The sequence below is a fragment of the Tenrec ecaudatus genome, chromosome X (genome assembly GCF_050624435.1).
Source record: "Tenrec ecaudatus isolate mTenEca1 chromosome X, mTenEca1.hap1, whole genome shotgun sequence".
NCBI classification, from domain to species: Eukaryota; Metazoa; Chordata; class Mammalia; order Afrosoricida; family Tenrecidae; genus Tenrec; species Tenrec ecaudatus.
In genome coordinates this window covers 49044351-49178243 of record NC_134548.1, presented here as the reverse complement: position 1 = coordinate 49178243, position 133893 = coordinate 49044351, and the positions used below count along the sequence as shown (strand labels likewise).

The 133893-nt window shown below is 39.1% G+C and overlaps 1 protein-coding gene and 1 pseudogene across 1 annotated transcript; one reads left to right on the top strand and one right to left on the bottom strand.

The window, feature by feature from the left end:
* Positions 1-12244: 12244 nt before the first annotated feature.
* On the bottom strand, positions 12245-82401 carry MAOA (monoamine oxidase A). The gene is made up of 15 exons (XM_075539522.1): positions 81984-82401; positions 62519-62613; positions 53518-53655; positions 35419-35523; positions 34616-34707; positions 33144-33285; positions 30248-30397; positions 29806-29965; positions 28881-28977; positions 21994-22047; positions 15658-15715; positions 14547-14644; positions 13568-13679; positions 13320-13382; positions 12245-12640 (listed from the first exon to the last, which is right to left on the bottom strand). The coding sequence occupies exons 1-15, from the start codon at positions 82375-82377 to the stop codon at positions 12494-12496; spliced, it is 1905 nt and encodes a 634-aa protein (XP_075395637.1). The 5' UTR covers positions 82378-82401; the 3' UTR covers positions 12245-12493.
* LOC142435243 (U6 spliceosomal RNA) lies at positions 20200-20300 on the top strand (annotated as a pseudogene).
* Positions 82402-133893: the final 51492 nt, after the last annotated feature.

The window sequence follows — 133893 nt, the reverse complement described above, 5'->3', positions numbered from 1 at the left end:
TTATGCAATTTGCCTGTTGTATGATGGTAGAATCATTACCCATGATGTTTCCCTGGGGTATGACCTACATCCCAGATGTCATAAGGAGATAAGGACCTTCCTCTAGGGCCAACAGGAAAAAAAAAGACTTTCCCTATAACTGTAAACCTGAATTTGGGCTTCTAAGGTCCTAAATTGTGAGCTTATTAATAAATTTCTGATTGTTAATACCATCCACACACAGTTCTGTTGTAGCAGAACTACATGCCTAAGACAGTGAGTGGGTGACCAGTAAGTGAATGGAGGAGAATGGGGGGTGGGGGCACGACTAGGCATGGGAAGGCTGGCAACCTAGTGTTGAGGGACTCCAACAAGGCAAAACACTTGTGTATTTCATTTTGTCACAGTGTCTGTAACACGAAGGAAGTCTAGTAGCACAACAGTTAAGACCCTGACTGCTGACAAAAAGCGAGTGATTTAAACCTCCCTCCGGGAGGAAAAGGTCTGCCCCCATAACTAGTAGAGACTAGAAACCCCTTTGTTGCCGTTTTTGTCTGTCACACGGTGTAGCTACGAATTTACATGGACTCAGTGACACTGAGCAACAACTGGGACTGAACTTGACAGCTGCCAGCCTCCTCTTTCTCCCGTGAAGCAGTGAGTGGGTTCCAACGGTTGACCAGAGCATTAGCAGTCTAATACTTTACCCACTGAATCACCAGGCTTGCTCACTGGCTAACCAAGGACTATGGCTAAATAAGTAGATTGCCCTGGGTTTTTTAGGCACACCCAATGTAATCAGAAGGGTCCTTATAAGACAGAGAGAAGGGTCTGAGTCAGATGAAAATATTATGGAAGCAAAAAGGCCAATGTGATGTGACCACCAGCTAAAAGCCGCAAGAGTCAGGGAGCATGTTGTCTCCTGGACTCCTAGAAGAAACTAAACTGTGATTTTAACCTTTTAACACTCATTTCAGACTGTTGATTTCCAGAATTTTAAAATAGTAAATTTCTGTAGTTTTAAGGTACTACGTTTCTGGTACGGCCTTGTAGTGGCACTAGGGAATTCATACGGCCTAACCCTGATAGCGTAGTGGTTATATGTTGGACTACTAACCATAGAGTAAGCAGTTCAAAACCATCAGCCACTCTGAGGGACAAAGAAGTGGCTTTCTACTCCCACAGAGTTACAGTCTCAGAAACCCAGAAGGGGCAGTTCTACCCTCTCTGATAGGGCCACTCTGAGTCAGCATCGACTCAATAGCAGTGAGTGCGTTTTATAACATTAAAATGGTTGGCATAGCCAAGGTGGCCAGGCTCCTTGTGAGAGAAGTGGGTCTGCCTTCCTTCCTTTTTGCTCTTGTTGTTCGGTGCTTTCCAGTCAGTGATGACTCATAAAGCCCACTGTTGCAGCCACTCTATCAATTCACCTTGTTGATGGTCTTCCTCTTTTTCTAGGATCCTTTAGCAAGCATGAGGCCCTACTCTGGGGGTGGGTCCCTCCTGATAACACAGCCAATGTCCAGCAGTTGAGTCTCACCATCCTCATGTCTGAGGTGCATTTGGATGTCCTTTTTCCAACACAGAATTGTTCATTCTGTGTCCCCCACCCTATCCTTACTGAGTTGATTCTGACTCAGAGAGACCCTATAAGACGCAGTAAAATCTTGTAAATCCAGATGGGAACAGATAGTCTCTTTTATCTCCCTCCGAGCAGCTGGTGAGTTCGAACTGCTGACCTTGTGGTTAGCAGCCCAACTCTTTCTTTTGGCAATCCATGGAATATTTTATATTCTTCACTAATACAATAATTCAAAGGCATCAGTTCTTCTGTTGTCTACCTTGTTCCTTTTGTCCAACCTTTGCAAGCATATGAGTAATTAAAACCATCATGGCTTGGATCAGGCACACTTTAGTCCTAAAAGTGACACTTACTTTTGAGTATGTTAAAGAGGTATTTTGCAGCAGATTGACCAATACTACATGCTTGATTTCTTGACTGCTGCTTCCATGGACATACACTGTGGGTCAAAGTAGAATAAAATCCTTGAAAACTTCAATCTTTTCTCCATTTATTATGGCGTGGCTTACTGGTCCACCTGTGAGGAGTATTGTATTCTTTATTTTGAGTTGGAGTCTATGCTGACGGCTGTAGGCTTTGATCATCAGTAAGTGCTTCATGCCTTCTTTGCTTTCAGCAAGCAAAGTTGTGTTAGCTGAATATCCCGGGCTGTTCATGAGTCTCCCTTCAATCCTGATGCTGCATTCTTCCCCGTATCATCTGTTTCTTGGATTACCTGCTCAGCATACAGACTGAATAAATATGATTAAATGATACAACCTTGACATACACCTTTCCTTCGTTCAAGTCATGCAGGACCATGGTCTAAATCTATGGGAACAACTTTCAGTCCATTTACAGGCTTCACATGAGCACAGTTCAGTGGTTTGGATTTCTCATTCTTCTCAATGCTCTCCATAATGTGCTATGATCTACACAGTCGAATGCCTTTTTGTAGACAATTAAACCCAGATAAACATATTTCTTGTACTCTCTGCTTTCAACCAAAGATCCACTGGACACCAGCAATGATATTTTTCCTTCCACATCTTTTTCTGAATTTTGCTTTCGTACCTGGCAGTTCCCTGTCAATGTATTGCTGTAAGTATTAAAAAAATTATCTTCAGCAAACATGTAATGATATTGTTTGACTATGTTTGCATTCTGTTGGGTCACCTTTCTTTTCAAAGGGCATAAATACGGACCTCTTCCAATCCGTTAGCCAACTGTCTTGGTATAGAGGAGTGAGCACTTCCAACCTTCCATTCCTTTGTTGAAACATCTCAATGGGGTTTTGTCAATTCCTGGAGCTCAGATTTTTGTTTTGTTTTGTTTTAATGTTTGCTAATACTTTTAGTGCAGCTTGAACTTGTCTCTTTCGCTTCTGTGAATTCCTCTCACTTCCCAGTGAACTGGCCTTTGGGATGCACAGCCTGGCTTGCTTCTGCACAGTCCAAATGCCAGACCCATCTAGCGCTGGCAGCCCAGTGGGGCCAGGTAGGGGCTCCCCTTCTGTATCTTTCATGTGTTCTGATTGATGCGGATACATGACCTGCTGCATACACACTCTGGGGAAGCACCCATCCTTTGCACACTTTGATAAATTAAACTGCATTCCCTTCCACATATCTTTAGTGTCTATCCAGCCCGAGGGCACAGTTCGCCTGTTGACATTTTCAGGGAAGAGTTGCTAAAGCGTTTTCTGTGTAGACTCATGCAAATCCCATAAACAGAAGCTACAGGAGTATTGGGTACAATTCAAGATGTCTGGCACTATGGGCTATATTTTTTCCTCCCACATTTGTACATTCCGGACTAATCTAGGCTACATTGGAGTACTCCAAGGTGACCTGATGAGGCTTTTATATGAGAAGCCCATGTTTGAACCCTGGTCATTGTCCCTCATACACAGCTATCAGTGGATGCTTACGTGTCCCTGTGATGTGAGCATATCGGTGAAGTATCTAAACTAAGACACACTTGGAAGAAAGGTCTGGTGATCAGCCAATGAACACCCTATGTTTCACTATGGTCTGATCGTGGGGCAGCATAGGATTAAGCAGCATTTTGTACCATTATACTTGTCGTTACCATGAATTGGGTTGGGGGTGGTGTGTCTTATTCACTGGCAGCTCACAAGAGCAACAAGGTTTCCCAAGTACAGTGTCTAAAAGAAACACAGTTTTATGGCCCAAACTTGAAAAATCATATTATAGATTGATATATGTCTCCCCAGAAGATTGTGCCAATCCTTGAACTTGTGAAATGTGACCTGGTTTGGAAATAGCGTCTTTGAAGATGATACCAGTTAACATGAGATCATAGTGGAGTACGGTGTGCCTAACCCAATCAGAGTGGTACCCTATAAAGAGAAGGGCTACACAGACAGAGGATGCTGTTTGTGATGTTGCAGCTGTAAGCAAGGGATGTGTGGAGCTACCGGAAGCTAGGAGATTGTCTCTCAGAGCCTAACAAAGAACCTAGTCGACACCCTGATTTTGGACTCTCAGCATTTGCAACTGCGAGACAATCCGTGTGTTCTTATAAGCCACGCGGTTTGTGCTATTTTGTTACATTAGCCTTAGGAAACAGATGGGGATCTTTATAATGCCACACAATCCTTAAACCGACTTCCTAAAAACCCTCCCTACTTTCTGTCTCCCTGGGTTGTGAAGGAAGCATTTGAAAATTCCTTTTATTGCATGCCACAGCTCCAAACCAAATTGTGAAACTTTCTCTTCCTCTCCCAAGGCCCCCTTTCCTGACATTTCCCCTCTATGTAAAGTAAATCCAATTCCACCTCTCCCATCTTCCATCACAGGGCTTCCAAAGTGGGCTTACCACCCCGGAGGGTGGGGGTGGGAGGGCAGGAATGATTAGTGAAGAACGGGACAAAAACAGATACTTAGATTTTACCTTCAATTGCCAGGGAGGCGATGAGTAGTTTGTTGTTGTTTGTTTCTGAAGATGAAGTGGTAGGCTAAGTAGGTTTATGAAGTTATGTTCTATCAGTTTTCCTTGTTACTTATTATAAGATAGACACAACAGAGACCAAAGAAGCACACTATTCTAACAAAGAATCTTCCTGGGTAACAAGGAGTGAATAAAGGCTATGGTTTTAGATTATAATATTTTTGAGGCTCAGTCACAATTGGAAAGAAAGTAAAGGAGCACAGAATTTACTGGATGAAGTTAGTCCTGTTGCTTTCCCTAAGCAGGACCCAAACTCCGAACTCACTGCCATCGAGTGGATTCCAACTCATCGTGACCTGTAGGGCAGGGCAGGGTTTCTGAGATACGGAGTGGAAAGTCTCATCTTTCTCCTACAGAGTGGCTGCTGACTTTGCACTGCCGACCTTGTGGTTGGCAGCCTACTGTGGAACCACTACACCAGGAGGGTTCCATCTCCCAAAGTTACTTTAGGATTTACATTGGAAGGAAACAAGAGTATTTGGCCAGAAGATGGCACTCTTTTAAAATAAATGTAGGCAGCCTCCCAGCAAAGCAGACTGGGAGGGAGGAGTCCCTTTTGATAAAGATCTCCAGGGAAGAGAAGGCCTAGCTAGCCAAGGGACCAGAGAAGACTGGTGGGGTTACCAATGATCAGCCAACAAAAGGAACCCAGCACTCAGCAGTAATTGATGAGATCTGTGTTTTTGTTTTGAACCATTTAGCCATCACTTTTACTTCCTTTCTCTGCCCTCTGTGGGGGTCTTGACACACATTCCTGTTTAAGGAAGCTTGAGGCCAAATTCTAGGAAGCTTGTTTTACCCTGTGCTCACGGAGAGCATTCACCATAGCCACAATCAATGCATCGCTTGGCAATCTGCCATAGACTGAGTAAGGTACAAGAGTGTGCAGTCTGCTGTTCACTGTCCGATCACAGCATGCAGGCGATGGAGCACACAGGAGGTGCTCGCTACAGGAGCTGAATAGTTGTAAGGAATCGAAAGTGCACACATGCTCACAAAATTTTAAAAATGCTGTCTACTGGCTTCTATTCTAAAAGATTGATGGATAGAAGCGAACAGTGGGTGTTGCAAACTGTTAAAATTCTCTGTTGCTAAACAAACGATTGGAAATTCAAATCCACCCAGAGGCACTTTGGAAGAAAGGCCTGGTAATGCACTTCTGAAAAATCAGCCACTGAAAAGCCTATGAAGCATCGTGCTAGTCTGACACGGCTGGGGTTGCCATGACTAACTCCATAGACACTGGAAAAGAAAAAGGGAGAGCTTATGACGCTAAAATCTTGATATGTTCTATTTTATTCGTTCCCAACCTTATCAGGAAGTCACAGAGTGGTTGCTTAAATCCACTGCCATTGAATACATTCTGACTCATAGCAGCCCTACAGGTGAGAGCAGAGCTGCCCCAGAGGGTTTCCAAGATGGTGAATTTTTTAAAACAGTGTCACTGGTATATAATTTACCTATCATGCACTTTAATAGTTCACTCACATTAAGAGGAGTTGTGCAACCTTCGCCACGATCAATTTCAGAACATTTTCTCTGGCACGCATTGTTGCTAGCTCCCCATTCTGGCCCCGTGTCCAACCTCCCCTCGAGGTAATTATTCCTCTAGTTTCTCTTCACCTACCCTGGATTTCATATGCAGAAAACAATACATAACACAAGCAAAACAAGCAACATCAAAACAAAGGAAAAAACCCCATTTGAAAATAAAGCAGAACATATTAAAAATGGAGGGAAATGCAAAATAGTTCAAAGGGAGGTTAACCGATAAGGGTTACATTTTAACCCAATGACAATTGCCATGGTACATTTTACAGCGCTCTCGGTCTGATCGCAAGGCTGCTCACATCCCTGGACTATGGCCCCGAAGGCTTAAATGGACGTTTATACAGGTGGGAGCCCTGCAAATGGGGTGGGGCTTCCATTGGCATCCATGGCCTTCTGGGAACTGGGTGTTCGGAGACTGTTCCCTTCTTTGGGTTTTCTGATTTACCTCCCTTGCATTACACAAGGCGGTGTGCTTCTTCTTGGTGGCTTTCGTTGCCACATCACTCCTATGGCTATTTTTAAAAAGACCGCCCTGTAAGTCTCCAGACTCTTTCTGGAAACTGGCCATCAGCTAGGTTCCGTACCACACTTTGTTAGAGCAGTGATCTCTTCGTGCGGGTGAATATCAAGCAGGACCATGTCATAAGAACTCCTTGTTCTTCGGTTGGGAACAGAATTAAGTGTGAGCCCCCAATCCATTCATATAGCTCTGATTTATGTATGTCTCTGGTTCACTTTAGCGACATTACCATTTTATGACCGGGCACTTTATAAATCATCCCTATGGTGCATTATATTGACAGTGTCATTAGTTTAGCCAATGCTGTAGAGTTTAAAACACTCTTGGGAAAAGTCAATTATACATGCATAGGTCTGGGTCACTCTTCACAGAAGCAAACTGTCACATCTTTTGTCCCCATGAAAGAGATGGTGGAGTTCAACTGCCAATGTTTGGCTAGCAGCTGAAGTTTGAACCACTGTGTAACTGCGGCCCCTCTAGGGGTTTCGTACCTGCTGCCTTCCAGTCGGGGTTGAATTGCTTTCTTGGGTTTCTGACGCTGATTGTTTAGGGAGCCCAGCCTGATACATTCCCATGGCTCCTCCAGGGTTCATTTAGGGCTGTGTAAACAGTACATGACACCGTGCTCACTTTGGTGGTGTCAACCCCAGATTTCCATTACTGTACTGTGCTGATGACCTTTAAGCATCCCTCCATGCCCACCTCTTTTCCTTGCTTCCACCCTGTCTCTCACCACACTCCCACACCCCTGCCCGCCGGCTGCCATTTTACCCTTGGGACTGTATCCATTTTATCTTGGGAGTTCTTGTTAAAAATACCCAAGGCTCATTAGTAGGAAAACAGACTGCCCATTTAGGTGTGATTAAGGAATGTAAATCAATAATAAACGTATGAGTCTTAAGTATTTTCAAGAGATCTTGCTTGAAGGAACGGCAAGTTCCCAAACTACCTGCGGAAGCCTTGTTCACACCAACTGTCACTGGGACCTGACTTTAAACTCTGTGAAGGAAATCGCCTTTGTCTAGGTAGGGAACAAAGCTCTGAGCTCTGAACTGATAGTGAAAACCACAAATCCAAACCCACCATCATAGGTTTGTTTCTGACAGCTTTTCTCCCATGGAGTAAGTGATGAATCTCATTTCCCAAACTTGCAGTTAGCAGCTCAGTGCTCTTGTTAAGACCTTGATTTCTCCCCTGGCCCTCCAGTGTCTTAGCAAGCTCATGTAGGCTAACGGGTCTACTCAGCACTCTTACCACCACCCACTGTCAAGTGAATTAGGTATATAGTTAAAATACTTAATCAACTCAATGCTTATGATCTGTTGACTGGAACTATATCATAGTCAGCAAAGATTAAATGCTATCAGAACAGCAATTTTATCTTACTATGTGCATGATTTTTTCCAATAGCTGGGTGTTGCTCTCAATCATATCTATATAGCAGGAGGTAATGCAGGCTCTGAGATAGACCCGGGGGAGGGGGGGTGCTGTTCTCAAGGAGCACTCTAGTCTGAGAGCTTTATAACCTGTCTTTCTGCCCTCTCCAAACCAGGCCTCTTACCAGCTCCAGATAGTTTTACAAAATGATTGCTAATCTTGGTGCTCATTTCTCAGGAAACAAATCAAAGGTGTTCAAAAGAAATTGACATTTAAGTGATGTAAAACCAAATCTTGCATTTATTTCTCAGGGCTTGAAAACAACCTGTGCATGTGAACAAAGCCTTCAAATGTGTTTTGATTGGTCAATAATTTAAAAAATGCTTTAAACTGTAAATGCATTTAAGATAGGCAGATACTAGGCAGGTCAGCCAAAGTCCCCACTACTCCCACCTGTCTTGTTAATATTCATATTTAGGTACCTGGACAAGGCATGTTTTCATTAAGAGGGAAGTTGAATTATTTCCAGGAGGTCTTCCAATTAGGATTTTTCTCCTAATGCAGAAATGCAAACCTTTACAGCTTCCTTACCCCATAGGGACAGGTTCAGAGATGGTTCCACCCCATCTATAAAACCAAAGTTCACAAGGTCTTTATTTGATAATGCGACTTTACATTTCCCTAAGTGGAGTGGCTACTGTGTTGCCTGCCCTAGATCCCCCAGTTCATATTTCTGGCCTTAGTTTACATTTGCCATTCCTCACTAAGAACTGCCTTTGGTCATAGGGACCTGCTCGGTCATGGGATGGGTTTCTCAGGGGATGACTAATGAAAGGACCCATATAGCATATCTCTTGGTCTCAATGGAGGACAACTCCAAAGGTTGCTTCCAGCTCCTCATTAGGATCGACTGAAGCTTTAGCTGTAACTGTATCAGAAGTTGGCTTATCTACCTTCCTTCCTCACCTATTGTCTTAGGTCTATTTCCTGAGAGTTTCTCCAGTAAGCATTCTGTCCAGGGTCTGCATCTCAGAGTCTGCTTCCAAAGAATTCCACCCAAGTCAAGGAGTTACCCGGAATACATTACGGTTGAGTTTCCTATCATGCCATAGCAATAGGGGAAAATTGTACTGGCACCAAAATTCACAAATCACATTGATGCTGCCATGAAAAGAATCCTTAGATGTTACTTATTGCAACCCATTCTTCTTCCCGTTGGAGAAGATGAGGCAGAGCACCAAAATTATTTGCTCAAGGTATTGTTAGGCAGATAAGTGCAGGGATGGGATGTCCGTTGGGCCTTGCCCAGAGAGTCAAGCACGAGAACAAAGGGCGATGCACTGCATATGCTCAGAGGCCAAGGTTTTCCCGAGGTGGGCATGGGTGGCCATTAAACCGAGATCGGCCCACCGGGGCCAGGTGAATTTAATTCAGCCAATGGGGTCGATCTGGGGTCATCCACCATGCCTCACCCTGGAATGCTTGAAAAGGCAGGAGCCTAGAGTCAGGGAGAGGGAACTTGGAAGAGAACTTGAGAGGACTTTGGAGAACTTGGGAGAGATCTAACAGAGTGTCACAGGGAAAGAGATCTTTGCGTGATGCCAAGCAGTCTCTGCCAGGCTGCATGGTTGGGAGGAGTCCTATGGGCGCCGCGTAAAACCTGGAACTACTATCATTAAACTCACTTGGATCACGAGCCAGGTTTCGGTGTGAATTCTTTCTCGTGCGGAGCCAAGGACCGAGGTGTAACTATCTCTAGAGAGATCTAACAGTATCATTGCTACTTAGGTGGAAAAACCTGATAAAATCTAGATCTTCTGCCTATCCAGGCAGATTACAGTATTTTACCATTGAACCACTTCCCTGGAAACTATAGCAACATGTGAGAATCAAACCAGACTTGGAAGCCTATCCTCCCTCCATGGACGATGCCAGTTCACTTTCTGACCATTCACTAAACAGAGTCGTCAAGGAGGAAGCTGGGTGGTAGTATACTTTATTAAAGCCGAAACAGTCCCATGAAAGCAGAATCTGAACTTAATGGCCAACCACATACACATGTACACTCCTACATGTAACACTGGGGCACATTTCAGACTTAGAACATTGGGCACCAAGTTCACAATAAAAACAAACAAACCATGGATCACAATCCTTCAGTATTTTTCTTTGATGTAGTAGCATAACTGTTAGGACCCCAAAGAGTAATTCTAAGATTTATTTCTCGGTTTTACTGTGGAATACGGCACATTCAACTTCCAGAACTGTGAAGTGGATGTCTTAACAGACCGCACCCTATTAGTTTGTTAAACAGACTTCGGTTTCTCTGGTATTTTCATGTCAGAAAACCTCACGTATGACGGGAGTTCTCCACTCCAATTTCATATCTAGACACATCTGGACTGGCCTTACTTTTGATACCGAATCTGTAGCTTAGCAGGGCTGATCTAATTAGGATCGACTGGTTTCCTAAAGTTTGCGAGGACAGTAATCACTGTTCAGTTCCTTTGACATTTAAGACTTAGATATGTTAACAACCAGATTACTGATAAACCTGTTAGAAATTCAGAAGTTTAAATCAGCATTTTTCTGAAGGTGTGTCAGGACTGAGTTAATCAGTAAGTGAATAGGAATAACTGAAACAGATTAGGACTGCTACTCAAAGCGCTTTGATAATATACAGCAGCTCATGTACTGAGTGTGCCTGAGCTATGACTCAGATCCCTGTTAGCGAAAAACCCCACTCTTTGCTCTTAAGGAGAGACAGTGCCTTGGAAGACTTTAAGTCCTTTTACCAAAGTCTAGTGGCTCAATTTCAGGCTTATGATAAAGTTAATAATGCAATAAATTTGGTTGAATGGTTTCATCTGGCAATCATTAATTTCCATTAAACAAAAATAGGAAACTAGGTGGAGGTATTAGAGGATAATGGATATGAAATAAAATACTAGAAAAGGGAAATGTAGAAGCAGCAGTAGGCTCATCACTCATAATAATTTGGGGACATTTAGTCCAGGTGCAAATACAATGGTCTCTCTATGATAAAAGTATAAAATAATTGAGGCACATAATGATTAACCTTAATAATAAAGATGAATATATTTAATAATGTGTGGAAATATTACCATGAAAAATTTTATTTAAAATTCTTGGCACATCAAAGAGTAAACTTCAGTTATATAGAAATTGCATGTAAAATGAAATGCCTCATTCATCAACAATGAAGGATAAGGTATTATTGCATATATACCATGTGTACCCAAATCTACTGAATCTTTTCAACTGCCTTGTTTAGTCACATCTGCGTTAATACTTTCCAGAGTGGGTGAAACATTTGAAAGGGATGGATTATAGAACAGAGAACAAGCCAATGAGACAAATTAAATCACAGCACCCTAATTTCCTTTCTGAAATTGATCATCTTAACAAATAACCATCAGAAATGTCTCATGTGTGCTTTAGCACTCGAGAGAAGAAACTGGTATGTTAATATTTTCTCAATGGTCACCATGTCGAAAACATGTGAAATATCTGCCCACTTCTACAATCACTGGAAAAATGAGGGGGGAATAAAACCCACCAGGAGCAAAAGAAATGAAAATGTCACAAGGGGCCTTTAGGTTACTAAGGTCTACCAGGAATAATATAAGAACAATATTACAATGGGTGCAGAATGTTACAATGTTACTACTGACAATGAGGGAATTGATGTCTAGCTATAAAGAGAATATGCCCCTGCATTGTCCCATGCAGAGCCTAGTCAGGGAGGTCTCCTGGGGGGACAGTCCTACCATTATTTTAGTCGGCTCACCTGGGGAGCTACTTAAAAGACACAGCAAGGCAATTTAAGCATTCTACCTTGGTAAACATTCTTTCTGTTAGAATACAAGAGAGAAAAGCGTACACATAAGCCGATTCTAAGACTGGATGTTTAGAAAGTTTACAGGAATTATAAGTGGTTAGGAGATCCCTAGGCAGCAGCCCCCAAGATGTCCTCCTACTGTGGCTTGAGGGCAACATATCCCCAAATCCACAAGTTCTCATGTACCATTCCCAGGTTCAAAGTGGGGTGTACTCAACCCAGCAAACTCTCAGCCTCCCAGTTCTGTACTTTTGCACTTCACACCATTTCCTAAGGACTAGAAAAACATGCACAGTCTGGGCCTTTAAACCTACTCAATTGCTACAGACAGAAAGCTCAATGCTTTATTTCTGAAATTATTAGGTATTCTATATTGCAGAGAAAAAAACCGAACACAAATTAAGCACTTTAACTTCAGGAATTGGAGCGATGCTTAAAAGATTTTATTCTACCAATCAACACAGGTCGTTCCACACAGGCATGTAAGATGTAACTTGGTCTTACTGAAAAGAATTAGGTGATTATTTTGGCTGATTTTACTTTAACATGGATGGAAATGAAACTGATGGATTAAATCTGGGGCATTTAAAGATGGACCAATGGGTAGCTCTTGATGTTCCGCTTGATGAGAGGCTAGCGAAAAGGCAGCAGGAAGCATGAAGTTAATTCTTTAGGATCGGTGTAGCATCTTGTATTTGTATATCACAATCCACATGGCAGTTACTGATGTTGAAACCCCAATGAACTTTAGCAGGCCTGCAACAGATGGTAGGTTCCTTTCCCAAAAGGAATGAGTGATTTCCACCGATGGTACATCCTAGGCGAAAAAACACTGAATTAGTAGAAATCTCCTGCATCGGCAAAGAGGACTGAAACATCTGTAGAAATATGCACAGGGATATCCCCTGCATAGCTGGGCTTCTAGTTAAATCACAAGCAGGCAGAAGAGATATGCAAAAGGAGTTTTATATGTGGCTACTGGTCTAAGGAAGGATGTCAATTTGAGGACTAAGGTGCTCCTGACCCAAGCAGTGGCATTTTCAATCGCTTCATATACAAGTGAAAGCTGGAAACTGAACAAGGAAGACCGAAGAAGAATCAATGCATTTGAATTGTGGTGCAGAAGAATATAGAGAGTACCTTGGACTGCTAAAAGGACACACTGATCTGTCTTGGAAGATGTATGGCCAGAGTGCTCCTTAAATGCAAGCATGGTGAAAGTTTGTCTTGCATACTATGGACATGTCATCAGCAGAGACCAACCCATGGAGGAGGACATTATGTTTCGTAGAGAGGCAGTGAAAAAGAGGGAGGCCTTTAATGACATGGATTGACACCATGGCTGCAACAATAGGCTCAAACATGGAAACAATTTGTGAGGCTGGTGCTGGACTGAGCAGTGTTTTGTTCTGTTGTACATAAGGTCGCTATGAGTTGGATCCGACTGGGTGGCACATAACAACACTGGTCTATGGAGAAGGGGCCATCAATCATACCTGCGAGTCAGGTTCCTGGATCCAGATGTCTTTCTTCGCCACCTTCCCCAAAGAATTCAAGACCTGAAAGAAAGTGATCATATAGTCATAAAATAAGATTCTATACCTTTGACTGATAGAAGGCTCTGCTAGACATGAATGAGGTATGCAGGAATAGACCGACTCTATCAGGGTCAAGAACCAGAAAGACCAGATTCTAGTAGCGGTGCTATGACTCAGGAGAAAGAGGGATTTGGCTTCCTCCTTACCTCTCTGGCTGCCCTTTCCCCGGCCTCTACTGCTCCTTCCATATATCCACTCCATTGTGTAGCTGTCTCGGTACCAGCGAAGTAAATCTTTCCCACGGGCTGGCGAATTATCCTTGATGGGGACAGACAAATGTATCAATCACTGCTCTCTTTGATCCCCCAGAAGACAGGGAAATTATTTTTGAAACATTTCAAAAGTTTTATCAAAGGTGAAAATCTGCTTCCTGTATCCTGGGCCTGTACCCAAGGGTCTGAACTGTCAAGCCAAAGGGAATGAGGCTGTCAGAAAATCAATCACTATAGTTGATGGTAACCTTTTCCAAGCCAGTCAGAATTGTAAATATAAGCATATGCATGAAGTCTATAATCATATTTATTTGCTGGGGATTTCCTATTAGATGGCCATTTTGTTCCCTACACTGTGCCAGGCCTTGTCCTGATGAGAGCTGCATTTTCCCTGAAATCACAGCTACCGGCCCCGGCATTGGAAACCTTCCCAGTGTATGAGAACCTGGAGTGGGAGTGAAGGCAGAGGAAAGAATAACTTTCATTTGTGGCAAAAGAGCTATCTGAGGGTTTCTAAGTGTGTCTCCTTTAAAACCACCTTTATATCATATTGTTAGCTTCTATACAGTTACCTGGGGGCTGGATGAGAACAGAGGAATTATGGACCTTCTCGGCAAAGATAACCAAGGGCTAGGATGAACAGGCTACTTACCATCTCCCTTTCTTGGCTGTGTCTTCTAACCTATCTGAAAACTAGCTTTATGAAATCTTCCAAGGTAAACCTCCTCACCCCATCCATCTTCATCTCAACCTAATGACACCCTTTTCTCCAATTCAGGAATGCTTACCCTTGTCTATTGCTGATCAGAAAACAGAAATGAGATTATTTATAAAATGTTCATTGAGTGTTGAAAATCTTTTAAGTTTGGTTCATGGCTTTTACTTATGAGTTAGGCAAGCAGTTTGGCAGTACCTTCCATATTGTGTCATTATCCCAGGGGGAAAATAAGCCGTGTAGCAACCCCCGGAATATTGTTCCTCACACCAATTCTTCTCTTCATAGTGTACAGGCTGCAGGTGAGCAGGAAGACAAGTCCAAGAGAAAAAACATAAAGTCATTCAACTCACTGAACAGAAACACCATACTACCAAGCAAGGGTCTTTATGAAATACCAAGTGATAAGCGGGACACAATTTTGTTTTCCTCAACCTCTTGTGTAGAAGAGAAACAAAGTATCCAATTATCAGGAAGAGAGGACACTTCTATACAGACTATAAAGCCTTTAGATAGAAACAAGAAGTGCCATGAACAAAACATACTTCCCCATCTATCCAGAAATCACTGCTGAGGAAAGGGGTAGGGGGTGGGGAGTGGAGAAAAGGAAATAGAAATTAACCACTTCTCGAAGCTGGGAAAATGAATGACGGTAATCCGGCTTAACAATGAACAAGATGAAAAATGCTTCCTAAAGGATATTGAGAGACTTCTATTATTTCCCTAACATACTTTGAAGGTTTATTATTTGAATGGTTCACAGATAATTCCCTGGAATGGCCCCCACAGCCATCTAGTAGGCTCTTTAGAATCAACTTCACTCTCATAATTCCTTTCAGTAGTGAAATGAAAGCACTTAAATTCCTTAAATGGGCTGTGAACTGAGTCTACAGAGGGAAAAATAAATTAAATTCAGTCCATCTTGTCCTGGTCTATGTGCCTTCAAGAGCAAATGATATTGTATCTGGGATTTTATTTTGCAGCTGGAAGTTGGCACTGACAGGAGGGCAAATTCTCTGTTTTGGGGACTCATCTTACCACCCTTGAGATAATAAATACAGCTCCAAGCACTAAGTACAATTGGCTGCAGGCTTTCCGGTTATCATGCTATCCCAATGGAACCTCATCATCAGAAATTAGCTGCATGTCATCAGCCTTTTACAATAGCTGCAGTTAAACCTTCCATTTAAACATATTCATTTAGACCCTCTTTGTCAGGCAGATTGGTCAGGAGACCAGGCACTTTGTGTTACTTTACCACTTCAAGCAGACGAGAATCTACTAGTGAGTGAAACTGGCAGTTTCTTACGTGCAGAGCTTCATGAGATCCTAGAACTTTGGCATACAGTTCACAGATCTTCTTCTTTCTGTGAGAAAGAATAGCAAGACCTAAATGTTAAAGAAATTATAGCTTACATACTCTGCCACAGCTCCAGGGTTCTCACCACAGGACAAATTGATTCAGGAAAACTTCAAATTAATGTCCTTCTAATTACACAAAACCTCCTGTTGCACATATCGCTGCACTGAAATTAACCCTCTATGTCTTAATAGTCATTTGATTTTTCAGCCAATGATTTGATTGTTTTTTACATTATGCTTCTTCCACTACCCATTGTGATATCAGAGATTGATATGGATAAAAGGAGATGAAATAAGTTCAGTTTTAGGAATTAATTCCTAAGTCACTATCTGAAATCTGTAGATTCTGAGGAATTTTATAAATGTATAGTATATATGAAGGTGAGAGTCTTTTAACTACTCTACAATTAATTCTCACTACGAAGGGGCTTCAAAAAGTTCTTGGATTGTGTTCCTAATAGGACATTTTTGATCGAGTATTGATCCAGCCACATGTTATAGGCAACTGAGACTGTTAGACTCTTTTTTCAAGGTGCACAACATCCTACATAGGCCACACAGAAAGGTCTGATTTGGAAATGCCACTAAGCAAACTGGACTTTACCTTAAACACACTTGTAGCATATTAAAGGAACTGAAATACTCCCTTGGACTTAAGGCTGAAAAGCCCTAGTGTGAGAAAAAGCAGATGATTACTATCCCAAAGGTATGGATTTGGAAGTCAGTGAACTTTGGTTCAGATCTCTTGCATTGAGGGTGCTTACTAAATGACACATATATCTGTTATTTTCATGCTCTCTTTGTTTTTTTAATGACATATCATAGTCCAGCAGCCATGGTTCTACATTTATGAATGAGCATTATTAAATGCTTTATCCTATCTCCAACCTCCAAATGTTTGTGTAAACATTAAATTTTTAATCTATACAAGCCAATAATCCATGCATTGTAGACTAAAGAGCTGTTCTATACATACTTGCTTCATCTTTTCTCAACAGTATTTTAAATCCTGTATCATTGGTTAAATATGTGTTGGGCTGCTAACTGCCAGGTTAGCAGTTTAAAACTGCCAGCTGCTCTGAGGGAGAAATATGGTTCTTTATACTCCCATAGAGCATTACAGGCTTGGAAACTAACAGAGCATGCCCACCCTGTCCTATAGGGTCACTATGAGTTGGCACTGACTCAGTGGCAGTGCGCCTTTGACAATAATGTCTCTACCGTAGGCCAGGAACATATGTAAGCCGTAGATAATAAGACTGGATCCAGGGCTTCTATTTAACCATAGCCCTTTTCTAAAAACAATGTGTTCTTATGATATGGCCCTGCTCAATACTTGCCCACATGAAGAGAATACTAAAGACATGGGTGCTACTGCAAAGTATGGTGAAGAATTTGGATGGTGCCAGGCTATCAAAAAATGCACCTTGGGTCTTAAAGATTTGTCTTAAAACAAGTAGTTATCTAAATGAAGTGTGAGCGAGGTCCACATGGAAGCAACATAACAGCCCTTGTGATCCAAGGAATGTAAATAATAAAATCCAAGAGCAGAGGAGGAAACCATATTAGAACTGAAATTCTGAAAACTGGATTTGTAGAATGCTATGGATGGCAGTGAAAGCCCAAAATCTACTTGAGGGTTAAGATTCTGGGGAATCTCCCATGACCATTGGCAAGGGATGTGAATAGTACTGCTATTAGGCAGAGTGGATTGAAATAGCCTTGTTATCAGAGTGAATTGGAAAGTGAATAAATGCGGATGTAGTTAGGCTAAGATGTAATACCTTATCAGTTGTTCTCTCTTTGGAACCATTTTAAATTTGCTCTATTTTTTTTTTTTGCTTTCCTTTTGACTGAGCTTCTTCTCCATTTTACTTGGAGCTTTTTTTTGGTATGTTTTTCCTTATATGAAATCCAGAATAGGTAAATCTATATATAGTAACTGGATTAATAGTTTCTTAAGGTTATGGCAGGGGTGTTGGTGGGAAATGAGGAGCTAATAATAATGAATTCACGAATGAAGTAAATATTCTAAAATTGTCATGATGATTGCACAATTCTTTTTAATATATTTAACCATTTAATTGTGTGATGTGTGAATTATACGTCAGTAAAACTGCTAAAATCTTTTTAAAGGTCTATGGTCTGGGAAACCCTATATATAGGGTCATTATAAATCAGAATTGACTCAGTAACTGATTTTGTTTCACTTGACCTACTAGTTCACCACAAAATAGATGTAATTGATATGTTTTGCTTTTGTAAAATGAGTTGCATAGCAAGATTTTTAAAATTAAATCATGCAAACACATTATAAAATGAAGACAAATTACCAACGGAATCACTTCCTTAACTAACATGAATTCTAAGATTTATAATCATCATTGGCTTCAGATTCTCTAAGAGATTTAAGTTGGTCTGTATGAGCTCATCTGTCCTGCTTTGAAAATGTTAGAAATAAAACATTTCCTTAAATGAAAAAAAAAATAGTTCATGGAAAAATAGAGTTAAAAGATAATGGAATTTGTCAATGAATTTTTTGAGGCTCCCTCATATCTACAAACATCTAAAGCTCATTCAATCTTTTAAACACAGGGTACAATATAGCATGCTGGGAGAGGCCTTATGGTCAACACAGTTTAGTAATTTTTAAAACAGTTTTATGGGCACATATATCACATATCGTAGAATTCAATAGTTCAACCATATCAAGAAGTTCAATAATCTTGCACTTGACAGAATGGTCTCTGGAGCACAATACCCCAGAGGGGGATATGTTAGGTGACGCTCCTTGAACATCGTCTTTGCTTCTTCTCCTCATTCATTTTTTAAATAGTAGCACAGAACACACACGTATTAGGTCTTAAAAATCATATCTTAATTTATCTAAGCCCTTCTTGAAACAAGATATACCTTAAACTCACAACCCCTCCCTCTATCCCACTCTCTCTCTCCTGTGTGTCTGTGTGTTATGAAGTTTTATTTTAGCCTCGTTGAATTAGGAGTAGGGAAGTTGGGACAATCACCCTAAGTTAAAAATGTTCTAATTCACTGAAATCATCTGTTTCAGAAATTAATGGTTCTATTATTTCCAGATTAGTTTGAACAGGTTCACACCGATCTAGTTATAATACAGACTTTTCATATTTACTCTCTTCAGTCTTAATATAGTTTAAATATCAAAAGTGCTCCAAAATATTTGTTAAAGGCTAATATTTGCTTAAAAATGTGGCAAAGGTTTAATTTAAATCTGTAAAAAAGAATAAAGCTGGAAAAGAAGGCCAACAAATGTGCAAGGGAGGGGGTAGACTCAAGCTTATTAGAAATAAAATAAATATGTTTTATAATGTAAAGTTTTATGGTGACAATTATATTAACAAACATTTTTAAAGCATTGCTTCAATTTCTCTAATATAGAACAGAGTATAATCCTATAACTTTATCCAAATCTTCACTTAATTTACATAACTTCCAGAAATTCTTAAGGATATAGAAATAATATGGTAGGAGAAGGAAATGGAATTATAACGTGTTGATTACTGCTACAATTTTATTGTGAAAGGTTTTAATGGAGAGACAGCTGCTACTCTTGACACACTGTCACACAACTTTATTAGATAGGTATTTAAATTCCAGGACAGTCAGCAAAGTTTGGTTTCTTACATGGAGTTGCTTGTGCTACAGATACAAACTATAAAGAAAGAACTAGGCAAAATCTTAAGGTGTTTGCCTGCTTATTTCTATCTAATCTACGCCCCTCACTTCATAGATGATTGCTCAACGAATTAAAAGATGGTCAAGGTTTTCTTATTCTGACTACCCTGCCCATAGTAGCTGTGTAGCAAATATCTGTGAAATCAAAATCCTTCTCTAGCCCTAGTATGCTATTCTTTTTCCTACACTACAGTGAGATGACTGACTCTTACCTACTATATATGGGTATTAGAGGAATAATTCAAAGACTTTGAATAAACTAGATATAAAATTATTAATAATCATTCTAAAAAGCTTAATGATGCTTAACTTATTTTCATATGGTCATATAGTGTTTACTAAAAATAAGCTAAGCCTAAAATTCAATCAATACTTACCTATGCTATATTTAATTTTTCATTCACAAATAATAAAACCAGTTATATAATAGAAATATAAGTCAATATTTAATAATATTAGGTAAGTCAAGGGCAATTTTACACAAATATGTCAAGAAATTATTTTCCCTTTCTCCCTTTAAAATCCAAGTTTTGAAAAAGATCCATAAAAGAAGGATATTGGAGCAATGCATTAGTAGATTAGATTGACTGAAAATACAACAACATATTTTGTACAATGACCAAAAAAGGACTGAGGTTGCAAATAGTCTGAGGTTGAATTTACCATCATCTCTAAATCTCATCACAATTTCCTTAAAAGCTTATTAACAAATAAAAATATTCAGACTCAATCCCATAATCTACAAAAAAATGTATTTTCAAAATATCCCTTGGGTCCTTGCTTGGCCAGTGTCAAATAAAACTGAAATCACATGGAAAAGATTAGCATGACTCCTGAACAAGGATGACATACACATTCATGGTGCTCCATAGTTTTAAAAGGAAAAGAAAAATGGGCAAAGGGTATGTAAAAGGACAGTTTGAAGTTATTGAAGTGAAAAGGGACCTTAATTACTCTAGCAATCTAGGGAATACAAATTTAAAAGAAATATAAAGTACAGGTTTTTCTCATTGGAAAACAAAACAAAAGAGTCCTTGAGAGATTTTGATGAAGTCAGTTCTGGGAACTGCTGCTATGTTATACTGAGAGTTCTAAGAGGTGTTGAGAAGTTCGGGATACTGTGTAGAATCATAACCCGTGTCTATATCCAGGCTGGTGTTTATTTTACTACTAAATGCAGAAAATACAAAAGAAAATGTCAAGTTTGAAGTGATGCAAAGAAAGAGCGTGCATGAGACGGCACGCTTGACTTTGCAACAAGTCAGCAGTGGATCCTCAGACAAAACACTTTCTGTCCACAAATTCCTCCTCTCTTGCATGAGTAGGCGAGCTTTAGAACAGTTCCCTTCCTGACATCGACTCCCACAGCATGGAAAAAACAAATCTATGTGCAAATGTGGGAACTTGTTCTGTAGTCTTTTCCTGACTTGCAAAATCATCAAAGTAACTATCAAAGCAAGGGCCTGCTAATACATTTGCTAGTTAACTTACTTCAAATGTTTCTATTCTATTTATTTCTTGCTCTGATCTTTATTATTTCCTTTCTTTTGGCAACTAGAGACTTCCTTTCCTGCTCTTTTTTCTTTTTGGTAGGACCAGGGCTGTGGCGTTTTCTTCTTTTCTGATGTGTACCTTTATTTCTGTAAATACTCCTCTAAACAATGCTTATACTGAGCCACAAAGGTGTTGGTGTGTTGTGCTTTCATTCTCCTTTGATTCTAAAAATTTCACTTTCAATTTTTTTAGATTACTCAATAGCTTTATGGTAAAATGTTTCTCCTTCCATAGCATTTCCTTTGCTTAATTACTGATTTCTAGTTTTACATTATTATGAGCAGAGGAGATGTGTTGTACCCTTTCTATTAGGAGCCAAGTGCATTCGAACTTTACATCACCAGGGACTCGGGTATATTAATATTCTTCAAGTTAACTCACAAAGCATTTAGTGTTTACTCTAAACTAGCAAAGGCCTGGAAATTACCATAGACATTGCTCCCACAACTTAATAACACTGATACTCAAAGACACCCTACCAAGTACGAGCTTATTCTAATGAAGTTTTAGAAGACACAATAGAACAAAAACAGGACAGAAAGAAAGGGAAAATGAAAGAAAAAGTTCTATTCCTAAACTAACTGTCTTAGACTAGGAAGGTCTCAGGAAAGGGAATACTAATGATCAGACCTAGATAGTAAGTAAAAGTTACTTTAGTGTGCACCAAGCTGATACAAGTGAAAACACCCCTAGACAGGTATGCTTAGAAACAATACATATCAAAGAACTTTCCAAAAGTCATAATGGACTTGAAAGGGAAGCTCTTCCACCACCTGGGTTTTCTCCATCTTGCAGAGAAACTCAACTTCCCAACCATTGTAAAATGAACACAAATATGTAAAATCAAATTAATATGTATTTATGGAGCAAAAGAGTAATAGAAAAACACAAAGAGATTTTTGTTGTGATTTTGAGGGTATTAATTAATTATTGGGTTTCTTATAATGCTATTAATACAATAAATAGAATATAAAACTAACATTTTATTTATTTGTCAGATGTAAGGTCTTCTTACCTTATTTCCTTAGAGTATTTGGCAAATCGATGAGCTTTTCTGGCAAGAATAAAACTGGAAAGAAATTACATTTGAAAAGTCAGTTTACAGACACAAATCTCAGAGTTTGCCCTTGTCTCTGAAGTATGTTTGCCTCAATCTACTCAGTATTAATGAACTGTCCCCTAGCCCAGACAGTATTGCCTTCTCCAAGAGCAAGTCCATGTTGTCTTCAGTCTGCTTCTATGTCTGAAATCTCTGTTGGCTATGAGACACCCCCTAGCCGATACTGGTTTTCTAACTCCAGGTCTTTGGACATTTCATTACAGTACTATACTTTAGCAACATGAGCTACCCATTGACGTTTTCTGAATGGTTCTCTTACTCCATCATTTCTTCATTTTCTTTTGCGCTACTCTACACTCAAAAGGAAGTTTCAGAAACTCTTCTAAAACTAATGTCACTAACTTCATGGATATTTCAAATAACTTCAGTTTAACATGCAGTCTTTATGCTGATATTAGAAAGCTTTCAGAAACTCCAAATGAGCTAACAGCGAATGAAATGCTTTCTCCATTTTTAAAAGTTTTAAAATTGTATTCATTTTTCCTAGATTAAAAACAAGAGAATTCCAGGATTGAAAATATGAGGGAGTTTGATGATTGTGTAAAAATGGAATTATAACAAAATCTCTCCATAAATATTTTGAAGGCCCCACATACATGACTGAAAATAAACACCTCCTGCCCCCCACACCCCTGCCTTACCTGCCTCTATGAACTGCTTCTTAATTTAATTGTTAATTCATTTAGGGCAATTATTTGAAACTATCATTTGACTATTATTATTTGATCATTCTAGGATGCAAAAATATATAAGGTATCTGTCTCAATCCAGGGAAAAGTATTTTAGAAGCTGTAGATTATTGATTTAAGAATTTTTTTAAAAATTGTACGTTATGGGATATACATAGCATTGGGAAAATCTGTTTAACAAGACTTCTTTAAAGTGTTAAAACATAAGGATGTTACTTTGAGAACTAAAGTGCACGTGACCCAAGCCATGGTATTGTCAATCTCATGTGCAACTGAACATTGAATGACGAATAAGGAAAACTGAAGAAAAATGGATACATTTGAATTATGCTGCTGCCGAAGAATACTGGAAGAGTCACAAACTTCCAAAAGAACAAATAAATCAGTCGTGGAAAATGTACAGCCAGAATGCTCCTTAGATGGCGAGACTTGGTCTAACATACTTGGACATATTATCAGTCCCTGGAGAAAGACATCATGCTTGGTAAAGTAGAGGAGCCTCAAGAGGAAGACTCTTGACAAGATAGATCAACACAGTGGCTACAATGATGGATTGAAATATAAGAATCCTTGTGAGGATGGCACAGGATTGAAAGGTGTTTTGTTCTGTTGTACATGTGGTCACTGTGAGTTGGAACCAACTCGATGGCACCTACCAACAACAAGAAATGGGATATACTCATAACTTCACTTTATCCAACATGCACGTTATAGTTTGTTATAGTTAGTTTAGTTAAAGTTAGGTCTATACAAGGAACCCTGGTGGTGTAGTGGATTAAGCATTGGGCTACTAATAGTAAGGTTAGCAGTTTGAAACCAAAAGCTGCTCTTTAGAAGAAAGAAGAAGTTTTCTACTCCTCTAAAGAGTTACAGCTCAGAAATCCACAAAGGCAATTCTACCTTGTCCTATATGGTCACTACAGGTCAGACTGTATTCGATGGTAGTGAGTTTCGCTTTTGCAAGAACCATTAGATTTAGATTGATGCAGTGTTTAAATAAAACTTAATATACGAAAAAAGATCAAAATAATTTATATGGAAACTTTTCAGTCAACTCATTTTGTATGTTTCTTCAGTCTGCCAGATCTCAAACTAAAAACAGCATAACATCTTTAAATATATATATATAGCTTTGGATAAATGTTAACTTCCTTTGAGTTTTTATTGAGGAAATTCACACACTGACTTTGTGCTGGGTACATGTCAAAGTTTTTTTAATTGTTTTATTAGGGCTCATACAACTCTTATCAAAATCCATACATACAGCAATTGTATAAAGCATACTTGTACATTCATTGCCCTCATCATTCTCAAAACATTTGCTCTCTACCTAAGCTCCTGGCATCAGCTCCTCATTTTCCCCTCCCTCCTCGCTTCCCCCTCCCTCAGGAACCCATGATAATACATAAATTATTATTTTGTCATATCTTGCCCGATTCAACGTCTCCCGTCACCCACTCTTCTGTTGTCAGTCCCCCAGGGAGGTTATATGTATGTCCTTGTAATTGGTTCCCCCGTTCCAACCCACCCTCCCTCCACCCTCCCAGTATTGCCACTCTCACCACTGGTCCTGAAGGGATCATCCGTCCTGGATTCCCTGTGTTTCCAGTTCCTATCTGTATAAGTGTACATCCTCTGGTCTAGCCAGATTTGTAAGGTAGAATTGGGATCATGATAGTGTGGGGGTGAGCATTTAGGAACTAGAGGAAAGTTGTATGTTTCATGGTTGCTACATTGCACACTGACTGGCTATCTCCTCCCCGAGACCCTTCCATAAGGGGATCTCCAGTGGCCTACAAATGGGCTTTGGTTCTCCACTCCACACTCCATACCCCATTCACAATGATATGATTTTTGTTCTGATGATGATGCCTGATCGCAGATCCCTTCGACACCTTGTTGGTGTACTTTTCCCACGTAGGCTTTGTTGCTTCTGAGCTAGATGGCAGCTTGTTCACCTTCAACCCTTTAAGACCCCAAATGCTATATCTTTTGATAGCCGGGCACAATCAGCATTCTTTGCCACATTTTCTTATGTATCCATTTGTCTTCAGCGATTGTATCAGGGAGGTGAGCACGCAATGATATGATTTTTTGTTCTTTGATGCCTGATAACCGATACCTTCAGCACCTCGTGGTCACACTGGCTGGTGTGTTCCTTTGATGTGGGCTTTGTTGCTTCTGAGATAGATGGCAGCTTGTTTACCTTCAAGCCTTTAAAACCCAAGACGCTGTATCTTTTGATAGCCGGCACCATCAGCTTTCTTCATGACATTTGCTTATTCACCTGCTTTGTCTTAAGCGATTATGTCAGGAAGGTGAGCATCATAGAATGCCAGTTTAATAACAAAGTATTCTTACACTGAGGGAGTACTTGAGTGGAGGCCCAATGTCCATCTGCTACCTTAATACTAAAACCTATAAATATATGCACATAGATATATTTCCCCATCCTCATATATAAATATATTTAAATATGTACATGCTTTATTTAGACATCTATAAATGTCCTTTGCCTCCTAGCTCTTTCCTCTATTTCCTTTGACAAATGGGATATACTGAAGATAAAACACCTGTGTACATCGAAGGAATTCACCAAGGGAGTAATAAGAGAATCCACGGACTAGGAACACATCTGTAGCAATGACACATCAGACAAAGTTCTTATTACTAAAATCTACAATACTCTGCTAGCTTCCAAAAAGAAAAAAAAATAATTGCCCACTGAGGAGGTGGGCAAAGGACCTGAACAGAAGTTTCACAGGGGCAGAAATCTGAATGGCCAACAAGCATATGAGAAGTTGTTCCTGATCGCTAGCCATAAGAGAAATGCAAATTAAAACAACAATGAGGTACCACCTAACACCCTCAAAACTAGCCCAATGCAAAAAAAAATCAGAAATCAACAAGTGTTGGAGGGACTGTGGGGAGACAGGAACTCTCATCCACTGCTGGTGGACCTGTATGTACAGCCACTATGGAAATCAATATGGTGATATCTAAAACAGATGGAAATCGAGACACCATATGACCCAGCAATCTCCCTACTGGGCATATACCCAGAAGAGACAAGAAATAAAACAAGGTCAGACATCTGTGCTCCAATGTTCATTGTGGCACAGTTCACAATTACAAGGAGTTTGAAACAACCCAAATTTTGATCAACTGACGAGTGTATTAAAAAACTGTGATATGTTCATATTATGGAAGTAGTGCACATCGCTAAAAAGCAGTGATGAACGTATGAAGCACATCGCTGCATGGGGAGAACTGGAAGAAATCACGCTAAGTGAAGTAAACAAAGCACAAAAGGACAAGTACAACATGAGTCCATTGAGGTAAGTTTTTTTTAAAAAAAATGCAAAAGGGGCATAGGGAAAAAGCGACTGTATACAAACATTCCTGGGGTGAGGACCTGGTAGTATGTCAGGGACCAGACCAAATCCAGGAATGCATATGGTAGCCAACTAAAAAGGAGGGGTGGGGGAGGAAAATAAAAAGAAATGGGTAGCGGGGGCATGGGGAACTAACCCACTCAAAGGGAGGATATTGTTTATATCCCCACAGGGAAAGAAGGACCAGACTTCAATCCAGGGCTCCAAGATGTGAATGCAACATGCTGGCAAGGAGTAGGGGACCAGTGGAGAGGTCTGGGAGGCTGGCCCCAATCCCAACTACGTGGACACCTGCCCCTCCCCCCAGAAGAATTTATTTCAGAGGATGGCACTGAATCTGCAGCTCCGGGAGTGGGTCATATCTGATTGGAGCACATAGGAGCAGAAGAAGGAGAGAGTGGAGCACATCCTGGCCCACCAGGCCTTGAGAACAGTGGTTCTCCTCAGAGCAGCCAGTCTACAGAGAGGACCACAGAGAAGATCAAATGGCCGGCCCCACTATGAGACAAGACATCCCTCACTGACCCATAGCCCTACAGGGGACAACACTGGAGACACAGTGTGGGAATTGCATCTGATCTGATCCTGCCACACCAAGGCAAAACACTAAGGGGATGCAACAGAACAGCAAGGGAACGGAGCGGCGAGGTCCCCAGGGAATGCTGAAGGTGGACTTTGGGGCCAGGGCTTGGTGCCTGAACAGACTGGGCTGGACAATACTCCTAAAGGCCAACAAATGGTCCTTGAACTAACTACAAGCTTTTCTTTCTTGTTATGTTTTGTTTTTTTTGTCATTGGTTTGTTGCTGTTGTATATTGTTGCTTCATTTTGCTCTGTCTTGTTTTTGTGCATGTTATTATCTCCGCAGGTCTGTCTAGTGGTGTTAACAAACCGAGGGACAAAGGTACAACAAGTCATCCAAGTTGGTGGTGAGGAGGGTGTAGGAGGCCTGGTAAGGAGTGATCAAGGGTAATGTAACCAAGAGGAATTACTGAAACCCAAATGAAGACTGAGCATGATAGTGGGACAAGAGGAAAGTCATGTCACAGTTTTAAAGCACAAAGTCCTTTCCAGTTTTCAAAAGGCATTGGTTATCAAAAGGAGGATTCTGGGAAATTACTATCCCTATCTTAAAGGCTTTCATCAGCAGGAGCAAAGAGCAGGGTAAAGGCAACACAATTTCAAGGTTTCGGTGTCAGAAGCAAAGTGCAAGATGAAGGCATTTGCTTATATAAGACGATTAGATTATCACAATCAAAGAACTACGAGAATACTGCCATTACTATCCACCTGGAAGGGTCCAGTCATTAAATGCCCTTGTGAAAAAGCCAAAGGAAGATCAGAAGGTTAGATGCCACTATATCTAACATGCAGGGCAAGAAAAACATCAGTGTTCTCTCATTCACCTTTGGGCTGATCTTCAGAAATGTTTTCTGAAAACCTAGAGCTCAACCTTCAGCTTCCATTTGGTATGGAGAGTGGTATTTAAATGACAAAGCAACCGCTACCATTTTTGCCTGGTGAGGGTAGGAATGAAGAGAATGCACTGCTACTATGGGCATTATATTGTCTGCCCGTGGCTTTTGTAAGCAGTGTAGTGTCATTTCCTTCCTATATGTGGGGGCTTCAACAAGTTTGTAGAAAAATTTCTTTACCTTTTAATTCCATTTTTCCATAAACTTTTTGTGGTCCCTTTATATTTTATAACCAAAGACATGGTCATGGAATATCTGATTAGCAGCCCAATGGCATGACCCTTTTCCAATCCTCAGGGACATGGGTCTGCTACTCAGTGTTTCTAATTTGCCTTCCAGGGTGTAAAGCTCATGAACTCAATTCACACCTCTGCCCTTGAGAAGATATGAGGTATGTATTTCTCAGCGACAAAGAGAAAATCAGCTGACCACTCACAGTCACTTGCCTGCTACAGACACCGTTCTTTCCTGAAATTGTGATAGAGCAAATAGTACTTTAATTTGTATGGGTTGTTAGGAAAGCTAAAAGGCAGGACAACTGGGAAGTTGTGCCATTGCTTACAACTCTTTGCAGAGGTCTCACTGTTTTCTTTGGATCGCTAACTTCAAAAGGGCAGAAGAGCTGGCAGGGAGGGAGCAAAGGGAAAGAGCAATCCTCTTGCACACATGCCCAGCGCTAGCTTGTACTTTGGAGAATAAGGGATGCCGTACTGGTCCAAAGAGAGTTGCACAGTGACCCACTGGAAGAAATTCTAGCCACGCAGGCAGGTCTGACTCATCTCAGAATCCTGACTCCCAACTGATTATCCATCTGATCTCTCTGCGTAACCACCACTGGTATTTAGCAGATGCTTATCACAGTGAAAAGAACAAACCCTGGAGACTAAATTCTGAAGACCTTGCCAGATAAACCAGACAGATCTCATTTCAGAGTGGGTGTGCCCATTCTGTCTCTAGGCAAGGCTGTCTACCACACTGCATGTGTAGATGCTTTTTCAAACTGTCCTAAACAAGTACGTTTTGTGGGGGAATGGTATCCATCTTCACTGTTTCATAGGGTTCTTGTGTCATGCACAAAACTTCAGTGCATTACTGAAATACATAAAAATATGTATCTTAACATTTCGTCACTGCTTCAGCTTCATTTCAAAACAACATTCTCAGCTCCCATACCAGCGCTCCAACATAATTTGGAAAATGCAAAGCATCTGACTTTAATTTACCCCATAATGGCTGGCATTGATCCATCTGGCTTGGTGTCATCCAGGGTTATTGAAATTGGAGCATCTTCATCTTCAATGATCATGCAGCCACAGTAATCTTAACCAAGAAAAAGTCACAGGCACATGAGATGAAGCTTTTCAGTGATTTAAGGGAAATGTGTGTGTAGATATATATAGTTACACACACACCTATACATATATACAGATCTCTACTCACATATATATACCCCCAAAACTATTTTGCATGAAGAAAGAAAATCTTAACCTTTTCCCCCTAACCCAATTAAACACATCATGATTACAGAAGGATATCTGTCAACACAGAAACCTGAAAAATGATTCATCGCTACGATCTTTATATAAAGGATAGCTGACTAACACATACAAAGTGTTAAGATGGCTTAAGAGCTCTGCTCCACAAGGGGAATCACAAAGGCTATGCTTAAAAGAATTACTCTGTCAAACTGTGGAAGGTACAGTGGGAAAGAATCCATGAGCATGAACAAGGGTTACTAACAGTACTCCTTGTCTCCAGAGAGGCCATGTCCTAGTCTCTGCCTCATTTACGCCGTGTGGTACACCACACAGCAGGTCTCACTGTTACTATTTTACATGAAGGGACCAACACTCAGACAGAACAAGGCCCTCTGTTTATGAAGAGCATATGGCAGTACATATAGGAGGAGCCTGGGCAATGGAGGTCCCACATTGCCAACATGTGCTCTTGGGATCTTTCATTATTATTATCATGAATCATTTTATTGAAGGGATCATTCAATTGTATTATGCCATCAATATATGGAATCATTTTGTATTATAAGGAGATATGAAGAAGTCTGTAAACAAAGATTTCTGATTCTTTCTCTTTTCCAATTTGTTTTGGTTCCTTGAGGTAACAGTTTAAATCTGAACAAGAGGAGCCTACCTTTCTTCTTCCAGAAGGGCTCCCTGTAATACATCATGCACTTGATGATCGATCCCATTGGAAGACGCTGAATCAGTTGATTTCGCTCTGGCGGGAGCTCTGGTTTGAAGTGGATCTTAGTAGTCAGAGCTGGTGGGATGGCACTAATGACGTGCTTGCACTGAAACACACAGACACAAAGGTACATCCGAGGCTGCGAGTCTGTAGAGGAACATCAGCCTTATCATTTGGAACAACATAAAACAGCAACAGTGCCAAAACTGAGACAGTCGTAGATCAATAAAATTGAACAAAGCATGAAAATCAAGGCTAGTTACTAGTAGACTGAGTCAGAAACATGCCGGCAATAATGCCGCCACTGATTGGAGTCTATCTGGTTAATGCTGTAGAAGACAAAAAAATGTCTATTTCATATGTATTCATTTGAACTGCACTGGATTACCTCATAGATTTCATTATTTAATGTCTCGATGATGATGTTATCCCCTGTTTGGTCAATGCAGGTGACAGGACGCCTCAATTTTACTCGGTCCCCAAGACGGTCCATTATGCGTTCACTCACTTGACCAGACCCGCCCACAAACTTGCGCTCCTATAGGAGGTAACAGGCAAAAAAGGAAATTTGTTAAAACTCAAGAAAGGGTAATCATATTTGCCACTGCTTAGAACAATCTTTACAAAGCTAACTCTACTCTCTGTACATTTAACTTTTGGATTTTTCATAAGGACAAAGGTAGAATTAGTTGGTCAAGACACTTCAATAATCATTCCTGCTTCCAGCAACATCTACTACTAGTTGTTAAACTCTCAGAACCAGACAAACTGTTCACCTATACCATTGCCATTGACCAAATGAAAATATTAGTAAGTCTTTGGGTTTTGAAGGCCCGGGAATAAGAGACATGGAAGGAGGTTAAAGGCAAAGTACTCAGAAGATGCAGTTCCTGGCTGCCTTTAACTTCTCGCAGCCATTGTCTACAGTTGTCTAGGCAGGTAAGGATGCTGACAGTAGCACATTATAGACTCTTAGATAAGAGCTCTCAACCTAATAATAAAGTCAACCCTACCAATCATCATCAAACAATAGTCTAGAAAAGGAATATCAGATCTGAAAGACCTTGACATTTCACTGTAGAGGCGCACAGGTGAAAGCTAGTGCCTGCTTGCTCCTTCAGATACTGTGAACCGGTCCCCTTGAGTAGCCCAAGACAGAGTAGTGCTTTACCCAGCTGTGGTGGAAACAGCTACAACTGAATCTAAAAGAGCTTCATTTAATGAGCCTTTTGTAAGAATGGAGGGTATTTTTAGGTAATTATAGAAGATTTTTTGAAAGAGACAGGTGGAGGCATATTCCAACATAGCATGCCCAACAATTTTGGATGAGCAAGTACCCTTAAAACTGGGTGTTGTTCTAAGGGTACCACCAAGGTTCTTAATCAAATAATTCCTACAGTAGTCCAGGCGTAAATTTATATTGTTTCTTTCTCAAAGGGACTCTGTTAGTGCAATAGGTGAAGTGGTAGATTATTAAGCCCAAATTTGGTGGCACAAATGTGCCAGTTGCTCAGAGGGAGAAAGATAAGGTTATTTGCTCCCACAAAGGTTTACAGCCTTGGAAATTCTGTGTGGGGTCACTATGAAAAAGAATCAACTCAAATGCAGTGGGTTTAGTTTAGTTGGTTTGGTTGTTTGTCAAAAACTAGAATTCACTTAATTTATAATCTGATGTATATCTTTGAAGAGTTGCTTTAGATTTTGATATAGTTGCAAGATGATAAATAGTTTTTATCTTGTTCATTAACTACCTCCTTACATGTAGAATTTGATATAAGAAGGTTAAAATGAAAATATAAATTCTTTGGAAAGTTATTATGATAATACTTTGATATCAGTAATCTGAACTGTGCATTCTAAAAGGTCATATAGAATTTAGCTAGCGATATTAGGACAACTATGAATAAAAGATAAAAACCGAAAAATCAGTTGCCTTGAGTCTATTCCAACCCATAGAGATCACCTGTGTGTAAAGTAGACCTGTGCTGCATTCATTGCTGTGATGGTTTGAATCACCAGGCTTTTCTTCTTAAGCACCTCTGAATGGGTTTGGGCCACTACGCTTTCAGTTAGTAGTTGAGTAGTTAACTATTTTTGCCACTGAGCAATTCCAAAGAAAGGATGCAGATACCAAATAAGAGTCAAGACACTCCAGAGCGTAAAACACAAGTTAAAAGGTAAAATGTAGGAATTCTGCCTAAAATAAAGATGCTTAATAGAAAAACGAAGCTGTCTTGCATTTGGCTAAAGGTCAAGGGACCAATAGTACTTAGGTTCACTAGAATACCTGGAGAACATCTAGCGGTCTAAGGAAAAGATGAGGTCACTTAGTCTAGACTCTAGACCTTGTACTTAGAATTCTTGGCCTCAGATCATAGGTAAATTGCTCTAATTTAATCAAAGACAAAATATTCCTCTCATTCACTGCCATCAAATGGATTCTGATTCATAAAGACCCTATAGGGCAGGGCACAAGTTTCTTGAGTTTCCAAGATTGTAATACTCTGTGGGAGCTTTAGGGGAGTAGAAAGCCCCGTCTTTTTCTCTAGGAGGGATTGGTGGTTTCAGACTGCTGATTTTGCTGTTAGCATTTTGTTAGCAATTTGAAGTTAGTAACCACTGAACCACCAGGGCTCCTCATAGAAAATATAAATCAATCTCTCTCTCTCTCTCTCTCTCTCTTTCTGGAACAGGCTCGAGACAAAGAATTTCAGATTCTGCTTCAGATTTTCAAGATTCTGACTTCACTACTACGTTGCAAACAAACTCACTGTCATCGATTTGATTCTAACTCAAAGCAACTCTATATTGGGGTTTCTAAGGCTTTGTAAATCTTTACAAAAACAGATAGCCTCATCTTTCCCCTGAAAAGCAGTTCGCACTTGCCTGAGAGCATGACCAAGATTCCCTCCGTTCTATAACTGATAAAAGAGTAGCTGACAAAGAGATGAAACAAAAAAGCCTTAAGCCTGGAATAGAAATACCTCTAAGTATAATCTTATAAGTACTAGAATTTGGGAGTAGTTTATTTTAGGAATTGAGCTTTCTCCTACATAAATAGCCTAATTTGTTAACTACATCACAAAAGAATTAACTTTTAATTTTCAAACCTAATTAATTCTAAATCAACTACTCTTTAGCTAGGAAGTTACTTTCAGGAACAAGAAAATAAAATGATACAAAAAATTAGAGTATTTCAAGTTATAAACTGAAACAATTATTAAGATACTGCTTGGGGAAGAGGGCAAGATCACAAAGCGTTAGGAGTTTCAACGTGCACATACCTGGCCCCCATTGGTAACTGAGAAGATTCGAGTGGTACCCCCGCACTGCTTTACGTACCACAAAAACCAAAGAGCCGAAACTTCGTGGGGCTCAGAAGTCACATTAATATTCACAAAGAGATAAGCAAATTCCCTAGCGGTCCTGTGTACAGAATAAGAAGGGAGGTCAGACACAAATACGTACATGCTTAACTTGTTGTTATCATGCTTTGGAAACACAAGTTCATGTGATTGGAGACGATTTCTATGGTTGTTGAAAAATGTTTCCAGGTTCAATTTTTGAAAGAATATAATTTTTTTTTAACTCGGGGAGAAAATAAAGCTTCCCACCAGTTGTAAGAAGGTAAGGGTTACTTTCAAATCTGCTGTTTGCTGTGTAGTCTAAGAGAGCACTATACTTGCCTGTGGTCACTTGGGTTATTGATTCCCATCTATTATAATTCCCTCCTGCTCGTCTCCATCTCCATTGTCCTGGTCCAAGCTACTATTGTGCCTATTTGTTAGGCAACAATGGTAGCTCCCATCCTACATCTACATCTACACCTCCACCTATGCCTACATCCTAAATCTCCTCACTTATTATCAGATGCATTAACTCGTTTCAATGTAAAGATTGCATTTTCAAGGAAATCCTCTATTACCCTCATGCCAGATCAGGTTCCTGCTGGTGCAGGTGCCCCCTTAGCATTATTGAATTGTATTATTGACATTGGTTTTGCCTGCTAGAAGAATATAAACTACGTGAAGGGGGGGCTAGCCTAACAAGCTCACAGATGCCCCTTAGTGCCTGCATATGAAACTCATAAAACTCACTGTCAGAGTCAATTCTGACTCATAGTGACCCTGAGCAGGGTCGAACGGCTCATGTGCTCAGTGAGACTGTAACTCATTATGTGAGCAGAAAGCCTCATCTTCCAAGGAGCAGTTGGTGGCTTCTAATTGCTGACCTTGAAGTTAGCAGCCCCAAATATAACACATGATATCACCAAGGCTCCAGTGCCTGCATATAGCAGGTACAAAAAGAAGCACATGTTGACGCAATAACTGAACTTATACTTGACTACGAACATGGATTCTAATGGAAAATACCATGTCCTTTTCTGTTTTAATAGTAAAGGCTAGCTTTCCTCATTTCTCTATATCTACATAGAATTACTTTTAAAGATTTCTTTCCAAAATGCTTCTGTAGCTGGTGACTCTGAAAAATTAACATACAATTACTTGTTTTATTGCCAATTGTGCAACCCTTTCTATTGAAGGATGTTCTAATTCATTTGTTTATTTTTATTCATAAGTTGTAGATTCATTTTACACTCAAACCTGCTCTAATGTGTCTAAAGTACCTTAAAGATGTTACTGACTATAAGATCACTAGGTTCCCCCTTAACTTTTTTCTTGTAAATTATTAAAATGAACATTACAGCTCAAAACAGAATTAAGAAGGGAAGATAGGAAGTATATTTGAAATATACTTTGTCCAGCAGATTTTATCGATAAGTTCTTTCATTGTCATCTTGTCCCACTCAGCAGCGTGTGGAGCATCCCAGGGAGCATCAACGTGAATCTGCAAAGAAAGAAGGTCTCACATTCATGCGTGACAGTAACTACCCACTGCCCTTTAGAGAGGCCCTCCTGAGAACCTCTGAAAACAAGTCTCCAGTTTACATGTGGGAACATGCAATTGTCATGGAATTCTATTTATAGACAGCTTGGGGGAGGGAGGCCCCTTGGGTTCTATACTTTAAAACTTGCCAAAATAATAATACAGATTACATAATTATATAATATATCCATATATGTGTATTTAATTGTATTTTTAAAATATTAATTACTTAGATTAACGTTACTGAAAGCTAACCCTCATTTTATACTTTTGATGTAAGTCAGAAAAGTGATGTTACAAAGGCTGAAACTAAGTTAAAAAGTTTGGAGAAGCAAGTCCTTCTCTCCTTCATTAAGTGGCATCATGTATGAATAAGAACACTATAGGTACAAATATCTGGCAAAAAATATTTCACATAAATGCAAAATGGTATGCAGTTGAAAGCACATGGGCTTTCTTATCAAATATATACAGGTTTGAATCATAAAGGGTTCTAAGCTGTATAATTTTAAGTAAATTACATAACCTCTTCCTTCACATGTAATTTTCCTCACTGGTAAAGTGGTAATACTATCAACTTTGCAAAGTTGTTGGGAGCATAAAGAACCACATTAAGCAGCTGCTATTTTTATTTCACTAATGGGCCACGTGCATGCTGAATACCCATTTTACCTCCTTCCCCATGTTATCCATTGTCCGCCATAGATTGTTGTAATCCAGATATGCAATGGGGTTCCAAACTGGAGGAAAGGCACCCCGAAATGGATAAATTTTTCCCTGGAACATAAAATCAAAGGAAATAAGACTGCAATGAGCAATGTTTTAAATTTGGATGACATCCTAAAGCCAAAAACCAACCAACCAAAGATTTCCAAAGTTACAGGATCCTCTACTGTGTCAGAAGCATCACCTTTGGTGGAAAGTAAATATATTTTATCTATACAGGACTCACGTTTCGATAATAAGAGGATCATTCTCCTAGCATCATATTAATCCATCTTAATTTAGAGAATCTGATAAGTGTGAACTTATTTCTACTTATTTAGAAAAATTAAAGTTAGGTTATCCTACTATCTAACCCCGATGCAAAAATATTTTCAAGTCCTGAGGTCATATCCAGTTTCTTTGGAATGATGGTCCCAGAGGAGATCAAGGTGACAGTGTGGACTATCTTTAGACTACAAACAGGATACAGATGGAAAAGGGGAATCATTCAGATTTTTTTTAAAGTTCATACTGGCTAAACTACAGATTATTCTAATAATAGAAATATTAGAGTCCCATGTTTGGTTCCCCAGGATCTGTACTCCTTTCTCAGTAGTACCCTGGTTTTTTCTGGGGAACTTCCTTTCCCTTCTTTTTTTGTACAGCCATGTAGATTGCTGGGTATCATTTGCCATTACTAATGGTGGTGGGCCAACTAGATCCTTCTTCCACTCCCCTCTGCTCCCTTTGGCTACTAGTACAGCCAGGCTGTGAGTTTATGATATATCCGATATAAGCTTGGTCCATCACACATTCTCAGAGAATTCTAAGCCATCATAGCATAGTAGAAGGTTAGCTGTGGCTTCTTTCTGCTGGCAACAATCTGAGTAGCCTTTCCCTGCTGCAAAGGCCAAGGCTTTGGTTGCTACCACTAACCGCTCAGAGTTGTCCTGGTCTCTTCCCATACTTAAATATAGTCAGCTCTAGTCTCCTGTCGATTCTTTGGGTTTTCTGCAATTTTTTCAAAATTTCCCTTGTTATCCTAAGCTGGTCCATATTGCTTGAAAGAACTCTATAAAATGTAGATAACTAATTATTCAGAACACCCTTTTTGAGTTGTGTGACAGACAACATGCTATGCAAAAGTAGAGATGAGGAATGCAGAGTGCATTCTTAGGAAAAGTGACCAGAGTTAAGTAATTTCTAAGACCTTATTTACTTATTTAATTCATTTATTTTAATCTATTTACTGGGGGCTCGTACAATGCTGATCAAAATCCATCCATCCATTATCTCAAGCACATCTGTACATCTTTGCCATCATCATTCTCAAAACATTTGCTTTCTACTTGAGCCCTTGATATCTGCTCGCCCCTCCCTAATGAACCTTTGATAATTTATACATTTTTATTATTTTGTCATATCTTACACTGTCTGACGTCTCCCGTCACCCACTTCTCTGTTGTTGATCCCCCGGAGAGGAAACCTTATGTAGATCCTTGTAATCGCTTCCCCCCTTCATGTCTTATAAAGCTTTAAGTGGCCTGATAAATATCTGAGAATATTTCAAATATAATTTTGTATGATAATTTTATTTTTAATTGAATAAATATATATAGAAAGTCTATTTTGAGCACTGCAGAATATTAAGAGTTTGCTAGATTGAGGAAAAAGAGGGGTTAGAGCAAACCTGATCATGAAACTAAGAATACAAACTGTAAGAGCATGTGTACATGTGTGAGAACACACACACACACATGCAGAATCCATAGAAGCCATTGACAAGTAACTTTCTCTTCCACAGTAACAAATTCAAGTAACTTTGGCAGATTATGGGATCTGATTTCTCATCTGAAAAATACTGTGCTGTAATCTTTGATACAACTGCACAAGACTCCAATACTTTATCATCATCACCACCACCATCAATCACCAACATTATCACTACCATTGCCTGAGATCTTCACAAGCATTATCACATGTAATGGTCACACCAACCCTTTGGAGACAAGTACTATTATTATTTCTTTTATAAATGAGTAAACAAAATCCCAGGGATATCAGGTAGTAAATATACAGAGAACCAAAAATGTCCTATTGTAAAAGGACATTTGTCTTAAAACACCAGACTTTTCTATCTCCTGTGGGAATGGGGGTGGTGGTGGGGATTTTGAAATGGATTGTTCTCAAGATATCTTAAATTTCCAAAATAAATTAAAATTTGAAATGTGAAATTGCATGTATTTTTCACATCCATCTTTTATGTATCTAAGGAGTGAAAACAGACACTAAGAAGTACTGAACTATCAGATGACTGCTGCAGAAACAAGACCCTCTTTGGAAAATGGTAAACTCTTCTGTGAAATATGGGCAGAGAATTTACGCACAACACCAAAATAGCTATGGGCAGGGGAGAGGCTGGGATTCAGTATGAGCACAGTGGAAAATTTTTCAGTGAAATCTGCCAAAAAAAATTCACACTTTCCTCTGTAAAATGTGTTTTCACTCAAGTAATGGTGTCATATAAATGATTCTTTTCATTAAAAATTTATTTTACAATATTTTCAATGTGTTCAGTCCTCTGGAGACATTAAAGAAAGAGTTATAAATATAATCCAACAATGTGTTCCTCATTGCCCAATACAGGAAGATGCTAAACTGAGTATGATTTCATACTCTTCTGCTATGGGGCCTTGATAAACACGTAGAGAGGCAGGAGAAGTGAAGACTTCAGGAAGGGAGGAGAGGTATCAAGCTTTTAAGGAATGTAAATTATGAAATATTTATAAAGATTGCAAAGACTTCCCTTCACATTAGTTCCCATACCTGCCCCTGTGGACAGAGACACCAAACAGCTAAAGGGATCTCATTAATTCCTGTTTCACCCTTATCAGTTTCTAACTTCTCTTCTTTCATTCCATAGAATGCCTAAACCAGCTGGGGGAAAAGTATGTGGTTTTAGGGAACTGGGACTATTATGTCCCCCAAAATATACAAGTATACTTCAGGGATATTTTGGGTTTGGTTGTAAGACGACCTTATTAAAGCAGATATCGCAATTTAAGTCACACAACTTTTTTCCTTGCACATAAGTTATATTTACACTATAGTGTATTAAACATACAATAGAACTATGAAAAATGTTGTAATACTTTGAGAATCATCAAATGTGATACAGAGATATGAAGTGAGCACATGCTATTCAAAAACTTGTGCCAATAGACATGCTTCATAGAGGGTCACCACAAACTAAGCTTGAATTCGTGAAAAACGCAACAAAGCAAACGAAACGCAATGTCTACGAAACACAATAAGGCAAAGTGCAGCAACATGAGGTTCCCTGTATGTTGAAGGCCTAACACCAGGTATCTGTGAAAGTGACCTTTTGGGGATAAAGGGTCTTTGATGATATCACCAGGTAATATGAGTTCCTACTGGAAGAGGGTCCTAATCCAATCTAAGTGGTATCCTTATCAAAGAGAAGAGGTACAGACATGGGACCATAAAAGCAGAAAATAGACTGAGCTACAAGGCAAAGAATTCTGGGCATCAACAAGTTCTGCAATCTAATCAAAGGGGCCTATTCTTTAATCTTTAAATGATAGAACTTTTGACACAGCATCAATTAATGTGGAGTAGTACACATTGTCCTTAGAATTGTGGCCCAAATACTTGAGTTCTTTTGAGAAACCACATGTTCAATCTCCTAATGTTTCTAGTATCACACTCCTATCAGAGATGATAGTATATTGTTCTCACAGCGTTTATTATTGTTGGATCTGTAAGATAAAATAAGCTGGGTTTATAATAAGCTCATAGCATTTATTGATTGGAACGTTGGAGAGTTTAGTCTCTGTCCTTTCACATTTTGGTTAAATGAAAGGAAATGGGTGTTATTCAGAAGTATCATAGGCTACTGAGGAAAGCAGCCAGGAATCTATTTTTAATCATCTTCAAAATAAACAGCTATCTTCTGGATTGTTTTAGGAACATATCTGCCCAGCCCATGTGAATTCCTTGCCTTCCAGTCACTGTTTTGACAAGCCTATAAGAGAAATCATTTGGTGGTTGCTTTTCTATAGTTCTATAACTCATGATAATGTTTTAAGTAAAGAACAGATTAAATATGATATTCATTATGGTATTGTATTAGTGTCTCCAAAATCATTTTCCCTGTTTCCAAGTGAAGGTAGTCCAGCTTGCTTCAAACAAGAATAACTTTTATTTTGCCTACAAAAAAGGCAAAATATTTCATACATTTATGTGGAAAAATCTATTCTTTCTCATCAGCACACACTTTGCATTCTTCTTTCAATAAACACACACACACACACACACACACACACACACACACTTACAAACCTATTGCCTTGGAGTTAATTGACTCATAGCAACACTATCCCTATAGGACAGTATACAGCTGCCCACTAGATGGTAAATCTTTATGGAGTCAGCCAGCCAGTTCCTTCTCCCATGATCAAATAAGTGGCCCATTTGACGTCTCCATTTTCTTTCTAAAGCTGGACTTCAGCTGTCAAAAGTCCACTGATGCTCTTTACTCTAAGGTCACCATGAAAGTCTTTGTAGCCAGATCTGAGGGGCTCTATCCATCTCCAATTAGCACTCTGATGCACCTGATCTCATTTTGCTGTTTTGCAAGTTTCCACTGGTTTCTATTCCTTGAAAGATCCTCCCATCTCTTATTCACTAATCCTCCAAGGTAGAATTCTCAGTCTCTTCCTTTGATCTTTGCTCATCCATTTCCCCGGGGGAACATATCCACCATCTGGGTTTGTTATTATATTTGTACAGTGTTTACATATCCCAGGTCTTTTTCTTGACCTTGCTCACTTTATGTGTATGACTCTCAAATTGTTATCTACAATTTCTCACAAAACTCAAGTCCTATGTTAAAATGACTGCTATTGGTGTTTGTTCATGATCAGATATTTTATCATAGCCTCATTCCTCTTATCCCAGGATTTACACAGTTACCTTCGCACAGAGTTAGCACTTGAGGTAGGCACTCCCATCTTTATGACAGAGAAACATTAAACTCAGGTGTAAATGATGCCATATCATCACAAATAAAGAGTTCCAAATGAATAATTATGTCTTCTTTCCAAAGGAATTCCAGTTATATACTGAAATTATACACAAACCAATGAAGACTGAAATAATATGAATCTTTTAGAGATGTTTGGATAATTAAAGAAAATTGACAAAATGTTCTGGATTGAACTTGGTCCCTCAAAAAATGTGTTTTGTAAATTCTAATCTCTGTGCATGTTGTTATAATCCCATTTTGGATTTTTGTTATGTTAATGATGCAGGATTGGTACATGGGGTGTTTTAAATCAATCTTTTTTGAAATATAAAAAAAATTACACAAGCAAGCTAAAGCAGCGTGGGTGAAGAAGGTTGATGCCAACATGCATGGAGATGTACAAAGAACTAGGAAGCAGAAGCTGAAAAATAAGGATTTTCCTCCAGAGTCTACAGATAAGAGAAAAATCTCCCCTAGAGCTGGTGCTCTGAATTTTCACTTGTAGTCTCTGACACTATGAAAAAATAAACACCATCTGCAGTATTTCTGTTATAGCAGCACTGGACCACTACGATGTAGAGTATTTGAAAAATAGTTCTCCTCTTTCACAGATGCCATTAGCTCAAAAGGAATACCAAAGGCAAACAAATAAAAATAAACCCATTGCCATTGAGTTTATTCAAACTCATAGCAAACTTAGGTTGCGCTATGAGAAGGATTATCTCATATTAAAAATAGTTCTATTGATATAATTCACATATGCTGTAATTCATGCATTTTATAATGTAATGGTTTTTAGCATATCCATGTGCTATTCAACTATCACTATTATCTTATTTTAGAATATTTTCATCACCCCCAAAAGAAAACCATATTCATTATCAGTCAACTTCCACCCCCCAACTCATTTTGTGTAATGGCTAACTTGGTTTCCAAATAGTCTATACCAATTTTACATTCTTAGGGGAAGTTCTATCCTGTCCTATTTGTCACTATGAGTAGGAACTGAGACTTGTAATGAAGAGGCGATCTGGTGGCATAGTGAGCACTGAGCTGCTAACTACAAGGTCAACAATTTAAAGCCACTTAGCTTTGGGAGAAGGATGAGGCTTTCTACTACCCTAAAGATTTACCATCTGTGAAACCCACAGGGGTTGCTCTGCCCTATGTGGTCACTATGAGTCAGAAATGACTGGACAGCACTGAGGTTGCTTTGGAATTATGCGTCATCAACAAAGTTTCCACTTTTTTCACATCCACACAAGTATAAAGTCGTATCTCACTGTAGTTTGGGTTTGCATCTTCCTAATGACTAATGATGTTGAGACTGTTTACTGCCCATCTGTATTATCTTCTTTTGTGAAAAAAAAAAACAACTACTCAGATTGTCCAGTTGTTTTTAATTAGATTCTTTATCTTTCTTTTATTGCCTTATATGTATTGTTCATATATTCTAGAAATAGGTCCTTATCAGATTTGCAAGTATTTCCCTTAGTCTGTGGGTATGTTTTTACTTTCTTGATTGTATAATTTAAGGCACAAAGAATTTTAATTTTGATAAAGTCTAATTCGTATATTTTTTCTTCTGTCAGATGTGCTTTTGAACCATTCATTTTCTAAGCACATCACAAATGTTTACTCATATTTTCTTCTAGTTTAGCTCTTACATTTAGGTCTATAAATTCTTCTAATTTTTGTGCACTGTGAAGAAGGTGTCCAACATCATTCTTTTGCACATGAAGATCTAATTGCCCTAGCACCATTTGTGTAAATGACTTATTTCCCCCATTCAAAAACCAACTGATTAAAATTTTAGATTTATTTCTAGGCTCAGTTCTATTCCACTAACATATATTTAACCTTAATGTCATTAATACACTGATTTTTTCACTTTTGTATTAAGTTTTAAAATTAGATTTTTGAGTACTCCAACTTTATACTTCTCATTCAAGTCAGTTTAGATTATTCTGGGTCCCCTGAATTTTCATGTGAATTTTAGGACAAACCTCCTAGGTTTGTCAAAAACAGGAGAAAAAAAAACTTAAGATTTGATTGAAAATGCAAACTGTTTGGGGAGTATTGTCATCATAACAAAAGCAGTCTTTCAATCTATGTAAATAGCATATTTTCATTTACTTAGGTCTTCTTTAATTTCTTTTAACAATTTTTTTGTTTTTAATATATAAATCTTATATATCTTTGGTTAAATTTATTCCAAAGTGTTTTATTTTTATGAGGATATTGTACATGGCGATGTTTTCTTAATTTCACTTTAGATTTTTCATTGCAAGTGTACAGAAATGCAACTGATTTTTAAAAAATAATTTTATTGGGGGTTCACATAACTCTTATCACAATCCATATATCCATCCATCGTGTCAAGCACATTTGTACATTTGTTGGTATCATTATTCTCAAAATATTTTCTTTTTACTTGAGCCCTTGGTATCAGCTCATTTTTCTCCTCCCCCATCCTCCCTCCCTCACAAACCCTTGATAATTTATAAACTATTATTATTTTTTCATGTTTCACACTCTCTGATGTCTCCCTTCACCCACTTTTCTGTTGTCTGTCCCTTAGGGCAATATCTGAAACAGAAGGAAATTGAGCTACCATATGACCCAACAATCCCCGTACTGGGCATGTACCCAGAAGAGGCAAGAAAAAAACTACGGCCAGACATCTGTGCTCCAATGTTCATCGTGGCACAGTTCACAATTGCAAAGAGTTGGAAACATCCCAAATTTTATCAACTGATGAGTAAATTTAAAAACTGTGGTACATACATCCAATGGAGTACTCCACATCCCTAAAGGGCAGTGATGAACACATGAAACTCATGGCTGCATGGGAAGAACTGGAGGAAATTATGCTAAGCAAAGTAAATCAAGCACAAAAGGACAAGAACAACATGAGTCCTCTGAGTTAAGCTTTAAAAAAATGCAAAAGGAGTATAGGGAAAAAGCTAACTGTATATAAACATTCCTGGGGTGAGAACCAGGTAATATGCCAGGGGGCAGACCAAATCCAGGGATACACGTGGTAGTCAACTAAAAGGCGGGGGGGAAGACATGGGTAACGGGGGAACAGGGCACTAACCAACCCAAGGGGAGGGTATTGTTTATCTCTTTTTAATATTCTAGGTTTACGGAGTCAGAATTCACTTGATGGTGGTGAATATTGATTTTTCTTTGCTCATATAGAAGACAACTTTGCTGAACTCATTTCTTGGTTCTAATAGAATTTTTTTGTAAAGTATTATAATGACATGAACAAAGCCTCCACTTGCAAAGTTAAAGGATTCTGTGGGGAAAATATTGAATGACACAGAAATTGTCAAAAGAAGAAAGGAATGCCCACATTCAACCATATCAGGAAGGGGCATATGATGAAGAACCAGTAACACTGCAGGAAGAAATCCAAGCTGCACTGAAGACACTGGAAAACAACCAAGGCTCCAAGGAAATGCTCACTGGGATGTTTCAATACACAAATAGATGAAAGCTGGGCTGGAAGCACTCATTCATTTATGCCAAAAATTTTAGAAGAAAACTACTTGGACAATCAACTGTAAGATATCCACATTTCTGCCCATTTAAAAGAAAGGTGATCTAAGAAAATTGGGAAATTATTTAAAATAGCTTTACTATTCCATGCAAATTTTGCTGAAGATAATTAAAAACGATCACAGCAGAACATAAACAGGGAACTGCTAGAAATTCAAATCACTTTAGAAGAGAATGTCGAATAAGGGATATCATTTCTGATGTCAGATGGATCTTGGCTGAAAGCAGAGACTACAGATAGATGTTTACTGTGCTTTCATCTATAACAAACTAGGGATAACATTGCAAATAACTGGATTTGTAGAACATTTAATTGTGCTCACACAGAACCTATAGATCTAGAGGCAATAATTCTTAAAGAGTAAGTGGACACTACCTGTTTTCAAATGAGGAAAGCTACACATCAGGGTCAATCCTTTTACCTTATTTACTCAATCTGTATGATGAGTAAATTTAACTTGAGAAATTTTTTTTTAACAATTTATTGGGGCTGATACAATTCTTTACACAGTTCATACATATACATACATCAATTGTATAAAGCACATCTGTACAGTCTTTGCCCTAATCATTTTTTTCTCTTTTCTTCTTTTACATTTTATTAGGGACTCCAACAACTCTTACCACAATCCATACATATACGTACATCAATTGTATAAAGCACATCCATACATTCCCTGCCCCAATCATTCTCAAGGCATTTGCTCTCCACTTAAGCCCCTTGCATCAGGTCCTCTTTTCCCCCCCGACCCTCCCTCCCCTTTCCTCCCTCCCTCATATGCCCTTGGTAATTCATACCTCGTTATTTTGTCATATATTGCCCTATTCGGGGTAATTGAAGAAGCATACAGCATTAGAATTGGAGGAAGAATCATTAACAACCTGCAGTGCGTACATGGCACAACCTTGCTTGCTGAGAGGAAAGAGAACTTTGAAGCACTTAGTGGTGAAGATCAAAGGCTGCAGCCTTCAGTATAGATTTTGCCACAAAAAGAAAACCAAAATCTTTACAAGTAGGCCAATAAACAATATCATGATAAAAGGAGAAAAAGGTTGAAGCTGTCAACGTTTTAAGTTTACTGGTAAGGTCAGTTGGTGTCTGTTCCCCCATCTGTAGGATTCTGAACTGAATATTTATATTATTACATTGTCCTTTATCTAAAATAGGAAGAACTATTACGAAACTCTGAAGTTCATTATGTGTTCCAAAAGAATTTGCTCACTGAGTTTGACACAGAAATGACAACATTTGGAGAACATACCTGAGACGAGGGCTATAAAAGAGCAGCAATTCAGTTAAGTGGCAGATCAGGGCAATAACTGTAAAACTCATGGCTGGGTCAATGTGTACTCATGAGACAATTAAACTTCCTTCAGAAGCGTCCAGAAATACCGGGAATGGGAGTAATAGCGCTTTAGATGATTTGTGTGGTTGTAGAAAGCTACTTCCCCAATGATTAAACAATTCAGATAAATGATTTAGCTTTTCGGTGGATAGGTGCTGTGAACAAGTAGAAAATAAGTAGGGAGGAGTAAAGAGGTATTAATCTCAAACTAATAACTACATTCTAACTTGAAAGGTCAGAATCTCTAAGGAGTTTACTTATTATGAAGAGTAGAGCAACATTTTCTTAAAACAAACACACTGATTTTTAAATTCTATCCTAATAGTTCAATCTTTGCCATTAACCAAAATGCTGTTAGCTAAACAGACCCAGGCAAAGAGGGCGGGGGAGGGTGACAGTGGAAGGGTTCCTACTACAAAAGGGAAGTAGAGGCACTCTTCCCCCATGCATCCCCAGCACGAAGGATGGTGAAGGGCCGATGAGCCACATTTCCTTATTCATCAAAGAAAGCAGAGCTAGTGAAAGGGTGTGGGAGGAGGGCAGAGAGGGAAAGTCAGAGTGTTCACACCACTCACAGTGGCTGAATTGACCCTTAGTTTCTGGAGCATGTGGGGTTCACGGATGCATTTACCTTGAAAGGGGAGGTCAGTTACAGAAAGCTACTCAATAGCAGAAAATCTACCATCAAGTCTGTCAATTCTTTCTTGTGAGCAAGACAAGATCCTACAAAAAGGGGCTCAAAATCTTAAGCTGCCTCCTGATACCAACACCAAAACCTCATCTTAAGGAAGTAACTCCAAAGTTTCACAGTCTTAAAAAACAAACACCAGCAACAACCAAAAGAAACTGGTACTATAGAGTTTATTCTAATTCATGACAACCCTCTAGAGAACTGTGCTCCACAGGGTTGCAAAAAGCTGATGAAAAAAATGGAATTATTATCAGTAGGCCTTTCTTCCTAGGCACATTTGGAAACTCAAGCCTCCAATCTATGGTTATCAGCCTCCAATCTATGATTATCAGTACATTAACAATTTACAAGATAAACTCCTTTAGAAAGCATTGGATGATTCAAACCCACCAGCCATTCCATGAGGAAAAGAGCCTGTATGTTCCCATAAATATTGACAGTCTTGGATACTCTATACAGGTTGCTCTGGGTTGGAATAGAATTAATGGCACTGGATTTAGTTTGGTATCATAGTTGTTGCCTATAAAATCTGACTCTGAGAGTTATTTTCAACAATTTGGGAATTGCTTAGGAGTCAGATGCTTGGAGAAGACTAGAAGAGCTACAGAGTTACAGCTCAGGGTCAAGAGAAGTATAGAGCCTGACACTCTGGTCAACTGCATCATATACCACTCCCAGGAATCGATAGGGAGCCAATGTCTAAAGTGGCAACTTAGGACTCCAGAGCCTGTTGAGGTAAGGTAAGTTTACATTTATAGTATCTTGAAGGAGATATTTATTGGTGGGGATGAAGAAGTTGAGTATCTCCCCACTTATGAAACCTACAGAACACTGGATTCTAAGCTGGCAAGTTTCACCTTGGCTCCTAAATTCTCCAAGTCTCAGTTTTCTCATCTATAAAATGGGGAAATATGCTCACTATTTCATACGATCATTGGAAAGCTCAAATGAGGTAAACCATGTTTAGGCAGGCATTCTATAGATGGCAGGCAATACTAATAGAATGGGATAAGGAAGGGAGTCATTTAAGTGTTTAAACATCCCCAAAGCTTTATCATTTCTGGATCCTTGACTTTCCTACTGAGAGGAGTTGTATGTGCAAATATAACTTTAATTGAAGAGAAAATAAGTGCTTTCCCTGAGTTGGTATGGAAAAAGTGTTAAAAGACACCTAAAAATAAAGAATCTACCCTACCCAAAAGAAACAATTGATCCTAAGGATGGTTGGCAAGCAACAACAAACACATACCCTGCTTTCAGGGTGGCCTATTGACTACCACAAAGGTCACCTCTCAGTAACAACAAAGAACCTTACTTAGTATTCCAGAAAGCATACATTCTGAAAAGCCTGCGGTTTCAGTCATCGTTGGCATAGAAACCTGGAGTGTAGGGCTCTGGGAAAATAGAACCAACTGGAAACTTGGTTGCTGAGCTAGTCCCATCAGGAAAGCCTAGGTTCTTTTCAATAAATCTTTATCACACAATTCTCTGACAACTAACATGTAGTATATATTTTGATTTTTGTTTACAGAGATCAAGGAAAGCAGGGTGAAAGTAAGAATGTGTGGGTGTGTAAATTGATCCCTCCAAAGCAGTTTGACCCTTTCTAGCAGTGTTCTTTCTCTCCACACCTCTCAGGCTACCTACATTACTAAAAACTAGAGAAAACATTGGAAAACAAAAAATGGAACAAGACTTGACCCTGTAATATTACAGGGAAATCTCTACAAGGTAGTAAAATTCACTAATGAAACAAATTAATTTACTGGTGTAACTAATAAATCAGTCAATCCACTGTTTAAGTCTCTTTGTGTCTACTACACCACTCAAAGGAAAAGAACTGATAAAGAGAGTGCTTTAAATGTATCTGCATGATACAACCTAAAACCCACCCTTTAGGTAGAAGATAAGATTAAATGAAAATAATATCATAAGTCTGATATAATCTCAAATAAAGCTATGTCAAATTTATAACATTTGCAAAACTTGTGTGCTGTAAAACCTGTCAAGTATCTACTCTTCAAAAACATACAAGCCAGAAATTAATAAACTAGAATTTGAATAGGAATTCTATTCACAAGATCCATGGAGCCTAATAGATGGGTAGTGGCTGTGAATGTGGTTCACTGACAGAATCAAACTCAGATCTCCTATATGAATAGGGAGAATTCTGCTACTGAACTACTAATATCATGATAGTTTCCTAATCATCATAGAACATTCACTACACTATTTTTCATTACAGAAATGCCATGGTTTATCAGGCACACCAGTAAAAATGAGGCACTCATCAGGTAAACACTACTTGCTGTCAGATGCATGTTGTTGTGATGCTCAAATCTATGTCACTGGTATTTAAAATGTCCAAAAAGTCACTCATGGTACATAAGTTCCATGGGAGCTTTTAGAACAATAACAGACTATGGAGAAGGAATAGATTGTCTATTTCAGAGAGATTAACCTCTAACTGATCCACCAATGTATTGCCTTACATTGTTGTCTGCTTTGGAGGGAAATATGTGCTCTTTGGAATAATAAAGAAGATAGAAGATAATTTAATAATAGTAAGGATAGTTTCCACCTTTCCTTAGGAGAGATTTAAGTGAAATAATGAAAAGGACAGGGTTTAGCACTTAGAGTGTTTATCTGTAAGTACTAAAATAAAGCTTAACTATCCAACATCAGGTACTTAAATGGTAGCTGTACAGTTGCTACATTCATAACACAATAGCCAATCCATAGTGATTGCAATATAACCAGTAATTACACTGTTTTTTCAGATGTGTAAGCCAAAGGACAAAGCAAAATAGTCCTCAGCGCTGCATATGGGAACACAGGATGATCTGAGAGTCCCAAAAGGGACCAGGACTAGAGTCCACACCCACACCAAAGTCCATGATACAGCAAGAAACAACACAGAAAAATGGGAAGACTTTGACCCGAATTCCAGCTCTGTGGCCTTTAGAAGTCTGGGCAGGTTACTTGACCTCTGACCCTCACTGTAAAACACGGCTAAGGCCCTGTCTAGTAGAATCCCTTGTGACAATGAAATGAGCTAATGGAGGCTAGAATATACTCGGAGCTCAGTGAAGGATATTTATCATTATCATTACTACTATGGGAGTGAACTGTCCTTGAGGAATAAAAAATTGTGGCCATGATATAAATGTACTATTTATTGTCCAAATGTACAGTCATAGCATGAGAAAAAGCCTGCTTCTTACTGTGTTCAATAATTATAATACATTATTACCATTACCATTATGATATGCATAATCAAGCAATGGCAAAGATCCAGGCTACTAAGTTAAGTGATGCAAGATTCCTTTCTTCAGTAGAATATGAGACAATTCACAAAATATTTGTATTTTGTCAAATAAAAATAGGGTAGAAGTTACTACTAATGCTTGAAGCAGAACCTTATCAAAGCACTGATAAGCACCCAAATTTCTACAAAGTAGGATTCCCTGAGAAGCACAGAAAATTCCGGTAGTGTTAGAAAACCACATGTAAAGCTATTTAACTCTAAGATCCTGTCAGGAGGGCTGAGTTATCAGTTGATAACTTTCAGGCAGTGTCAACTGCACATTCTCATCTTGGCCCATCTTGCTTCCATTATGAACAAAGAACAGCTGAATTCATCACAAAAGCTGGTTATTTTAAAAGTCATTTTCAAAAGCTTGCCTTAGCATCTAAATTTAGAGTTGGCATGGCTGGGAGAGAGAACAAAGATAACTAGTTTGAGGACATACCTACAGGCTCACAGTTTTTTCTTTAAAAAAATGAATTGCCCTTAAGAAAAGCATGACAGCTGTAAACCTTATGTGTCACAGTAAAATTGTGACATAGGTTTGTCAATGGTTGCTGATCTCCAAACATTTTCTCCAGGCCACCTCTAGATTGGTTGAAGACACCAATCCTTTGAGCTTGCACTTAACTGTAAGGCCTAACACAAGAATTGTTTGTTCTTAGGTTCAATCAGGTCTCATGAAGCGGTCCTTCTTGATACTCTCATAAAAGAATCATTGAAGATAGACATGCTACAACAATATATGATGAAGAATTAGATGTTGGTACCAGGCTATCATAAGGAATAAGGCCTTTAAAAAACAAAATAAAATCATTGGTTTTAAAAGCTGGTCTTAAAACAAATTGCCATGTAAGTGAGGTGTCAGCAAAGCTCACATGGAAGAAGCACATCACACTGTGTGATCCAAGGATTGTAAATAATAAAACCAAGGAGAGAATTGTATTAAATTCTGAATACCCAGTTTTTAGAAGGGTATGGATGATAGTGAAAACCCAAAATCCATTTGCAGAATCTCCACAGGGATTAAGCCTCCATTGAATTTTCTCAGACGAGTCTATCAGAAAGATATAGTTAGGAAGATATAGTTAGGTTGAATTTTGACAACTTATTACTGGCAATTCCATTCTTGGAAACAGTTTTCAAATTTTCCTTTTTACCCATTTTAATCATTCTTCTTTCTTATGGATTTAAGTTTTATGTGTTTTATTTTGTTGTTGGGGGGTATATGATTTTCTTTGTATGCAAATCACTCAGAGCGAGTTGCTTGATGCTTGCCTAGAAGGAAAAATGTGTGCTACAAAAGCTCTGCCCTGAGGAGCTTTTTTTCTGTTTTTCTTGGGGGGTACCCTCTCATATATGTCAATAAACTTTAAATAGTAGCCAAATACTTAACAATTTTTACCATCTAAGGACTCCCTTTAACCAGTTGTCACTGAGGAGATTGGAACCCCAAGTAACCCACATATGTCAGAGTAGAACTATATAGCTGATTTTTCAGAAAGGCCTTTCTTTCAAGACAGCCCTGGTAGACTGAAACAATCAACCTTTTGGCTTGTGGCCTAGCACTTAACTGTTTGCACCATCCAGAGGAACACTAAATTGGAAGAGATGAAACTAAAAGACAAGCATTCTTTCAATTAACTGTATATGCTCTTCTTTTGAGTCAACCTTCAATGCATACGAAGGTGTTAAGCAAAAAAAATTCAAATGTTGGAGGTCTAGCAGATTTCTGTTCAGGACCCTCAGTTTCCTTTTCTAGACTGTGTATTTGGATAATTAAAGCATATGTACTCAGGAGTTAGAGTTCTTAGATGATATAAATGGTTAAGTACTTAGCTACTACTAACTCAAAAGTTAACTACTTGAACTCACCCAGAAGCTTCTCCAAAGAAAATCTGGGTTATCTACTTCCAAAAGATCAGTCATTGAAATCCCTACTTTGAAACCCCCAGAATTGACTTAAGGGCAACTGATTTGGCATTCTGGGCTTCATTCAGATTTTTACTACTTTTATAGCCTTGTCAAGTCACTTGATCTCCCAAACTCAATTTTCTCATCTGTAAAATGGAGCAAATAATGCCTGCCTAAACTTCTGGGTATAAGGATTAAACAGTCTACAAGGTTACCATGAGTCATAATTGACTTGATAGCAATGGGTTTTGGGGTTTTTTTGGTATTTATATACAAAGCACTTGGTTTTTTTTACTGGTAGCCTCAAGATAAAATAAAAATCTCTTAGCACCTGAGTGTTAGGAGGAAAGAGATTGTGGGCTTTTTGTTGTTCTTACTGTTCCTATAACCCATCCCACTGCCATACAATAAATTCAGGCTCAGAACAACAATAGCACACACTAGGTACAACAAAACAAAATACTGCTCAGTTCTGCACCATTTTCATGATCATTGCCATGTTTAGGCCATTGTTGCAGTCACTGTGTCAGTCTACTTTGTAAAGAGTCCTCTCTTTTTTTTTTCACTGATCCTCTATTTACCAAGTATCATGTCCTCCAGGGATTGTTCCTTCCTGAAAACATTTGCAAAGTACATGAGATGAAGTCTCAGCATTCAGCCTTTTAAGGAGCATGCTGCCTGGACTTCTTCTAAGTCAGATTCGTTCATTCCTCTGGCAAATTCCAGGAAAATCATCATAGTAATTTCTTTCCCAGTTGTACTGGCAAGTAAATATACATGGCTGCTTTTGCTTCACTTTTCTTTTGGAGTGTTGATCGTGTCAGACTGGTAGTTAACACATCTCTTCAACAGCAATGCCTTTGGCAGTGGGTAAATATCCTCCAGAACCAGCTGTGCTCTAAACCACTGCACTACAGTGTACAATCACAGGAACTCAGAAAACACTCAAATATGACCACTGAGCTCCAGTGTCACTGGCCACCATCACTGCTCCTCTGGCAGCAGCGCCTCACAGGGACAGTAACTTAAGGCAAAGACTTTGATCTCTTTCTGTGCATTACTGGTGATTATAGATGTAAAAGTACTAACTATTTTTGTTGCTGCTATTATTATTACTGTTCATACTTAACACTTCAGAGAAGCAACATTATGCTGTGTAGAAAAGAAAAAATAGGGAAGCAAATTTGCTTTCCTTTTCTAGTGTGGCCTATTGAGGTTACCATTCTTAAACCCTTCCATAGTTCTTTACATTAGCTTCAAGCTTCCCTTGACCTCTGAAGCCAGTTTCCACCTCTATCTCTATTCCAAACCCATACAAGCATCCCAAACCACACAACTATTAGAATTTTCCAAGAGTCCTCATCTCCTCTGAAAGCCCTTGCAGACTCCTTATGTTTAATGACTGCCTGGAGTGAGGTGAGAGTTAGAAGCAGCTATTAAGAAACAATGTCTGGGAATCCTGATATTAGAATGAGTAAAGGCCTCGCCCTAGAGATACCAGTTGCAGGAAGTGAACTGCAGTGTCAGATCGGAAACTTGATTCCTTCAGGCCCATTTCCAGACTCCAGTCTGTTTGGTCTCAGTATGAAAGAATAACACTGACAACAGCTACAGTGGACATAAGCAGCTACATTTAAACAATCTCTTGTTCAAATGGTAGGAAATTACACAACTGATTTAGACTTCCCCCAAATCAAGGCCAACTGCAGAGGAAATTATCAGTGTTCAAAGTAATACGTAGCAAGAATGAGAATTAACTTTTTAAAATTCTGAAGATATAAGCTCAATACTGTTTTCATTGGGGCCTTACAGTTTGCCTCATAGGTGTCTTAGGGGTTGCCTGAGACTAGGGGGAAGTGTGTGCATGTGTGCTCCAATTATGAGGAAGGTGAGGAAAGGCAGCTAAAAAACTCCCATCCCTACTCCGGTGGGACTTGCGTACATGACCCATGTGTAGTCTCTGAAGGTGAATGATACACAGAAGGACCAAACTGAAACATACTAATGTGATTCTAGGCATTCACAGGGATATTTTGCTTCATTAATTTTTAAAGAAAAAGAAAATATTCCCCTTAAAGTCAACAGCTTTTTTGAGTGTCTTAAAGGAAAAAAAATATTAGAACTGAAAAAAAGAAAGTAATATTTCTCAAACAAAATCCTCCCACTGGACACTAGAATAAAACCCCAGGCTTACCTTGACATACTGAACAAGGCGCTCACTGATGTTCACTTTGTATGTCTCCAAACCCAACTCCTTTGAAAGTCTTAAAATCCTGTTCTGGGTTGGTCCTACGTAAGCTCCTCCAACATCTACATAATTAACATGTTCATTCTAGGAAAAGGGAAAAAGAAGTCAGAATACTTTAATTAGAACTTGAAGCAACACTCCAGTTATTTTAACTTCAAAACTTTTTTCTTTAAACGCAAAGTACAATTGAAAATAGTAATTCTTTTTTCCTTTTTTCCTCCACTCAAGATCTGGAGAATGACATTCATCTCTAAGTGGTCCCATTTGGATTGGTAAGGCAAATTCAGCAATAAAATGTATAAAAAGCAAAGGAAACTGAAGTATATCTTTTGGTCTCAATCACTTTTAAAGCCTTTTAAGTTATTATTTTTCTATAAATCATTTTATTGGGGACTCTTACAGCTTTTATAACAATCCATACATCAATCATCAGTTGCATCAAGCACATTTGTGGTTAGGTTGCCATTATCAATTTCAAAACATTTTCTTTCTACTTAAGCCCTTGGTATCAGCTCCTTGTTTTTCCCTCCCTCCACGATGCTCCCACCCTTGAGAACTCTTGATAAACTATAAAATATTGTTATTTGCATATCTCACACTGTCCACTGTTTCCCTTCTCCCATGTATCTGTCATTCGCCCCCCTCGGATTGTGTGTGTGTGGGGGGGTATACATTGATCATTGTGCTTGGTTTTCCTTTCTGCTACTTTTACCTTTATCTTCCCCGTCCTCTCATAGTATCACTACTCCCATTATTGTTCCTGAGGGGTTAATCTCTCCTGGATTCCCTGTGTCAACAGCTCTCATCTGCACCAGCGTACATGTTTTGGTCTAGTTGGATTTGTAAGGTAGAACTGGGATCATGATAGTGGAGGGGAGGAAGCACTAAAGAACTAGAGGAATGTTGTGTGTTTTGTGGGCACTAAACTGTACCCTGGATAGTTCATACCTTCCTTGTGACCCTGCTGTGTGGGGATGTCCAATTGTCTGCAGATGTGTTTTGGGTCTACACTCCAACTCCCTTCATTTGCATGGATGTAATTGTTCTGGGTCTTCTGATGCCTGATACCTGATCCAATGACACCTTTTGATCACATAGGCTGGTGTGCTTCTCCCATGTGGGATTTGCTGCTTCCTTTGCTAGGTGGCCGCTTCTTTACCTTCAAGCCTTTAAGAACCCAGACACCATATCTTCTAATAGCCGGGCACCATCAGCTTTCTTCACCACATTTGCTTATGAACCCATTTTGACTTCAGTGATCATAAAAGGTTATTAGAACAAAGTATTCTTGCTTTGAGGAAATGCATAAGTAGAGGCCCAGTGTCCATCTGCTACATTGATACTTACTATATAAATATATGTATATAAGCCTATCTCCCTATCGTTCTATATTCATATATTTACATTTATACATGCCTATATTTATACCTGTATAAATGTCCTTTGTCTCCCAGTTCTTTCCTCTATTTACTTTTACTTTCCTCCTGTTTCACTATCATATTCAACCTTCATTTGGCTCTCAGTAATTCCTTTCGGCTACAATGCACTTGTTCAAACCCACCAGGGGTTCTACACCCTCCTTGCCATCAATTTCAGATGCCTTGTTCCCTTGTCCCTGGGTTTGTTGGCCCCTCCCTTCCCTTTTTCCTACCTCTTCCTCTCCCCTATCTCCCAGGAACCATTGGTCCCATTGTTTTCTCCTCAGAATTGTTTATTTTGTCTATCTTATACAGACATAAAAAAAAACCCCTATAAATAGTTTCAGGTCATCCTGCTGACCCTTATGAATGTTTTCTGATTGAGTTTGTTGAGATGCCAAACCCTGCCCGCTGAGTCTAAAATAATTATTATATTATTATTATTAAGTTATTATATGTGTTTTTCATCTGTGTTACTGTTAGTTATAATTAGATCTTAAGCTAGTGATAACTAAAGATAACTAAGCTGAATTCCTTCATGTACAACAGTGAACCATCAAATCAATCCATTCTGATGAGCTCTTTATTCCATTCTAAAATACTTAATAGGAAAAGTACAAAAAGGTAGAACAAGTTCATGGACCTAATAAATTATTTACAAATATGCCAAACACCTTTCCTAGCTAATTAACTGTTTGCTTTCCCCTATTAGAAGTAGTTGTATACACTTTCCAGCTTTTTTCCTCCTCTCCATGATTTAGTCAATGGATTGAATATTGTAAAGCTCCAGCTCCGCCACTATTTTTAATAGTGCTCTACATTTATTATCAGTTCTTATTCATCTTACATTTTCTCCTCGGTTGTCTGATTTTTGTGTGTGTACCACTCACTACATTTTTTTAAATGTAGAAATAGTTTAATTCTGAAGGGATTTATTCCTATATTTCTCAGAAAGGATTTATCCTTGCTCCGGGTCCTGGCACCTGTTCACAATAACAGCGCTACCTAATCTTAGTCCATTTTTATATCTGAAGTTATTTGCAGGTAGGCAGAACTGCATATGTAGCTTGATCTCTTTCAGTTCACCCTTACTCATATTAGACAGTCCCACCCAAATTACAAGGAAGTTACAATATTTGGAGAGCTCCACACTTGACTTTTTGTCACCTTAACTTTATAAGACTACCAAAAGCACTGTTTAGACTCTTAGCAGCTTCTTCAATGGTCTTCTTCACTCGTTCCCACTTCCAGAAGCAAAGTCGGTTACACCCTCTCTGCATTTCAATGTTTCTAAACATTGATATAGTGATTCTTCACTGCCTGATTGGATCTCTACTATGTTGAGGATTTAGGTGTGAATGCATGTGTTAAGTGTATAAAGTATAATTTGCTTGTTCCCAGAAAATTGAGTTTGGTATCACTGAACTTGATCTCAGCATAATCCAGCCTGATATTATCTTATCTGTTGTAGGATATTCTTTGTTAATAGTTTGTTTATTGAGCTTGAGATTAGCCTGTTAGTTTTGTTTTTACAACTAACTTTGTTTGTTTTTGAGTTACTCATGCCACTGAGACAATCCATAATTTGGACCATGAAGGGAGGAATCAATCAGAGGTAACAAAGAAACAAAAAGCTCCCGGAAAGGTTTATAAGGGGGGAAAATTACACAGGGAATATCTCAAGGAGTACTAAGATTAAAAAGTGAAAAAAAAACGGACAACGGAAACTAAAGGAATCTGAAGGAATGTGAGACATAACCCTGTAAGACACCTATAAGCCCCAGTGTAGCATCACTTGTGTTGGAACATGAAGGTCACTGTTTTTTAGGGGGAATAGTAAAGGCAGAAAGTGTATAACAGCTTTCTTTCCCCTAAATAGGAAAAGTATACCTATGTAGTAGTGTACTGCTAATCTGATTAATTAGTAATCATACTCTTCTATGTACTCTGGGAGAGTTGTATAGAAAGAGAATCATCTATTCTTTGAGAATTTGGTCGAAAATTTTGCAGAGCACTTAGTGTTTTCTATGTGGAAAAATTTTACAGATTCAATTTATTTTGAGGTTAAAGCACTACTCATATTTTCTTAAATCAGTGTTAATTTAATAACTTGTATTTTTATAACATATACATTTCATATATATTGATTTAAGTTCTAACCACTAGGCATTGCAGAGATTTCTTTCTCATATACTTCAGGAACACTATAATATCATACTCAATATACAATAATTCCTGACATATATTAATGAAACAGATTTTCTAGGGCAATAACATAGATGGAACAAGCATGTTAGAATTTTCATTTCCTTTTACTAACTAAAAAAAACACCTGTCCTAAATCGGGTATTTTCAACATGACAGGTAGACCTATTTAATAACCAGGTTTTAAAGATAAGAAAAGCAGGGCTAAGGGAAAATGTAATAACTATCTCCAAAATGAAGGAGGTTTTTCAGAAAATGACAGAAGAATCATATCTAATATGGTTTTATATATAGAGAGGGGGAGAGAACAAGAGAGAGAGAGAGAGAGAGAGAGAGAGAGAGAGAGAGAGAGAGATTTTACTCTTCTAGAAAAATTCAGATTAAAATAAACACACTTTTAAATTATAATTTGAAGTTTTAAGGGAATCTAATACACATTTAGATTATATCTCATGGCTCTGATGAGTAAATGGAAATTTAAGGTGCTAAGTGCACTTCACAAAGATGAGACAGTATATTGGGCCAGTACAAGAGTTAGAGCCCCAGTAGAATCTTAGTAGAATCCCTAAATCAACAGACTGCCAGTCGACCACATTGGAGGGAAGTAGCTGGAAATTCTCCAATAAAATAAATCAGGATTGACATTAATTTAAAGTAAACAGGAAAGTACATAGAGTAGAGCACTATTTCTCAAACTAATGTGCAAATGAATCTCCAGAGGATCTCGTTAAAATACAGATTTTAGAATTTGAAGGTCTGGAGTGGGTGGAATAGTAAGTTATGTGTTGAGCTGCTAACCAAATGGTCAGTAATTGAAACCACAGGAAAAAGTTAAGATGTTCCGATCCCATAAAAACGTACAGTGTTAGAAACCCAAAGGGCAGTTGCATTGTGCCTATAGGGAACAAAGGAGTCAGGATTGACTTGATGGCAGCGAGTTACAGTAAAGTAGGGGTGAGAACTCAGATTCTTTATTTATAAAAAGTTCCCAAGTGATTCTGATGTAGTCAAAAATAGCAGACTACAGTTTGTAGAGCAAGGTTACAGGACACTCTTAAAGCTATGCAACATGCAAAAGGACAAGTACAACAAGAGTCCCCTGAGGTGATCTTTAAAAAATGCAAAAGGGGCATAGGGAAAAGGTTACTGTATATTAACATTCCTGGGGTGAGGTCCAGACAGTATGACAGGGGCCAGACCAAATCCAGGGATACATATGGCAGCCAACTCAAAAGGAGGGGGAAAAAAGAAATGGGTAGCAGGGGAACAGGGTACTAACCCACCAAAGGGGAGGGTACTGTTTATATCTCCATAGGGAAAGAGGGACCAGGCTTCAACCCAGTGCTGGACAGCTGACCCTCCCCGCACAAAAATTTACTTCAGAGGGCAGCATTGAAGCTACTGCACAGGGAGAGGGACAGTCTGATCAGGGCACATGGGAGCAAATGAAAGAGGAGGAAGAGAGAGTGGAGCATATCCAGGTCCACCAAGCCTTGAGGATAATATCCATGCTCAGAGTAGTCAATGAACAGAGAGGACCATATGGCCGGCCCCACTAGGAGACACGACATCCTTCACTGACCCATAATGGAGAAACAGTGTGGGAATTGCGTCTGATCTGACCCCAGCACACCGAGGCAAAACACTAAGGAGGTGCAACGTAACAGCAAGGGGAGCAGAACAAGGAAGTCTCAAGGGAATACCAAAAATAGACTTTGGGGCCAGGGCGTGGCACCTCATCAGACTCTACCGGAAATCACTCCTAAATGTCAACAAACAGACCTGGAACTATTTACAGGCTTTTCTTTTCTTTTTGGTCACTGGTTTGTTGTTGTTTTCTTTTCTTTTCTTTTGTGCCTTTGTTTTGCTCTGTCTTGTTTTTATGCATATTATTTTCTCTGCAGGTCTATCTAGATAAAATAGGCGGGATAAACAATCTGGAGGAGAAAACAACAGAACCGGCAGTTCCGGGAGGACATGGGAGAGCAGAAGGTGAGGGGAAGGGAATGATGTTCAAACCCAGGACAAAGGAACAATAAGTGATCCAAAATCAGTGGTGAGGAGGATGTAAGAGGCCTGGTAGGGCTTGATCAAGGGCAATGTAAGCAAGAGGAATTAATGAAACCCAAATGAAGACTGGGCATAACAGTGGGACAAGAGGAAAGTAAAAGGAATTAGAGGAAAGATCTAGGAGGCAAAGGGCATTTATAGAGGTCTAAATACAGGCAGGTACATATGTAAATATATTTATATATGATGAGGGGGAAATAGATCTATTTTCATATATTTCTAGGTTTAGTATTAAGGAAGCTTATGGACATTGGGCCTCTAACTCAAGTACTCTCTCAATGCAAGAACACTTTGTTCTATTAAACTGGCATTCTATGATGCTCACCTTCCACACACAATCACTGAAGACAAAGCAGGTGCATAAGCAAATGTGGTGAAGAAAGCTGATGATGCCCAGCTACCAAAAAAGGAAGTGTCTATGGTCTTAAGGGCTTGAAGATAAACAAGCGGCCATCTAGTTCAGAAGCAACAAAGCCCACATGAAAGAAGCACAACAGCCTGTGTGATCAGAAGATGTCGATGGGATCAGGTATCAGGCATCAAAGAACAAAACATAACATCATAGCAAATAAGGGGGAGTATGGAGAGGGGACCCAAAACCCACCGGTAAGCAACTGGACATCCCCTTACAGAAGGGCCACATGGAAGAGAGCCAGTCAGGGTGCAGTGTAACAACAATGAAGCATACAACTTTCCTCTAGTTCTTAAATGCTTCCCCCGCCTCCCCCACTATCATGATCCCAATTCTACCTTACAAATCTGGCTAGACCAGAGGATGTATACTGGTACAGATAGGAACTGGAAACACAGGGAATCCAAGACAGATGAACCCCTCAGAACCAGTGGTGATACTGGGAAGGTGGTGTAGCAAGGGGGAACAGATTACAAGGATCTACATATAACCCCCTCCCTGGAGGACAGACAACAGAAAAGTGGGTGAAGGGAGACGTTGTACAGTGTAAGACATGACAAAATAATAATTTACTAATTATTAAGGGTTCATGAGAGAGTGGGGCTGGAGAAGGAGGGGAGAATGAGGAACTGATACCAAGGACTCAAGTAGAAAGCAAATGTCTTGAGAATGGTGATGGCAACAAATGTACAAATGTGCTTGACAAATGTATGGATGGATGTATTGTGATAACAGTTGTATGAGCCCCCAATAAAATGATTTTTTAAATCATCAGCAAAAAAAAAGCTTTGCAAAATGAAAATAGGCCTATACAGCTAAAGATTAGCAAGAAAATAGCAAAAGATTAGTGTGGCATGGTATGGATGAAAGAACTAGTACAATATTCTACTTTCTATAACACTTTAGTTTACTACTCCAGTGTGTGTGTGTGTACACATATATGTATATGTGTGTATGTAGGTAGGTAGGTAGGTAGATATATATATATATATATATACACACACACACACATATATACCCTTTCCTATCATTATGAGTTAGAAATGACTCTATGGCAATCAGTAGCATATCTATTTACATAAAGTAGCTGGGAATGCTAAATACTTGCTTTTCCAGACTCCCTAGGTGGTAAGCGACCTTATTCTGGCCAATGAGACTAACACAAATGTCTGCTAGAGTCTCCTGGTAAAAGAATATTTGTTGCAGGTAAGACTAGTTCTACCTCATTCCGTCTCCTTCCTGTTCTCAATAAGATTTTGATATTTAGAGCTGTATCATCCACCTTGTTACCACAAGGCAAAAAGCCAACATGCAAAGAATGAAAGCAGAAAACATACTGAACCAGAAACTGTGATGACAAAGCTGATATCTGAACCAGCCTGGATTACCTACTACCAGATTTTCTTATGTGAAATAATCAAATGTTTTTATTGCTTAACCCACTGTTGTCATTGCTTACATCACTCTGCTATGAATCTGATACATCTTCTACCATATTTTTCACAACAATGGAAATAGCATACATGAGGATTTCTAGTCCCATAAGGAGTTAGTCTCCAAAACACATATGGGCATTTCTACCCCGTCATATAGGGTTGCTATGAGTTGGAATAACTTGAAGGTAGCAAAATGCACATAATACAAATGAGTATAGGAAACTATCATGCATGGGGTTGTACAGCTTGAAAAAAGAAAATTTAACCCATACATTATTTGAGTTATGGATGGTAATTAGATAAATGTTTCCTTATCCTCTAGTCACTTCAATAGTCCAATACTATTCTTATTGCTTATCTCCTAGCTTTCAACATTCTATTTGGGGGCTCTAGTAAAGATTGTACTCATCGCCTTCTAATCACCAAACACAAGGAGCCTCTTTACTTCTTCATCCCATGTCAAATGCTTGCTGTTTCACTTGTTGATCATCCCCTTCTCATCCTTCCATTGACTTGCACTGCAATGTTCCCTAGTCTTACCCTCCTCCTCTGCCTCTACTGCTTCTCTGGCTTCTCTGCCTATATCTAACCTTAAATCAGCATGCTTGGCCAACTTCCATCTTGCACCTTGTTTCCCTCTCATTAAACATCCTCTCTCCTTGAACTTTCATCAGTCCCCACAGATAAAATTGTATGTAATCAACCCTTTCTAGAATAATTAATCCACTGCCAATGAGTCAATTCTGATTCATATACATAATACTATGCAGAGTTTACAAGGTGATAAATTTTAACAGGAGAAGGCAGCCTTCCAGAATGGTAATATATCTCCAAATCCAAAAGGCAATGCTCTAGTAAAAACTAAGTTCCCTTCTCGTATCTCGCTAGATGCTACCTGAGCAAAGCGTGTCTTATGTAGTAGAACACCTTTCAAGGAACAAGAGATGAAAGAAAAGTTATACAAAAATATACTACACTTAATCCTGCTTAAAGCAGCCTACTAACTGAAGTGTGAGTCTTTGCATAAGTAAGCATAAAATTTATAGCATGTTTACATGCATGTATGTGTACAGATGAGGTGGAACAACCCCCCCCCCCCCAAAAAAAACCACACCCAAACAAACAGAAAAAGCTCCACTGGACAGAGCTTTCATAGTATGCATTTTTTCCCACTAGAAAAACATTTAGCTACTCACTCTGAGTTAGTGCATCTAGTGGTATTGCCTGGGAAGGTTCTCTCTGGTCATAGAGAATTTTTTTTGTCAAAGCAGTTTCGCTTGAAACTTGTTTTTGTGATGGATTTCTGAGACTCTAACTCTTTATGGAAGTAGAAATCTCTGTCATTCTCCAACATCAAACTTCTAGTTTGCAAGTTATTTTATAAACAAAGTGTGAAAATCACTTACCCTCACGGTGTATGTTCTTCCTCCTACTCTGTCACGGGCTTCTAAGACCAACACTTTCATATCATGTTCAGTCAAGAGTTTGGCAGCAGATAATCCTAAAGGGAAAGCAAAATAGAGGATCATATTAACAAATAAATACTAAAGAGCCAAGATTGAAATATGCAAACCGGTATATGAATAATCACACAGAGAAGAACAACTCTAAATAATTTTATAGCTCATTTCTTAATAAAGCTTAAAGACAAAAGGAATTTCAGACAAAACTATAATTTAAATGGTGATAAGATTAGTATTACTATTCTAAGCTGTAGTGTGGGATAAAACAAAGTCAGCCTGGCACCCTTGATAATCAGGATTTTTGACAAGGGAATAAGGAAACTTAGATGAGGCCAGAAAAATGAGGTTAAGTAAAAGCCCTGTTGTTCTAAATATGAATTGGAATTATTAGTACAATCAAGGATATATTCTATCTAAAAAAATACAGTTTTAGTCTTGCTCAGTGAAGAGGCCTCCAAAAAATGCTATAACCTATATAGTAGCAAAAAGCACTCCCAGCTCCCATTCTATGGTTTCAAAAAAATCCATTCAAAAATAATATATATTTAAAATGAACAAGGGACATATATAAACCATAGATATACAAATGGATTTTGAGCTTGAACTTAATTGTAGCCCTAATCTAAGAACAATTATTTCTTATGACATTGTACTGCTCAATTCCTATGCCCACGAAGTCATCACTAAAGATATGGATGCTATAGCAAAGTGTGGTAAAAATAAAAAATAAAATAAAGCAGATGGTGCCCGGATATTAGAAAGAATAGCATCTGTAGTGTTAAAGGCTTATTTTGAAACAAGCAGCAGTCTAAGTAAGGTATCAGCTAAGTCCACACAGAAGAAGCACACCAGCCTATGCGATCCAAGAACTGTAAATAAATAAATTTCAAACTCAGAGGAGGGAGTGATATTAGAGCTTAAATTCTAAACACCTGGTTAATAGAACAGGAACTCTGACAGTATAATGGTTACTTTTGGGGCTACGGTGCTCAAAGTCAATAGTTCATACTCACCAGTCGCGGCACAGGTGAACTATGAACCATAAAGAGTTAGAGTCTCAGAAACTCACAGGGGCAGTTTATAGAATTGCTATGAGTCAGCATCAACTCGATGGCAGTGGGTTGTGTATAGATGACAGTCAAAGCCCCAAAGTGGATTAAGCCTCTGGTAAATTCCCTCTAAGGACAGGGATGGGAAAGCCTTGTTACCAGACAGTGGACATTGTAGGATAGATTATTGCAGTTGTATTTAGGTCAAAATGTGACACCTTTCATTTGATCTCCCTCTTCATCCAATGTATAAGTGTTCCAGTTTTAATATTTCTGGCTTTGTTTTCAATTGAAGTTTTGGGGCATGTGTGTGTGGTTTTTGTTTTTGGTATGCTTTTCTGTAGGTGAAACCCAATATAAGTAAGCCTGTATACACATACACTGCTGGTATGTGATCCAATCATGCTAATATCAGTTATTAAAACTATAGACACATATCCCTTTGATAAGCAAATCCATACCTAATAATCTCTCTCATATAAATTCGACACCTGTATACAAAGTACTCCATACAAGCTAAAGGCATTCTGCAAAATACTACACAACTACTAAAAAGAATAAAGGCATTTTAAAAATATACCAGGTGAAATAACTTCAGATCTCTGTGTTTATTATGTACCGCTAACTAACAACAACAATGACAAAACCACTTCCTTAGAGTCAATTCCTATGCAGGGTTTCTGTGGCGGTAAATCTTCTTGATGGCAGATAACCTCGTGTTTCTCCCTCAGAGCAGCTGGTGAGTTTGAGCCACTGACTCCATAGTTACTAGTCCAATGCTTATCCCACAAAAGATACCAGGGCATATGTCCATAAATAATACAGGAAATAACTGAAAAGGTATACAAAAAGCTGAATTACCAGAGTTTTCTTTCAACATGTACTGTTAGGGGTCTAGTATAGAAAAGATATTAATTTTACTTTATATATTTGTTTGGGCTGTTTTAATCTACCATATACATAAATTTAAGGAACTCTGGAGGAACTGCTGGGTAAACACTGGGGCGCTAATCTCAGGTCAGTGGTTTAAACCCAGATGCTCTACAGAAAAAGATGAAAAGCATTGGAAATCGTATATAGAGATGCTATGCACTGAAAATCAGCTCTCTAACAGTGGGTTTGTTCTTTGGTTATACACATGTTTATATAAATGCCACTATATTTCCAAAGAATAAACTTTTATACAAACATTCATATTAGAACATATTTTTATTCAAACTTATTTTACCCTTTAAAATACTTTAAAACATCGGTTTCAACTGTAGATCATCTTTATTAGAACTATTTACATAATGAATAAATACACAACTACTTATTTTTACACCTTCACAAGTATCACAGGGAATTACTTATTTCATCTACTCATTCAACAAACATTATGATGTTCCTCCTAGGTCATAGGCACCAAGTGAGGGACTGTGAATGGAGTGGTGAATATAACCAAGCCCCTGTTATCATAAAGCTTACATTCCAGTAGGCGCGATAGGCAAAAACATAGAAAAAGAAATATTTTTGAGTAATATTTTTTAAGTTTGAGTAATATTAAAAACATGAAGTGCTGTAGTAAGTAAATACAGCAGAATAAAAAGGGAGAGATAGATATGATATTAAATAACAGACCTGAATGAATTAAGATAGAATAGATTAACAAATGTGGTATTATACACAAAGAATATTTTCCAGTCATAAAATGAAGTTCTAATATATGTTACGACATTGATGAACCTTGAAAACGCTGAGCTGAATAAAATAGGGCAGACAAAAGGACAAATTTTGTGTCATCATTACTATATTAAATATATAGAATATATAAATCCAAAAAAAACACCAGAAAGTGGATTAGAGGTTACCATGGACTAGAGGAGGGATGGGGCCACCTGGTTTGCTAAATTATCAATCCCAGCTAATATCACATACCTCACTAGAGAATAGCAGTTGTAGCCATCATATTAGGGATGAATTAATTAAATGTTTGACCAAATACAGTAGGCTAATTTTTAAGCTGATCATTTTGTGGGGCCAATGGCCCATGAAGGATGTTATAATATCCAAAAGGCCTTTGGCAGAAAAAAAAGTTCTCAAACCCCGGGAAGGGGATTATAAGTGTTACTGCGTATGCTTTTGGAGTTTCTGTTTGTGGTGATGAAAAGGTTTGAAAATAGATGGTGGTGATAACTGCACGGCATGGTGTAAATAATTTATTTCAATACATTGCACAATTAAAATGATCAAAATGCCAAAATTTTTACATGTATTTACCACGCCAACACATAATCACCCTGGCAGCTGTGGAAAAAAAGTGTTTATAAAAGAACAAAAGGGGAAGGAAGCAGAAAAACCAAATTAAATTATATGGTGGCTTAGATAAGGACAAAAGGCCAAGATGGCATGGATAAGGTGGCAGTGGTTGCAGTGGTAGGAAGCAGTCAAATTTTGAGCTTATTTTGAGGCTACACCCAACAGGATTCACCACTTGCATAAACATACTGTATTATGAAAGAGAAGAAGCAGTCCTAGATTGGTAACTAGAACAACTAGTAAATAATGATGTCATTTGTTAAGATTTTTAAATAGCCAGCATAAGAGCGAATGCTACCTATTTCAAGGATCTACATGTGACCTCCTCCCTGGGGGGCATACAACAGAAAAGTGGGGTGAGGGAGACGTGGGACAGAGCAAGATATGACAAAATAATAATTTATAAATTATCAAGGGTTCATGAAGGAGGGGCTTGGGTGGAGAGCAAAAGTTTTGAGAATGATGAGGGCAATGAATGTACAAATGTGCTTTACACAATTGATGTATGTATGGATTTTGATAGGAGTTGTATGAGCCCCTAATAAAATGATTTTTTTAATGAGGAGCTGATACCAAGGGCTCAATTAGAAAGCAAAAGTTTTGAGAATGAAGATGGCAACAAATGTACAATTGTGCTTGATACATGGATGTATATATAGATTGTGATGAGTTGTACGAGCCCCAAATAAAATGATTGGAAAAAATATGGCCTTGCTGATACAAGGATGCCAGAGACAGTGTGATAGAATTCTAAAGATCAATGGCTTATCCATTGCAAATACCCTTTTATCACAATATAAATGGTGACAATACACATGGACATCACCAGATTGAATACACAGAAATCAAATAGAGAATATCTCTGGAAAGAAAAAGGAGAAGCTCAATGCAATCAGTCAGAACAAAACCAGGAGCCAATCCCAGAATAGACCATCAGTTGCTCATTTGCAGGTCCAAGTTGAAGCAGAAGGAAGTTAAAACAATGGCACAAAGTAGAGTACAACCCTGAGTATGTCCCACATGAATTTAAAGACCATCTGGAGAAGAGATTTGACATATTATAATATCAAGGATATTATATAAAAAGGAAACAAAAGGTCATTTTAAAAGATAGAGTAAAAAGAAAAGACCAAAATAGAAGACTCTGAAACTTGTTCTTGAATATAAAGTAGCTAAAGAAAATGCAAGATACTACACTTGATCACAGCCAAAAGGCAGAGAAACAGTGATTCAACCAAGGTGCTATTCTTAGCACCTATGAAACACACATCATTCCTCTAGTTCCTGAACGTTTTCTCCCCTCATGCTCCACCCCAATCCACTATCATGATTCAGTTCTACCTTACAAATCTGGCTAGACCAGAGAACACACATTGGTACAGATAAGAGCTCTAGCCACATGGAATTCAGGACAGATAAATCCCTCAGGCAGTAGTGGTATCATAAGGGTAGGGGAATGGTTGAGAAGGGGAAGCGGGGAGAAATGGGTAACCTATCAATCACAAGGTTGGATACGTAGCCTCACCCAAACCCCGGATGGTTGAGACAAATAACAATAATGTGGGTGAAGGGAGAAAACAAACAGTGTAAGATATGAAATAACAATAACAATATATAACTGATCAAGGATTCATGAGGGTGGGAAGGTGGGGAAAAAAGAGGAGCTTATATCAAGGGCTCAAGCAGAACATGTTTTGGAAATGATTATGGAAATACATGCACAAATCTACTTGATAAAATTGATATATGGAATGTTATAAGAGCTATAAGAGTTCCCGATAAAATGATTTTTTTTATTTTTATTAGTTATTAGCTTAACTAATAAAACATGTCTGACTTGGGAAAAAAAGGGAGAGCGAATGGAAGAAATGATGGAGTAAAAGAGCTGTACAAAAGAACTCAAAGTATAATTTAAAAAGACAATGTAAAGTATTACAATGAAATATAACACAATGTGGAGTTAGAATACCAAAAATAAAAAACACTCAGCATTTCTCATGGTGAAAGAGTTGAAGGAAAAAACCAAGGCCCGAGTTGAAATCAATATTGATTCTAATATGCAAAATATTGAGTGATGGTCTCTGCATGGAAGTATTGCAAAGAATTACTGATTGTAAATAATAAAAGTCTAAAGGAGGGAATGGTATCAGAGCTTAAATTGTGAGTGGCTGGTTTGCAGATGGCTGTGGGTGACAGTGGAAACCCAAAATTCATTTTTGGGGTCTACATATGGATTAAGACTTCAGTGAATTCCCTCTGATCATAGTTGAGGGCTATGAATAGCCCTGTTATCAGACAGAGAGCATTGTAAAGTGGATTATGGCACATGCTGTTAGGTCAAAATGCAGTAGCTTATCAGTTGATCTCCCTTTTGTTCCATTTTAGAGTTGTTTCTGTTTTTTAAAAGAAGTGAAGGGGAAATACAGTTGGATTAATTTCATGGTGAATTCCCTCTGACCATGGACCAGGGTTGTGAATACCCTTGTTATCATGCAGAAGGCATTGGGAAGTGGGTTGTTGCAGATGCAGTTAGGTTAACATTTAGTACCCTATCATTCAATCTCCTTTTTGATCCATTTAAATTTGTTCTAGTTTTTAATGTTTTCTGCTTTCTTTTTGATTGAAGTTTTTATCTCTTTTACTTTGGTATTGTGGGTTTTTTACAAATGTTTTCCTGTATATGAAACCCAAAATAGGTAAATTTATAGAGGTAGAATCTGGATTAATGGTTCCTTGGGGCTTTGGCAAGGAAAGTAGGGGAAATGGGGAGCTAATAACAATGTCAGTATAATAATGAAGAAAATGTTCTAAAACTGATTTTGGTGATGTTTGTGCAACTCCTCTTGTGGTGACTGAACTACTGAATTGTATGATATGTGAATTATATGCCAATAAAACTGTTGAAAAACATAGAACTGGTTGTTGTTCAACCATTTCAGGAGGTAGCAAGTAATTAAGAATCTTTAGTATTGAAGGAAAAAGTCAAAGATGCATGGAAGATTTGACCAAAAAAAAAAGCCCTAGGAATTGTAATGTTCCAACAGATGCAAACCTAGAGGTGCTCATTCGTCTCTGTCAAGTAATTTGTAAGACAGCTACATGATTGACTAACTGGAAGAGATTCATATTTGTGCCTATTCCAAAGAAGTGATTCAACAGAAGATAGAAAAAGTTGAATAATATCATTACTATCACACGCAAATAGAGTCTTGCTGAATAAAATGTTTAAAATGCTGCACCACTACATTTACAGGCCAGAAAATTAAACCGATTCAGAATAGGATATGGAAGAAGGTATATCTTTAAGGATATCAGATGAAGCTTACCAGGAAGCAGAAAATAAGAGAAAGGTGTCTACAAGTATTTTATTGACAATATAAAGGCATTCAACTATATGGATTATGACAAATTATGGATATTAAAAAATCATGCATCTTCTAGACAGAAGTGTACTTACACAAAACTTGTACATAGATCAAGAGGGAGTTAGTTGAAATGAACAAGGAAATACTGCATGTTTTAAAATCAGAAGGTGTGCAGCATGGTTTGTAAAATCATTTTACCATACTTCTTCAATCTGTATGCTGAGCTAATAATCCAAGAAAGTGGCCCATGTGAAGAAGCACATGGCATTGGGATTAAAGGAAGACTCACTACCAACATCACTTGCTGAAAGCCAAGAGGCCTTGAAATGCTTACTGATGAAGATGAAAAACATCAGCCTTCAGTATGGACTACATCTCAACACAAAGAAAACAAAATCCGCACAATAAGCAGCAGCATGATAAACAGAGAAAAGACTGAGGTTGTCAAGTATTTCATTGCTGTTGTATTCATGTTCATGACAGTGGCAGTGAAGAAATCAAACGATGTGTTGTCCTAGGTAAATCGGTTGCACAAGACCTTTTGAAACGGTTAAATAGCAAAGATGTCATTTTGAGGACAAGCTTGGTCTGACCCAAGCCATAGTATTTTTTACTCAGATGAATTCTAAATCCGGACAATGAATGAAAAAGACCCCAGGACATCATGGTTGGTAAAGTAGAAGTAAACAAACAAGAGGAAGACCCTGGATGGTATGACTTGACACAACGAATATAACCATGGGTTCAAACATAACTTGTGAAGATAGTGAGGGACCAGCCATTATTTTGTTCTGTTGTACATAGGGTTACTATGAGTCAGAACATACTTGGAGGCATCAGACAATTTAAGAAAAATTGATGCCTTCGAAATATGGTATTGGTGAAGAATACTGAATATATGATGATCAGCTAGGATTAATATATCTGTCTTAGAAGAAGTATAGCCAAAATGTTCTTTATAAGCCAAGATGATGAACCTTCAGCTCTGATCTTTTGAAATGTGTTCCGGAGGAACTATTCCCTGGGAAAGAACATAAATCTTGGTAAAGTGTTAGACCAGTAAAAAAGAGAGAGCCTCTCAATGATATGGATTGACACAGTGGGCACAACAATGGAATGGTGTAGGGCTGGGCCGCATTTCACACTGCTACTCACAGAGTCACTATGAATTGGAACACACTGGATATCACCTAGCCACCACAACTAAGAGTGAGTTATAGGGAACGAGCCAATAGTCTGATGCTTTGAATGTATTGTTTGAGATGTCTAAGTGAACTAAATGGGTGTTGTGATTCCTTGAAGACAGAAACAACTCCTATTCTCTTTGCTTCTCTAGAGGAGAGCCTGTCACTGTGCAGGAGCTCTGTGCAGATCTGTTGTAATGAGAGAAGTACCACAAGAAAATAAAACTATGCTATTGTGGATGAGGGTAATAGGGACATTTCTAATGTCACTTGGATTAATTTTATCTCAAGCAAATTAGAAAAAACTGACAAGGATAGGGTACCAGGTAATTTTCATCTTCATACCTAATAAGTCAGCAGATTCTAAATACTACTAATACATTTTCTGGCCTTTGAGCAAGTATTGTGCTTTATAGTAGAAAATTACAGAAGTTACCAATCAATGTACAAACAAACCTGTCCCTTAGATGAACTCTCTCTCTCTCTCTCTCTCTCTCTCTCTCTCTCTCTCTCTCTCTCTCTCTCTCTCTTTCTCTCTCTCTCTCTCTCTACTTTGTGCTTCCTTTCAGAAATAATTCTGTTTTTGAAAATGCTATATCTTCTAATTCTTTTTGATAAGCTAAAAAGAGAATGTTGTCTCAAATGATAACTACTTCAATTAACTTCAATTTGCCCTGAATTCAACAGACTGGTTGTCTAGACAGTCCTAATTTATTTGATTATTGTTCAACATTCATCTTCACTTTAGATAAGCAGATCTCACCCAAGTTAGGGAATGCAATTACCTCTTAATTCGTTATTTTCTCCATTATTTCACTGACACTTAAATCAGGCAGGGTGCGCTACACTGCTAAACTCAGATTTTGCACTCTTGGGAAGGACTGTCATCTAAAAACGATAGCTTCTAGAATGTTTTATGAAACACAAGTCCTCAAGGTGTTCTGGGAAAATATCAGTGTTGATGAAGTTGGGAATTTTTATTATTTTTTCCTGGGAAATGAATGATACACACAAGTAAATTTATGGCCCTAAGAAGTCCTGAAGTAAAGAGATCCATTTAACTTCACATTTCCTCACCTCTGCCTTTTAAAATACCTCAAAACACATTGTGAAGGTTCTTGGCGAGCAAGACCTACAGCATAAGCTTGGCGTGTTGAAGCAAAGCTTTAAAGCAGCTACTTATGCTCTGTTTGCTCTTATCATTCAGTCTCTTTTTTCCTAAAAGTGATATTTTTCATTTTGACATTCATAACCACCGAGGGATAGGTATCATTTGTGCTACATAATAAAGTTTTTTAAAAATTAACTCTCCAATGAACTGGTCTGTGGTCCACATTAATTCTTACATAACTCCATAGTGGACCTCTTGGACTGAACACTGATAAAAAATATGTGGCAGTTTTAGAAGTAATGTCCATAGAACAGAAAAACAGTGATTAAAAACCCTGAACTTGCCTAGTGGGAAAAAAATGTCTATAAGGAAACACAGAGTAACTGCTCAATCAATAATTAGATATTGAATTAATGAGTCAGTTAATACATGTAAGTATGCAAGGGGAAAAGCCTTTAACTGAAGCCATTGCTCACATTTAATCTGGAAATGGTCTCTTTAAAAATGGTCTTCATTATGTTTCAGAATGTATTCAAGATCAACACTTCTATCAAGCATTGCTTCCTCTATGAAATTGTTTCCTTGCCACACATTGCCTCCATATAAAATGAAATGCTCCTCCTTTCTCTGTCCTGAAACCAAACTCAGCTCCTAACCAAAAGTCTGGAGGTTTGACTCCACACAGAGATATCCGGGAAAAAAGGCTTGGTGATCTATGTCTGAAAAATCAGCCAGTGAAAACCCTATGGAGCAGTTCTAGTCTGGCCCAAAGAGGATCAGTGTTGACTCAACACTAAGTGGATTTCTTATGGATCCTTGAATCACCTCCAATACCAACAGCATATCAAGCTCATAGTCATAAGCCCTCATACACAGAGGAGCCCCATCCCTTACTTAGGTCACTGGATAGATAAATGAACTGATAAACTAGGGAATACCCTCAACCCAAAACTTCTCTCTTCCATTTTGGCCGAAATTTTGTCAAGTGATATTTGTCATTGATGATTTTGATGAGTTACAACACATGCACATTAAGTCAAGAACGTATGCTTGCTATCCTTCACCAATGTTTTTGCCCTCAATTTCGCCAAACATGGTTGTGCTTTTTCACCATTTTTTATTATTAGAAAATGTAAGAAGGGTTACAGAAAAAATCAGTTTTGCATTCAATAATTCATACAGATTTTGTTTCAAGTCACTGATTGCAATCTCCACAACACCTTATCCCACTTATTCCCTGTGTTTTCTGGATGTATTCTCCCTTCTTTTCTAACCGTTTGAACTTTGTTCTTGGGGAAAATGTTGCATTTTTGAACACTAATAGTTGATTGTCCTATCATGCATCTATTTCCTAGTGTTGTTGTTCCTTTATAGAGCATGGAGGTGAGTTCATTGGCAGACCTGAAAGGTGACTAAGGGGCATTGTCTTGGGCTTCCACTAGTCTTTATCCAACCAGTAAGTTTTCTGTTTTTTGATTCTGAGTTTTGTTCCACATTTTTCCCTACTCTACAACCTTCGAATGTGAGATCTTTCTAAGAAGCTGTAAGCAGTCACAGTCTGGCTCTCCTGGTCTCAGTTCATGGAGACAGATGTTTGCATGGTCAGTGGGACTGTTGCATGCATCTTCAGATGTAGCCACTCTTCTTTCCTCCCAACATGGAGACAACAGTACTTGCAACTTGGATGGCCACTTATGAGCCTTTAAGACCTCAGTTGCTACTCACCAATGTAGGATGTAGAATATTGTCTTTGTGCAACTATGTTATTGCCAACTATGATGTTCCCTGGGACCATGTCACTGTGGTTTTAATGAAAGAAGTACTGGTGCCTTATATTATAGCATGGGCATTTTGATTATTTCTATTACAATGTAATTATAATTCCTAGTATCTGTTTAATAACCTAAAGAATCCTTTTCATTCTTATTTTTCATCACTTCTGTGAAATCTTAATATCAAATTACTTACACTTCTCGGGCCATGATGCTGAAGAGGTTTCCATAAGATCAAATGTTTGTAAGCCACAAAGGAACTATCACTAATGAAAAGCATACATCTATTTAGAGAAGAGGTCCATAAAATTTATAAGATTTTCAAAAGGTCCTTTGATCCAAAAGGTTAAGAATCACTGATGTAAACAATTAAGACAATCCCACATATTTTCCTAAATATACTAGGAATGAATTTTTCAAGAAGAAAATAAGTTATTCATATGAAAATTTTATTTAACAGCATGCACCATATTATTAAATGTAAACATTAACAAAATAGAAAGATTCCACTTAGTGTATATATATATATAGTCACTGTTATATATCTTTATAAAGTATTATATATAAATATAAAGTTGATAAAGTGTCCTATATATTCACTAAGTATTATATATATTCATAAAGTGTTATACATATATAACTATAAAGTTGACAAAGTATTTTACATATATATAAAGTTCCAAGGTGGTGTCAATAGATGATTCAAGTCTACCCATAAATAACTTAGAAGAAAGGCCTGGGAAGCCCTTCTTTAAAATCAGCCACTGAAAACCCAAAAGAGCAGAGTTCTACTTTGACACACATGGGGTTATCTTGAATCACAGTCAACTCAATGGCAACCAGTTTTTAAAATATATAAATTATTTTGACCCAAGTCAACAGATTCTAAGCCATCAAACCTCAAAATAAAGCTGTTGTAATAATCATCAATGAAGTTCTATGAGTAATACAAGAGATCGATTTCACTGAGGTGGGAAATGAAACGAACACTGTCCTACCAGTCAGTATTTTAGGAGCTTAGGGTCAAGTTGTATCACTAAAAATTTTATAGCATTTGGTAATTCACTTGACCCCTCGGAGTCTTCATTTTGGTCGCTTTACATCCCTTATAGGTTACAATTCAGTAATATAGTTAATGTGTAATTAAGTCAACTTCCAAAGCTTACCATCTGGTTTTTTTTTTCTTATTGACACTCTTAACTAACCAATCAATTAAATACAGTTATCAAGTGGAGTCTTGCTTACTTTGGCATAGCTACTACACAAAAGGGGCTTTCAAAGACGGCTCAGAGAAATCATGGGGAAGGTGTGAGCAAACACCTGTGGAGAGACCTAGACCCTGATTTCAGTGAGTATGTGGTATCAAGATGGAGATGATCCATGCCATTTCCTGAATGGATAATGAAAGATTAAAAGTATTGAAGATGGGCCTGAATGAGAAAGATGAAGAAATAGACTTTCATAAATATTTTAAAAATCACAAAACTTAACCCAATATCCTAAATGAACAAATAACAAAACTACCCTTCAAAGCTTTATCAGTAAAAACACCTATTGCTGTTCATTTGATTTCAGTTTATGGTAACCTTGTGTGTGAGAGGAGAGAGATTGGGGCTTACTATTCCTGTAGAGAGATAGAGTCTCAGAAACTCATAGGGGCAGTTATACCCTGTTCTATAGAGTTGTTGTGAGTTGGCATCAACTCAATGGCAGTTTTACTTGTTATTGTTGTTTTAGTGTATATGAGAATAGAACAGTGCTCCATAGGGTTTTTAATGGTTTATTTTTCAGAAGAAGTTTATCAGGGCCTTTCTTAAACTGCTCCAATTCACAATGTTAGATTATAACATAGCAGAGAATAGGATATCTAAAGGGAAATACAAACTGCTGGTAAACATTTATTTTTATAACATAAGGGGACAATTATAGTGTTAGCAAAAATGTTTACTTTTAGAAAATATAAATAATTTCTTATTCATTTGGTCAATTCAAATTACTCAAACAAAATAAAAAGAAACTGTCATGTAATATATATCCATCCCATATATGCAAATACAGTCTGTAAATAGTCATTAAGTGTCTATGTAACACAAGGCTTAGGTACTCTTTAAAGCCTATGTATGTGATATAAAACTACAAACACATCTACACCTCGATCTACATACTGTTAATACTTTTTTATGTGTATATGTCCCACCTATATTAAGATTATATTACCCAGTGCTCACCAATAGTAGGCTTCCATCTTTCCTATTCTCAGTCATTGGTTTCTACGACAATTATACCAAACTTAAGTTGTTAAATATATTATTCACATTAGCTGTGTATTATGCAAAATTCAAATCAATTAGAATTGGCTAACTGCTACACTTACCCACTCAATGTCAGCTAAACTCAAAAGCGTGTTCATATGGAGATTTCAAAAAATCAGAGCTCATGTAAATTTAGTTACTATATTCTTTGTTCTGCATGGAAATATATAAAAATATCCCAGTTTACTTTTTAGAAAAAAATTCTAAAATGAGAGGAAAGAAGTATCCTAAGGGGGGTGGGGAAGTAAGGCTAAGCCTGCCTTGAACCTCAGAGTATTTGAATAACTAAGGCAGAAAAAATATGTGGCACTTTAAAAAAAATGTAAGCTTTTCTTAGTCATTACAAAACCACAAAGTATGTGTTGCCAATTTCTAGATTGTAATGCTGAAAATTATCCTAGCAAAAATGACGCTGATGATGTATTTCAGCAAAAAGGGAAATTGTGGTATGTTGTGACTCCATTGTCTGAGGTCAGAACATTCATTCTTCTTCCAAAATGGCTTTCCTGTTTTGGATGATGAAAATGATTCAACCCTTGCTGATCTTTTAAGGACTGTATGCTATGTGGCTACTGCTCACGATTCTTTTGTAAGCCCTGCTTGTGGACATAAAAATATAAATTGTGCTACTTCGTAAGCACGGTTTGGAAATAACTCTACATGGCACATAGAATTTTTTTTTAAAAAAACTTTCTATTACCCTGCAAGCATGCAGGCATTGTGCCTCAGGTTTTCAGTGTGCTTACTGACGGTTCACAGTTCACACAGATGCCAAAATTATGAGCAGATGTGGCACATGAGGTCCTATCACTAGGTCCTGGAATCCTGTCCCTAATGGCTCCAGACAATGACTATTGTTCCTGGATCTCCACCGCTGGCTTAAATAAAGTACTGCCCATGTGTAGCTTACACCTCAGGAGTATTCCTCCTGCATCAGTACTCCTCTGGTCTCTCCTGTTCATCCAGTTTGGGATGCTTCCCCCAACCCCCACACCCCATCCCCATTCATTTACATCTATCTGTTACAACCCCACTTACCTCTCAAGATACCAGCCCTAGGTTCATATCCATACTGTTCATGTTTACATCCCTGTATTAATGCCAAATATTGGCCCACTTGATTTCTTCTTCCAAGAGGATATGGTCATCTGATAGGCATGGGGTTCTGCTTATTCATTTGTATATACCTCTTTCTCGGTGATCTAGGCCCTGCCCAAACATTACCCAAAAAATGCTTGAGCAGAAACCAGAGCTGCCTCTACTCATAATGGGTTGCTTTGAGCATTCATTCTCATTCCCTGGACTAATTCAAAGCTACAGCCAGAAAAGTACAAAGGCGATGCTGTCAAGAAAATTCCAGCCTAAGATTATACCAAACCAAACTCACTGAGTCAATGCTGACTTATAGTGAGCCCGTGTGGGTTTCCAAGACTGGAACTGTTTATAGGTGTAGAAAGTCCAGTCTTTCTCGCACAGAGGTGCTGGTGGCTTCAAACTGCTGACCATGCGGATCACAGCCCAACGTCTAACTAATACACCACCAGGACTATACTGCCTTAAAAAAACCCTTTGGCCCAAAGAGTCTGAAATTCCAAACAGACTCCTGAAGTAAGGCCCCTAGAGCTGTTGTTTTGTTTTGTTTGTTTGTTTGTTTTACTATTTTTATTTTTCTTTGCCTGCCTGTCTCTAAAGAGAACTACTTCAAAATGTCTTAGTGGGGAGGGGGATAGATTTTAAAATTTCATGCCACTGCTTTTCTTTCATTTGTCACACCTGTGTGGGTCCATAAGCAGAAAACAACATCTAAAGTTAGACACTGAACCAACCACTCACTGTACTGGAAATAATGCCCCAAAAATCTTTGGGGATGAGTTTATGTTAATGAGAGAGGTTCAGTGGGGAAAAAAAGAGGGTGAGGATGGTTATATCGTTTGTAGAACGTGACCAGTGTCACCAAATTGTGCACGTAGAAAGGGAGAACCGATCTCGGAGATCTATGTGTAACCTCCTCTCTGGGAGATTGGCAAGGGGGAGGCGGGTGAGGGGAGACGCCGGGGAGAGTAAGATAAGATATAATAATTATTTATAAACTATCAAGGGACCAGGGGTGGGATCGGGGAGGGAGGGGGATGGGGGGAAAAAACGGGAAACCGAGCTGATTCCAGGAACTCAAGTGGAAGGTGAATTATGAGAGTGACGAGTGCAACGAATGTATAAGGGTGCTTTGCTCAATTGATGTATGTACAGATTGTGATAAGAGCCTTATGAGCCCCAATAAAAAGATTAAAAAAAAGAATAAATGGTAAAAACAAAAAAAACAATATCAAAAATAAAAACTCTAAACTCACAAAAAAAAGAAATTGTTTTGTATGTATATTCTGAAGAGCACAATAAAACCAGGAAAAACTAAATGAAATGGACTGAAAAATGAGTGGGAATTGTTATTCAGTTCACAAGCTCTACAAGAGAAAAGGACAAAAGAGAGCAAGAGTGATCGAGAAAACGACCTTCAGCCAGGTATTAAAGAAAGGATCAGATGTGAATTGTCAGAGACACACTTACATATGAAGAACAGACAAGAATGAAGTTAAAGCAGCTTGACTGAAGTCTGGGTTCATGCTGGAGAAGAGAGGAAAATGCTACTTGTCCCCAGAGTAAGACCAGACAATTGGCTGCATATGAGCTGGTAGTTTGAAAAGGTAATTAGAAGGCCATTGCAGATCCTGAGTAGAGGCGGAATATTTTTTAGAAAAATTAAGTCTGGGAGAACACTGCATGATGGGCATGAAAGGAGAGACTATAGCCAAAGGTTGCCAATATCAAGGCAGTCCAAGTCACCTGAGCATAAAGGGACGTGAGAGGGGCAGATACTAGAAATCGAGAAGAGGGATAGCCCAAAGGAGGTAGAATCTAGCGATCAGACATAGAAGATGAATGAATATGATGTGTTTAAATGAAGAAAAGGATAGTATCATTAAGAACAGAAGTCAAGAAACTGAGAAAGAGGAGCTTTGGGAGGGAGCAAGGTACCTTTTAGACATGTTGAATCTGTGGTGAGAAAAAGATATTCGGGGTGTGAAATATGCAAGAGCAATGAGCTATAGGACAGGAGTTTAAAAGACAAACAAACAACAAGCTCACTGCCATTGAGTCAATTCTTACCTATAACTCCCCTATACACAAAGTAAGTACAACTGCCTCTGTGGATTTCTGAGACTGCATAGCTTTACAGGAGCAGAAAGCCTCATCTTTCTCCCCAAGAATGGCTGGCAGGTTTGAACTGCTGACATTGTGGTTAGCAGCCAAACACTTTCACCCACTGGACTCCAATGGACAGGAATTTAAGAGAAAAAGATTCAAAATTAGAGACTTGAGAGCGTTTTTACTGATAAGGGAACACTTAAGTCCTTGAGTAAGAAAGAGAGGGAGAGGGAGCATAAGAGTCCCAACGGGATGAATTGCCCAATTTGGAGGCCATTTCAAAACTAGAAGTTCACAAAAATGTGAACATAATGAAAGGAATAGTAAAGGGCCAATCAATGTTGGGTAACAATGCAGAATCCAACGTTGTCACAGAAAACATGCATGGACTTTTAAATTAAAAGGGGTTATGGCTGACGAATGATAAACGAGGGCCAAAGTGCATTAAAGCGACCACTAGGGCAGTGCTTCTCAACCTTCGTAATGCCGTGACCCTTTCATACAGTTCCTCATGTGTGCTGACCCCCCAATCGTCCAATGATTTTTGTTCCTACTTCATCACTGTAATTTTGCTACTGTTATGAATTGGGCGACCCTTGCGCAAGGGTCGCTTGACCCCCAAGGGGTCGCGGCGCATAGGTTGAGAACCGCTGCATTAGACTATTACAAATGAGCAGGGCTCTCCTCCCAACTAATAACATAGTGCATTGAATTACATAATTGGTAGGTAGGTTAAAAAAGAATTTATGGTTATATGACATGCTCTAATTTGTATTTGTAATGACAACAAAGAGAGGGAATATGTTAAGATGCATACATTCTTTGTGTAGTCATAAAAATAAAGAGTCATTCTGTCACTATGTGTTGGTTTTGAATCATTTCATTTCAAATTTATACTTTGATATGAGGTATTTTATCATGTAATAGGTATAACACTGCAGATTCCAAGTACTGGCAATACATTACGAACATGTGAACAGCATATCAAAGTGTGTAAGTCCTGATAAAAATTATATTGAACAGTTTTTAAATGTGACCCAGGAAAGAGTAAGTAACGCATAGTCTATTGCTAAGCACATAGAAAAAGGGTGTGTTTCAGAGTTCTTAAGACTGCTTGGGAAAGGATGCCTCTCATCAGCTGAGGGAACGGCTAGTTTATGCCCAGGGTTTACTCATTAGCCAGCCTTGCGACTATATTCATTTTAGCTGTGAATCATCTGGGAATTCACCTCATAAAGAAAACAGCTTCTGCTCAGTTTCAGTATTAAAATCACTTGGATTTGACAGATCGAATATAATCTTAGATGAAACCAATTGCCTTTTCTACTGTCACTGGTGGACAGGAAGCTGGTCTCTAGAAAGGGGGTGTGAATCACCGAGCAAGAAATGCCCTCTATCCTCACAATGGAAATGATCAAATGAATAAATAATAGTGTCCCTTGGCAGGTGTGCTCATTCTGAGAATAAAAAGACAAAATAATGCATGTAAAATTCAATATAAAACTGATTTTTTATTCCAAATGAAAACCAGAAGGGCCCTCTGGTTGTAAGGCCAAAAAAAAAAGTGTAATTTTCAACAGTTAGCTGGTAAATGTACCCCTGGCAGTGACCAAGGACAGGGAGAAGTGTAGAGGAAGAGGCAACAGAAAAAGGAATGCCGAAACACTCCTTAGGGAACACTGGAGCTCAGAACAAGAAAAAGAGAAGAAGAAAATCCCAGAAAGACCCCTGAATTGTGGAGTATGGAAGGAGAAGGGAGAGAAGAGAACTCTTAGTCAGTTTACACAAAACATTCTGTCATCTTGCTCCTGTCTAGGAGTCCTGACTATGAGGTTCAGGTGGTTGGAAGTGCCACTCCCTTGCAAACATTCAACAAGTGTTCCTGAGTGAGTAAACACCTAAAAGAACGGCCAAAGTGAAGTCTAAAGGAAACACTCATTTTTTAATTCCTCTTCCTCAGCATTTGCTTGACCTCTGCCACTCCAATATCCATCCATGTTTTTTGCAGGCATTGCTCAGAGTTGTCAAAGCCATCATTCTTGTTCTGCTAATCTCCGTTCTAGTGATTTATCCTCAATAGGCCAATTGAAAATTTACTTGCAAAAATGTCAGCGCCTCCTCTGAAGAAATACACATAAAAGCGGCTTTAATGAGAGATTCTGCAGTACTTATTAACATCTCCGCAAGTAGAGGGAAGGTCACGCTGTTCCATAGTAGCTAGGGTTGAAACCAAATTCCTACAGCACAAACGTTTTACCAAACAGGACATCTATGTGACAACTGAATAAATTACCGGGGGTGAGGTGTCCAGGAAAATAATGAAAAGCCTTATGTCCCACTCATTTGGTCAGCCAGGACCCCAAAACCCAGGTCCTCTGAGCTGGCTGGCTCATCAGAGGACAGGGTTCAGGCAGGTGAATCTCTTAGTGAAAAAGCGGCAGAACTGGTCTCTCAGCCTGTGCCTCTTTCAGTAAATATTCTACACCTTCCTGTAAATTCTAAAAATTGGCAGAGATAGAAGAACGTTCCTTTCCCTTTTGCCTACCATGTTTTCTAAAGCAAAAATGTTTCAAGAACAAAAATACTACGACTACTACTCCAACTACTACTACCTCAAAAACCCCATTTGCTGAGGTTTTGCTTTAGGCAAAGGATAGGAAATCAGGAAAACACAGCAGTCAACTCCTTTATTGGTGTGAGTCTTAAATTAGAAAACCTGGCTCAGCCACTTTCACCTAAGTGATTTGATCTCCGGAGAATGATTGAAACTCTCCAGGACTCAGTTTCCTGGTCTTGTCAAATGGTGGTGAATCAAGCATGTGCCTCACAGAACTATTGAAGATTGAAAACAAAACAAAAGCCTCAAATTTGTCAACGACAAATTCACGGGAAGAGCAAATTAAAGATTAGCATTTAATATTAGTACTTAGTGAAATTATTGTTCTTGCCCCCACTAGTACACATCACTAACAATGCAGACCCAACCTCCATTCCCACCTCCTAGCATCCATTACACTCTCATATACACAAAAGACCCCCAAACCCCACCAAAAGACCCCCAAGTCCCCACTCTTGGCCAGCTAGGGCCCAGTAGATGACCACTATAGGGTACTGACCTGAGATGCCGCCTCCGATCACCACAACATCGTACATCTGGCCCGCAGCACTCGCCTTCTCCCGACTCGCCATGCTCTCCTTGCAACTCGGCCCGGGTGTGGGTCCAGGAGTGGAGCTGGCCAAGGGTGGGGCGGCCCCTTTTACTGACCCTCTGGGGGAGTCTGGGGGCGGAGCAGATCCCCTGACAGATGACGGTGGGGAGCCTGGCTGGGAGGGCGGAGCCGAACTCTGCCTAGGCACTCCCTCAATGACTGAAGGCGGAGGAGATTTGGGCACTGATACCCCAGGGGAGCTGGGTCTACAACAGGGTGGTGGAGACCCTGATTCTGGAACTTTGGGGAAGCCCTGGGGTGGAGATCTTACTGCGGATTCCCCGGGGGGAGAGCCTGGCATCGAAGGCGGGGCAGACTTTGGTAGAGCAGATCCTCGTATGGATGCCCGAGGAGAGCCGGGCAAGGAGGGCGGGGCGGACCCTGACCCAGTCGCTGACACGCGGCGGGGGGCCGAGGGCGGGGCCGAGCCTTGTATGGCTCCCTGGGCGGACCCTGGACCTGCGGGCGCGGGGGACGGTGGTGCCGACCCTCTGGTGGCTTTCCCAAACTGAGCTAGGTCTTCTGCTGAACTTTGTGGGGGGTTGGGCACGCATCCTGGTCCTGACACTTGGGGGGTGTTCGCGAGTGGGGGCAGTCCTTGCATTGAACTCTCGGGAGACGAGTGCATTGCCGGTGGCTCCAGCCCGAGTACCGATCCTACTGGGGTGTTCACCGGGGTCGGAGGGATGTCTATTGAATCCCATGGAATTCTCGACACCGATGGGACGACCCCGTGCAGCGATCCCACCGGGGTGTTTGCGGGCGTGGGCGGGATTTCGACGGAACCCCGGTGGGCTTTCCATATGGAAGATGAGATGGGCCCGTGTGCCGAGGGTACGGGGCTGTCCGCTGGTGTGGGAGATACTTGTGTGGAACCCAGTAAGGTGTTGAGCTGCGAGTGTGTAGAGAACCCCTGTAAGGTCTCCGTGGACGTGTGCGTGGGCGACGACGGTCCCTGGATTAATATCCAGGGGCTGCGTCCCGAGAAGGGGAAGGAACCCCGGTGTGTGTGGTCCCTGGAGTCCTGGCTATAATCTCGGGAGCTCCCTACGGAGGCGCTAGAGTTGCTAGTGGACGGGGGGCTCCTATCGCGCAGACCCCGGGCGCTGAAGCCCCAGAGGCCCGGCCTGGGGTCTTGGTCGTTCCTCAGCATGGAACTAGAGCTGAGGTGGGAGTGCGCGCTAGAGCTCCACGACACCGACGACTCCACAGTGGAGGGGTTCGAGTGGGAGCTGGGAAAGATAAGGGAACTGCTCCTCCGCTCCGACTCGGGGAGGGTTTCCGAGGCTGGGACCGGGGGGGCCCGGCCTCCGAGCGCGACCTCCGCCTCCCGCTCCCCTTCCCGTTCCCGCTCCCGCTCCGGCTCGGGCGCGGCGCCGGCGGAAGCCGGGGGGCTTTGTGGATTCATGGTGTTCCCAGCGCCTGGCAAGAGATGGGGTGGTTTGTTCTATCCCGCCCCTCCGCCACGTCAGCTCGCCTCTTAAGGGTCCATCTGCCAAGCCCGGCGCTCCCGGCCTGATGTTTCAGTTGGCCCGCCCGGGAGCGCAGCCCCGCCGCCGAGCGCTGAGGAGGGCGGTGTTGATAGGCCTGGCTCCGCCCCGCGCTGTGGGTGGGGGATGGGGCGGGCGGGCGGGGGGCGCGCGCGCACCATGGGGCCAAGCGACGTGGCCGGGGGGCGCGGGGGCGTCGTGGTGGGGAGTGGCCCAGAAAGGGTGTGAGCGTGGTCCACGTCGAGGGTCTCAGCAGGGGGCTTTCATTTTTATGCTGTAATTCAAAGGGGCTGCACTGAGGTGGGCTTAGAGAAAATAGTCTTTGAAGGAGTAGGCACCAACAAAGGCTATGAAATTAGGGCGGTCGCGGCCCTACTTGGTAGGGTCCCGTCCTGACGTCGCAAGGGTGGGGGGAGATGTATGGAGGCTGCGCAGCCGCACATCCTCTCTGGGGAGGGGGCTTGTGCTCATGTGTGTTCTTCTTGAGGAAACTTTGGAGTTCGTTTTTTTTTTTTCTCCCAAGCTGAGGTACTTAGCCAAAATTGAATCAAGTAGGCAAGAAAAATTCGAACTCAGCTCTCACAGATTAAGAAAAAAATAGAATTTAGCTATCACAGATTAAGTAGGACCTGTAATTTAAAATCAAAAGTTAAGCGTGAATTTTCTGACCACAAGTTCCGGATATTCAAGCCCACCAGCTCCTCTGTGGAAGAAAGATGAGGTTATCTGCACACATAACGATGTACAGCCATGGAAACCCAGTATAGGCTTTCGTTAGAATGGGCTGGGTGATAGTGAGTACAGAAACAAAAGTTTCCCTATCCTAATAAAGAGTGCTTGTAATAGATAAATTTTGCAATACAGCTCTTGCAGTTTTCCTGATTACTCCTTCCTTAGATTTCCACTTTTCCTTATTCTAAAGCTGATTTTTTTCATCATGGAAACCCTCATAAGTAGATATAATTATGGCCTGGACCATGTGCACAATGAGAACTTCAGTTAACTGGGTAGCTATTCTCACCTATAAACATTTATCTTGTTCCCCTTCTGTATGAAACGTATTGTTGAAAAAACGAAAGAAATATAGTTGTAGCTCTTAAGTTGTAATAATTTTCCCTCAGAAAAAAGTTGAGGTTTACCGTAGATTAACTTTGTATTATTTTATTCTCTGAGACAATACAAAAATAAATAGAATTTAGGTGTTTTTTTTTTCAAAAAAGGTTTTCATTGAGCATAGGGTGAAGGTTTATAGAATAGACCAATTTTCCATTCAATAAATCACTCACATTTTGTTTCATCTCATTGTTCATAATCCCCACAATAGAATATCACTTATCCCACTTCCCGGGTTTCCTGTTTTCATTCTGCCTACTGTCTTAACCTTTCTGAACTTTGTCCTTGTGTAAATGCTCTCCCTTTGATCTCAAATGGTTGTTTCTACTAAGTGTGTACTTCACTAGTATTATTGTACCCCTTTTTGATCTGCCTATTGTTTGATGGAAAATTGAGCCACATGGGTGAGCTCATTTGTAATATGATTCTCTACACTTTTGCCATTTTCCTGTTACATTCTTTTCATGAAAGCATTTGATCTTATGTGGTAGGCACAGGTATTGATGATACATCAGTCAGTTTTAAACTATGACAGAGCATATAGTTTAATGAAAGCTTATTATAGAAAGGCTTTGACAGCTAACTTTGCGATGAGGAGTGTAAAAACGCTTTATAAAGAGTGAACAATGTGGGCTGGGCAAAAGTCCTGTGCTAGAAAGAAATATGACTCATTGGAAAAGCTGAACGCTACCTACCTTAGTGGAGCTGTAGTAAGGGAAGAAGCACAGGAGGCAAGACTGGGGAGGTAGACTGGACTAAAAAGACCTTGAGTATTCAAAATAAGATCGATGGTCTTTGTCCTGAAAGCAATGGAAGCCACTGCAAGATTTTAAGTACAGGATAACATAACTATATTCTGAAAAGGTCTATATATCTGTCATGTGAATAATGGGATAAAGAGGATAGATGATAGATAGATGATAGATAGATGATAGATAGATGATAGATAGATAGATAGATAGATAGATAGATAGATAGATAGATAGATATTCAGAGACTACAATTGGGAATTCTTATAAGAGGCGAACTCTTGGATTATGTTGGCAGTAGGGTCCAGAGACATATATATATATCGGAAATATATATATATATCGGAAATATATATATATCTTAAACTTGGTTGTGGACTTGGTTTTAGCAAGGGTATCATCAGTGTGTTTGGGGGAATGTTGAGTTTCAAGGGCCTTTGAGACTTGCTAACCACAAAATCAGCAGTTCAAACCCACCAAATGCTTCGAGGGAGAAGGATGAGGCTTTCTACTCCCATAAAGATTTGCGGAATCATAAAGAACTACTGCAAAGTTTGTTCTACTCTGTCCTATAGTGTTGCTATGAATTGGCGTAGACTCAGCAGTTAATTGAGTGAGTTGAGACATGCAGATGAAAGTTATAGAATATATAATTGGACAAAAAGTCTGAGACTCAAATGAGGAATTTAGCTGGAAATAAAAGTATGAATATTTTATTATATAAGTAAAAATAGATTAGTGGAATTATAGGCAACATTCTCTAGGTTTACTTGCTTGTGTTATCAGTTTGTATATCTTTGTTAAATAAATGAATAAATAAGGCAATTTAAATAAATAAATAAGAAATAACCCTCGAAACATTTTTCCTCTGCTGTATGGCCTTAGGGAAGTTACTTAACTTCTCTGACTCCTCAACTGTAGAATCCCCAAGTTGTATCAGAGTTCTACTGGGAAACTCAAATTAAGCAATTTTTAAAGTCCTTGCTCAAGTTTAAGCTCCATTAGTGGTGTCTAAGAATGGCTGTCTTCCTTGCCACAGATATTTTAAAATTAGATTGGTAAATTTTTAACATTTCATACTCTGAGTACTAATAATATAATTCTCGTATTTTTATTAGCCAAGTCAATGTCTTCTGCTCTGAATGAAAATTTCATGCTTTCTGATTATCAAAAATTTTTGTTTCTCATTGAGACAAGACTGTGACACATCAACAGGCCCTCTACAGGAATGAGAGGAGACCTTACTGGAAATTCAATTAAAGACCAGGGAAGGAGAGCAGCGGCATTTCAGAGGAGGTACTGACCATTCTGTTGGTAAGTATAGTGGGTAAATGAAGAGGAACAGCCTCACTTTGGGTTGCTATTGGTAACCTAAAGGGACAATCAATATATCTGATTTTATGTTCCTGGGGTAGACACTACAAGTATGTTTCTACCAAATTCTCAGTGAGCCACGCCATGGACTAAGCATCGTGATGAACTTAGATGCTGCTTTACAAGCAACATAGCATCCCCCTAGGGCCACACCATAAAGACTCAACGTTGAAGCCTAACTATGTGAAACGGGCCCTACCTCAAAACTACCTGCACCGTTTGCCTTAGGACTGAAATACTCTAATGGGAGAGGAAGCAAATGGTGGCCGCCCCAAGACTAGAATAGGTGGTCATTGGACCTTGGGTGGGACCCCTCCCTGGCTTAGTAGGTATCCAATGAAAGGCCCCCCCAAAACACCAAATACCTCAATATGACAGGTTTTTTCCACTTCAATTTTCCCACATTTTATTGGGAACTCTTACAAATATTATAACAATCCATACTTCATTTAGATTGAGCATAATTGTACAATTGTTGCCACCATCATTTTCAAAACATTTTCTTTCTTCTTGAACTCTTTGATATCAGCTCCCTTTTATCCCTTTCACACCCTATCCCAGCCCCTAGGAACCCTTGTTATTATATATTATTAATACTATTATTTTGCCCTATATTACACCATCTAATATATCTGTTCACCTACATTTATGTTGTTCATTCCCCTTGAGTAGGATTATATAGTCATTGTTGCTATCCATTCCCCATTACCCCCTTCCCCCACTCTCACTCCGTACCCTCAGGGAATCACTACTATTTGTGGCAGGACATACATAATCTCCTGTCAACTTGAGCGAAGGGGTGAAATCTAGCTGTCAATCAGGTTGCAGCTTGATGACCTCATTTGTAGGCGTGACAGAGATAAATAACTCACTGGAGCCCAGACCCCGTCTCTCTCTGCCTTCCCTTTCCTGATGTTGAGACACTCAGAGAACTGGCGGAGACATGTGGAGACCTGAGTCAGCGTTGAGATGCTTTCACTGCCACTGAATCCAAAAGACCTGTGATCTTCCAGCATTCAGTATCATTGCATGTGCTGCATAAGTCTAAAGATACTAGTCTATGGACTAGTGTTAGAGATATGGGATAATAACAGACATATGGACTTGATCTGGACTGGGCTTGGATGTTTTCTCAATATACAACTTCTCTTTGATATAAAGTTCTTTCTTATCTACATATGAGTGCCTATGAATTTGTTTCTCTCGTCAACCTGGAATATCACAGTATTTCTGAAGGGTTTATTTTTCTTGGATTTCATGCGTCAAATGATCTTAATTATACAAATGAACATACATAGGTCCAACCAGGTTAATGAGGTAAAACTAAGACCGTAATAGTAGGGGGAGGAAATATTAAAGAACTAGTGGATGGTTGTGCTTCTTTAGTGCTATACTGCACTCTGGCTATACCATTCCTTCCGAGTGGCCCTTCTATGAGGGACTGTCCAATTACCTTTGTGGTGGGCTTTGAGTCTCCACTTTGCCTGTGTTCCTTCATGTCAATTTGGCTGCTTGTTTTTCAACTTCTGATACCTATTCCCATCAATACCTCATGATCACATGGGCTGGTGTGCTTCTTCCATGTGGGCATTGTTGCTTCCCTGTTAGATGGATGCTTGTTTAACTTCAAGCCTTTCAGACCATCTTGATTTTAGACTTCTGACTCAGAGGGCAGTGCTTGGTGCCTCACCTGACCTGGTTGGGAATACTCACAAGGGAGCCACACAAAGTCTACAGGTGTAAGGGCAGGGGTGGGGGAGGTGAGACACTAGTGTGCTCCATCCTTGATGGCAGGAAGAGCAATGGGGTCTTGTAGAAGGTGCACCCCTAAGATACAAACACTGAGGACTAAAAGGTTATAAGTGCTTTTAGGTAAACAGATCCCGGGATATGGATCACTGAAAGAAAAGGGAATGGACTGATAGATTACAACAGGTTCTGCTCACTAGTTAACAGAGGGATAATCTAATATGGGTGAGGGCAATAGTTAGGCTTGGAACTATTTGTATGGTCTCCTTCCTCTCTCTCTCTCTCTCTCTCTCTCTCTCTCTCTCTCTCTCTCTCTCTCTTTCTCTCTCTCTCTCTCTCTCTCCCTTATCTCTTGGTGTCTATGTATACAGGATGGGCAGGATAAACAATCCAAAGGAGACTGCAGCAGGATCAATGGTTAGGGGAGGGGTCATAGGGGAGCAGGGGGTGAGGGGAAGGGAGTGATAGTGATGAGTCAATAACGACAGATACAGGGGAGTAGCAAGGTTTCTAAAATTGACAATGAGAAGAGGATCATGTTCCTGGTCATGTTTGATCAATTGAAATGTATCTGAGAGGAATTACTGAGAGGCTAATGTTTGGTAAACATAATAGTGGAGCAGGAGGAAAGAAAAAAGAAAAAGGAAAGAACAAGTACAATTATACATATAGGTATAAATAGAGATATGTATTTATGTAAATATGTAAGTATATCAAATAGTTGTATTTGTCTATGTATATATTATATATATGTAAATACAACAAGGAAGCAGATGAACTTTGTGCCTCTTCTTAAATCTTACCTCAGTATAAGAATGGTTTGTTCTAATAAGGTGGCAATGTATGATATTCACCTTCCTGACAGGATCGCTGAAGGCAAAATGGGTGCGTAAGGAAATGTGGTAAAGAAATGTGATGGTGGCTGGCTATTAAAAGATATAGTTTCTGGGGGTCTTAAAGGTTTGAATATAATAGGTTTTATTATGTTAGGCAAGGATTGGCAACTATAAGAATTGATATAGGAAATTTTCTCTTAGCACCAATTTCCATGCTCAGTGTAAAAAGAGCTCAATCACTTAAGTCAATCTTACAGAGCAACAATTCATGAATTACAGCTCACAATTGGACTATACTTGCATAAACTCCACATATCAACAGTACCTTAAATTTCATGTCATTGGAAAAATTATTGATATTATCAATACAGTCGCCTTGATTGCTTCAGGGGATGATTGACAATGTTTTTCTATTTTGTTTCTTAGGTTTGCTTATTTTTCTGCTTTTTGTTTGTTTTTGTATTTTGTTGTTGTTGTTGTTGTTGTTCTTGTGGGGTTTTTTTTGTCTCATAATATGACCACCAAAGTAAACCCTAGTCATTCATAACCTGTGGACAAGCAGATAGATTCTGGGCACCCACTTAACTGTAGCCCCAACCCAAGAACAGTTAGTTCTTATAACATGGCCTTGCTCAATACTTGCCTTTATGAAATGATTACTGAAAATAAAGGTGCTACAGCAGATGATGCTTGAATATCAATTAGAATAGGTTCTGGGGTTTCAAAGGCAGCCATCTAAGTGAGGTGTCAACTAAATTCACGCTGGAGAAGCACACTAGCCTGTGTGATACAAAGATGATAATAACATCCAAATATGATGAAGGAAAAAGTGTCAGAGCTTAAATTTGGAACACCCAATTTGTAGAAGGTTATGGAGGACAGTGGGAGCCCAAAATCTATCTGCGGAGTAGTCAGAATAAGCTTCTTAAAGATCCCCTCTAGCCACAGCAAGGGACTCAAACAAATTTACTATCAGATAGAGATTATTGTAAATTTGATTATGGATCTAACCTTGGTATAATATGATACTTGGTCAGTTGACCTCCCTCTTGAGCCAGCCTGAATTTGTTCAAAGCTGACATATTTCTTACTTGTTCCAGAACAGAAATTGCCTGACTGGCCTTTTAAATATTTATGGTGGTCTTTTATTTATTATACTGTATTTGTATTTTGATCTTTGTATTATTATTATTATTTTCTTCTTTGTGGGATTATAAAGAGACTTTTCCCCAGCTTTGTCTCCTCCAAAGACATGCCAAATATTAGGGGCTTTTGGCTAGCATATGGGAGGAGGTCAGAAGCTTAGAGATATCCTCCCTGAAGGCAATCAATCCCCAGACTACTGCAGGCCATGCCCCCTGCTGTTAAGGACAATGGCCTACTTCTCCCTAAGACTTGTGGTCATAAATTTGGTTCCTGTAGGTAGAGTTTACACCCTACTGATAATGGTTTCCATAGAGATCCAGAGAACAGGTCAAACCTGCTCAGTGACATCCAAAGTTAGACTGCCATCCTGAATCTAGGATCCGCCCATCTTGTCACATAGATACCCCCAATCCCTCCTCTTCCTACTGCGTGTATATCCCTAGATTGTCCCCCTTCCATTGCTGTATAACCTATAGTGCAACCCCTTCCTGTGACATATGTCCCTACCTGCAATTAGTGCCCTATCTGTAATTAGTGGGCTTGCATGCCCCTCCCCCAAAGATATATAGACCTGAGCTAGCAATAAAGAACCCTCTCTGGGGCTCCCTCTTGACTTCTTGGGTTCCCATTCTCCTCTCTAGTCCTCACTCCCCTGTTCCCTTTCCCCTTGTCCTCCTTCCCCTCCCCCTCTCTCCATGTGGACCACCAAGCGGTGCTGAGGTGAGCATGCTACTATGAAATGTGTCTGACTCCATTATTTCAATCTGTCTTCTCTCATGCTTTCAATTATATATATATATATATATATATATATATATATATATATATATATATATATATATATATATATATATATATATATATATATATATAATACAATTGTGCCTTTTGAACCCGTGATTAATGGTGGGTGGCTGCTGGCACCCTCCTTCCAACCACACTTCTTGCCACTTTGTTTTGCATTTGTGTCTTATTGTTTCTGTTGTGTTTCCCAGTTTGTAAACCACAGAAGGAGTAGATGCATAGAGACAATAGCTAATGTAATGGTTTTCAGGGATGTAGAGAGGGGATGAGGTGTGGGAGAGTGAAGGGATTTGGGGAGCAAACAATGAATGCAGAAGTGGGGAGAGAGCACTAAAACTCATTGTGATTAGGTATATACAACTATTTTAAAAAGTGATTTAATGATGGGAATGTATGATATCTGAATATCAAGAAAACTACTAAAAAATTTAAAAAAGAATCCAAACTTGACCAGTGGTTAACATGGGTGCAGGAGAAAGAGTTGTTTCTTAGGGGACATAAAATTTATGTTGATGGTGGTAGAATAATTTAGAAAATGGTATCAAGAATGGTTGTACAACATAAAGAATTTAATCAATAGCACTTAGTTATACATGCAGAAATTGTAGAATTGGAGAATGTTTTGTTTTGTATTTTTTGACGCAACTAGAAAAAAATCATTACATGAATAACAATGAGTATAAGAAAGAATATGCTCTAGAATTGAATGTGGTGATAATTGTACAACTCTTCTAGATATGATTGAATTATTGAACTTTATGGCATGTGGATGAAGTACTACAAATTATTTAAAAATACAAACAAACAAAAATATTTCTGTAGCTGATTTCTAAGTTCTCACTGTAAGTGTATATTAATCCCTCATCTGTTATTGTCACTGCAGATGATTTACTTCAAGTTTTATTTTAGTATTTTTATAACATTTTTATTGGCATATATGCTAAGCTCTCAGCTACTAATGGAATGGTTAGTGGTTTGAACACGCCAGCTCCTCCACAGGAAAAAGATGTGGCAGTCTGCTTCCATAAAGATCACCGCCTCGGAAACCTTATGGGGAAGTTCAGTGTATCCTGTAAGATCACTGTGTATTGGAATTGACTTGATGCCAATGTTGTTTGGTTGTTGTTTTTAGTTTATTTGTTTTGTATAAGTAATTATTATTTTAAAAATCTATTCTTAAATGACTTATTCTATTGCTTTTAAGCATAGAAGGACCATATCCTTCTGAAACTTGAAGGTTGAAAATTTATTCTTTTAGGGTTTTGATGGGTTGATGTTTTAAAATTTAATTAGTTGATCCTACTTTGCTGGAGTGTATGTTGTTATGTGCTCCTTTGGATCTAATAAAGCCTTGAAGAATGGCTCCACTATTAAAAAAAGTCATATATAAATTAACATAATTTGAGGCAGGTTTAGTAAATGGATTCTTTCCGTAGGTACAGGCAAGGTACAGGGAGAAGAGAAAGGACAGTGAGCTATCCCTAGGAAATAAGAGTAAAGCTGTTGGCACCTATAGGTAGGGCCAATAAGAAGCTGGCAAGGAACTGGTTATTGAGACCTGGAGAAATAAAGTCATATGAAGAGGGCCATCTTGAGAAGAGCTGGTGCTACTTATTAAGAGACATAGGTATCTCCTGGGAACCTCACTGCTAGGAAGCCATGGAACAAACACCCCATACTTACTCCCACCTTTTATCTTCTGACAGGACTCTATTGGATGAACACTAGAGAAATCAGAGCACAAGGCCTGGGCATGCCAGACAACCTCTAGTAATAGAACACAACGTGGTGAAGAGTGCAGGAGCAACTTGTAGATCCCTAGAACAGGTAGTCTTCAATTAAAGCAAAAATGTGAATCAGATAACTATGTTTTCCGAATAAAACACCACCTTTGTTATTTTCAGGCCTAGTATGTAAAATATGTGGATCTTTTCTTAGACATAGATTAACTTGTGTGAAACCTCAATCTGATTTCTTGCCATTCGTCTTCCAACAGAAAAGTGGGTGAAGGGAGACACCGGACAGGGCAAGATATGACAAAATAATAATTTATAAATTATCAAGGGTTCATGAGGGAGGGGGAATGAGGAGGAAGGGGAAAAAATGAGGAGCTGATACCAGGGGCTTAAGTGGAGAGCAAAAAATGTTTTGAGAATGATGAGGGCATGAATGTACAAATGTGCTTTACAAATTTGATGTATGTATGGATTGTGATAAGAGTTGTATGAGTCCCTAGTTAAATGATTAAATAAAAGAAAACCAACATACTAAAAAATTATTACTTTCCCAGTAAAAATAAGGATTTTGGAAATAAAAAACAAAATCAAAATTATTTAAATACATTATGTAAAATCAATATTTAAATTTTAAAAATTTCAGCAGGTGAAAACACAACCTCTATGTGTGATCAAATGCTGTGCAATGTGCTAATATTGAAGGGGCCCTAAACCTGCTGCTGTCCAGTCAGTTCTGACTCTAAGACACTACATGACAGAGTAAAACTGCCCTATAGGATTTCCTGCATTGTAATCTAATGGAAGCAGACGACCAAATCTTCCTCCCAGCCATAGACTGGTAGGTTTAAACTACTGGCCTATTAGTTCATAGGATTCCTGGTGAGTTAATGGTTACACGTGAATCCAAGGTCAGTGGAAACATGGCAGGGCACCCATAGCGTTGGTTCCAGGTAGCCCATGTGAGGCTGCCCCTTGAGGCAGACACAGAGTCCCAGCAAAGAGGAATACAATGGGCAAGAAGAGAGGAGTCCCTAGTATCTTGCTTTTAAAAAGGTTACACCCCTAAGGAGACATTGTCAGACTATGACCTGATTGATAGGTTGGGCACCACGCCTATCCTTTCACACAGATGCAGATTGACATAAAATCTACTATCTCAGCATATAATTCACGTATCATATAATTTTATAGTTCAATCATATTAAGAATTGTGCCATGAACATCACAATCAACTCCAGAACATTTTCTTCTTTTTTATATTAGTTATTAGCTCCCCATTTCTCTCAAGCTCTCTTGCCTAACCCTAGGTAGTTATTAATCCAGTTACCACCTCTATAGATTTACTTATCCTGGATTTCACATACAGGATATCATACAAAACAAAAACAGAAAACAAATGAGGAACAATGACAAAACAAGACAAAAATCTCAATAGAAAAGAAAGCAGAAAATATTGAAAATGGGACCAAGTTTAAAATGTGTCACAAGGTGAGTCAGATGATAAGAGGTTACAGCTTTACCTATGTCTGCCACAATTCGCCTTACAATGCACTCAGTCTAATAGCAAGGGTATTCATGTCTCTTGACTATGGTCAAAGGGTATTCATGTCTCTTGACTATGGTCAAAGGGTATTCGCTAGATGCTTAATCCATGTGGGGACCCTGAAAATGGACTTGGGGCTTCCTTTGCCATCTAAAGCCTTCTGCAAACTTGTTTTCAGAATTCAAGCTCTGATACCATTTGCTCTTTTGGATTTGGATTTTATTATGTCCAATTCTTAGATCACACATGCAGTTGTGCTTCTTCCATGTGGACTTCGTTGACCCCTCACTCAAATGGCTGATATTTTTAAGACAAACCTTTAAGAGTCCAGACACCTTTCTTTCTGATGGCCACACACCATCTGATTTCTTCACCTCACTTTGCTATAGCACCCATAACTTCAGTAATCCCTTCAAGAGAGTAAGTATCAAGTAAGGCCATGTCATAAGAACTTATTGCTCTTATGTTAGGGCTACAATTAAGTACTAAACCCAATCTATTCATATATTTATAGTTTATATATGTCTCTGGTTCACTTTAGAGACATCATTGTCATTTGATGATAGAGAACATTATTAACCATCCCCATGGGGCATAAGGAAATTCTATGTATAGTATTAATTTAACTAATGGTACAGAATTTTAAAAACTGTTGAGAATAGAAAATATGCATGCATAGACCAGCTTTACAGATCACAGTACATGCATAGTTGGCTTGTACAGAATAAAAGCTTAAGTGGCTGTTTACTAATTACACGATTTGCACCAACAATAAGAATTGGGGTAGCACAAAGCTTTCAATAACACTCATTCACAAAAGCAGGACCATGCCTGCCAGACTAATACATGTCACAAAAAAGCAAAGAAAGCATTAAAATAGTAACTATATTGTAGAGCCAGTCCACCTTCAAAGGAAGTGTCCCATTAGGAACATAACACAGGATCTATTCTCCCCTGGAATTCTACGTAAGTATTGTTAAGCATTTTCCCCAATGACCTAACTCATTTTAACCATCAACAGAAGTTTAATCTCCTTCGCTAAGACTGACATGTCCCTCCCCTCCAAAGTCTTGAGTTGAGCAGAAATCAAAATTTAAGGGTACAATGAAAGGACCCCTCACCCTTGCGGTACAATGGATTTTCTTTATGTGACATTTCTAGTTTTTAATATGTATGGACAAAATGATTCATTGAACCACAATTTTATAGAATATTGGTCACCTTACTATATGCATAAGCAGTTTGCAGGTGATTGGTCAGTCTCTTATTCATTTGCCTGTTGACCCACTGCTACCAAGTCCATCCAGGCTCAAAGTGACTCGGTAGAACCCAAGATTAAATCTTTAAAGGGGCAGGAAACCCCCTCTTTCTCCCAAGGGGACACTAGTGGGTTCAAAATGCTGGCCTTGCAGTTAGCAGCCTAATTCATAACCACTGTAAGAGTTTTGTGAATTCAACCAATAAGTTGGTTGGTCTATAATGCAGTTAAGGGATTGATCAGTTTAGGAAAGTGTCCTAAATTTGGCAAGGAGATTTCCTAAATTCGTGGCCAATCACACAGTAGTTTTGAGGGGCTCCCTGATCCATGAAAGCCAGATGGAGATCTGTAACGCTGACCTGGGAATACTGAAGACAAAGAGGAATGGAGGCAAGCACAGCAGAACTGAGTGTCAAGAAGCAATAGCAATGGTGCAAGTGGCAGGAACTAAGAAACCAACAGATTTGTCAGTGGACAGTCAGTCCATCGGGAAGATGGTGGCAGCTGGTAGGGTCAACTTTAGGCAGGAGGTTGTCCATGGAAATGGTCACCTCTGGGCAGGAGGTCCCCAACAGAGCTAGACACCCCTGGGCAGGAGGTTGCCAACAGAGCTGAGGGTGGAATATGCCCCATACAGAAGTTGTTAATAACATTTTTGCATCAAGGGCTGTCAAAATGCTGGTCTTATCCTGGTATTAGTCCAGGATTGTCCTAAAGCTGCTGGTTAAAGTTGGACCAGCAAGCACAAGGGGCCAAACCTGGCCAAGAAAATATGTGGAGAGATATACACACAGATGAACACAGCCATGTTACACCGACCTGGCCTGACAACACATCTACTGAGATAGAGATACCTTCTGACACTTGATCCACAGTGTGCCTTCCTAGTGAATCAGAAATGGGAATGGGAAACTTGGGAAGGGTGATTGGGTTCCCCTTTTAAATACTAGTGGGTTCTTTCCCTATGATAAAAAGCAGGGTACTGGTAGAAGTAGAGGGGGCCCAGTTCACTTCAAATCCATTTCTGTTTACTCTGTTTTCTATAAGAGGAGTCCTGGTGTCATAGTGGTTATCAGTTGGGCTGTGATCCACAAGGTCAGCAATTCAAAACCCCCAGCCCCTCCTCAGGAGAACGATGGGGTTTTCTACTTCCATAAACAGCCTCGGAAACTCTGAGGAGCAGTTCTACCCTGCCTTATAAGGTAACTATGAGTAGGCATCGACTGGATGGCAGTGAGTTTGTTTGTTTTGGATTCTTTTCTATATGTAAACTGTGATTGTTGCTTGCTGTTTAAATCATAATGAACTCCTACTAGCAAGCTGAATCTGACTCACAACAACCTTATATAAGGTTTATGAAATTGTAAATCTTTATGAGAGTAGACAGCATTCAATCACCAATACTATGTGAGTATTTTTGTGTAGGACTCAATTGAATTCGATAGTGGGGTTGTTGTCCCAGCAGTCTTATTGCCTATAAATTTGGGGCAACTGGCATGTGTTTCATGCACACAGTTTCATCCCTAACTAAATTAATAACAGCATATTAGAAGGAAAATTTTGTGATGTATATCAAAAGCCTTATGATTTACTCCTAATACTTCTATATCAGAGAATCTTTCATAAAATACAAGTACAGACCAAAAATTTCTGTGCAGAAACTACTGCCAATACTTTTTGCAATAACTCCGTCCCCAAACAACTCCTAACACATGGAACAGTTAAACAGGCAACAATAAGGAAATGGATAGGGAAAAATGTTATAATAAGGCTATTGGAGATCATGCAGCCTTCAAAATTCATATCTACAAGATTTTAATGGCATAGGAAAGGATTATAACATAAGACTATGTGAATAGAAAGCATGATAAACATATTAATCAAGTGTGGTCTCATTGTTTAAGGCAAAATGTAGAGAATGAAGGAGAATCACCAAAATGTTAAGCTAAAGATTTTAGTTTTCTTTTTAAAATATAGAATTATCAGAAGTGATAAAAGTAGTACAGAAGGGTCTTATGTTCTTTTCCCTCAATAGTAACATCCTTGTAGTATATTATCCCCCAGTGATAACATCTTTACAGTATAGTATCAAAAGTAGGAAATGTATTTGCATAGTAAACACATACTCAACAGAATCACTGTAGTTATTTCTAAATGATGGTCTATATAAGCCACTAATAATTACAATTGATGTATTCATAGCAGGAGCCCTAGTGGCGTACTAACTTATGCATTGGGCAGCAGTTTGAACCCACTCAGTCACTGTACAGAAGAGAGATGCTTACAGCCTCCAAAAGCCAAAGGGGTAGCTCTGCTCTGGGAATTACTGGATGATAGTGACTGTTCTGGGGAGCCCTGGTGGCTGTATTACCAGCTAAGTCTTGGGTTGCAAAGCACAAGGTTTAGAGTACAGAACAGCTTCTCAGTGTGAGAAAGAAGAGGCTATCTGCTCCCATAAAGCTTTACAGCCTTAGCAACCCTACAGGACCATCCTATATAATCAATTCAGTGGCCCTGGTTTGTTTTTGTCTTTGGTACATATCACTAGTGAAATTCTAACATTTCAATTTTTAAAACATTGTTATTTGGTAAATTCAAGTAAGACATCGGTAGTCTAGATAATGAGATACCCATGTTAATTTCCTGGGGTTGGCCCCACTCTCCTCTTTACCCCTTTAACTTTCCCCCACTCCCCACCCTAGTCACACAAACACATTTTATACAGGAGCAAAAGTGGCATAATGCTTCGTGATGTAACTTTCTGTCTGCATGACTTCCTGTGCTTCATTCTCCTATATGAATTTCCCACGGATTGTTCCCTATTTGTCCTTACAGACTAAATGAAGCATCATCTCTCAAGGAAGCTGGTGGGGTTCCCTGGGAAGTGGAAACCGAGGCAGAGTTAAAAGTACAAAAGAAAGGTTGACGGGGAAAAACACCCGTGAAGGAAAAAGGGCAGGGAATAGGGTTGGTCAGGTCAAACAAACTGTGTCTGGACTGAGCAGAGGAGCCCCAGGTTGGATGGAAATGGCCAGGCCCTGGTGCCATTGCCTGGCTCAGTCGTTCACTGGGAATTTCTCTATGAAGAGATTACGTCCTCTGGGGTACTGTGGTTTGCTTAGTTATTCACTTGTGCTACCCCCAAAGTATCATTACTCACCTTTAGAGCCAGGGAGTCCTTTCTTGAGAAGAACCATAAGTGGTACTTTGCGATGTCTGCCCCTGTGCCAGAACCAGTTTCACACTGGTCTCCATGCTCAGAGTTGCCCTGCGGTCACTGTGTTGAAAATGGTTATAATTTTATCTTTGAACTTGCATTTTATATGGGAACTTTAATGAGACAAAAGGTTACCACAAGTCAGGATCAGCTAAGAGTAAAGATACAGTTATTGGTCTCCTGAGCCACCCACCACCCCCCCGCCCAAGACTCGCTCTCTGGCCCTCAGTCTCTCAACCACATGGTCCCATGTCCTTTGCTTCCACATCCCATTAAACCAAATCCAATCCACTGCCACTGAGTTGATTTCCAATTCATAGAAACCTATACTGAGTTGTTGAGACTATAAATCACTATGGGAGCAGACAGCGTCACCTTGCTACCATTGAGTAGCTGATGGGTTTGAACTACTGACCTTTGCGCTAGCAGTCCAATGCCTAATATAAAGTGCCACCAGGGCTCCACTAGACTGTCTGAATTATACATCCATACTGACAACAGTCCTCCTTGTCCAGATTCCAGTCCTGACTTGTTGCCTATTCCTTAGTGTACTGTGTGATTACATCGTATGCAGCACAAATAAAAGTTAACATTGCCTTTTCATTCATCTGTCTCCCTGTTACGGGGTCAGATACTTTATTGTAGTGCCAATCTTACCATAAATCATGCATTGTTTTTATTTTTATTAATGTTTTTCCACTAATATTCTATCCTTCTACTCTATTGTAAATGTAAAGATCATTGTGATTATCTTTGTTTCAGAGATGGCTAGTTACCCCCAACCCACCCCAGTATATGTTTTCCCCTTCTTCCTTATGGATAGAATACATCACTTTTAAACTGTTGAGAATAAAGACACATTTCTTGACCTCCCTTGCATCCAAGTTAAATTCTGCTGAATAGAAGCCATTGGAAATGCTATGTGAAAGTCCTAAGAAGTTTCCTTAAAGGGAAGGGATTTCATTGCTTTTTTTTCCATCCTCCTGGCTAGATAGAATGAAATCATAAAGGTTAGAACTCAAATTGCCCTCTGAGATTATCAGATGGAAAGAGGCTGGCATGGCAACAAAATAAGATAGAAGGAGTATGTGCATTTCTAGACTTCTCTTATAGGCAAAGAGGAGCCCTGATGGCAGAGTGTTTATGCTTTGGGCTGCTAAGGAAAAGGTTAGCAGTTTGAAACCACCAGCAGCTCCTCAAGAGAAAGACCAGGCTTCTATTCCTGTAGAGTCACAGTCCTGGAAGCCTGGAGGGATAGTTTTACCCTGTCCTATAACGTCGATATGAATAAAAAGTGGCAGTGAGTGAGTGAGTGATTATAAGAGAGAGGAATAAATGTATTTTTGTTTAAACATTTTTATCTGAGTTTTATAGTCTTCTAATTCTTCTAAACCTAATCCACCATAAAATGAGTGAGTAGTGAAGTAGTGTCAACTATGACCCTGCTCAAGGAGAGTACTCCCACCTGGACCTGTTTAGTTCCATCTTATCAGGAATATGTGCCTCCTTTTGGACTTCCCAATGCCATGTTGGGGTGAATGTAAGTGCTTAAAGTATCCACTTGTTGAAAGTTGGGTTGGCCACAGGTTGAGGTTGATTTCCTTATTTTCTCTTCTCTGATTATTGTAACCAAAAAATGCATTCTTCTGCCTTTACTTCCACTTGAGTTTCTGTTTCTCTATCTTTTTCCAAATGCCTAGATTCTGCCTCCTCTAAATCAGAGAAGGAAAAGTTAGCATACTTACCTGAGAAGCTTCATTTGGCACATAGTTAGAAATTTCCTTGAATTTCTTCTATGTACCGTTATTTCCATCTTTAATGTAGGCTATAAAAATGACATTGACTTTCAGTGTACCAGTGAAGGGAAGACGGAGAAGGGAAACACCTAGAATATAATCATAACAATGCTTTGTAATATGAACCCATAGGTATAACTGAGCTCTGAAACATGTGAAAGGAATGAAAATTCTGAAAGTGTTTTCCAGAAACAAGAAGAAATACGAATTCATGTAGGTTAGTACTTTAATAGGTGACAAGTGACTTAAATTCAGAGAGAGACATGGTGAGGTGGGAATTCCATCGTTCCAGCTTTTCGATAGGTGAAGTCTCTAAACTAGACTCTTAACAAAGGAGCCTCTGTCCACTTAAAAGAAGTTACTGTGTGCCTTGGGAGAGCATGAGAAAAAAGTAAGCTTTCTAAGTACTTCAATATCAGCTCTTTCTCAGACTTGTGGTCAGCAATGATATTGAATCAAGCCCGTTGGATAATTTTTTTTAAACTTGCATCTGCCTGTCTGCATCAATAGCCCCTACAGGAACCATGTCTGACATTTATAAATGTGTTTACTTGTCCCTTCACCTGCACAGATAAGAGTTGGAGAATTCTCTGAGTCATGGACCTCTAGGCAATTTCCAGTCCAGGCTCTTCTTTAAATCATCCCTTGAACTTTCAATATTTCATGACACAATTTAGACAATAAGAGTGAACTTTTAAAAAGCCAGGCAGTGGCCTCCTTTGTGCAGATAAGCAATTAAGCTCACTTAAGAGACACAGCTCCAGGCATTCCCACTGACTAGGACTATCAAAGTAAAATGGTAAGGTAAACAAACAATTATCTACACAATTTGATCAATGTGGTAGGCCAGGCAAGTACGGCCTTCCTTAAAAGCATCATATTAAGAGGGACTTGAATTTTAAACCAGACAACTGCCATCAATTTCTTCAACCTGCACTTGTACAAACGTGTTCTGAAGTGGCTGAGGGCATATGCCAGCTTATTTCCCCATTACTCCTCCTCCACATGCACCACCTGGGGGTGGAGGGAGACTGGCAAGAGACTTGAAGACTGAAGAGAAAGGTCAGAGTGCTGAGTCCATAGCCAGCAGCCCTCCCTGCCCCAACTTAAATGAAGATATGGCCTGTAACTATAGCTTTTGTCCCGCATCTCTCATGGTGCTAGTTCTTAGGCAAGATCCTTCATGTCATTTCCCCCCCATGCCTTGTCAGACTAAACCGTGGCATTCCATCCTTGTTAAACTCTAAGCAATTTAGTTATTAGTTATCTCTTATTAGTTGCTTTAAACCTACCTGTACCTTTAGACATATCTCCCAATTGAGGTTGTGACTATAACATCCTATATTTGCTAAGCTAGGAAAGAATGCTTCAAAGAGAAGGTGTCACCTGTTATCAGAGTCAACTGGTTATCAGTGTCAGTCTATGCAATGGGTGGTAGTAGAGGTGGCCATGGTGGTAAAAGTCCTGTAGAGCAGCCTTAGATTGAGAACTAGGAGGAGGAGGCAACCTCATTGTTATCAATTGCTTTTATGTTCTGATAAAAACTTGGAGCTAACAGCTCCTAATACATGTGCTAAAGCTGAACACCTGTATCTGTGAAAATCTCCAGGTTACATCTGTGATATATTAAAATAATTTAAAAAGTTTTCCCCAGATTGAACCAATATCTGAAACAAGGTAATTTTAAAACAGGAGAAGGGAATGAGAATAGAGTACAAAGACATCAGAGATGGGACAAGCAGAGAGATTTATGGATAGAAACATGTGATCAGATACCATGGGAAGAGCAGAGCTGTCAGATATTGCCCACTCCCTTGTCTACTTCGCTATGATTTGAGTAAACCATCTCAGATGGGGAAAGGTTCGACTCTTATTTATTAGCACATCATTTGGTGTATAATGTTTTTCTCAGGACACATTAACAGGCCCATTGAAGGTGTGTACATTAAGACCACAAATTTTTAGACCAATGGTACATATCAAATATAATTTGTCATGGGTGGGTAGTCTAGGATCAAGAAAAGTTAAAAAAAATAATTCTTTACACTTTTGTTTTCACAAATGACCCCCAAAGGTGTAGTGGGTTAAGAGTTGGGCTGCTAACCAAAAGGTCATCAGTTCAAACACACCAGTGCTCTGGAAAAAGAAGACTATCTACTCTCAAAAATATTTACCATCTACGAATTAGTTCTGGGTAAAACTATGTTTTACACGTTCCATGACAGAAATTTCTTTTTGATTATTGTTGCTAGTGTTTTCCTTCTTATGCACTATTAGTATTTTCCTCTGTATACTATTATGTTTCAACCCTTAGGATTCTAGCATGATTTTTGTTTACTTATTTTATTGTTTTCTGTTGGGTCTCCAGCTGTGAGGCACAGGAGGAGTGGATGCATAATGATAATAAAGGATACAAGGAACACAGGGGTGGGGGATATAGGGAGACAAAGGGGATTTCAGACATAACTCATGAAGATAGGAGTGAAGAGGGAGCACTAGGACGGATTGTGATTGCATGAATCGTCTTAAAGGCAATTTAACTATGGGAAGGGGTGCTCTAAATTGATATGGGGTTGATTGTATAATTCTTCATGATATGACTGAATGATTGAAATATTGAATTATATGATATGTAAGTTACTTGTCAATAAAACTGTTGGATATACAAAAACTGTTATATATATATATATATATATATATATATATATATATATATATATATATATATATATATCCACAAAGGAGCACTGCTACTCTGTCCTATAAAGTTGCTATGAATTGGAAATGACTTGAAGGTAGTGAGTTTAGTTTGGTGGATCCTTTTCAATAACCTCTAACTGAAGTGAGCATCCCTTTCAATTATAAATGAAGGGGCGTGGAATCACTATTTGTAACAGTACCTGTGTTTTTATTACCAAGAAAACCAGAGGTATTTTCATATAGTATAACAGTTATCACAGATGTTTGGAAATACCTTTGATTTGCATCTCAATCACTTAAAATACATGTCTATACTTCAAAATACCACCACTTGTCTGCCAGTTTGTCGTGTGCTGTGGTGGCTTGTGTGTTGCTATGATGCTAAAAGCGATGTCACTGGTATTTTAAATGCCAGTAGGGTCACACAAAGTGAACAGGATTTAGCTGAACTTCTAGACTAATAAAGACCATGAAGAAAAAATTGACTGCCCAGTTCAGTAGAAGTAACCACTGATAACCTTATGCATAGCATGGAAACATTGTCAGATACTCAAGGCCAAAGAGTGGAAGCAGAACTTTGCCAGAGATCATGCTGGAGGATGGAGCCCTCAAGTCAGACAGCACTCAAAATATGACTGACTAGGAACTGGTTTCTCAAAGTTGAGTCCACCGTGGTAACCTGGATGGAGTGAAGCCTTTGGGAGTAAAACTTTCAGGATCTTCATTTGATGATGGGACACAACTCAAAATGAGAAGAAACAGGTGAGAACAAATCCTAAAATAATCAGAAAATGGAATGTACAATTCATGAATCTAGAACAATTGGAAGTCATCAAAAATAAAAGCAACGCATAGAGATCCATATCCCAGGCATCAGTGAACTGAAATGGACTGGCATTGGCCATTATGAAATAGAAAACCATACAGTTCACTTCACCATACAATGAAGAGCAATGGCGTTACATTCATTGTAAAACCCAAAACAATATCTCAGTGTCTATTTTGAAGCGCAATGTTGTCTGTGGTAAGATTACATATACCTTCAAGGAAATCAACTTAATACAACTATTATTCAAAATTATGTAACAACCAAGAAAGCTAGTAATGTAGAAATTGAAGAATTCTACCAGTCAAAAACTGATCAAGCACACAATTAACATGCATTGATAAGTATTGATGATTGGAATTCAAAAGTTGGAAATGAAAAAGAAGGAACAGTAGTTGGAAAATACAGTCTTGATGCTAGAAATCAAGCTGGAGATCTCATGATAGAATTTTGCAAGACCAATGACTTGTTCGTAGCAAATAACTTTTTTTCAACAACACAAACAGTGACTATACCCATGAGCTTCTCCAGATGGAATACATAGAAAGAAAATTGACTTACTCTGAGGGAAGAAACAATGGAGAAACTCAATATCAGAAGCGTAAATCAGGAAAGGGGTTGACTGTGGAACGAGTCATCTATTGTTCATATGTAGGTTCAGGTAGAAACTGAAGAAAATTACAACAAGTTCAGGAAAATCAAAATATGATCTTGAGCCTATCCTACTTGAATTTTTAAAAAATCATTTTATCATTTTATTGGAGGCTCTTACAACTCTTATGACAATTCATACATCCATGCATTGTGTCAAGCACTTTTATACATTTGTTTCCTTCATCATTCTCAAAAGATTTGCTTTCTACTTGATCCCTTGGTATGAGCTCCTCATTTCCCCCTCCCCATCATTCCCCCTTCTCACATGAACCCTTGATAATTTATAAATTATTATTATTTTGTCATATTTTATACCATCCAATGTCTCCCTTCATCCACTTCTCTGCTGTCCATCCCCCAGGGAGGAGGTTATATGTATATCCTTGTAATCTATTCCCCCTTTCTCCCTCACCTTCCCTCCACCCTCCTAGTATCACCACTCTCACCACTGATCCTGAGGGATTCATCTGCCCTGATTCCCTGTGTTTCCACTTCCTATCTCTACCAGTGTACATCCTCTGGTTCAGCCAGATTTTTAAGGTTGAATTGGGGTAATGAGAGTGGTGGCAAGGAAGCATTCAAGACCTAGAGGAACATTGTATGTTTCATCATTGCTACACGGCACCCTGACTGACTTGTCTTCTCCCCATGACCCTTCTATAAGGGGATGTCCAGTTGCCTACAGATGAGTCTTGGTTCCCCAATCTGCACTCCCCCTCATTCACAATGATTTGAATTTTTTGTTCTTTGATGCCTGATACCTGATCCCTTCAACACCTCATGATCACACAGGCTAGTGTGCTCCTTCCATGTAGGTTTTATTGCTTCTGAGCTAGATGGCCGCTTGTTTATCGTCAAGCCTCTAGGACTCTAGATGCTATATCTTTTGATAGCCAGGCTCCTTCAGCTTCCTTCACCACATTTGCTTATGCACCCACTTTGTCTTCAACAATCGTGTTGGGAAGGCGAGCATTGACTTGTTGAAAGTAAAGGGAACTTGAAGCACTTGCTGAAAAAGATTAAGGATTGTAGTCTTCAGTATGGGATACAACTCAATATAAAGAAGACCAAAATCCTCACAACTAGACCAATTGGTAACATCATAATAAATGGAGAAAAGGTTGAAATTGTGAAAGATTTTGTCTTGTTTGATCCACAATCAATATTCATAGAAGCAGTCAAGTGATCAAAAGGCAAGTTGCATTACTAAAATTTGCTGCACAAGACCTCTTTGGTGTAATGAAAAGCAAGGATGTTACTTTGAGAACTATTTTCAATGGCCTCATGTGAATGTTGGACACTGAATAAGAAAGACCAAAGAAGAATGAATGTGCTTGAATTGTGGTCCTGTGGAAGATCAGTGAAAGTAGCAGGGACTGCGAAAAGGTCAAACAAATCGGTCTTGGAAACCAGAGTGCTCCTTAGAGGCAAGGATGGCTGGGCTTCGTCTTGCATACATTGGACATGTTGTCAGGAGAGAATAGTCCCTGGAGAAGGACATCATGCTTGGTAAAGTGGAGGGGCAGAGAAAATGAAGAAGACCCTCAAGATGGATTGACACAGTGGCTGCAACAATAAGCTCAAACATAGGAACAATTGTGAGGATGGCACAGAGCTGGGTAGTGCTTTGTTTTGTTGGGCATAGGATCACTGTGGGTTGGGAACTGACTTGATAGCCCCTAACAACACTAACAATGAAACAACAGCATCAACAACAAAACCCTCAAAAGGAATCATAAATCTTACTGCTATACCTTGATGAGAGGACCTGGTGGCATATTGATTATGCATTGGACTGCTAGCTACAGGGTTTGTCCTTAAACCTACCAGGTGCTCTCTGGGAGATAGATGAGGTTTTCTGCTTCTGTAAAGATATAAAACATTAGAAACCCATAGATGAAGTTTTATCTGTCCTACAGCATTGCTATGAGTCAGAATTTACTTTCCTCAATGACAGTGAGTTGAATGAGAAATCTTGTTCCTTGATGTACTAATAAATTTTAATACATTAATGTATTATTTAATGTTATCTCAATGTAACTGGTTTCCCTTGGAATCCTAGACAATTTATTAATTTAGTAACATTATAATCCACACCGCCACAGGATTTACCACACAAAAATCTTTAAGATCCATTGCCTTTGAAAAATTGACGCAGACTCAGAAACTATAGAGATATCTCTGCTCTCTATTGATTTTTAGATCTCAATAAGCTTTGATTAGTAGGAAGTAATGAGCCCAGCAGGGAGTAACTTCAATGGAAAATGCTTCCAAAAACACTGCCCTCATTACTTTTCCTGCTCCCATTTTCTAATCCTTATTTGCCCACAATTGAGGAGCAAAGGACAAATCTGACAAGTTAAATAGGTCAAAGTCATGGTTTGCTTATAAATACCTGCTTTTACAGCTGAAACAGCAAGCAACATTTGCAACACTTAGACTGCAGGCCGCATCTGCACTTCTCCAATAAAACTGCTTCCACCTTGAACTTTTGCTAACAACTTGAATTATATATTGCCAACTTTGCATTGTGCAATTTCCCAACTAGATTATACACTTCTATAAGACAGAGTTGTTTCTGTCTTACCCTTATTGAAAGACTCAACACTGCTTACCAAAACATGTTGTGGGATCCCCGGCATTACAAGAGTTGGACTTTCATGGCTTCTGTTTTCTTTTCCTTCTCCTACCCTAGGGCTCACCATGTTGGGACCTTTCCTCCCTCCTCGGCTCTCCGCTTGCCTTCTTTGTGTTGTTGGTTCCCTTCCAATACTCTCACCTGTTCTATAATGGAGTAACTTCCAGCGCTGCCACTGCTCATGCCAGTATTTTGTTAGCTCACTCTTTCTGTTTATATTACAATCCTCAAAACCCAAACCAGACAGACAAAAACAACCCACCACCACGAAGGCGATTCTGATTCTCAGCTACCAACATTTAAATTGGCAGTAGCACCAAAGCTCCTCCTCTTTATGTTAAGGTCATTAAAAAGAAGACACAACGCCCATTTTCTTTATGTCCATCTTGAGGATCCAGAGAAGATTTTTGGATAAAACACTATTACTCAGGCAGCCTGAGAAGGAATATACATAAGTCAATAGGATTAGTCCTTTGCTCTGAAAATTAAAGCAGATCCAATATTCCTAACTCACTTAGGATATCTGCTTCCGAGGCCCAGCAAATCAGGGACCACAGCCCCTCGGGCCTCTGGCCTTTCTTTTCTATTACTCTCACTCTTTCTATATTTACTTAGCTGATCCCTGGGAGAAATGCAAAATCTCACAATTGAATTTAAGCTTTAAATACTAATGGATCCTTGGGGACACTGGGCTTGGGTGGAATTTTATTAAATGAAGAAAATTTGCTGGGTGATACGTGCTATAATTTGTCGCACCAGGTGAGTAGCCTTCTGTGTTTTATAGTTGTCCTTTAATTGTGTATATTCCTGTCTTTTGCATTGAGGAGCTTTAGATTATATTTGGTATAGGATTTTGTTTGCTCAGTATTATACTTCTCGCTCATCAAATTTCTGATAGTTGTCTTATGTTGATGGTATTTTAAATAGACTATCTCCACCTGTCTCAGGGGCACAATAACATAACCCACTAAATAGAAAATAATTTAGTGACTGTCGCTCCCACAGGATTCTTCCATTTCTACTCATAGGCCTTATGTAGACTCCCCAACCAATTTATTGGAAAATAAAACCTGCAAAATTTACATAGTACCGTTTAAAAACTAATACTTTTTATATTGGGGTGGATATGGCTGCAGTCCCACAGGTTCTCATATTTTAAAAAGCTATAAATATTGTTCAGTGATATTAGTTTTATTCATCCTCTCATTGTAACACTATCATTATTTCCATTCCAGTTTTTCTGTCTTACAGCCTTCAAATGTATCATTTATGCTTAGGGTATTTGTTGGCCATGTAGTTATATCATTAAAAAAATAAATATGTAATTATATCTTGTTTTATGTAACCTTTGATAAGTTAAATATTTTTATTTTATTTTCCACATTATAAAACATAGTTTACATAAAATTAATTTCACATATTTAAAGCATGCAATTTGATACGTTTTGGCACCCCCTCACATGTGCCTAAAATTCTTAGTACAAATAAAAAATGTACATATACGTTAGCTCCAATTTATTCCTTATAATCCTTTGTCATCTCTTTCTACTGTTCCTCCTAAGTCTTAACTCCCTTGACAGGCATGATGCGCTTTATGACACTCTAGACTTTTAAATATATTAAATGACCTAGAATTTTAAATAGACATGTCTGTACCAAGACATTTGGAAAACAGCTGCCTAACCAGCTGGCAAGAAAGGTGATCCAATGCAATGCAGAGATATCAAATAATATCGCATACAAGTAAATTTTTCCTGAGGATAATTTTAAAATGGTTACAGCATTACATTAACAGAGAGCTGCCAGAAATTCAAGCAGGATTCAGATGAACTGACTTCATAACTGCAGCAATGGGCCCAAGCCTAGGAACAATTGTGTAGATAGTACAGGGCCACGTAGTGATTCATTCTGTTGTGCATAAAATCACTATGGGTCAGAACCAACTTGATGGAAACTAACAGCAATGTTTTAAGAAGGTCACTTTGAGGACTACTGTTTGACTGACCCAAGTGATGGAATTTTCAGTTATCGTACATGCCTTATGTACAGACTGAAAAATGAGTAAGATGGTCCAAAGTAGAATTGATATTATGTTAGGTGGGAATCTCTGGAGAATCAAAACCAATGACTTCTCTATCTGTATGTTATTTAGAAAGAGACATGTACCCAGAAATGGGTCACACTTATGTAGAAGTGGGTAAGTCCAGTCTGGTTCGAATGCATGGGTCACATGTAAGCTGAAGGCATCTTCTCACTCCTGAAACTTCAGGGACTGACAAACAAGAAGCAGAAAGATGGTGGATGCAGAGCTGGATGATAGCAGCCCAATGAATCCTAGAGCAGCAGCCAGCTGATGGCTGGGATCTGCAGGTAGTTATAATGGGAGGTCAACCAACTAGATGCAGATCCAGCTCCAGCACAAGTGAGCTAGCTTCTGGACACTGTCACTGCATACTAAGGGTAGGCCATACACTGAAGGAAACCTCCCTCAGTTGTATCAAGACTGCAGCCAGATTAGTTGCTTGACTGCTTCACAGACTCTCCCATTATGGATCTATATTAGATCAGATCATGGGAGAATCCTGGCCCATTTAAATTGGCATAAAACCTAACTATAACAGGTGGTATTTTCATTATGATGGTGACAAAGAATATTGAATAAATCTTGGAACACACAAATATGTCTTGGAAGGAGTATAGCCAAAATGCTCTTTAGAAATGAAGATGGTAATAAAACAAAACAAAACACAACAAGAAAGAAAACCTTGTAGTTAGTTCAAGGATTGTTTGTTGGCCTTTAGGAGTGTTCTTCAGTCCAGTCTGCTGGGGCACTATGCCCTGGCCCCTAAGTTCACCTTCAACATTCCCTGGGGACCTCGCCGCTCCATTCCCTTGCTGTTCTATTGCACCCCCTTAGTGTTTTGTCTCGGTGTGGTGGGATCAGATCAGGTGCAATTCCCACACTGTGTCTCTGGTGTTGTCTCCTGTAGGGCTATGGGTCAGTGAGGGATGTCGTGTCTCATAGTGGGGCCAGCCATGTGGTCCTCTCTGTCGACTGGCTGCTCTAATCAGTAACATTGTCTTCAAGTCTTGATGGGCCATGATGTGCTCCACTCTCTCCTCCTCTCCCTTCATCTGCTACCGTGTGCTCTGATTACAAGGCTCTACATGTGACCTCCTCCCTAGGGAGCAGACAACAGAAAAGTGGGTGAAGGGAGACGTCAGACAGGGCAAGATATGACAAAATAATAATTTATAAATTATCAATGGTTCATGAGGGAGGAAAAAGTGGGGAGGGAGGAGAAAACTGAGCACCTGATGCCAGGGGCTTAAGTGAAAATCAAATGTTTTGAGAATGATGAGGGCAATGAATGTACAAATGTGCTTTAAACAATTGATGTGTGTATGGATTGTGATAAGAGTTTTATGAGCCTCTAATAAAATTATTAACCACCCAAAATAAAAATTAATTAATTAATTAGAAACAAACAAAAAAAGAAGTGAAGATGGTAAGAATTGGTCTCATGTCCTTTGAGCATGCTATCAAGATGGACGAGTCTCCAGTGTAGGAAACTGTGTTAGTCTGGGTAATTTAGAGAAACAAAACCACAGAGACTCATGTATCAGAGAGAGTTTTATATAAAGGGTAAGTGCGCATCAAGAAAACGTCCAAACCCAGTGCTGCCCAAGCCCACAAGTCCAACATTAACCCATATGTCCGACACCAATCCACAAAGTCCTCCTCCATCTCACAAAACAGACGCAATGATGCCGACTGCAGGAAGAAAGCCACGTCAGTGAACGTGTAAGCATCTCAGCGCTGGGAGGGGTCTCCACACGGTTTCTCCAGCACCCAGGGCTGCATTGGGGTAGGTCCATGTGGCTTCTCCTCAGGGATGTCTTGCAGGAAGTGAGCCTTGCCAGTTAAAGCAGGGAACTGGCTAAGGCAGCTACACCTTGGTCCAACCATCAGAAAGCAAGAGACCTGAGAACTAGAAAGGTGAGACTCACTGAGCCATTTATCCCTCTGCCGTTCAATTAACCCCACATGTGTTTATCACTCAGGTTGGCACAATAAACTAACCACCTCAGAAACCATGCTTGTGAAGTAGAGCATCAACACAATAAATTGGCACAATGACTGTAACAAAAGTCTCATCCTTACCAACAATTGTGAGGATGGTACAGAACCAGGCAGTGCTTCTCTGTTGCACACAGAGTCTCTCTGAGTTGGAACCAATTTGACAACATCTAACAATACAATGATTCCTTTTCACCCACCTTCTTGCACTCAGAATAATTATTTTAAGATTCATCCATATTGTGTATATTAATAGCTCATTTCTTGTAAATGGTGATTGGATACTTGTGGATATTGGCAAGTATCTATATACTACAACATGTTTCTCTACTCATGTCCTGATGAGCATTTGGGCTGTCTCCAGTTTGGGGCTTTTACAAATGAAGCTGCTATGAATATTCCTATACTTGTTTTTGTATGTTCTTTTAAAATTTTTCTCTTGGAAAAATATTTAAAACTGGAATGGCTGGAGTATATAGTAGGTATATCTTTAAATGTATAAGAAAGTGCCTGCTTTTCCCAAGTAAGTCCATTGCTGTTGAGTTGATTCCAACTATTAGAAATCCTATAGGACAGAGCAGATCTGCCCCATAAGGTTTCTAAAGCTATAATGATTAAGCAAACAGACTGTTACTTCTTTCTCCAATGAATCAGCTGGTGAGTTTGATCCACTCACCTTCTGGTTAGCAGCCAAATGCATAATGACATCACTATGAGGACTCATTTGCCTATCAAAGTAATTATATACTATTTTCACATACCCATCAGTAGTATATAAAAATTTCAGTTCCTTCACATACTTTCTATTCTCTTTTGAACAATGAGTATCACCTTGGAAAAATGATTTTACTGTGGTTAAACCAAAAGTGATTCCTTTTTTATGGATTCAGGTAAATTTTATTTGGGACAAATAATAATGATACATATAATGTAATAATAATAAAACTTTATTTTAAACAAATAAAAATAATTCTAACAAGTGTTACCTACTCAAAATCTATGTCCCCCAAGAGGAAAGTAAAAGGAAATAGAGGAAAGAACTAGGAGACAAAGGGCCTTTATAGAGGTCTAAATACAGGCATGTATTATAAAAAATTTGTAAATATATTTATATATAATGATAGGGAAATAGATCTATGTACATACATTTATATGTTAAGTATTAAGGTAGCAGAACGACATTGGTCCTCTCCTCAATACTCCCTCAATGCAACAACACTTTGTTCTAATAACATGGCATTTTGTGATGCCTATCTTCCTGATATGATTGCTGAAGACAAAATGGGTGCATAGCAAAAGTGGTGAAGAAAGCTGATGGTACCCAGTTATCAAAATATATAGCATCTAGGGTCTTAAAGGATTGAAGACAAACAAGCGGCTTTCTAGCTGAGAAGCAACAAAGTCTACATGGAAGAAGCACACCAGCCTGTGTGATCATGATATGTGGACATGATCAGGTATCAGGCATCAGAGACTCAGAACAAAAAATCAAATCATTGTGAATGGGGGGTAGTGCGGAGTGGAGACCCAAAGCCCATCTGTAGGCCATTTGTCATCCCCTTACAAAAGGGTCACAAGGAAGAGACAAAGCCAGTCAGGGTGCAATATAGCACCAATGAAACGTACAACTTTAGTTTAGTGGTTCTCAAGCTGTGGGTTGCGACCCCTTTGGGAAGGTCAAATGACCCTTTCACAGGGGTTGCCTAATTCATAAAAGTAGCAAAACTACAGTTATGAAGTAGCAACAAAAATAATTTTATGGTTGGGAGGACACCACAACATGAGGAACTGTATTGTATTAAAGGGTCATGGCATGAGGAAGGTTAAGAACCACTGCTCTAGTTCTTTAATGCTACCTCCCCCCACTATCATGATCCCAATTCTACCTTACAAATCTAGCTAGATCAGAGGATGTACACAGGTACAGATAAGAGCTGGAAGAAGAGGGAATCCAGGACAGATAAACCCCTCAGGACCAATAATGAGAGTAGCAAAACCATGAGGATAAGGGTAAGGTGGGAAGAAAAAGAGGGAACCCATCAAAAGGATCTACATATAACCCGCTCCCTGGGGTACATACAACAGAAAAGTGGGTAAAAGAAGACATTGGTCAGTGTAAGACATGACAAAATCATAATAATTTATAAATTTTCAAAGGTTCTGGAAATCAATCTGGCGATACCTAAAACAGATGGAAATAGAGTTACCATATGACCCAGCAATCCCCCTACTGGGCATATACCCAGAAGAGGCAAGAAACAAACCAAGACCAGACATCTGTGCTCCAATGTCCATTGCAGCACAGTTCACAATTGCAAGGAGTTGGAAGCAACCCAAATTTCCATCAACTGACGAGTGGATTAAAAAATTGTGGTATATACATACAATGGAGTACTACACATCACTAAAAAGCAGTGATGAACGTATGATGAACATAGCGGCATGGGAAGAAATGGAGGAAATCATGCTAAGCGAGGTAAGTCAGGCACAAAAGGACAAGTACAACATGAGCCCGCTGAGGTAAGAATTAAAAAAATTTTTTAAAAGCAAAAGGGGCATAGGGGAAAAAGCTACTGTATACAAGCATTTTTGGGTGAAGACTGTGTAGTATGGCAGAGACCAGATCAAAACCAGGGATGCACATGGTAGACAATGGTGGAGGAGGTGGGGAAAGGAAAATAAAAGGATGAATATAAGGAAGAAAAGGGGAGTGGGGGCATGGGGCACTAATCCACCCAAGGGGAGGGTATTGTTTATATCTCCACAGGGAAAGTGGGACCAGACTTCAACCCAGTGTCGCAAGGTGTGAATGCAATATCCCGGCGTGGAGGAGGGAACCAGTGGAGAGGTCTGGGAGGCTGGCCCCAGCACCATAAATTAAGTGCATTCCTGCCCCTCCCCAAAAAAGAATTTGTTCCAAAGGATGACATGGACTCTGCAGCTCCGGGAGATGGACATATCTGGTCAGAGCACACGGGATCAGATGAAGGGGCAGGAGGAGAGAGTGGAGCACAGCCTGGCCCACCAGGCCATGAGGATGATGTTCCTGAGTAGAGCAGCCCCACTATGAGAAATGAGGCCCCTCAGTGACTAAGGGCGATACAGGGGACAGCACTGGAGACACAGTGTGGGAATTGCACCTGACCTGATCCCACCACACTGAGGCAAAGCACTGGGGGAGTGCAGCGGAACAGCATGGGAATGGAGTGGCAAGGTCCCCAGGGAATGCTGAAAGTGGACTGTGGGGCCAGGGCGTGGTGCCCCAGCAGACTGGACTGGAAAACGCTCCTAAGGGCCAGCAAACGATCCCTGAACTAACTACAAACTTTTCTTTTGTGAAGTGTTTTGTTTTGTTCTTTGTCGGTGGTTTGTTTTTTTGTTGTCTGGTTGTCTACTTTTGCTTTGTTTTCCGCTGTCTTGTTTTCATGCATGTTAGTGTCTCCACAGGTCTGTCTGAATAGGACAGGCTGTATGAACTATCTGAAGGAAAAACAACGGGACCGACAGTTCCGGGGGGACTTGGGGTGGGGGGTAGGGGGGTAAGAAAGTGGTGTTAACAAACACAGGGACAAGGGAACAACATGGGACCCAAAATGGTAGAGACGGGGGAGTGGCAGGCCTGGTGGGGAATGATCAAGAGTAAGGTTGCGTAGAGAAGAGGTATAGCTGTAGCCCAGGTGGGAACGGAGCATGGTAGTAGGGCAGGAGGAAAGTCAAGGGAAATGGAGGAAAGAGCTAGGAGTCAAAGGGAATTTATGGAGGTCTAGACAAAGACATGCACATGCAAATATATATAGGAGGATGGGGAAATACTTCTATGTGTCTATATTTATAGGTTAAGTATTAAGGTGGCGGAAGGACCTTGGGCCTCTACTCAAACACTCCCTCAATGCATGAATACTTTCTTTGATTAAATTGGAACTCTATGATGCTCACTCTCCCGACACAACTGCTTAAGCCAAAGTGAATGAACAAGTAAATGTGGTGAAGAAAGCGGATGGTGCCCGGCTATCAAAAGAGATAGTGCCTGGGGTCTTAAAGGCTTGAAGATAAACAAGTGACCATCTAGCTCAGAAGCAAAAAAGCCCACATGGAAGAACACACCAGCCTGTGTGATCGAGTGGTCCCGAAGGGATCAGTTATCAGGTATCATGCAAAAAAAAAATACAAGTATATATGTGTGTGTGTGTGTGTGTGTGTGTGTATACCACATTGAATGAAGGGGGAAGTGCAGAGTGGAGACCCAAGGCCCAAGTGTCGGCCCATGAAGATCCCCTCATAGAAGCGTTTAGGAGAGGAGATGGGTCAATCAGGGTGCGAGGTAGTACCAATGAAGAACACAGCTTTCCCCCAGATTCTGGATGCTTCCTCCCCCCAACTACCATGATCTGAATTCTACCTTGCAAGGCTGGATAGGGCAGAGGTAGTACACTGGTGCATATGGGGGCTGGAGGCACAGGGAATCCAGGGTGGATGATACCTTTAGGACCAAGGGTGTGAGGGGTGATGCTGGGAGAGTGGAGGGTGAGTGGGTTGGAAAGGGGGAACTGATTACAAGGAGCCACATGTGACCTCCTCCCTGGGAGAGGGACGGCAGAGAAGGGGGGGAAGGTATACTCCGGATAGGGCAAGATATGACAAAATAACGAGGTATAAATTACCAAGGGCACATGAGAGAGGGGGGAGCGGGGAGGGAGGGGAAAAAAAGAGGACCTGATGCAAAGGGCTTAAGTGGAGAGCAAATGCTTTGAGAATGATTGGGGCAGGGAATGTATGGATGTGTTTTATACAATTGATGTATGTATATGTGTGGATTTTGATGAGTTGTATGAGTCCCTAATAAAATGTAAAAAAAAAAGAGGGAAAAAAGAAAAAAAAGAATGACTGGGCAAAGAATGTACAGATGTGCTTTATACAATTGATGTATGTATATGTATAAGAGTTGTATGAGCCCTTAATAAAATGTTTAAAAAAATGATTAGGGCAAAGAATGTATGGATGTGCTTTATACAATTGATGAATGTATATGTATGGAGTGTGATAAGAATTGTATGAGCCCCTAATAAAATGTAAATATATATATATATATATAAGCTATATAATATACATATAAGCTATAAAAAATTATCAAAGGTTCGTGAGGGAGGGATGGTGGGAGAAGGAGGGGAAAATGAGGAGCTGATACCAAGGGCTCAAGTAGAAAGCAAATGTTTTGAGAAAAATGACGGCAATAAATGTATGTACATAGATCTATTTCCCTATCATTATATATAAATATATTTACATATGTACATGCCTGTCTTTAGACCTCTATAAATGCGCTTGACACAATGGATGCATGTATATACTGTGATAAGAGCTGAATGATCCCCCAATAAAAGGATTTTTAAAAATCTATGTCCCCATTATGCTTTATGGATATACCATTGAGAATATAGCGATAACATTTAAATAGAAAAAAAATTTAAACTATCAACTTAATTTTCCTTCAGCTTTATTATTTTAATACATATTAGCAACAATGTTTGTAAAGTTACATGATAAAAAATGTGAAGTTACATTTCTCGCTTTTAAATGTAAAGGTAAACATTCAAAGTGTTCAATAATGAATACATTTCTTGGTAATGTGTAAGTAATTTTCTAAGTACAGTTATGGTAAAGGAATAAACTTACATATGTATCAAAGTCATCTAGGGCAGTGAGCCCAAGGAAGTAGGTCACAGACCAAATCCTCTGATGAGCATTTTTTTCCCTAAAAATGGTTATCCTAGAAATACAGAGAAATTCAATGGAAGCATTTCTATGTTTTTAGCACCTTATTGTAGATTTTGTTTTGGAGAATTTGTACAAAACATAACGTTTTAACTTTCACTTCTGGTTGCAAGTGTTCAGCTAACATAGGACCAAATGGTTACTAAAGCATTCGTCGCATTAGCACCGTCCATTCAGGGGACCAAAGTTTGATTTCTGTCCACTGCATCTGATGTGAAGCCAACATTTATCTGTCAGTGGAGGGATGTGTGTTGCTATGATTCTAAACGCATTTCAGTGGAGCTTCCATACTAAGTTATACTAGGAAGAAAGGCCTGATGATGTACTTCAGAAAACCAACCAGTGAAAGCCTATGGAGCACAATAGTTTGATTCACAACCAATCAACAAGATGATGAAGTATTAGACAGCATTCCGTCCTGTTGTACATGGAGTCACTCTGATCGTCTGGCTAAAATGATGGCAGCTAGCCACAAACTGGCTAATGATGAAATTCAGCTTCTCTTGCCAGAACAAATACCAACGGGTGTAGCCTCTATGTTAGAACGCTGTTGGGCTTTATTGTTGATGATTTTATGGATCAGGCGACCTTGCGGCAAAGGCCCTTTGGTAGTTGAGTAAATAAAATCTTTTACTGTATTTATTGTATCTAATAGATTTGGGGGCAATTCATCCAGGGCTTTGAATTGTTGTACAGCCCCAAATTTCTTGGAAATTACTGCATAATGGGACAGTGTTTTAGTCTGCTATCATATTGTGTTCCAGTTAAAGTCTCAATGAGGCATTCTGCCCAATCCTGAGAGAAACTGATATGAATGAATCATATCCAACATAAGGATAATTTTAGAACTAAGTAAAATTGATCTACAAGGATAAGTAAAAAGTATTGCTACCAAATTATTGGACCATTTATTTAACAAAAATAAATCATAAAGCTATTGCTTCTCTAGATGTCTTCCATTTAGGTCAATGCACTTCTGATGTTAATGTTTCTATCTATTTAACTCTTCCCAGAAGAACTCTGCACTCTGGTTTATACATGTCAAAATGACAGTTTGGGCATTCTGTAGGGTGTTTGAGGTAAAGTTTCCTAAAAAAAATCTTCCTTTATTTTTCCTAACAAAATTTTCATAAGACAACCATAGAAACTCAGAAGAATGATGAGGTGTATTGTTATAAAAGGGGAAAAATCCCTCACTAATACTCTTTTTGAGGTTTTTGAAACTTCTTCATAATAAACCCCTGTAATTATCCTTTGTCAAGATTACCTCTTTTGGAATTCACAAAGGTAGTGACCATAATATTCTGAGCTTTGACTTTAACTTAGCAGATCCCCTCAAAAACACAGTTTTGAATGAAACTTGCTTAGTGTATCAGTAAATCCACAACTTGTCCCTGGTTAGGGTTAATTCCATAAAATCAGCTTCATTAGCTTTCATTTTACTTAGAATACTGATATTTTCACAACGATTTTGGCATCTGTCAAGATTAAAATTTAAAATGCCAAAACAGGAAAGACCCCAATCTATGGTCTTCCAACAGTTTCTGGACTTTAGTAATATTTTCTTCATTCACCGAGGTTAATGGTATTTTCTCTCTTGGCTTCCCTCTGGGGTCTTTCTAACTTTTCTTAAACCACGTGGTCCACCTAAAAATTGGTGTTTTATGTGGGGCAGCATTTCTATAAATTTGTTGCAAAGCTTCAGTGGTTTAGAAAAAATGTTTAGTTGTATTAAAATTTTATATTAAGGTTGACCTCATTTTTTTCCCAAAAGACCCAAAAGTTTCTTTATTTTGGGTTTGTTTTGAAGGTGTATGTGTTAGCCTGGGTAGACTAGAGAAACAAATCCATGGACACACATATGTGTGTAAGAAAGAGCTTTACATACAAGAGCAATTGAACATGGAGAAAACATCCCAGCCCAGTCTAGTCCAAGGCCATAAGTCTGATATTAGCCCATATGTCTGATACCAATCTATAAAGTCCTCTTCAGACTCACAAAATGCATGCAATGAAGCCAAATTCAGGACAATCACAAGCCAGTGGGTAGAAAGTCTTTGGGTCCAGTAGCGTAAGCATCTCAGTGCTGGCGTAGACTACTGAAAATACTGTGGACTGCCAAAAGAATCAACAAATCTGTCTTTGAAGTAGTCAGAATGCTCCTTAGAGACAAGAATGGCAAGACTTCATGTCATATAATTTGGATATGTTGTCAGTAGAGACAAGTCCTAGATAAAGACATCATGCTTGGTAAAGTAGCGGGGCTTAAGAACAATTGTGAGGATGACACATAACTGGAAAGTGTTTTGTTCTGTTGTATGTAGGATCACTGTGAGTTACAATGCACTCATTGACACCCAACAACAACAACCAGAGAACAAATATAACAAGACCCCAAGAAGTGAAAGACAGCTCCACTCAGATTCATTGAGTGCCTGTTGAAGAACTACAATTTGATTGCTCAAAAGAATGCCAAGTATAACAAGGCTCAGAGCTATTAGCTTGGGTAATGACTACACTGTCTCAGTCATGATTATGGGATATGGGGTGAAGGTCCTCACAGTATTTACTATGGGGTTTAATCCTACATTGGGAAAATGTGCAGTTCAGTGGGGTAGGTGATTCTTTCTCTACCACATATGGCCTGGTTTTTCCTTCTCTGTTATAGGCTTGACAGATTGAATGTGGCTTTTTAAACCTACTCTGATCTCAAGGTTTCTTCCAATGCTGATTCTTACTTGGAACTTTACCTTTGAACTTTGAATCTAGTTCATCCTTTTCCTGGGATTTACAATTCTCCTTCCAAATTCACATGAGATGTGTGGGGTTTATCTGAATTACATACTCATATTGTGTTGCCCCAAGAATAGGCCTTAGCCAATCCTTAAGCTCTGATATGACCCTCGCCTTCCCAGGGCCACTGTAGACCAGAATGGGACTCACTTCTTCCTTTTTGGCTAACACTCCACATTCTTCATAAATGTAGACTAGATAGTCCTTCATTAGGTCCTAAGTCAATTAGATTTCAAAGTTGACTATTGAAGGAATAGTTTTACAGACATTGACCTAAATGCTTATGTGTTAGGCCAAGTTGACTAGAGAACCAAATCCCGTGACATTTGGATATGTGTAAGAAAGAGCTTTTATCAATAAATAATTATATATCAAGAAAATATCCCAGCCCAGTCCAATTCAAGTCCATAAGTCTGATACTAGTCCATAAATCCCTCTCTGGACTCACACAGTCACATGCAATGATGCAGAATGCAGGATTATCACAGGTCAGTGACTGCAAAGTCCTATAGATCCAAGGTTGGTGGAAACATGGCACAATTCAGACAGTTCTCAGGGTGGCTAGCAAGCAGCAGGGAAACGCACACACACACACACACACACACACACACACACACGAAGGTTCCCTCAGCCCTCCTTATGAGGAAGCCACACCTACAAGGAGGCAACATCAGGCTGTGACCTTTTTACAAGTTGCATAGCACCACACACACTTTTGTATTGCTTCAAGTTGACATAAAATTATGTAACTACCACATCTTATACCTGTTTTGTGATGAAATATTTTGACCCCAAAAGAATACAGTCTGTTGGAAAGGTCATTTTTGCTTATATTAATTACAATCTGCAACCAGAGAGCAAATATACAAAGACCCTGAGAAATGAAAGATAGCTTCATTCAGATTCATTGAGTACTTGTTTAAAAAGAATTCTAAGCCCTGATACTAAGTGCTCAAGTGGAGAGCAAATGTTTTGAGAATTATGATGGCAACAAGTGTGCAAATGTGCTTGACACGATGAATGGATGGATGGATTGTGATAAGAGTTGCATGAGCCCCCAATAAAATGATTAAAAAAGAAGAAAGAGAGGAGTAGTAGTTATGGAACATGTTAGGGTAATTTTGGAGATGGGGAACATTCACAGTCATCAACATCACTACTTCTACCTCTTCTCTTCTGAATTCTCATGCACTCATACCATGAGTAGTAGGAAGCTTAGTATGCTATCCTTGGAGCCAGACTAGAGTCTAGCCTTTTCACTTTCTCTATGTGAAAATATGGGGAAAAGATCAAGTAACCTTTCTGACCAGCAGTAAACTGGGGCTGATAAAATTGACTTGGTTCTTATGGTTGTTTTAATGTCATTAATGTTTTTCATACCTTGCTTCTGTAATTTTTTAAAATTAAATTTTGGTCGAGCTTACACGGCAAAACAGACACCAATGCAACATGTGCTACATGTTCTGCTTTCTATACATTGTGCAACCACTCAGACCCTCGTTTTGGGATGGTTCCTCCCCTATTATTACAAATTCACTGCCCACTGAGATTCCTGTCTGACCTTTCAACTCACTGTTATCAATTATATCTCAAAAAGACAGCTTTTAAAAGAGCATAATGCTTAAGGCAGATTTTTTTAAGTAGTCAAGGCAAGGGATTGTTTGGTTTTCAGAATGCCTTGAGGGTATTTTTAGTTTAAGATTTAGAGATTATTTCAGGGCAGTAGTGTCAGAGGTTCATCCACCCTTCATAGCTGCAAGAAGACTGGAGTTCATAATATTTTGAAAATTTGTTCTGCATTCCCTCTCCACCCCCACCTTTAAAAAATTTCCTTGTTTTGCTCTTGTTGAGAACATACACAGAAAAATACACACCCACTCAATTGTTTCCATATGTACAATTCAGTGACATTGATTATATTCTTCGGATTGTGCAACGATTCTTACTTTCCTTTTCTGAATTCTTCCTTATGATTTAATATGCACTCCCTACCCTTCAGTTTCCTGTGTAATCTTTCCAATTTCTGTAGTAAGTTTAACTCTGTGTAGGTAGTTCTTAAAAGAGTACATGCAGTACCAAGGACTGGAAAAATTGTGTGTGTGTGTGTGTGTGTGTGTGTGCGTGTGTGTGTGTGATTTTTGAGGAAAATCTACCATTTCTCTTCACCCAAGTTAATATGTGTCAACACTTTAATTAATAATTCCCTCTCCCTTCCTCTTCAGGATCATTCTCGATGGATGACTCTCTTTCTCTTGTGTTACATCATAACTGACATCAAGCCCTGCTGTTTCCATATTAAAAATACATCCGGAATCTGCCCATTATGCTCTGCCTCCATTGGGCCAGGCAACACAGTTTGAATTTCAACAGCCACCTTGTTCTATAGGAACTTTGATCAAAATATCTGGGAGTTGTATCAAGGCACCACTCAGTTCTTCTGGTCTCGTGGGAAAGGAGGCAGCTGTTCAGGGAGGCAATTAGCTACAAACTCCATATTTCCATTGTAATTCTAACATTCCTTCATTTGTTGCTCCAGGTCAGGGGTCAGCAAACTTTTGAGACAGAAGAGCCAATCCTGTCACTCACAACAATTTAAAAAACGAGAAACATATGGCTCTCAAGCTACAGTTTGTCAATTCCTCCTCCAGGTAAATACAAACCAATTGTTGTTCCTTGAATAACCACTGGCAAGCTATTTAAGATTCCCAGGTACTATAAAATTAAATAAGAGGTAGAACAGATACACTAAACATGGCCTCACGTTTATTATCTGGGATATCCCATGACCCTAAACCCAGAAACCAAATCCCATAAGGCTTTGGGCTATATATGAGCATCCTCAAGCGCTTCTCTCTTTCTGTCCTGCTTTTTTCTTTTGTCACCATTGTAAAGATCTATCTCACAACTTTTAACAATTCATTTTATAGTTGTGCAGCTTGTTGATAGCAATTATAATAATCATCTTTTCAAGCTTATGTTTAATCAATGCAATATTTCCATTACTGTTAACTCCCTCTTTCCCCCTCTCTCCCATCCCTGGTAGTCACAAATAAATTTTGTTTCCCTTACTTATATTTTCTTATATTTTTATATAATGAGGCCATACAAGATTTATCTTTTGGGAATTGTTTTATTCCACTCAACACAATGTCCTCCAGCTCAATTCACATTATAGCATATATCAAGACTTCATTTCTCCTATTGATTGAGTAGTGTTCATATATATATATATATATATATATATATATATATATATATTCCACATTTTGTTTGTCCATTTATCTGGTGGTGAACATTTAAATTGTTTTCACCACCTTTCAGATATTGTGAATAATGTTGTAGTGAAGAGTGCTGCACAGTTTATGTTTGAATCTCTGCTTTAAATTTAGATATTGTGTTATTAATTGATCTGGCTCTTTTAGCCATAGTCTTTGTGAATTATACCAAATAACACTTTTCCTGATTGTTTTGCGTAAGAGAAGGTGGGAGCAAATTTACATGGAATTATGTAACTCAGTTCTGAGTGATTACTAAAGAGGTCAGTTGTGATTGTCATCCTAACCAAAACTGAACCCACTGCCATCAAGTCAATTTTGATTCACAGCCACCCTATATAGGGTTTCTAGGACTGTAAATCCTTATGGGGGCAGATAGCTTCATCTTTCTCCGGGGGAGTGGCTGCTAGACTTGAACTATCTACATTTATGCTTAGCAGTTCATTGCTTACCTAACAGCACAGACGTCTCAGACGCAGAATGAGGGATATTCTTATCATCAAGGGAGAAGAACCAGAAGTGAAGCACATCCTTTGAACTCGAAAGATACTTGTACATTAACTTCTTCAATCCAGGAGACAGTTGTGACACCAGAGGAGCAACAGAGGACTGGTGGAGACAAAGCATTTACTCTAGGACAAAATGCATAGCTTAATAAATAGTCATAAATTGAACAAACAGGTTACCAGCATCATCAAAGCCTAACTCATGACTGTTCACTACAGATTAGAAAATAAGCACAATTAAGTCCATGCTTACCTTGCTGACTGGGTACTCTGTTCTTGGCAGGGATTGTATAGATGAAAAGAGGCGTTGATTCTGTAGGGTGATGCGGTGGGCTTAGGAGAGCAACATATGACATGCAGACCTAAAGAAGAATCAATTCTTGGATTTGGTATAAACATGTTTACTGTATATTAATAGGTGAGCTCAGTAAACATGTCCTTGGATAACCACACACTTCATGTGACTTTCCAGTTATTACTTGAACCTTCAGTCCTGAAGAGCCATCATTCTGACTTCCATCGGCTCATATTCCTTTTGCCTGAAACCATTCATGGTAAGTCTTTATGTTTAACAAGGATAATTAATCACCCCTTCTTATGTGCTCTCACAATGTTAACAGTTGATTTGTATATAATTTACATAGCATACCATTCAATGGATTAAATCCATTAAACACGGTTGTGCAATCATCATCACAATCAATTTGAAAACATTTTCTTCATTCTTATACCCTTTATTATTAGCTCCCTGTTAGCCCCTAACACTTGCCATAAGAAACTATTAAGCTAGTGTCTATCTCTATGGATTACCTAACCTGAGTTTCATATAGAGAAAACCAAAAATTGCAACAACAACAAAATAAAAGACAGAAAACTCTGGAGCATAACCAACTCTGAATAACCTTGAAAAGAAGGAGAATGTCAGAACACTTCATTGTGCTCATGCGGAACTTGTGCATGAATAAGGAGACAATTGTATGAACAGAACAAGGGAATATTGCATAGTTTAAGATCAGGAAAGGTGGGCAATAGGGTTGTATCCCCTCACCATACTGATTCAATATGTATGCTGAACAAATAAACAGAGTAGCTGGTTTATATGAAGAAAAATGTGGTATCGGGATTGGAGGAAGGCTTATTAACAACTTGAGACATGCAGATGACACCACCTTGCTTGCTGAACGTGAGGAAGATCTGAAGCACTTGCTGATGAAGGTCAAAGATTGCAGCTTTCAGTTTGCATTGCAAATCAATAAAGAGAAGACCCAAATCCTCACAAATGGACCACTAGGTAACATCATGATAAATGGAGAAGAGGTTAGAGTTGTGAAGGATTTTGTCTTATTTGAATCCACAATCAATGCTCATAGAAGCTGCAGTCAAGAGACCAAATGATGCGTTGCATTAGGTAAATCTGCTGCACAAGACTGCTTTAGCATATTCAAAAGCAAGGATGTCTCTTTAAGGATAAAGGTATGCCTGATCCAAACTATGGTGTCTTCCACTGCCTCATGCTTGTGAAATTTGGACCTTGAAAAAAGAAGACGGAAGAAGAAGCAATGCATTTGAATTGCAGTGCCGATGAAGAATACTGTAAATATTATGGACTGCTAAAAGGACAAGCTGATCTGTTGTGGAACAAGTACAGCCAGAGTGTTCCTCAGAGGACAGGATAGTGTGACTTCATCTTACATACTTTGGAACTGTAGTCAGGGAAGACAATTCCTGGAGAAGGACATCATATTTGGTATAGTAGAAGGGTAGTGAAGTGAAGAAAACCTTAAAGGAGCTTGACTGACAGCAATGGACCCAAGCGCAGGAATATTGTGAGCTGGCACTGTTTCACTCTGCTGTGTATAAAGTCACTATGGGTTGGAGCTGACTTGATAGCATCTAGCAACAACAGAAACATTTCCTTTTCTGATCTTGGATTTTATTATTTATAATTTTGCGGGTCACACAGGTAGGTGTGCTTCTTCTCTATGGGCTTGATTGGCATCTCACTTAGATGGCTGCTTGTTTTAAGGCAAGCATTTAAGATCTCAGATGCTATTCTTTCTGATAGCCAGGTCCCATCTGATTTCTTCACCACATTGTGCTATAGCACCCACATATTCAGTCATCCCTACATGAGGGTAAGTATTGAAAAGGGTCACATACAAAGAACTAATTATCCTTAGATTAGGCTTTAAGATTGTAAGTGTGAACTCAAAATCCATTCATATATTTAAAGTTTATATTTATCCCTGGTCCACTTTAGAGGCAGCATTGTTAGCTTTTTAAGAAATAAGTAGTCTCTATGAGACATTTTATTATTCTAATAGTAGTATCATTAATTTAGTCAATGATATAGATTTTAAAGTACTCTTAAGAAAAGGACAACTTTATGTGTTATTGAGTAGAATTTTATTACCTTATTTATTAGCTACTTGTTTTTCATTTATTCACTCACTCAACCTACATGTTAGAATACCTATCATGTGCCGTGCATTATTATACTTACTGGGGCCAAGACAGACGTAGTGTCTGATGTCATGGAATTTATATTCCAGAGCGAAAGACAATAAAAGTAAGCACATTTGCTTATGGGAATGTAAAATGACACAGTGTCCATAGTAAACAGTTTGGAAGTTCCTCAAAAAGTTAAACATAGTGATGCTCACCCTCCAAGCACAGTCGCTGAAGACAAAATGTGTGCACAAGAAAATGTGGTGAAAAAAGCTGATGATGCCTGACTATCAAAAGATGTAGTGTATGTAGTGTATGCCTGACTATCAAAAGATGTAGTGTAAAGGCTTGAAGTTAAACAAGTAACCATCTAGCAGAGAAACAACAAGCCCACATGGAAGAAGCACACTAGCCTGTGTGTCCACAGGATCAGGTAACAGGCACCAGAAGACTCAAAACAAAGAAGAAAACAAATAAACATATTGTTGAGAATGAGGTGACCGGATCAGAGACCCAAAGCCCACCTGTATTCAATGGGTCACAAGGAAGGTATGAGCCAGCCAGGATGCAGTATATCACCAATGAAACACACAATATTCCTCTGGTTCCTTGAGGCTTCCTCACCCCCCACTATCGTGAACCCAGTCCGTCCTGCCTCTCAGTTCTGGCTAGACCAGAGCATTTGCACTTGTACAGGACACATGGAATCCAGGTCAAATAAATACCTCAGGAACACGAATAGGAGTAGCTATACCATACCACAAGGATAGGGGGACAGTCGAGAGGACAGGAGGTTGAGGGAACCATTCACAATGATTGGCAAACACACACACACAGACAGTCACACTATGTGTAGCAACAATAAATCGCGGGGGAAGGGAGACAGTGGTGGGTATAAGATACGAAAATAATAATTTATAATTCATCAAGCGGTTGCAAGGGTGGGAAGTGGAGAAGGAGGGGGAAAAAGAGGAATCGATACTAAGGGCTCTAATAGAAAGTAAATGTTTAGAAAATGATGGTGGCAACATGTGTACAAATATGCTTGATACAATGGATGTATGGATTGTTATAGAAGCTGTAAAAGCCCACAATAAAATGATCTTTAAAAAGAAAAAGTTAAACTACCAAACGGTGTATCAAGTCCCCTCCTAGGTATGGGAGGGAGTAGAAACTTATTGCAACTGGGGTTCCAGCTCATACATGCATGAGTTTATTCCAAGTAAAAATATGTTTAAATGTCTCTGCTCTCAGTGGATGGATGCTTGCAGACAAATTCTCAAGTAATCCACTTGTCTCACTTTCATTCGGCTGCCTTCAGGAAAAAAGGCTACTTTTTATGCCAAGGACAAACATGGTTTTTTTGAGGTGATCTGCTGAGAAAGTTTAAATCAAGATAGAGAAGTCAGCTTAATATGTTTTTGAGGCTGCTTGAGGGCGAGGGAATTCCCAAGGAGTAATCTTGATCGATTTTCTGGAAGGGCAAAGGGTAATAATGTAGCTCATAAGGAAGAAGTATTAAGAAAATTGAAAATTGCTTTCCTCCATCATAGCAATGCATCTGTTCATTATTAGCAAGCATTGTCCTACGAACATTTCATTCGGAAACTAGCCCATTACTTTACAACCCGATCTTGTCCTTTCCAAGTTCCTTTTGTTTCAAAAATAGAAAGAACATTTAAAAGAAATATAAAATCTTTTGAAATATATATTAAACACTGAATTTTGTGATACACAAACTTTGCATTGATAAAAACGTTTTAAAAATAAATGAAAAGAACATGATTTGAGTCCCTTGAGAATGCCAATATTGTCATTTTGATGTGGCACAAACTGAAGAGGGCAGAATTCTTTGGGAATGGTTACAGAAATGGAAACACTACCTCCAGAAATGGAGGAATCAAATCTGGATGGAGGATATGTTGGAAATCAATAGCTTCACATTTTTGTATTTCTATTTAATAAAACTTTCTAATATTTTAGAGGAATATTCTTTTACTTATGCTCATATAGCTGAAAGACTTGAAAGCAGGGACTCAAATGGATACTTGTACATTAATATTCACAGTAGCCAAAAGATAGAAACAACCCAAGTGTTCATCAACAGATGAATGGATACACAAACTGGTTTAGATATAAAATGGAATATTATTTAATTATGAAGAGAATGAACCTCTGTTACATATACTTGCATGGATTTACATTTAAAACTTTATGCTGAGTGAGATAAGTCAAACTAAACATGAAATAGCTAAAATAGACCAAGTCATAGAAAAAAAGCAGAGATATGGATCCTGAATTGAATATGCTTCATTATCAACAGATGCCTTCATAACTGCCAATGTACTTGCCTGTAGTAATCACACATTTTCCTTTTTTGTTTTGTTTTTTATTTGAAATTCCGTGGCCTAGGATACCAGATAACAAGATTCTCTTAACTCCGCACAATCAAATATACACACTGTTATCAGTACCCAGACATCTTTTCCTCATTCCTTCTATGTACAATAGAAGCTGAGCTCTGGATCCTATCTCCTTTACTACTCTTAACATTTCTGTCTGTTTCATCCGCTCACTCTCTCTGCTGCTGCTGCTTTTATAGTTTAACCCCTTTGCTACACCATCAAAATGTAAATGTGATCTTCTCTCATTAAAACAAAGACCAAATAACATCTTTTTATCCCCCATCCTGCACCATGTTTCTACTCATTCATGATTCTCTTCCCCTGTAGTTTTCTCATCCTCTTTTCTTAACCAAGCTTCTTGAACAAGTTATTTACAATTGATTGCAATTTCCTAAGATGAAATCTTAGGAAAGTAGATCACTGGGTCTTGCTTCAACATAACCGATGGCTGGCTTCAAACCAATAACTTCCACTTCAAAGCTTAACCCTGTGTCACCCTTCCCACATCTTAATGAACTAAAATCTGTATTCTGTCCCTGTCAATCACCTCAAATTGGTTTTACCAAGTTTATCAATAAATTGTTTGTTGCGAATGAACAGTTTCAGTTATTATTTTGTTTGGCTTTTCGACAGCACTCAATGTTACACTCTAATCTTGAAATGCCCTTTCCCTTTCACTGGTAAAACACAAAACTTTTCAGATGTCTTTGTGCTTTTCTGACAGCTTACAGTCTCGCTTTCTCACTTACCTGCTTGCTCACTTGCTCACTTTCTTCTACCTGTTTCTGGGTATTTTTGACTTTCACAATTCTTCTCCACTTATTCTCTCTACTCAGTCCATAACCTCTGTCTTGGTGAGTTCATTTACATTCACACTGTGAAGATTTATAAGTCAGATCTTCCTGGTAGCTCCAGACAGCATAGGCCTTATTGGTAAGAAAATATCATTCATGTGAAGGCACCATAGGCTCACACAAGTCTGGAATACCTTTTTTTATCAAGTTTGCTGTCATAATTGCTCATTTCTGTACATTATTTTAATGAACAGCAGCATCTTCCTCCTGGCAAAATACCCCTTCCTTCATTTTTTTGTGTTCCTGACACGTAAGAAGGGATAATGTTTATTTAATGACCTATATTCCTATACAATGTAAGAGTCATGAAGTCACAGATTTTCTATTTTGTTCATTGCATAATCCCAACAAAGGAATTATATCTTATATCTAGTACATGAGCTTATATCTAGTACATGCTCAAACATATATTTATTCAACAAATCAATGAAATGTTAGCATTATATAGTCTTAAATGAATGGTTTACACATTATAGATAACATATTTCAAGGAAAATTTAATGTGGTGCTCTTTTAATAAACAATTTGGCTAGCCAATGCTTCATTTTTCGAAACTTTGTGTTATAACCAAAGGTAAATTTGCCACTGTTCCTATGTTCTGCTGTTGGACACTATTCCTCTGTTTTTGCGCCTTCCAATCAGTTCCAATAATGACAGATAGTACAAAAGAACAAAACAGGGCCCATCTTGTACCATGCTTACATTTGTTTTTCTGTTTGAGCTCATTTTTACAGCCATGGTGGCAGTTTGGCTCTTTAACAAGTGTGATATTCTTCTGATAATATGTTCAAAGTAAGTTAATCAAAATCTCACCAGTCTCACTTCTAAGAAGCAATCTAGCTAAATTTTGTCCAAGGCAAAGTTATTTGTTCTTCTGCCAGTTCATGTTATATTCAATATTCTTTTCCAATACCATAATTTAAGTGCATCAATTCTTCTCTGGTCTTCATTACGCATTGGTTAGCTTCTCCATGCATACAGAGTGATTGAAAATAGTATGGCTTGGGAGAAGTATGCCTTAGTCCTCCAACTGAAATCTTTACTTTTTAGACCATTGAAGAGATCTTTGGCAGGAGACTTGCCCAATGTAACACATAATTTTATTTCTTGAATATTGCTTGCATGGACATTGATTATGAATCCAAGTGAAATGAAATTCTTGGCAATTTAAATCTTTTTTTCTCTTTCTCATGATGTTATTTTTCCAGTTGTGAGTATTTTCATTTTCTTTACTTTGATTTGACCAAATACAATTTGATCTTATACCATAACCACTGCTTCCATTCAAGGAGCTTGTTTAGCAGTCCCGGTAAAGCTGCTATCATTGTATCTGATGCTGGAACTTGAAGTCCATAGGTCAGGCAGCCAGGAAGGGCAGAAAGATGTAAATTGAGTAAGACAAACCGTAAGCTGGAACCCAGGAGCATGATTTGGAACTTTACCAGGACAAAATGAAAACTATGTCACTGCTTATTGATGTTAACCAGAGCAATATGACTATTGCTTTTGTTCACATCATTAAACATACACACTTCGCCTAGAAATTGGAGTAGCTGAGGAAAGATCCAAGAAAAGGTGAAGTGGTTGCAGGTGCCTGGCACAAATGAAGTGAGTCAGCAGATTAACAACAGTTTCTGGGAGCTAGGAAATAACCACTGTTCCAGTCCACTCTCTAAGTCTCTGGAGAATATCCTTTTGGAAAAACTCTAATTGGAAGCATTTAAAAAAGAAAACTCTGGGAAATGAAGTTCAGCCTGAACAGGTTGGCACACTATAAAGCCACTACAAGTACTGATCTACTATAGATTTCTAATTAATAAATAAAACTGTAGGATATAAAAGGAGCCTTGGTGGCATAATGGGTTACTCATTGGGTTTCTAACTCCAAGGTTAACAGTTTGAAACCACCAGCCACTCCTTGAGCGGAAGATGAGGTCTTTTATGCCTATAAAGATTTATGGTGTCAGAAACATACAGGGGCAGGCCTCCCTGAACTATAGGGTCACTATGAGTTGGAATCAACTCATTTGCAGTGAGTTTGAATGTGAGTTATGCACAATGGCATCTCAGGGATTTATTCATCAAACTCTTATGAATTTGCAACAGGAAATAGGCACAGTCCCTGTCTTCATATTGGGAATTTGGGGGGAAACAAAAATCAATGGAGAGCAGGAGTGCACAAGGAGTTCCAGAGCTTTCCATTCTCTGATTGTAATAATCTATTTCTCCATCTCCAGATCCTCATTGGCAGGAATGAAAAGGGTGTCTGAACTATGCGGGTTACTGACAAGCTCCTATCCTCTTGCTTTACCTTCAACACGATAGCAGTCGTGTCAACACTATTTTCCTTCAGAGCATGAGCAATGACCTCATCATGACCTTTATCCCTGTTTATGGAAATCCTAGTAAGAATTTCATGTCCATATACTCTATTGCTAGTATATAGTAAAAAACCAAAACCAAAAACTAAGCTTATTTAGTCCTGAGAAAATAAGAACAACTGAGAAGTAGATTCACACTTGTCTGTCAGTTTGTCATATTGTGATAACTTGCATGTTCCTGTGATGCTATGCCACCTGCATTTCAAATACCATTAGAGCTACCCCTGGTTCACAGGTTTTAGTGGGACTTCCAGACTAAAAACAGACTAGGAAGAAATAATATGCTACCAACTACGGGGAGATAAAACAAAACAAAACAGAAATTCACTGCCATCAAGTCAATTCTGACTCATATCAAACCTAAAGAAGGGAGTAGTATTGCCCGTTTAGGTTTCTGGGAGCAGATAGTTTTTTCCCTTTTGAAAGGCTTGAAATGATGACCTTGCAGGTGGAAGCTCAATGTGGAACCCACTACACCACCAAAGTAACAGCGAAACCCTTAAAAATAGGAGAACATTGTCAGAGAAAAAGAGGAAGACTCTCAGTGAGATGAACTGACACAGCATTCACAACAATGGGTCACAACAATGTGGTCATTGTGATGCTAGTGCCTCACACCATGTTTCAATCTGTGGTACAGAAATTTTCTATGAGATTTTAGGGTTTGTTTGTTACTATTTCCTGACTAATGTATCCACCATTGATAGGAACCTGTGATTAGACTGCAAAATTTAAGATTTAGGTTAGAATTATATTCCTGTTTCTAGGGAAACATTTTAAAATAAATACTTTATTTCAAGGTAGAAAGTTTGTATGTATGCAAACCAGGAAGAGACTATCCCAATCTTCATTTACTAAATTATAAACCTAGTCCAAAAGTTTGGTCTTAATTTCTGCATATTATTTTCTCCAGAACATTTAGAGCAGTGGTTCTCAACCTGTGGGTCACCAGTAGCGAAATTACAGTTATGAAGTAGCAACAAAAATCATTTTATGGTTTGGGGGGGGGGTCAGCACAACATGAGGAACTATATGAAAGGGTCGCGGCATTAGGAAGGTTGAGAACCACTTGTCTAGAGCCTTGTTTCTTCCTGCTGTTTCTGGCTTACCTGTGGCTAGCTTTCCAAAACCAGAAATCACCACTCCACCGAGAAGCACCTTGGGAGCTGAAGCAAAGAATGGGGGATAACGTACAATGTACCTCCTTTGATCCCGGTCCCATAGCCTGCTGCTGCAGGAAAAGAAAATTTCTGGAAAGGAATATAGAAAAGATACAAATTAAAGTTGTTGATGTATTTGACTTCCCTTTCCATCTTCCAAGAAATGCACTAGGTGTTCCCTAAAAAGTATTACTCTTCCCCAGCTTCTCCTGGTGCTTCACTGGCTTTCCATGCCTCAGTATTGGCCTTTGTTTCCAAAGAACCCTTTATTTTCAAATTTGTCAATCTGAATACTCTCTCCTTCCTACCAAGAAAACCACACTCCTTCCCACTGGGGAAAACCTCTTTGGCTCTGTATTAAACACAGAAGTGGCCACCTGATCCCTCTTCAAGGATGGACGTCCTATTCAGCTGTGGGGAGTATAGTCAATCGACAACCTTCATCTGTCTGCTTCTTGAGGGTATGCCTCGGCAGAGAGCAGTCTCATGTGTGGAGAGAGTCATTTTGGCCCG

What these genes read in the sequence shown, in the direction of transcription:
- MAOA (XM_075539522.1), bottom strand. Translation starts at nt 82,377, where the DNA reads ATGCCAGGCTCTCCCCCCGGGGAATCCGCAGTAAGATCTCCACCCCAG. An exon ending in TGGATAACATGGGGAAGGAG is followed by an intron (nt 34,708 to 35,418) that starts GTAAAATGGGTA and finishes CTTTCTTTGCAG; the next exon opens with ATTCACGTTGATGCTCCCTG. An exon ending in GATAAAATCTGCTGGACAAA is followed by an intron (nt 33,286 to 34,615) that starts GTATATTTCAAA and finishes TTCTGTACACAG; the next exon opens with GACCGCTAGGGAATTTGCTT.